At 39.8% G+C, this 122564-nt stretch overlaps 4 protein-coding genes across 10 annotated transcripts; 1 reads left to right on the top strand and 3 right to left on the bottom strand.

Annotated features, from left to right (window-relative positions):
- Positions 1 to 2160: 2160 nt before the first annotated feature.
- On the bottom strand, positions 2161 to 39226 carry LOC105939497 (bromodomain-containing protein 4). Of its 7 annotated transcripts, XM_021307968.2 has the most exons (24): positions 39120 to 39226; positions 34059 to 34210; positions 32731 to 32867; positions 30505 to 30745; positions 30322 to 30414; positions 26950 to 27087; positions 26012 to 26144; positions 24602 to 25044; positions 23269 to 23640; positions 20699 to 20827; positions 19207 to 19428; positions 18806 to 18844; positions 16566 to 16786; positions 16383 to 16483; positions 15342 to 15581; positions 13148 to 13258; positions 12663 to 13043; positions 10678 to 11265; positions 9267 to 9367; positions 9050 to 9170; positions 6880 to 7013; positions 6551 to 6738; positions 4109 to 4337; positions 2161 to 4013 (listed from the first exon to the last, which is right to left on the bottom strand). In XM_021307968.2, exons 4-24 carry the CDS (start codon positions 30631 to 30633, stop codon positions 3945 to 3947), a joined length of 4182 nt encoding a protein of 1393 aa, XP_021163643.2. In that variant the 5' UTR covers positions 30634 to 30745; positions 32731 to 32867; positions 34059 to 34210; positions 39120 to 39226; the 3' UTR covers positions 2161 to 3944. The 7 variants fall into 7 exon arrangements, with proteins under 7 accessions (XP_021163643.2, XP_021163639.2, XP_012737161.2 ...); XM_021307964.2 differs by lacking the exon at positions 32731 to 32867; XM_012881707.3 differs by lacking the exon at positions 32731 to 32867 and having other exon boundaries at positions 13148 to 13237.
- Positions 39227 to 40898: 1672 nt separating this feature from the next.
- akap8l (A kinase (PRKA) anchor protein 8-like) lies at positions 40899 to 50388 on the bottom strand. The gene is made up of 13 exons (XM_012881687.3): positions 50258 to 50388; positions 49502 to 49540; positions 49088 to 49316; positions 46703 to 47294; positions 44892 to 45015; positions 44716 to 44768; positions 44486 to 44516; positions 44282 to 44387; positions 43870 to 44011; positions 43186 to 43291; positions 42973 to 43103; positions 42460 to 42555; positions 40899 to 42091 (listed from the first exon to the last, which is right to left on the bottom strand). Exons 1-13 carry the CDS (start codon positions 50280 to 50282, stop codon positions 41555 to 41557), a joined length of 2211 nt encoding a protein of 736 aa, XP_012737141.2. The 5' UTR covers positions 50283 to 50388; the 3' UTR covers positions 40899 to 41554.
- A 5017-nt stretch (positions 50389 to 55405) lies between these two features.
- Positions 55406 to 62539, bottom strand: LOC105939427. The gene is made up of 10 exons (XM_021308091.2): positions 62485 to 62539; positions 62101 to 62394; positions 61057 to 61290; positions 60841 to 60945; positions 60544 to 60756; positions 60102 to 60443; positions 57200 to 57457; positions 56146 to 56236; positions 55984 to 56041; positions 55406 to 55903 (listed from the first exon to the last, which is right to left on the bottom strand). Exons 1-10 carry the CDS (start codon positions 62537 to 62539, stop codon positions 55814 to 55816), a joined length of 1740 nt encoding a protein of 579 aa, XP_021163766.2. The 3' UTR covers positions 55406 to 55813.
- Positions 62540 to 70045: 7506 nt separating this feature from the next.
- Positions 70046 to 106171, top strand: LOC105939479 (zinc finger protein GLIS2). Its single transcript, XM_021307946.2, has 7 exons — positions 70046 to 70521; positions 93726 to 93914; positions 96849 to 97042; positions 98128 to 98313; positions 102129 to 102262; positions 102623 to 102741; positions 105031 to 106171. The coding sequence occupies exons 2-7, from the start codon at positions 93749 to 93751 to the stop codon at positions 105720 to 105722; spliced, it is 1491 nt and encodes a 496-aa protein (XP_021163621.2). The 5' UTR covers positions 70046 to 70521; positions 93726 to 93748; the 3' UTR covers positions 105723 to 106171.
- Positions 106172 to 122564: the final 16393 nt, after the last annotated feature.

Below are 122564 nucleotides of genomic sequence, written 5' to 3'. Positions count from 1 at the left end.
CCCATCACTAAAAAAAAAAAAAGTTTAGAAAAAAGAACCTTTGAGTATTTATTCAGAGTAATATAATATTCATCAAACATCAGTCAATCATATTTTAATATTATCCCCCAAAATTGTTGGGGATAACTCATCTAAAGGAGATATTTTAAAATGATAAATGCTTCAACATAAAAAAAAAACGATTCAAGTACCCCTTGACCTCCTGCACCAGTCCCTCAGTCAACACAACCTGTTGTAGTCAGTGGATGGATGGACAATACGTGACAGGACAGAAAGCCATTTTCCTTAGCTACAGTTCAAAATGGGAAAGATGAGAGAACATGGAATTTATGTAATGCAGCTGCGTTGGGCACTCAATGTTTTTAATCAGATGGTTTATATTGTTCTTTAGAAGTACCATGGAATGAGTAAATGAAACCAAACTGAATGTTAAAATTCCTGTATTTTATGTGTATATCTTTTTTTAAATCCCAAAAGGTTATCCCAAAACTTATACGTACATTTTCCTGCTCCAACCATCAGTGTTACTTCATAATCAATACGCTGGTGAAGATTCCCCGTCACACAGGTCATGATCATTCCAAAAAGAAAAAGAAAAAAAGAAAAGTTAAAAAACAAGACAACTGGACTTTCTTCCAAAGTTTAAAGACATTTCGCTTCCCATCCTGAAATCTTTCTCAATTCAAATGTCTGGAGTAGTGTGGAGTTCCAAGCTTTATATTATTACCCAAAAAGGCCTTGTTATGGCTTAGATAACATGCAAATTAAACCGAAACTGGTCCGCCCCTGAGCAATGGGCAGTTGTTCATAATCAATTAAGAAGAAATGTTGCTGCGTTGACATGCAGTGCCCACTTATAGATTTCTTGTTTTTGCTTTATTGGCAAACTTTAAATGGTTCACTAAAACAAATTTTACCAGACAAAAACATCCAGTCAAAACAAAAATCAATTTGTAATTGATGATGTAGCTTATCTAATAAAAAAAGTTATCCAACCTGTAAATTTTGTTAAATAACGAATGTTAATTTATTTTTAGGCTTGTTTTACTACCCACACATATACCTGATCACTTGGCTGACCCGTAGAAACGGGAGGTCTATTCAATTGAACCTATGTTACAACATGAAGAGGCTAAAAGTGCTCAAATAGCAACACATCATGTCCCGATCAAAAAAAATAAAAAAGAACAGATGAGGGACAGCAACTGGCCTCTTTCTGGAAAGGGTTACGATACCATTTCTAAAAAGTTGGGACTCCAGTGAACCCCACTGAGAGCCCTCTTCCACAAATGGAGAAACCCTGCAACAGCGCTGAACTTTCCCATAAGTGGTCGGCCTACCGAAGAATAATGAAGCTAACGGTGTGGGATGATAGATGCGGTAAGTCACTGACTGCAGCATCTGTCGAAAGCCTCCTCAGAAAACAGTAAAACTTTATTAACCCACAGAGGGGTAAATTCCATTGTTCAGGTTGCTAACCATAAAACCCATAAAAACAGCCCACACTTCCAGTAATCATCTGCAATACTACCACCCAATGAGGAAGATTGTTCAAATGCGGCCAACCATTGCATTATTATTAATCTCCCTATGTATATGTGGGTACATGTCATACTGTCCCTTTTAAAGCAACAAGAGCGGACGTAGCTACTCAGTGTAGCAATCCTGCAGCCAAAAGGCTTCAGGTTAAAGTTGTATATCCAGTCGTCTCGCTGCGACTTCCTGCTTCATGTGTAAACTTTAAAACTCTGCTGCTTGCCTGCCACACAAACCATTTTTCACCACATCACTCAGTCGCCCCCGTGAAGCCTAGTATCCCCTTATGAAGGTCAACGGGTGCAGGGCTGTGTGAGAGGCTCACAAAATACAGCTCTGGAGTGGTCTAGTCAAAGTCCAGACTTAAATCCCGTTGAGATGCTCTCAAGTGGCTGAATGGAAACAATTCTGCCAAAGAAGATCGAGTTTCAGCGATGCAACCCATAATTGAAATAATTTCAGATCTTTGATATTTGAAATATCTAAGGACCATAAAGACATTATAAAACCAGCGGTTGTGTTACTTTTACACAGAGCTGCACCACGACGCCTTCGATGAGTGAAGAATCTGCAGAGAATCCTGTTTCTAACACTGGGGGGAAGAAAAAGTGACGAGCACCAGTGTAAGGTTTTTAAATATTTTAATACTTTTCTTAAAAAAAAAAAAAAAAAACAGATGCTTTACTCCATTATATGAAGATGAATCTATTGACCTCAATGCCTCGCTCACCAACATAGCAACACATTGTTCTGGGTAAAATAAATCAAAAGAATAAAAGAGCAAAGGAGGAAAAAGGAAACCTTGAAGCTGTGAAGAGAGGAAAGCAAAATGCAGAAAATACAAAAAATAAAATAAAGAGGAAAATGACAGAAATGACAACACCCTTGGATCTCTGAGCCGCCTAAAAGAAAGTGAAAATAGCTTCAACTTCCAGATAAACACAACGGCACACAGAATCCAAAAAGCTCTCACTACGGACAATGAACGCAGGACAGGCTGAGAAAAGACGGAAGAAAAAAAAAATAAAAACGGTAAGGAGAAAATCTATCAAAGAGACCGTTGAGGACATCATCATGGCAGACGAGATGGGCAAGACAGACAAAAAAATATTCACATGAATGAAAAAAGGATGTAAATTGATTAAAGACTTCAGTGCAGATTTATCGAATTACTACCAAATAATAGGACCTAGAGTCACACGAAAGTCCTGTGAAACTGATTTTTCAACTAATAAAGTCAAAACGCTTGCATAACTTTCGATTTAAATGGGGGGGGGGAGGAGGGGGGGGGGGGTAGTAGGGTCAATTTAAATAGCAACGATGACAGAACTTTTAATATAAAGTGAAAAGACAATGCATTTTACATGTAAAAAAACGTGACAACTTTCAGCACTCAATGGATTGGTTTTGGCATAGAGTTAAGAAAAAAAATAAAATAACTGAAAATATGAGAATAAGACAGACCAAACAATCCTCTCAAGAATCATAAAAAAGTTTTTCTTCTTTACAGTAAAGTCTACAAAATCAAAACCAGAGCTCAGAGATGAACACAGACACGAGCTTTGCTCTCCACAAACAATATCCCTCTCATATTCTTTTTCACTGACTTTTTGTCATATATAATATAATATAATATATATATATATATTCGTGTATCTTTTCATATATATAATATGTATAATTTGTAGGGTGTGATTAGTTTACAGGCCAGAGCGCTAAGGCAAGGGACACACTTTGAAACTTTTAAAACATTGTTGCTCCTGAATGCTGCAGAGGGAAGTAGAAGGTGAAAGGAGGTCTTATAAAGAAGGTGTTGGGTTTTTTCGTCCTGCTCAGGTGATTTTTTTATATATTTTTTTGCCCCCACTGTGTCCTGAGAAAACAATAAACTTCGAAATTATCGCCGACAAACCTTACAAACTTAATCACGAGAGCCCAGACTTCCCCACTAATATCTGAAGATCTGCTGAACGAATAAAAGTAGAAACAAAGTGATCCGTTGATTTGTTCTCGTTTAACCCCCCCCCCCCCCCAAAAAAAAAAAAAAAAAAAGATCGCCCCAGGTCCTTAATTTAATATAATGCAGGGGATTAAATCTTGATGCTCTCCTTCTCAATGTTTCAGACTGTGTGTATTTATCCCATTGTCCTCGGAGATCAGAAAGTAACCGATAACGTCAAGCAAGAAACATATCTGAGGCCGGAAGAGGAGAAAACCCATTTGTCTACGTTCCCGATCGCAACAAGCTGCGAGAACGGGTCGGTTACGGTTAGGTCCGGTGCTGTTGGGTCTGTGTCAGCGGCAGCCGTGTAATCTCAGAGCTTCGTTGCGTGTTTTTATTGTTTTTTTTTGTACATTTGCAAATGTTGTAACTTTAAGTCCTTCTGTTGCGCCGTGGCGTTTCTTTTTCAGAAAAGACTCTCCTCAAAAATTGCCATCAGGTCACTCTGGAAATTAATGTCAATGTTGTCGGCCATCTGCGGGAAAGACAAGAACGTGAAAGGGTCAGCGCACGATCCCACAGATGAAAACGAGAAAAAAAAAAAAAGCGTGATTACGGCGCGGTTCTTACCGCCTCCCTCTCTCTGCGGCGCCGTTCCCGCTCGCGGAGGCGCTCCCGGTCCCTCTGCTGGTCCAGAGCGCTGTGTGCGGCCGGGGGGGGCGGCGGAGGCGCGGCTTGTTTGGGGGGAGCGGGAGGAGCTTGAGGGGAGTGAGTGGGCGGAGAGGAAGCTGGAGGTGTTGGAGCCAGAGGTGACTGTCGCCCCCGACGACTGTGCTCCATTGTGTCATCGTCGTCACGGCTACAGCACGGAAAACAACAGTAAGCGACATCACGGTTTCAGAAAAGTGTTATTATCAGACGTTCGTAAATTATTCCACCGACACTGAAACGGTTTTAATAAATAACCATCAAAGACTAAAATCAACCTAAGTCAGGTGAAAAAAAAAAAAATCCCAGATGTTTCCACACTTCTTAATCCTTTACTCTCACTTTAAGGAAACGAGGAAACAAATCAAGAACACAAAGAAAAGAAGGACACATGGGAGAAAAAGTGGGGACAGAAAGACAGGACAAAAGATGGAAAGAAGAAAGAAGAATGAATGTAGGAAGGACACAAAGAAGGAAAGCAGAACAGACATGAATTAAAAAAAGGACACAAGGGAGGGAGGGACATAAGAAGAAGACAAGGAGAGGAACTAAGGACATGGAAGTAAAGAAGATCAAAAGGAAGTAAAAAAATGGCAGAAAGAAAAAAGGACACTTAGGAGGAAGAAAGGAAAGGACACAAGGAAAGAAAGGAGGAACAACACAATGTGGGAAAGGAAGAAAAAAGGAAAGGCAAGAAGGTAAAGAAGGAAGGAAAGTAGAAAGGAAACAAGGAATTAATAAAGGAAAGCAGAAACAAAGACTGAAAGGAAGGAAGAAAGGAAAGGGCTGAATGGAGGTAGTTAGGATAAGTATTGAAGAATGGGAGGACAGAGACACGAGGAGGGAAAGCCCCCCCCCCCCCCCCCCCCCCAAGAAGGTAAGGACATGTAGTAAATTATTATACGTCTGTGTGTGTGCACGGTTAATTTTACTAAAATAACCCTTTCTAAATAGCACCAGATCGCATCCTAAGCCATTTCTGTCTCTGGGCTCCCACATAATAAGACAATAATAAGGCGACAGGTTCGTGCAGCGCTCAATTTTGCAAGCGCATACGTGACGTCACACAACTGCACGACTGGAAGGAGCCTCCAAGGCAGCGGCGACTCGCAAGTTCCCGCAGCGTCGCAGCCTCTCTGCACCAACGACTGACAGGTTAGTGACATGAAGTTTAAAATGTCGGCAAAGAGTCAGCGCAGTGCAACAAAGCGTGCTGCTCCTAAGCCAAGTCATCGTTTCTTGACTTTGAGCTCAGGGTCACCTGGGTTCACACGCAGGTAGACTCACACTCCCGCCAGGAGAGAGAGAGAGCTCAGAGTTACGACATCATTTTGACCTGCCCTGATAAATACTTCTGCGTTATGTAAACGGACCCAGTTTATGAGGATGGCAGCACTAAAAACTCCCACCGAGTCGGGAGCGCTGAGCGTCTACTAGCTGTGAAGACATGGGGCGGTTAACGCTTAAATGACCAATAATGAGCCCCGGCAAAATTAGTATCGTTTGTGTTGGGAGCGCAGGATCCAATGAGATAAATGCATCCATTGTTAGCTTTTTACAACTGAAAAAGGACGCATCTGTTGATTTCACGTGGTGCCTTGATTACTTCAATATACTAAGAACGTTTGCCAGATGCAAATATGAGGATGATCACATCTGTTTAAATTGGATTACTATAAGCATAAACGCTCAATGCAGCACATTCTCAACAAGTAAATTGCTCTATGGTCATTTTCAGATATCCTACAAAAATATCATTTGCTTTGATCGTCTCAAATCACCAAAAGTCTGCTTGTTGGAAACAAAGATCCACCTTCCTGAGTCCATCACTGAAAACAGATGGCTGCCTTGTTCTTGGAAAAACCTTTTTTAAATCACTAGATAGATCCCAAGAACGGATCAGAAGCAGATCCCAAATGTAATAAAATTAGAACTGAATGAAGTTACGCTCAAAAATATTACAAACTCTGGCAGATCTAGATTTTAAAGCGATCAAGAAGTAGGAAGTAAGAAAGGCAGGTGGCCTTCAGAACATAACCACGTGTAAATTTACACGATAGAGAGACAAACATAAAAAGAGAGACAGAAGATGGCTGCACATATAAAGCTGTACTCTGTGATATTAAAGGAAAGCTAAGTGGAAACTACTGTTGTGGGTCCTTCTAAAATAGAAGATTTACGGTAAAGTCTGTAAACAGCACCTGGGAGGGATCAAAAAAGTAGAAAGGCTCCATGAAGGGAAGGCTTGAGACTTTTATTGTAAAGAAAGGTGGTTATTTTTGTCTCTCTGCTAAATGAGAGTTTATTATTATTCTCAGTGAGCTGACTTCTGTGTCGTTATCGTTACATGTCCCTGTCACTTACCGCATTTCTTGCACTCTCTTGGCTTGCTCTGCCTGGGCTTTCAGCTGCCTCTCCCTCTCCTCCTTCTCCATGGCGACTCGTCTGTACCGCTCGAAGCTGTCGCTTGATGAGCGCAGCGATGAAGTCGGTGCTGACTGGGACCTCTGAGCCAGGCTGGCCCATGAACCCATGTTCTTTAATTTCACATCCTGGGAAGAAACAAAGGATGAAAAAAGGGGGGGGGGGGGATCGGGTTAGTTCAGAAATAGGAAACGAGCCAAAGACGAGGAAAATAAAGAGGCCTTTATAGGGTACGGCACATTACTTTTTCATACGAAACATGAACAGACCTGTGTTTTCTTGGGTGCGATGGGGGTATTGGGTTCTTGCTTGATTTTGTTGTCCTGTTGGGAGGCGGCCGGTGATGGGGAGTTTGGGAGGCGAGGAATGGGACGAGAACCATCCAGTGGCTTCATCTCTAAACCTAAAACAGACATTTATTAATGTGCATCCTGAGCAAGTTTAACTCATTACAGCAGAGATTTTTTTTTTTAAGATATTTCGCAGAGAATATGGTTCTAGTTTCAAAGAGGGTCTCGATTTAAAAAAAAAAAAGATCTGAGACATTTACTCTCTTATTATGAAGAGAGTTAAAACACAGTTCAAGTGAATTTGTGTGCTCTGAAGAACTCCATCCATCATTAGAGGAATGTCGAACCACGGCGTTTGTAAATTCAGGGCAGTCAAAAGTAGCCGGTCAACGGCGGCAAATCGCTGTCTATAGCAGCTCCTGCCGCCGCCTACTTTTCCCCGATTATACATCCCAAAAACCAGCTTAGCATCTGTCTCCACTGAAAGCAACATCAACGAGTGATTGGGTTCCTTGTTCCAACCGAGATGCTACTTTTCCGATCAAAACACAGACCGGTGTTATGCCGAAAAGTGCAATAAAACCGTGAGAGCCGACGTGAGTTTTGAAACTGCAAAGCTTTTTAAGCGAAGATCAAACGTGCACAGCACACAGCACCGCATTCATAGACCAGCGTGATGCGTTCACGAGCGTCAGAAAGCTATGGTGCATTCAGGAGCATGGGACATTTCAAACTTACAAGGAAAGAGGCATAAAACGGAATAGAACATAACTCATACAATAATGTATTTATCCAGAAACAGTGTGGGCTTTCTTACAATACTGAATGCTCTATAATTGTATTTCTGATGTTTTTTGTTTATGCACATCTGTTAGCTTTTTATTCTGAAAAATCTATAATATTACATATAATATAATATAATATTACAGCAGCAAATTATCAAAGTTTTTCAGGGGATGCATTTTGTGTTCGTCTCTAGAATCCTCGCCGATGATATGATATCGTGTGTGATGAGTGCAAGTGAAATTAAACTGAGATAAGAGATTTCGAAAATAGCGATATGACTGAAATAAATTCAACATGTAAATTCAATTTCAAATTCCAACCCTGTATTTTTATCATAAAAATTTGACTTTGTTCGTGAAGAAATGTTACAATCGTTTTTAGAACAGAACTGTGAATAATAATAAGATGAATAGACCTCACCTAATCTGATCTGTTTTATGTGGTGCTAGTAATTCAAATTAAACAAATTTTATGCAAATGGGGATTACCTTACCTTGTTAAGACATGATGATAACATCATGTGAAAAAATAATGTTTTAAGAATAATGATAAAAAAGAAATGTTTTTGAAGAATTGATCATTCACATTTTTTGCCTTTTATTGAATTTGAAACATGCACTCTGACTCTATTGTTTAAACAATCACCTGTCTTGAAAGCTTCCAAAATATATCAGGGAGAGTCTATTTTTCAAAATTCTCCCCTCCGGGGCTCGGGCACCGGCATAAGTGCACCCTCCTACCTGATAGTGTGCAGCCTGCTACTTCAAAAAAGTTTGACTGCCCTGGTAAATTGATGCCAATTTATTTACAGCTAAAAAATAAATAGAATATCCAGGGTTTCCCCCAGCGTATTATGAGCCTGCCCCCCCCCGTAAGGCTAAGCGTTGTTTGTTTATTTGAAATGCATCGATGTTTGAGAGCGATATTAAAATTTCATGCTGGTTTTCATACTTCTATGGATACTTAAGCGTAAAGCTTTTTAATAGTAAATGTTTATTATCTTTATGTTCCACATAACTTGAAACAAGGTTTGATTTGGCTTCAGACTGAGCAGAGTAATAACGGACTATTACACAATCTTTTAAAGCAAATGGACCGGATCGGCTCCATTTATAAATCTGTAAAACTTGAACAAGTCCAATTTTAACAGGATTTTTCCACACCTAAAAGGGGATTTTTTTTTAAAGCACTGCTTGGGATTTTTGATATCATTGTTCTGTTTGTAATAATCTAAGTTGATACGTGGCAACTCAAAGAGAAAATATATAAAATTAATAAAATGGTGGGAAAAGAGACCTCGTTTCTATTCATTCCAGTTAAATGCTATTTTACCCTCACTTATGAGAGTTAATCTTTCACTCACTGTGTTTGTTGTCGGGTTTGGTTATGTCTTGACGGATTGCAGGGCTGAAAGGCGAAGAAGGTAGATCTGGAGACTGAGGAGGCCTCTCCTCTTTAACTCCAATGAAGCTGGACCTCTGGTCCTACAGGAAGGAAAACAAGCGCATATTAAAAAAAAAAACTTTCCAAGGGCTAAACGAAGTGGCCACACACTGATACAACTTTTCTGATTTGCTTACATGCTTCTTGGTCTGTAAAGGTGATTGATGTCCCATTGGATGAAACTGAGGCATTTGAGGCGAATGCATCATCAGAGGAGAAGGGCTTTCCCGCAGGCAGCCTAAAACAAAGGGAACACGTTATTTCATCTTTGCTCCAACATGCTGATGTTGTGTATTGTATCCTGAGAGTTAAACACCTGCTGAAGGTTTAGTTCTTTACTCTGCACACTGGATGGGCAACAGGTTTCACCCCAACAAGACGACCATTTACCAACCTCACTTTAGGAAGTAGCGTAATGTGTGTTAATGAAGGATGTCGATGTGTTTTTTTTTCGCCAAGTAATAATCCTTATGAGCGTTGACTGAAATGCTGTAAAAAAGTATTGATCCCCTTATATATTTGCTTCTGTGTGATGTCATCTTATAATTTTCCTATTTGGTCATACATTTGTGACCCAGGCAAAAAAAAAAAGTGATTAAATGTGTTTGCAACTACAAATGACCTTTATGTGAATATATTTGTGAATTTTATGACATTGCCTGAATCCACGCTGCATTAAACAAATTGTACCAAAAAGGCAGTTATCAGGAGGCACACAAAGGGAATGAGGTGAATAAGTGAGCATGAGACTTATTTTAGTACAACAGTTTCGGAGACAAAAAAAAGACTACTTTAAAAACTCCTCTCCTCTGACCACTGCGGGGCTTTCAGGAAGAGGCAGCAGCTGCTGTGGTGTGCCTGTGAGACAACACTGAGGGAAGTAGGAACTACCTCATAGCAGCTCTCACTGCTGCCTCAATACAGCGACTCCAGAACAATTAGAGCTTTCACACAAGATGCCGTTAACACAGAAATACTTGCTAGACATGTTGCTACTGTATTTTTTAAAGAAAATTTCTGGAGGGCTCTCTAAAGTCACTAAATATAGCAACAAAGACTCTAAATATGCACCACTAGACTGTTGTCTCCTTCCCTCCTAGGAGCAGCGCGGCACAGTAGCCACTAGTAGCCAGCTTTGCAGCCAGACAGGAAAAAGAAGGTTTTGGTTTTTCAAAATAAAGGGCATTTTAACGTTTTGTGATATTTAAATTAATTTCATACTGATAATAGTTAGTATGAGTGTGCAAATGTAGATATACCTAATAGGGTAAATATGTCTAATATGCTTTACATTGTTTTAACATATATGTTTCTAAACATTATTCTGAGGGTGTGGCGGCTTTTATTTTTTCATGGCGGTGCGCCACGATCAATTACACGTGGCAGAAACCTTGGCTTTAAATTTAGACGTACTATGGTTTTCCCAAAACATTTAAACAAGCCTTAGTGTAGAACAATCTGCTTAGTAATTGTCAGAAGAAAAAAAGAGCAACGCACAGCTGATGAGGACATGTCTGAGTGGGCGTCGGATCACTCGAGGTCACGCACCTTTAGCTGAAAAGGCCTCTGCTGTGTTTTGTGGGGATGGCTGTTGCTGATGTAACTGTTGCACCTTCTGCTGCAGGACCGCCCCCTTCTGCTGATGAGGCGCCAGCGTGTGGGCATTTGGGAACGGCTGCGGTACGTGAGCCGGGATGTGTCTCTGCGTCTGCATGGCGGGGGCTGGTGTCATGCCCTGTGTGTGCATGGATGGCATGAGCTGGGGAGCGGCCTGCCCTGGCGAGTGCGTGTGCAGCGGCTGCATGATGGGCCTCGCTTGGAGCGACTGCAGGAGGTTGTGAACCTGACTGAGCTGCGGGATTTCGGAGCTGTTTGGTGTGGGCTCTTCGTCGTCCTCCAACAGGGCTTGGGGGGGCTGAGCCGAGAGCGTACCCAGAATGCCGTGCGATGGCGGCGATGGGACGCGTGGGCGGGGGACAGGCTGGGGGAGGGTTAGGGGAAGTGTGGGAGGAAGTTGTGTCGAGGCTGATGGAGGCAGGGAAGGGAGCGAGGAGGCGACTGTGGGGGGTTTGGTGGGAAGAGGTGCAGCACGGTTACTTGGTCTGGGTGGTTGCTGGGGAAGAGCGTTGTGGATTGCTGCAAACAAGGAAGAAAAATGATGACTTAGATGCTTACAGACTAAATAAAATCACATCAATATTTTTAAGTATTACAAAATCTTGTTGTTAGAACAATCATACAATGCCAGTCAGAAGTCTACAATCATCAAGGGCACAGATTTCTTAGTAATTTTGGCCTCTCAAAGGAGTAATACGTTTTCACCACTAGGGGGAGCAATGAGCAGAATCTGTAAACCAAAACAAGATGTGTATCAAGCCACGCCTCCCTCTATTATCTCTCTAGCACACCCATTTCCCCTTTTCACCCATGAGAAGAGGAAATTTTCAATTCAATTCAATTCAATTTTATTTATATAGCGCCAATTTATTAAACATGTCATCTCGAGGCACTTTACAAAGTCAAAATCAATCATATTATACAGATTGGTCAAAAATTTTCCTATATAAGGGAACCAGTTGATTGCTTCAAAGTCCCGACAAGCAGCATTCACTCCTGGAGAAGCGTAGAGCTACAGGGAGAGTCGTCTGCATTGTCCATGGCTTTGCAGCAATCCCTTAAATGAGCCAATTTGCAAAGGATAAAAACACAACAGAACAGCATCACCTTTCAGTGATGTCAAGTGAAGAAGTAACCTATAAATTTATAATGCTGCTAGTAAGAGAACGTTTTGATCCAGTGGGGATGCTCTCCGCCATTTTGTGCCTGGCGGTGGGATTTTATGGACAAGGAGAGGGCAGCTGTTCACATGCACATACGCACAGCCAGCCCGGCTTTCTAAACAAAAGGTTGGAAAACAACAGAGAGATAGTGTGTGACATTTAACCATTGTCAATCTAAAAAGATTCCTTTAGTTCTTCACAAAATTATTTTAGTTCTTTCTATAAAAAAAATATGAAATTTCACTTATTGATCCTTTAGAGATGTATTTGAACTGTTGCTTTTTAAAGATGGATTTCACAACTAACCACCTCAATAACAAAGATATCCTCTAATCCACACAACATCAAACTTATATGAACTGGGGCTCAGGTATAGCCACAGACCACCACTAAAATATGACAAAAAGGTTTTTAAGAAGTTTCAAAGAAACTGCACACGTTTTTAGCCGAACGATGAGGTCCTGGCAGAATTCTGGCTGGATATTGGAAACCCTTTCTTGGCACGATTGGTGGAGCTCCTTAAAAATTTGGTTACTCTCTTGGCATTAAGCACAACCTTTCAATGCATATGCAAATTACAATATGACGATGTTTGGAAATGTCTTTTGACAAACATTTTTTCTAATAAGGGACCACACCATAATATAATTAAACTACTAATAAAAATATTTTTAACCAAATAATTTTGGCTGCTACACGGACATGCTTGCAGTTAACTGCAGAGATAGTGGGTTGTTGCTTCAAAATACAAACCTGGGGAAGGTACGACTGAATGCTGGTTTAGGAAAGAATGCGTGTCAGTTGGCGTCTGGTTGGTGTGTGCGTTTGCATTAAGCAGGCAGGCGGGTAAAGGAGGCGGAGCAGCGGCAACCGCTGTATTAGACTCTGTGTTTGAATCAGTCAGGTGTGAATTCATGAAGTGGGCGAGAGGATCAAATCCCGAAGACATAAGCTGAGACGAATCCAAAGACGGGACAGGAGGAGCGGCTACAAACGCGGGCTTCGACTGGACCGGCTGGGGCGGCATCTGAACCACGGGAGGGACTGGGATCATCCCACTGTTAGGAGGCTGGTTGTGTCCTCTCTTGGAGTCCTTGTTGACCGAAGTCTTTTTCTGTTGCTTGGGAACCAGCCCTGCAGACAAGAGGCAAAAGACGAAATTACACGATGAATAACCGAAGGAGCCAATAAGCATAACCGTACACGAAGGAACACAGAGGTTAAAGTGAAGACGTTACCATTCTCAGAGTCTTCACTGTCAGAGGAGTCACTGCTGCCTGAAGATGAAGATCCCGTCTTTATCTTGGGCATTTCCAGAGACTTCTCTACTGCAACAAAAGCCAGCAGATCTTTAGAAATTCAATCACAAAAATAAAAATATATAGTATCTATTTAAAATTGGCACAAACACAACAAAGCACCAAACTGTGTTTCAAATAATATTTGTATAATTCAGCTTTTAGTGGTCTAAGTATTTCAGATGTTAAAGTGGAAATGATTAAATACAGTTCAGTTTTTATTAAGAAATAAAAATAGCTCCTAAGTAGTGTCACACAATCAAACAAACAATTACAATGTTTTATTAGGAAACAGAAAATGACAGGTGCGCGACCCATATACAGAGGCCTTAGTCCTCGACGCGGTCAACCCGGGTTCGATTCTGACCCGCGGTCCTTTGCCGCATGTCTCTCCCCCTCTTCCACCCCCCTTCCTGTCAGCCTACTTTCAGAAAAAGTGAGCCACTAGGGCCGCGAAAAAGCCCAAAAAAAAAAAAAAAAAAGGAAACAGACAATGACAACGATGATAAAAGTAGGTTTTAATTTTTAATAACACAAACATGATTTGCATTATTTTTAACTTTGCACTACTAACCAGTATTGCAAACAGGTTTTGTTCATAAATGTATGGCTCGCTGAGAAAGTGTCCTATTTTTTTACCACCCATCATGTCCCACAAGGTTTAATGGACCCGTGTGTTTAGTTTATGGCTTTTTTTTTTAATAAATGTAATTAGTTATTAATAACATCTATTTTATTCATTTATTTTTTTTTTGTTTTTATTGATAGAGAAGCTATCACAGAAGCTGGATTAATTTGAAACTGGATGGTGATAATTATTGATTCTGTTCTATACAGAAAAAAAAAACGAAAATTTGTTTAGTACTTAACACACAGCTCTACCTTCAGTTTGCCGGCAACAGGAAACGACAAACCAGAGGCTACCTTTAGTGTAGTGGTGGCTAACTATTATCGCTGTATTCTCTGTTCGTTTCAGTCTTTGACAACATCTCTTTTTTTCTCCAAAAACGCTGCCAGATTAACAATTTTAAAACAGCATTGGTGGCTTCTTAAATGCTTTTAGAATCCATTGGTTTGTTAACTTTTCAACTTCCAACCAACAAAATAATTGTTGCATGATCCCTAACTATCACCCGGCTTTACAAGCATTACTGCTTAATCCATTAAACAAGGCGACACAAAACAGTATCAACAACAGTGTTTTTCTTCTTCTACTTGTAAATGCTGTTTTCTGTCCGTTTTGAAATTCCCAGCCTAAATATGATTTTACTACTTCAGCTTTTTGTGAATCTGAAACCCCAACATTTACCGTAATATTCAAAGATGTCGACTTTGAGAACCACGCTGGTTAACTGCTGTCAGCCAGCCTGAGGAGAATTTCTTAATAGTCCATAAAAACTACAGAGAAACTCTAGAACTACTTTACTTAACTTTTATGTTTTCAACACAGATACAAGATGTCAAGGTTAAAGCACACACTTTCCTATCCACAACTCAATATAATAACTTGCATTCTTCTTTAATTTCCTCATTTTGTTAAGAAATATTGCGCTATTTTAATGGGCAATTCTTTTACACCCTTATGTACTACTACTAAAGATTGTTAGAAAATTAGCAGCAGCCACTTGATTTACTTACTAGCCTATCAATAAGCATTTTGTTCTTGTGAAAGCTATTTAAAAAGGCAAAATCTGCATTTATCGTCTGTTACATCTCAACACGTCTGAAATGACTGAAAGCAGAAATAAGAAATGCTAAAAAAGGCTTCATACTTTACTCGAACCCTTCCATAGACACATATGTAATGAAACCAAACCACATTTGTTTTAAAAGGTGTCTCAGTTCACTGGATCTTTATCGTTTATGCAGATATTTAAAGGTCCCTCTGTGTTAAATAAAGTTTCGGACTTCACACTTTGACTGTAAAGCAAACCCTCACAGCTAACAGCTAAACTATCAATAAACCCAAGTTGTTTGTTTCGTAATTCAATCAATTCAAACAAAACATGTTTAGTAAATCTGCTCCAAAACTGTTACAAGTAAACTGGGGTCACTGCTATACAGACCTGAAATGAATTGTGCAAGATCAAACTTATTATTGCATTTTGAGACGCAGACTTTTTTTTTTACCTACCTGATGGTTTTTTCTTCTTTTTGAGGCAGCTAGAGACATATTTTTCCAGCTCTCTCAGGGTGGAGGGCTTGAGAGTCTCAAAGTCGATCTCTATTTCGTCTGGATTAGAGTTTTTCAGCGATGGCTCACGCGTCTGGATTATGTGCACGACTCGGCCTAGTTTGTCACCAGGCAATTTGTTTATGTCCAGGCTCAGCTGGCGCTTCTCCTCATACGACATCGGCTTGAACACGCCGAGATCTGGGGACCAAAACATTGCAGGCGTTTACGAAGGCCGTTTGATTAACAACTACACTGCAAAAATGGAACTAAAATTAAGTAATATTTTCTTAAAATGAGTGTATCTGTCCTTGATTTGAGCAGGTAAATAAGATGATCAGCCAATGGAATAAGACTTCTGCACTTAAAATAGGAACAATTCATCTCTATCATCTTATTTCAAGTGCAGGATGTCTAATTATTTTATTTTAGGGGTCAAAATACTCATTCCATTGGCAGATAATCTTATTTATCTGCTCAAATCTAGGACAAAAACACAAATTTTAAGAACATTTTACTTATTTTTAGATCAGTTTTTGCAGTCTATTTCATTTAATCTTGTACACATGTACAGGATTTCTCAACAGTTCCTCCATGTAGAAAATCACAAACTTTATGTTGATTTTAAAATATAAAATACTTAAGCTCGCTATAAATCTGTGCCAAATATGAAAGCTTGCAGAATATCTGAACCAGGCGAGGCGGAGAGAGAGAGAAAAAGAAGCAAAAATGAACGGATGAACATAAAGGAAAGTAGGACACAAGGACATATACAAGGAAGGAGGGAAGGAAGGACACAAGGAAGGAGAGCCGGAGGAAAGGACACAACATTTAGACAATGGAATAGGAATTAGTTTGGAAATATATATATTTTTTCTAAGCTCTTTATTTTTCCATAGTTATCACAACCTAGAGAAAGACTAAAATTTAATTCCAGATCTTTCCAGACTGTGTAGCAGCTCTGCGTGGAGGAAGGAAGCTGACATGACAGCCTGGACGTACCTATATCATCCTCTGCTTCAAGAGAAGCGGAAGGCAGAAGAGCGATAGGGCCCGACGGTGGGGGCGCAGCGGGCCGGCTGTTTTTGATTTCATCTTTTTTACTGTGGTCGACAAATGATCAATTTAGTCCAACTTCAAGCAGCGACATTATGACTGAAGTCTTTAGGCTGAAGGGAACCATACCTGGACCTTTTCTTCTCCTTCTTTATCATGACGAGATCTTTGCTCTTGCTTTTCTTAGAGGTCTGAAGCATTGCAAGAGGAGACGTTTCTGCAGGTTCCTCTGCTTCCGACTTCTTTTTATGCTTTTCCTTCTTCTTCTCCTTTTTGTCTCTCTCTTTCTTCTTGGGCTTGCTGGTCTGTGGCTGGGAAAGGGCTGCCAGTTGCTCATGTACAGCTTTAAGCTAGGAGGTTAAAGAACAAACAATTAAGGTCAAAACATGACAAGAGCTACGTATTTCTGAATTGATCCGCTCTGTGCTTCAGTATCAAGCCGAGTTTGGTAAAGGCTGCCTCCCTCTTGACTCTCCATCCTCTAACCCAGGGGTGTGCAAAATGCGGCCCGGGGGCCATCTGCAGCCCTCGGAATGATTTTGTGCGGCTCCCGCCCGCTATTCCTTAGATCGGGGGTTTTCAAAGTGTGGGAGAGTCAGCTCCCTTAGAGAGCAAATAGACAATTGCCTCCCCCACCCCCAAGAAAAACAGCATTATTGCTATTATTTTGGTTACAATTGCTGTTGCTATACTTATTTGTTTCATTCACACTTAAAAAAAAAATAGATGTACTGCACCTCGCATCACAACAACCCTTTTTTCTTGAATCACCTTAGTGGGAGTCTGCTTCTTTGATATGCACAGAGGATACATTGTTGGCAGGGATTAACATATACCATCCTCCACCTGCAGGTGCTTGTTTTTGACCAATGTTAACGTGGGGAAAAAAACCACACATTCACACAAGTATGTAGATGGGATAGGTAACTGTGGTGCCTCCATAGACAGCCACAGGCTAATTTAAGTCAGCTCACTGATCTCCATTTAATCACTGGATTGCTGATTGGCCCGAAAAACTGAAGTCACTGGCCGCCATCTTGCTGCTCCCTACTCTCACAGAACCCCATAGGGTTTGGCTGCAACAACAAGCAGTTTTCTGGCTGTGGGAAAACGCTTCACAGGTAATTTTACAGTGGATGTACTAACAGTATCAAGTACTGAGAAAGGCATGTGCTGAAATATTTGGCATGTTTTATTTATATATGTATACATACATACATGTATATTGATTTGGTGGATTGCACATTTCCACACAGTGATGCTGCACGGATGAAACAATGGGTGCAGAACATGAGAAGGGTGCAATTATGTGGGCACATACTTGTATGTAATGTATATGCAAATTCTCAACTAGAACCACAATTCTGTATATCATTACACCATTGAAGATATTTTTGGTCGTTTACTGTTACTTTCAATAATATTATTATTATTATAATATTAATAATGCAGAAATGTGTGGGTGCATACACGCTGTGTGTGTAATGTATAGATATATACATGTACACTTGAGTGTCTATTTTGCCAATTTACGTGATTTTTCTAGTGTAGAAACTGAAGCTCTGTCGAGTGCTTCAATTGGTTCATTCATTTAGCTCTATTGTAAATCTATGTCAGATGTGAAGGCTAATGCACAGACACAGCATAACAGTATATCACATTTGACATTTTAAAAGTCTTGAAGTCCCCCTGAACATGAGAAAATCACTGTTGTTCGATGCTGTAGCGCACATATTCCCTAGTTACTGGAGGTAAATAGGGAGTACCAATATGGCGGCTGGTGGCTTCACAGAGACATGTATTACCAATGGCCAATCAGCAATCCAGTAAATAAATAGAGATCAGTGAGTCAGCTACTTTTTCAGTTTGTTTTTTTAATTCATGTTGTGCACCCTCCCCAAAAGAGCTATGGCGCCCCCTAGAGGAGGTGTGGCCCACACTTTGAAAAGCCCTCCCTTAGATAAGAACGTTTTTACCAATCTAAAGAATAAACTTAACTTTACTGCATTGTTTGACAACTAGGATCAAATTGGAATATATGTATTTGACTTTGGATGTCTGCATGTTTGAATTTTATTGACTTTTTAATGTAAAGTGCCTTGAGACAACATTTGTTGGGAATTAGTGCTGCTTAAGATGAACCGAATTGAATGCAAGAGCAGCATGAATTGGTTTGCCAGCTCAGGCGGTTGATGCAGATAGATGTATATACATGAAATGTTAGGGTGTAATTTTCACTGATGCAAGGCCCTTCAGAAAATAGCAGATTATAATGTTAAGATGGAGAAGGTGTTCATCTTTTATCAACCACGTTTTTACTTCTAATTAAATGTGACAGTAAATAGGACCACAAACATCCAGAGACTTACTGAAATAAAGCAAGAGTGAGCCAAATCCTGTTCTTGATGCTGAAAATACATACACAAAAAAAATCTAGACAAAGATAACCAACCTGAAAATTTTGGGACATTGTATGCGTGTTTTTTTAACCCTTTCTTCTTTTAATTAAGCGGGCAAACTAGCGAGAACCTATTTGTCTCCGCCCTACAATGATTTATACATCCATTTTCTACAGAAATCAGACTACTTTGCAAGTTCCAATAAAATGCTTTGTGTGTTTAGTTTATTGATAAATAGACCAAAACATGAAAGAAATAAAAGTTTTTGTAATTTTCCTGAAAACCACAAAATAATACCCCCCCTCCACAAGTACTTTTAACTTGACATGCGTGTGCCCCATGGCAAAAGGCTTGGACACTTGTGCTCTAACCTGCTCCTGTAGCTCAGCCAGTCGCTGCTGTCGTTCTTGTTCCGAGCCTCCTCTGGAGGTCTCGGACTCGGAAGAACTGGAGCTGTCGTCCTCTGATACAACAGACGGCGGAGGGACTTGTCGAGTGGACGGTACGGTCTGAAGGGCCGATAATGGTGTTGAAACAGGAGTGGGCTCTTCTGAATCGTCTGGCATTTTAGCGAAACGCATCTCAAACACATCCTGTTGATCAAGGACAGCAGCAGAAACTCTGAGCTCAATGGAAACAACACATTTATATTAAAAATTCTCCATGAACCACTAGTTTAAGTTTAGGTCATTTTTATATATGAATTCAAAAGTTGGGGGAAAAAAAGGTAATAACATTTCTAGATGTTAGATCAATTAAGAAATTAAAGCTAAACTGAAATGGGTGGAACCTTATATGTTGTAATAAATGACTTGTTTTCTCCTGCAGCCATCTTGTTGTAATGGGCTATTCCCACAAAGTGGCGCTAATGCATCAGATTGTTTGACAACTGGCATGAAGCAGCTAAAAGCTTGTGCTGCTCGTGAAGAAAACCTGCATTGCACTTTCAACTCTGTGCAGAAGACCTTTAAAATGTTTAAATTGAGATCAGTGCAAAAATTAAAAGGAAAAAAAAGTGAGTATATCATCAGTGGGGATGTACCGAGAATTCAATTGGTAAATAAAAAAGAAAAAAGGGGATTCTCAGCCTGATTCCACTGACGACTGGCAAATCTACGTTTTAACATTTAATGGTTCCAAGTGGTCTGAACTATGGATTTAAATTTAAGAGATTGTAAACAGTGGTCTGGATGCTCTAGGGGGGAAAAAACACATAATTTAGGTCACTTGTCTTTCAAGTTGTTGAATCCTCTCTGAAGTTAGACCCACTGTCTGCTACATTTTACTGTTTTTGCCCTGAGTTTGAAAGTATAGCTGCGTGCCCAAAATAACATTTCTACATTCTGTTTTAATCACACTTTTTTGTGTAGATAATAAGAATGTCGTTCAACTTTAACAAAATAAATCTAAAATAATTCATAATAAATATGATTTTCTTGGGCGTCACACTTACGACTTAGTTGTTTACTTCATATGCATATGCAGGGAGTATTATTGCAAAAGACAAATAGCAAAACCAATATTTGTAATAATTTTCATCATGGAGATGGGACTCTTTATATAAAACTCATACTTTAAAAAGCAAGACATTGTTTACATTTTATTTTGCAGGATGCAAAATATATATATATATATATATATATATATATATATATATATATATATATATAGCAGTATCCCCAACTGAAACAATACAAAAAGAAAGTTTTTCATAAAACCAAATAGCATCATGACATCAGTTGTGTTTAGGAAAAGCCAACTTTGAAGATATCGGAGCATGTCTGGAGGCTTTTGATCAGATTAATAAATTCATAATGTCCGATGGTTGTTGCTCATCTGTGTGTGTGTGTGTGGCTTGTTTACCTGTAATTTGTGCGCCATGGAAACGACATCATGGTCTGGAGGATTGTACTTGTAACAGTTGGAGAACATCAACCGGACGTCTGCAGCAAACTCCTGGGCGTCTCTGTACTGTCTGTTGTCCAGCTTTTTCTGAAGGTGACAAAAATCAGTTATAATTAGCAAAAGTGTCCTGATAAAACCTTTTAAAATACACGTTGATTGATGAATTTATAAAACTCAAAATGTAAAGATTATGAGCCAAAAGGTGAATACCAGTTGAAAACATATCTACATAAACTCTAAATAGACATTAAAATGTTTTCGCATTATTGGACAATAAATCAGACTAAACGCTTTCTCTTTTAGGTCACTTAGTATTGCGCACATATTTATACATGCAAAATGTCAACGTGATGGCAAAGATTTTCTTTTCTTCTAGTCAGAAGTTTGCATTTCCATTATGTTTATTAGAAAACTCGGGGAAAAAAAATGTTGGGCATCCTTTCACTAGTTTCTCGTTGTAATTTGCAGAAACGTTGGCTGATTCCTCCTGACAGAGCTGCTGTTTGGCATCATGCTTAGGGTCAGTATGCTTGGAAGATACAATTGCTCCCAACCTTTAACTTCCTGGCTCATTATTTGAAAAAAGTTGCTTCAGTTGGAACATATTCTCAGACTCACATGTTTCCTTCTTTTTCCCCCTCTAAATATAAAACTTATTATTATAGACAAAACTTTAATTCTACTTTAATCAGAGCACAACAAATTGATGTAATCTGAGTGTTCGTGTCTCGTTTGGAGTAATGGCTTCTTCCTCTCTTTAGCGTTTCTACCCATGTTGGTACATTTGATTCAGCAGTTAAAAATGACACTTTGTAACCAGTGACTCTTTCCATGTATAATGTGAAAGCTGGGGATATCCATGCTGTTTATACTTGCATACAATCGGATAAATGGATGAACATGACACCTTGCGGTTCTAGACCAAATTTATCAGGGCGGGCCAAGGTGGGTCCAGTGTTTTTCCATTGGGGCCAAAAACAAAAGAATTAAGAAAAAAAACACACAGGCAACATTTCATTGTTTAATACATTAAGTGAGCCACAAACCAAAAACCCAGTTGCAACGTCGGAACTACAGGTTGTAAACATCTGATCTAGCAGATAAAAACTGTGACCCTATCTTAATATGGCTGAAACCAAAAGTCCAACTGCTTCATTTTTTTTAAGTCATTGTTAAAGTAAGACTGTAAAAGTCCAAGGGACCAATCAGTAACGGTTTCTGTGCCAGAGCATATCATCATAAGAAACTGATTCAGTATTATGTCTTCAGCACAGGGACCAGGACCAGTTCTACGGGGGCCACTGGCCCCTGTTGGCCCCGGTCTAGAGCCACCCATGCTTCCCAAGGGGAAACTCTACTTGTAGAGGTTCACAATTCTCTTTCTGATATCTTTATCTGACTTGTTTTGAAATTTCCATGATGTCGAACCTGGAAGTGGTGACATTAAAAGGGCCTATATCATCCAAAATCATCTTTGTTAAGCTTTTAACTATTTTATGATGGTATTTTGCTTGATTCATGCATGTCTTAGTAATCCTCATGAATTCGCCTCTGAGCAGCAGCCCCTCCCTGACCTGGAAAACCAGAGGTGGTCTAGAGAGCGTTGATTACTCCAGGAAGAATCTACCCTGCCCAGTAGCAAGGGTTCATTTCTGATACCATGCTGCAGTGGCTCTAGGACAACCCCACATGGGGAGAGGCAGTGGCGCACTGAAGGCAAGCATCTTTCTTCCCGGTTGAGAAAAATAGTGTGAGAAAACAATATTTCATACGATATGAATTCTCCATAATGCCAAAGGTAATATTTCATCATATGTATGCCTATAGATGACTATGGAAGGCTTAAAAAAAAAAAAGAATGATCTACAACCTTAAAGATGTTGCACTGAAATACATCCAGAGATGTGCTTCAATCTAATTCATATGTTGTGATCGTCGTCTAACAAAGCCTTGACATCGTTTATGGGCTTTCCCGAATTATTAAAGGCACGGTACATCGTTTTCTAAATTTGACAAAAAAAAAAAAAGTCTAAAAACATTTGGTTTATTCTAACTGACCCAAAAAAAAAAACATTAAATGTGCTTTAATGTCAGACAATCTTTTTATAGCGTGTAAATATCTGGTGTAAACAGAATCACTCTACCTAAAAAGTTATTGTATGAGCAACCTTAGTGTTTAGGCAGCTTTACTCTAGAGAGATGTTTTTAACACTGCAAAAACGGATCTAAAAATAATCAAAATGTTCTTAAAGTTAAAGTATTTGTCCTTGATTTGAGCAGGTAAATAAGATTATTTGCCAATGGAATGAGCATTTTTACCCCTAAAATAAGATAATTAGACATCCTGCACTTGAAATAAGATGATTGAGATGAATTGTTCCTATTTTAAGTGCAAAAATCTTATTCCATTGGCAAATCATCTTATTTACCTGCTCAAATCAAGGACAAATACACTAATTTTAAGAACGTTTTAATTATTTCTAGTTATCTTTTTGCAGTGAAAGGAGGCCCGCATTCTAATAATTCACCTTGATGGTGCTGAGATCCATTGGCTGCTTTATGATGTCATGGTAGTCGTGTAGGCTGAGAGCTTTTGCGTCGACGGGTTTGTGAAAAGGCCAGGCGTAGGTCGCGTGTTTCTTAGACATCATCTCTCTGACGAGGCGAGCGCAGAAACGCAACTGATCCTGCCGCTTCGACGTCACCGTCCCTCCCGTCTCCAGGCCTACGCCCACGTGATGCTGAGAGTCCGGCTGCGGCGAGTCTCTTTTGGGTTGCTTCAGCGGGCGAGTGCTGTCCCGACGAGCCCGAGTCACGTCAGACACAGGAGGCGATTCGCTTAGCTGGTCGTTGGCTGTAGGTGTGGTGGTATCAGCTTTCCTCTTCTGGCTTTTCCTTGGCTGTTGAAAACGGGAACTGAATATTTAGCTAAATGTACAGGACTGTCTCAGAAAATTTGAATATTGTGATAAAGTTCTTTATTTTCTGTAATGCAATTAAAAAACATGAAATGTCATACATTCTGGATTCATTACAAATCAACTGAAATATCGCAAGCCTTTTATTGTTTTAATATCGCTGATTATGGCTTACAGCTGAAGAAAACTCAAATATCCTATCTCAAAATATTAGAATATCGTGAAAAAGTATACTAGTAGGCTATTCAACTAATCACTTGAATCGTCTAATTAACTCGAAACACTGCAGGGTTTCCTGAGCCTTGAAAAACACTCAGCTTGGTTCAGTAAACTAAATCACAAGTATGGTAGTGGTTAAGAGACGACATAAGATTCTCACAGTAACTGGTGTACTGACCATGGCATTACTGTCCTTGATTGGCCTGCCAATTCCCCTGACCTGAACCCCATAGAGAATTTGTGGGGTATTGTGAAGAAGAAGCTGAAAGACACCAGAGCCAACAATGCAAATGAGCTAAAGGCCGCTATTGAAGCATCCTGGGCATCCATAACACCTCAGCAATGCCACAGGCTGATTGCCTCCATGCCACGCCGCATTGATGCAGTAATCTGTGCAAAAGGATTCCCAACCAAGTACTGAGTGCATTAATGGACATTTTCAAATGTTTGATTTTGTTTTGCTGTTATAATTTTTTTTTACTTGGTCTAGGAAATATTCTAATATTTTGAGATAGGATTTTTGAGTTTTCTTCAGCTGTACGCCATAATCAGCGATATTAAAACAATAAAAGGCTTGCGATATTTCAGTTGATTTGTAATGAATCCAGAATGTATGACATTTCATGTTTTTTAATTGCATTACAGAAAATAAAGAACTTTATCACAATATTCTAATTTTCTGAGACAGTCCTGTAAATCAGATGACATACGGACTCATTCATACCTTGATGAGGGCCGGGGAGCTCTGCAGCACGGGAGCAGGATGAAGGCCTGGGTGTGTCATGGCTGGCGGAGGGACAGACGTCAAACCTTGGGCTAGGACATCTGGGGAGAATGGGGGCCCGAGATGTAAAGTATGGTTTGTGGGTGTGGGAGGAACCCGTGGAGGTTGTGTCTGGACTTGAGGAAGGGCCAAAGCCTGAGGTAAGGTTTGGGGTAAAGGTTGAGATAACGGCTGGGCTAACATTTGGGGCAAAGGTTGAGACGAGGGCTGGGCTAAGGTTTGGGGCAAAGGTTGAGCTAGGGGGTGGACTAAGGGCTGGGCCAACGGCAGGGTGGGTGTGCCACGGGCGTGTGGAGTGGTTGAGGGGGACGAAAAACCTCTGGTGTGAGGGGTGGTAGAAGGAGAGGATGACTCTTGGCCTGAATCCGACATCGTCATCAGAGCTGAAACAGAGGATAGCGGCATGAGCACAAGGGCGGGAAAAACGACCAAAGCAATAATATGAGTTCTGTTTTACATGTGTCGGACAAATTACGTAATTTTAAATAACAAATGACCAACCTAACGTGCTCGACGAAAGCAAAACCTGATTCTACCGTCATAATGTTGTGCTACAAGTTCAAGCTTGTCCGTGTGCTAACAGGCTTGGCAAGTTAGATTAGTATCATTTACATGTCAATGAAATCAAGTCAACTACTTCCCAGTGGTGAGCAAAGTCATATTCTGCGGTTCAAAGTCATATTCTGTGGTTCAATAGGGAAAAAAAGAGTCAATAAAAAGTGGTCAAGATGTGCACTTAAAATATGTATTTGTTAATTTTTTAATTATTGTCGACATTGATCAATCTGATTTCTATTTTATCTATATACTTTTTTTCTCCTATATCGTCCAGCCCCACATTAAACCGAAGACTAATAAGGAAATTTGAGGAAGCCAACACAAGTCGCTGAATTTGAATCACACGCAGCTTCAGTCACTTAATCGCCTCGTTCACTGTGTACCTCTGATAACTGTCTCTTTGGTAAAATTTAGATTATGTGGTTTGGATCCAAACAACGTATTAAAATTCCTCAATTATTTCAGAAAGTTCATTTGTAGTTTCAAACATGTGTTTATATTTGTTAAACTGTATATATCAACAAATAAATCTGTTAAATTGACATTTATTTAGATTATATTATTAATCTAATTAACATTTATTGTCACATTAACACACACAAAAGTACTGAAAATTGGTACCGTTGAGAATTGGTACCGATTCTCAGGTACTGGGTATCGGTTCAAATGTGAAAGGTACCCATCCCTTAATAAAATGGATTTTTATATGTAAAGTAGGAGGCAACTGTTCATAAACCAAACAAAAATAAGTTGCTCGTGATTAAAAGCGTATTTTATGATAAATATACTTACAGGGCTCCCGCCTCCCCACACGACGTCCCTTAGTGACCACAGTGATCTCTACCTCTTCCTGTGGCATCTCTGTGATCTTCTGCAGGAAGAGCTTTTCCAAAGCCTCGGCCATGAGGACAATATCATCGCCAGGCTGAAGAAGTGAGAAGACATTATGCCTACAGCTCAAAAACATGTTAGACTGAGCAGATATTAAAACACAGACCTCTCCTATTTGTCGATATAAAAAAAGTCTGCATTAAAAATTCTTTGCAATGAAATCTAGCGTCCACTAAACATGTAAAACTGTGAAAGAAATGAACAACTAATGGTCATAAAGTCAAAGAGCGTCAATCAACGTAATGGGTTGAAACGAAAAGCTATGCTTCATAAAACCTGCAGCTACTGTAATTTCCATACGCAGTCTTCACAATAAAAGGATCTATATTTTGCCCCTAGAAGCTAAACTTAATGTTATCAGTGGCACAGATAAACTGTGATTCAACTACCAGTCCAAAAATGAATAATGCTAATTAAAAACACACAACATTAAGGCACATTCTTTTGATAAAAAACAAAGTCCTCTGAGAAAACAACTACAAAGATTAATCCACTACTTACTATATTTTCTAATTAGGCCACACCTGAAGGGAAGTGGTTTTACTGGATCTTGTTTAGAGCTACCACGGGTAAAAGGGACCAAACGGAAAATAAAAAATGTCCTTCCACTTCACTGTTATGTACTGCTTTTTGTCGGTCTGTCTTGCAACATTGAAACAAAAAAAATGTTACAAGATATTGTGTGTCCTTCAAAGGCAATCTGCCCAGGCACTTCCTCGCATCAACCTATTCTCTAAACCTTGATCCTAACAAATAAAGCAGAGCCTTGTTTTCCTGCAGCCGCGTACGACGACAGGACGACGTCTCGCTGGTGAAGGTTAGTCGTGATTGCAGCTCACCTTGTTGTAGATGTAGCAGTTGGTGAACATGGTGTTGAAGTCTTGGATACACTCCTGGGCGTTCCAGTAGTAGTTGTTCTCCAGACGTTTTCTTATCGTGCCCATGTCCATAGGAGTCCTTATTATCTTGTAGTAGTCCTTGGTTCAAAAACATTGGGGAAGGTAAAGAAGAAGAAAAAGAATATGTGTAAGTTGGATTGAAGAAAAAAAAAAATTGTCCTAAAGAAATTGAATTAGAAAATTGTTCTGCGGATGAAAAATAAATTTGTTTATAGCAGTGTTGTAGTACTCGAGTCCGAGACTCGAACTCGAGTCCGAGTCATTAGCTAAATTTAGAGACTCGTGACTTGACTTGGACTTGAGCACTGATGACTCGAACTTGGACTCGGACTCCTACATTCAGATCATTCTGACTCGGAGATTGAGAAAAAGACTCGACTTTTTTTAATATCATTAGGCTATAATTTTAATATGTCGTTAGAATATTATTTGGTGTATGATTTTAATATCTAATTGTCGTACCGCGCACGTGACGTCACCATCTTATGAGCAACGCCCCTTGCCGCTAAGGTTGGGCAAACAGTGTGAGAGCGCAAGTAGCAACCAGCCGTTACACATGCAACAGATACAACGATATGACCGACTTTACAGCTGTTAAACTTTCACAAAAGGATGTCCAGGCGCCCATTTTACTGGTAGAACTGTGGAACAACATACCAACATTCAGCTCAAACGATGGATTGAGTGTCGAGGTCTTAGAAAGACTGGGAAACGGGCCGAGTTGATAGAAAGGTAAGTCGATGTTTTTCTCCTGCTCGGCGTTCATTGCGTCATCGGCCGTTTTTTTTTTTCTGTTTGTAGTCACCGTCCAGGAATCGGCATAAATTGATCGGCGGACCGGACAATTTAGTCCGGTCCGGTGGCCAAATGCATTATCATTATCCAACGGCTGTATCTCCTCGCTGCATCGACCGATCTTCACCAGATTTGTTGTGAGTCATGGGGGAAAGCTGCCGAACGCGTTTGTGGGAATCGCCCGGTGGACGGGCGAGGAAAATGCGTGACAGCATCTGCGGTGGCAGGCGGCCGGCGGTGCGCGAACCCCGCCCGCCGGCCGGAGCCGTGGCGGTGGCCAATAGGCCGGAGCGCGCTTGGCTGCGAGGGCCGATCGACGCCGCTTGCGGCTTTAACATCCTTCATATGCGGCCTATCAGCGTACCTCGAGTCGCTGTTGCACGTTCCATAACAACAATGTTTAAAAACCACGGTTAGGAGACATCTTAAAAGCAGTAGTTTTACCGAGTAAAACCAGGGTAACTACAGCGAAACAGTTATTAGTGCAATGGAATGTTACTGCTTCATGTCATACATCACACGTCACGGCATGTTCCTACAACGAACTTGGATCAATAGTGACTCGACTCGGACTTGACTCGGATTTTTTTTTTAATGACTTGGACTTGACTCGGACTTGAACACTGGTGACTCGAACCTGGACTCGGACTCGAGGCATAGTGACTTGACTACAACACTGGTTTATAGCCATGTAAAAAAAAAAAAAAAAAAAAACAGTACATTCCTCTTTGTTTGTACATCCCTCTTCCAAATTCTGTACATACAAATGTTTTTTTTTAAATACTCACCTGTACACTGTGACTTTCTCCTGCATTGTTTACATTCCAATTGTTTTACTTTTAAATCACTGCTGCACCTTATACTGTATTTTAAATCTACTTTAACGTACAAGCTCTATTCTTGCACAAATGCCCTATGCACAATCAATGCCGCACATACAAATGGTTTTAATAATACTCACCTGTACACTGTGACTTCTCCTGCATTGTCTACATTTAAACTGTTTACTTTTAAATCACTGCTGCACCTTATACTGTAATTTAATTTTACTGCAATTTACAAGCTGTATGCAACGAAATTCCGTTCTGTACGCACTCTGTGCATACAAAATGACAAATAAAGTTGTCTAAGTCTAAAAATGTATTTACCTTCAAGTCTAAGCATCGAACTGCAAATGGCTAGACCAAAAAAAAAAACATACAACAGGTTCCAAAACAGAAAGGCTATGAATGAATAACCAAGAACATGGGACGATTCAATAGATAGAGCCAAATTTATCAGTAATAAGTTGAAGAATTAATTTTCTGCATAATTTGTCAATCTCACACTGATAAACTCATTCATCGTGACGGAATCTTCACATTTCTTCTTATTATAAAATTTTCTTTATTACTTTCACGAGCTAATTTCAGGCAAGCTTTAACTCAAACGGCCTGACGTTTGATTCCAGAAGACTTTCGAATACAGAGTGACTCGTAAAGTGTCCATGTCATGTGGCTGCAAAGCAAGCCTATGGAGGTGCTTTAGAGGACATAATATTTGGGTTTCTCCACACATTGAGCTGTCTATTAAGGCTAAACTGTGATTAAAAAGTCCCATGAGTCATTTAGATGGAACTTTGTCACGTTGTGCCTGTCAAAGAAACTTTCCTCAAGCAACCCTGTCAAACAAGCCATACGTGTTCCATGTTAATTTTTTTCCAGTACAATCATGAACTTAAACATTTAATATACTACGTGTAGCTTTGTTGTTTTTTTTTTGTTTTTTTTTCATTTCTCTTAGCACTGAGTGGTCTAGAACATTAACTTAAGGGATAACTGATAACCATCTTACATATTTTCCACTTGTAAAGGGTCGTCCCTGTAGAATGACAGACTTTAAGGAGATTGGAAAAGGCCTTCCAGCCATTCTCAGATGGTAGAAACAATTGTGCCCTTAGCTTTTCAAACAAGGTGCTTCCATTTTAATTTCACTTTAGTTTCACAAATAAAGAACTGACGTTGACGTTGGATTTAAATAACTTGTTGATCCTGATGAAGACCAGGTTAATTTTAATATGTTCAGATACCTAAAGCCACAGATCTGACACGTGTCTTCTCACACACTGAGATCCCTGAGTTTAATCTCCACTGTTACCATAGATAATCATTTTACAGCACACAAAGGGTTTCATTTTTGTCTCGCGTCACAAGAAACCTTTGACGTTCCTTACATAAACTGTAGAACAAATCATACAATTCAAACAAGGGCTTCCACTTTATAATTTTTCACTTTTAAAATAAACATCTCTGGCACAAAGAAAAACAAATGAAAATGAATCACACCGCGACCCACAAGCTAATCTGTTTTCAGCCAACTAACTACCATCAGTAGTAAAATTTTTGATGTGGAAATTTGTATTTCGTTCTGATTTATTTACAACTAGATGTCTGCATGTAAAAGGAGTTTGGCAGCAGCTTCGGCATTAACAACTATTGGGTGTGATTCCAGGTAAGTAAAAAGAAAAATATGACTCACAGGCAAATTAAGTTTGACTGCGTCTACAGGTGCTTGGAAGGGCCATGCAAACTGGTGTTTCCATAATGTCTTCAACACCACTTTAAGCAGGTACTGAAAAGAGCACAGACAGACAAAATAAATAATCGGTCACAGCTATTGGCCAAAGCTGGCGTGTACGAGGAGAGGCGGAAGTGAAGCTACCTGAAGCTGGTTGGTCTGTCGTTTGGGTCTGGAAGGGTTCCATGTTTCTGGAGGAGGGGGGTTGAAGGGGAGAGGCGGCGTGGCAGAGGGAGGGTTCTGGCTGCTGCCCGCCTGCAGTCCGTCTCCCATCGCAGCAGTGGGATGCAGTGACTGCGCAGACAGGTTGGGTGGGTTGGACCTGGCAGGGGCAGGCTGTAGTGGGGGGAACCCCCTCAGGCCATTACACTTCTCCTTGGACCCTCTGGAAAGACGATCATGAAAAGCGTGAGCTCCACAGTGAACGTTCTCAGACTGATCTCAAACACACACACAAAACTAAGACGAAACCCAGCGGTAGGGCTGCACGATATTAGCAACAGTTGCAACATGCGATAATATTAGTAAATGATGTGATGACAATATAGCTTGCGATAAATACAGGAAAGAAATATGTGTACTGTCTTTCTGCCTTAGGATCATAGATCAAAGATAGACTACTAGGCCTGTAACGACAACACATTTTGCTGGACGACAATTTTTTTCTAAAACTTATTGCGATAAATCGTATTATTGTCATTTGGAGACCTTCTTCTACTAACTTCTACTAACGGCATAATAACCTACCAGTTCGGACATTAAGTGGGTGACCGCATTTGGTTTAAATCCAAAAAACTCCCACCCAGCAGAGGTCGTGTTTGGCTTTGACACCAATTTCACGTCTTTTCAAACTAGCGTTTCTCTGGCTTTCCCTCACGAGGCTCTCATGTTCCCTCCACCGTATTATGAGATTTAACCCCGCCTAATAACGAGAAGGGAGGGGCGAGCAGACAGCGATGCAGCGTACTGAAATCTATATATTCCGTCTCAGTGGGAAGAGATGGTAACAAGGAGAAATAAGCAATCATGCCAACGGAAATGATCACTCTTATTTTAATTAATCGTGTGATTAAAATGTACCGTGCGATTAATTGATTATCGCGACAGGCCTATAGACCACAGCTAAATGAGTGGTCTATTCCGCTACTACAAAACAAAACATTCATAACTTCTATCTCAAACGTGACGTTTTAATGAAAACGTCGCCTCTGTCCGCCTTGTGGTTATTTGGCAATGAAACAACTCAGCTGTAGCTTCTAATCAACTTTACCACCTCTTTGTCTTCTCAAAGTTTTTAAAGCATGAGACAACAAACGTCACCAAACATATTAGGGACACTGAAGGCAGCGTGCTTGAAATAATTAGCTTGACCTCCAGGTGATTCTTTGCGATATGCACACTGTGACCCATGATATCACGATGACGATGAATAAATTAGCGATATATTGTGCAGCCCTACCCAACGGTCAAGTGTCTATTTAAATAATCTGTAGCCTGTTTTCTGCTCAAATCTTAAAGGCTTGTGTGTGAGACAGGAGCAAAGGCTTCAGTTTTTTGAGAAAAACAAACAACATTTAATCTTTGTTATGACAACTGAGAGCCAGTGTCCGCAGGTAACTGTGTCTTTATGCACTCTGCGCTTCATCAGTTCACAAAGCAAAAGAAAACAAACATATGCCGCATGAATGACATGGCTTAAAAGCTGTTGATAATGCGCTTCGTTGCTGATTTGGACACAAATGACCAGCAGTAAGTTAAATACAGCTTCGAATGCAGCTGAAAGGCATACACCAGACCAATCATTCAGGGAACGGGTCTCGTGGCCCTCTTATTTGCAATTTTGGGGGGAAAAAGAATAAAATATAAGCTTGATCGTGTATAAAGCGTAGCACATACTCACAGAATGTTTTTGATCATTTTAAAAAATATATATATAGTAAATATCCTCCCAGAAACGCTTGTCGCATCACTAAAACCCTTCGGTTAGACGTCTTCTGGTCGTCTCTGTGTGTTTACTAAAAGCACCAAGGTGCCAAGAGGGCTTAAAGTTAAAGTTAACTTGCCGCTGTTGAACCTCTCAGCGGCCAAGCGAGCTACTGGGAGCCCTGTGAAGGTCCACATACAGTTGAAACCAGATATTAACATCAGAAATAATTTTACTTATTCAAAACTGTCTGAAACAAGACATGTTTATTCCCATTTAATGTACAGTAAAGAGCATCTTTGTGTACTTTTGTACAGTGCAAGTAAATATCTTGTTTCAACTGCACGTGGGGGGGGTAAGCTGGTTTGGTGGCTTGAAGGTGTGATGCAGTGATGCCACGACAGTCGGCGTGACCAGCTGATCGGCGGATTTAAGACATAACACACCGGGACTAGTGCAGTGTTGTGCGCCGTGCACATCATTTCTTGCCATTAAGATACACTTGACGGGTTGAGGTGACGTGCACCGACAGAACAGATCACTGGACGTCAACCAACGGTAGTTTCTTCAGCAAAGGCGACGCCTGGAAATGGAACAAAATCGAGAAGGTGTCACACGCCACCGATGGGCTTTACCCTTTTCAAATGAAAGAGCTCAGATACAAATTGTGAATGTGGCGCTCTAAATCGATCCTGTGAGATATATATATATATATATATATATATATATATATATATATATATATATATATATATATATATATATATATATATATATATATATATATATATATATATATAAATATAAATAAATTCTCGTGAACATGACTCTCTCCATTGCCGATTTATGAAAAGCCAAAGGTATGCTAGTGGAAATGTTATCGTGCTGGCTATAAGACAGGGTCCCTTTGTGAGGAATCAGGCTTTTTATGTATTCCTAATGAATCTACAAATACATGCATTAATAGTGACTGCATGGACAGAGGCCAGCACTAAAAATGGCCATAAAACTGAATCCAGATGCAGGTGTTCTAGAAGCAGATCTACAAATCTAAAATGGACATTATTCCAAACCAGTCCTCAATCTACTTTGGCGATATTTTAAAACTTAGATGATAAGGTAATGTCAAGAAATCCTGATAAACAAGGTCTGCTCAACCTGACTCACTATAATTTAAAAAAAATAAGAGTTTTTAGCACCTAAAATTCAGTAAATTGAAAAATGTTGAGCTTCAGAGTTTCTGCTGACTAGCAAGAAAAGAGGATGTAAATCTCTATCCTATTGTTTCACAGAGCTTAATCAAACAACACACACAAAAACAGCAATGCTTGATCTTAGATGGTGTTTAAACATAAATTTCATGCAGGTTTCCCAGGAGAAGACGCACTGTAACAAGCAGTACATTGTTACTCACTAGAGCAGTCAGCGGTCATTCTGATGCAGCTGAACCGTAGTCTTTAAGGCGGACTGACAAAACCATCTAAGCAAAACTCAGACGTATAACTTAGTTTTTCCCCGATGCTTCAGCAGAAGTCATTTACTTTTGTCATAACGTTAGAAATAATAGCAGCGTTAACTTTCTGCAGCTCAAGACTTCTATTTCAATGAAATAGGTTGAAACCTCTTGAAAAGTAATGCACTCCCCTCATTTTTTAGGCCTGTATAAAATGTTGCTGCTGATGTGTATATAAAAAAGAAAAAGAAAAAGAAAAGCCTTACACTTTTATGATGCCAACCCTGATCTAAGATGACAGGTTATCATGTAGAAACTCACATGGTGGATGCTGTGCCGCTGTGGTCTAATCCACAAGCGTAATCATAACCCTGGCGTTGAGGTGGCAGCTTCCTGAGGTTACACGGGATGTTTGTCAGCGAGACGCTGCGAGGGCAAAGAAACCACAACACATAGAGAGCCGAGCGTCACACCTACAAGAGAAAAAGAGTAAGTTCAAGAGTAAGTTCAAGGGGTCTGACACGAGAGACCTGCAATTACCATTTAAATAATAATAATAATAATAATAATAAAACGACTTCATCAAACCTTAAGGGTGAATATGAAAAGAGAATAACAGCATAATAAAGCAAGTGATAAAGTAGTCATCTGAAACCTCAAATTAATAGTGTTAAAAAAGGTTTAATTTAATCAGCGTGTCAATAATACAGATATGTTGCAAACCACAGCTGTAATTTAACTAACCAGCTAAAACAGGTGAGCTCCAATCTCTCAATTTCTTGTTGAGTTACTGGATGCCCTTTCCCTCAGAAAGTTGTTTTATTTGCTCTTGCAAGTTGTAGTTTTGAAATTTGTCCAACAGTATTGAGTAGAAATACTAAAATATCATAAATTGGTTAACAAAAAGTAGTTAATGTCAAACACTTTTTAACACAAACGTTTACAAGCTCAAACTCTAGAGTAGCACACCCAAGAAACTATATTATCTTCTTTTTAATCCAAGTTGTTTAAAATTTGATTGTTGTGATATTTTACTCACAATAAACATCAACTTGAAATATACAATCAATTATTACATATTGAATAAAAAATCTCACACAACAGGAATAGAGCTTTGCATGCGTTGATTAAAAAAAATATCGCCTTAAAAGAAGCCCTTGTTTTGGCAAACAACGCTTGCCGTACATTCAAGTGGCTTTAGGTGTTTTGGGTGAGAGGAAAAGCGGAGGGAAAAGATCACAGCTGTGATGTTGTTCTAGCTCCAAAGGGCTGAAAAGGATCTGAGCTGGATGCTAACAGCAGCAGCTCTGAACAGTCCGCTATACATAAAAATGAAGGTTGGACTCACTGATCTATATTATACACTGGAGTGCTAATCACCGTCTGTTAGAACGAGTCGCTTTGAAGCCACCAGCAGCCATACTGGTACTCCCTATTTCCCCTCAGTAACTAGGGAATATGTGAGCTACAGCATCGAATAACAAGGATTTTCTCATGTTCAGGGGGGGCTAAAGACTTTTAAAATGTCAAATGCCATATACTTTGTTATGTTATGTTCTTTGTTATGTTATGTTCTAAAAATATCAAGTACTGAGAAAGTCATGTGCTGAAATATTTTGCATTTTATTCATTTAAATATACATATATATATGTTTAACATGTATAAATATATAAATAACAATATACAAAAACATATATTTACATATATGTATACATATATATACATATATACATATACTTATATACATATATATATATATTTAATGTGAATAACATGTAAAATATTTCAGCACCTAATATTCTAGTAGTTGATAGTGTTAGAACATCCACTGACTGTAGAATTACCTATGAAACGTTTTCACTCAGCCAGAAAACTGCTTGTTATTGCAACCAAATCCTATGGGATTCTGTGAGAGTAGGGAGTAGCAAGATGGCGGCCAGTGACTTCAGTTTTTCGGCAAAATCAGCACTCCAGTGTATTATATAGCTCAGTGGTTGGACTCCGCAAGCTAGCATTAGCGCATCTGACTGGGATCCTGATGCTGCACAGACGCCTGTTGCTGTCGATTTAGCTGCAGAAAGAGAAGTCAACAATGAGTCGGATGAGATGAGCAGAGGATCAGGAAGATGCTGATGAGAGGGCTGGAAGCACCGGACCGGTCCAGCAAAGATGAACCCAAGACCTGCTGCAGCCTTTTTTTTTTTAGGAGCCAAGCTGATTATCTTAATTGTAATGTAGGTCATCACTATTATCTGATGTTTTACATGAAGACTACTGTTCCCAAAGTATTAATATTCAACATTTCTACATTATACTGTGTGTGCAAAACCTGCTGATTTCAATTATTCAAAGTACTAAAACTGCCACTTATAAATTCCTGATGGAGTGAAATGTTCTCCCGATCTGGCTCATGTTCTCTGCTTCTTTTTGCTTCATCTTTCAGTCTCCGCTATCTCCTATCCATGTCTATTCCTCTGTGTGATGAAAGTTGAGGCAGCTTGTTTTTGATGACCTCCAGCAGACTCCACGAGTTCAGGCCTGATGACTTTAAATTTACAGTTTTATACAGAGTCCTAGTTGTCTGATGGACAATTTGATATTAAATATGCTTAAGTTAAATATCTAAATATGTAAGCAGAGACCCTTTGTATGGCTGGTAATATTGAGTTTTTGAAGACAGCAACATATTTTCAGATTAAAGGTAAGATAATATTGTTAAAATGACATGGGTTTGTTAGGCCGGGCCTAATACTGAGAAGAAATATATATTACAGAAGGAAACTGTAATAGTAATAAGTTGATTGAAATCTTAAGTATAAAACTTATAACTTCTTTGTGTTTTTAAGGATCTCTTTGTTTTCTATTTTCATTATTTTGATGCTATTTTTCATGCCCATGTCAACACCATGAGGCTTGAAGTTGATAACAGTGGCTTCATGACACTTTGATTTTGGCTCATCTGAATTTGATTTTGTTCTTTGTCATTTCTGTGCAATAAAACTATTGAGCTATATAAAAAATATAAGCCACGCTTCGGTCCCATATTTGTATGGCATACCACTTTTTTCCCCCACTTAAAGCACTGATTGAAAGGAAGGTGTAATGCAAAAATGTATCCTTTTTTTCTACTGCCCAGATTTTCTCGGATGGAATCAGAGAATATCTTAGAAGCAGAGCAACAAGGAAACATTAATCTGGAAGAGGGAGATCAACCGTGCAGCCATCCCTGAGAATGAGAACGCTAACTCTATCAGCTCTGGACAGCTAGAAGATCTAAGCAGAAGTCAAGATGGACCAAGACAAGCACTTCTGCGAAAATATCCAGCTCGCCTGTTTGAAGTGGCAACAGCGATGTTTAAACAAAGGCCGGCTTGATCAAAATGATCCACATACACAGACACGTCTGGGGGAACAGAACGCAGTGAACTCATTGTAACAGTTTACATACTACACTATTCAGTCACATGTTTTGTTTGTATATGCTTTAATTGAATAGCAAAATGCCACACATTCGTCACCCACTTTATTGCTCACTGTTGCAGATGCCGGACTTTTGAGTGCACATCTGCTTGTGTCTGTGTGTGGTGAGAAATGGAGGGACAAATGATCCTTCATAGCACCCCCAGTAAAATGCTTAGCCCCCCATTTAGCTTTCTTTCATTTTCTTCCTTTACCGTTGCACAATGTCCCCAGGCATTAAAACCTCACCCAATAAAAATGTGCATCAGGTGTGGAAATTGAGGACAGTTAGAGTCCGTTCAAAAGTCCAAATAGTCTCACTACTTTCAGTGTTACTCTAGAAAGAGAAAACCAGCGTGGCAGCACAGGAAGATAGCGGATTTGAATGCGTCTATGACAATAACATCTGTTTATTACATGTTGCACATCTGTAAAAAAAAATAATAAATGGCCAACAGTTTTGGCTGAGACTTTCATTCAACAACTTGTGACTGAAGTGGAGTTGAAATCTTTATTTTCGAAAAAAAATAAAATGTTTAGCTCAGAAAAACATAGCGAAATGCTTTATCGTGAGCATGCGCTCTCAACAACAACATACGTCGTCGATAGTATTATTTCTATACAATGAAGTGTTCATTTAGCTATACTATATTTATTAAAAGCAATGTTTACACACCCCATACACGCACACCTGAAAGTTTGCGGAAAATTACATAATCACATTTAAGAAATTTAATGTGATTTGGGTTCACATATTTTTACAGATTTCATTGTAAATTGCAGGGCCTCAATTACTTCAGAATTTCAGCTTTTAAAAACAGTTTAATTTGAAATCTTCAATGTGCACGTGATCTTGGTAACATTTGAACGGGTTTGTTTTTGGGGTTTTTTATCCCCCCCTCAGCATACCTACCGAAGTTTCAATTGTCTGTAAAACGATCTACTCAAAAACGAGCTGACTTTGTCAATGAGAGACAACAACGTTATCTTGATCTATTCAGCCCAAGCACCTTTCATAGCGCTTTAAAAAAAAAAAAAAAAAAACGACAAAATGTGATTTAATCTTAAATGATCATAAAAAAAAAAGAAAGAAAAAAGTTTTACTATGTTAAAATGTGATCCGCTTCCGAACGCTACATGCAAAAAGTGATACGTTGGGACCGAGAATACATATCGATTATGAATTAGGCCATAACCTCCCCACACAATCAGAGGTTAAAATGACTTAATATTTCAGTCTGCCACCATTACAACTTGTGTACGGAAGCGCAACGTTGCCAGAAGTAAACTAACACTGAAAAAGCCGGCGTGCTGCAAACATTTTTTCCTCACCAACCTTCCATGTCGGCGGATCGCCATGTTCACTGTGTGATCAAGTGACAGCTGAGCACGTAAACAGCGTTTCAGAATACGACTCCCCCGACAACCCTGGTAGTATTCTCGAAGCGCCGTACGTCGCGCTTCACATGACTTCCTGCGCCATAGTGCAGAATCTACGCAGCCGTTAGAACGTAACTTATGTCACGAATACGGCCTGCGGGGCTACAAACAAACAGCCTAGCAGCTAACCTGCTAGCGTCCCAGCGACCTGTCGCTAACATGTACGCGGACAGCACCGAGTGACAACCGTCGCACAAGTCACCCCGACAAAAGTATCTGGACGAGGAAGGTACAACCCGGAACGTGCGCGGGAACACGTAACCGCACACAAACAAGGGCTAGAACAACGTATCTCTCGTGTAGCCGAACCGGTGCAAGGCCTGCGGGGACAGCTCATGCTCCGCTCGCTGAAGCGCTCACTGACAGCGCGGTAAATACGGCAACGGAGACTATTTTGAACACTTTAGCAGATCCCCGCGGTTGTACGCTTTGGTTTGGTGTGCCGCTGTCCTCCACACGGAGCCAATAAAGTCTATTTTTACCTTGTTCAGCGGCTTGTCGGCGCTCGTAGACCTTCCTCGCCCCAAATCCAGAACAAACAGTCCCGTTCGACGTCGGTGACGTCAGACGCAAAAGGGGGCGGGTCGAAAGTGTGTCAGACGAAATGTCACCTACAAGGCCGCTCCTCCCACGGGTGAGATCACGCAACACCTCGTAATAATTTGCTCCAGAAAACAGGCCGGTGCTGTGCAGACAAACCGAGTAGAATTTTTTTTTTTTTTTTTTTTTTTTTTGTCGCAGGCAAAACAATTTTTTTTTGTTTTTGCCTGCGACAAAAACAAAAATTCTTACAGGGAAAAAAACGTAAAACCTGCAAAAAAAAAAAAAAAAACACAAGGAAAAGGATATGCTAATATGACATTTTAACGCTATAATTTCTTTAACTCAGCACAATTTATGATTAGTAATGAAGTATTTGGAATAATGCAAATTTATTACTTCTACTTATTCAATAAATTCAACGAAAAACCTGAAAAAACAGAAATTTCAAGTCTGAACATTAAAGTACTAGATTTTGTTTTATTATTGCCTAAGGACATGTCTTCAAAAATGTTTAACAATTTAGACAAATATCCAATAGCTATTATTTTAAAAGAAAAGCAATTACCCCTACTGTGGAAACAATATAAGACATTGACTGTAAAATTTACTTTATGCTTTTATTATATACAGGGTCTTACACAGAAATATAAAATCATTGGCTTTCGCTGTCTTTATTAGATCTTTCCGTTTAGAGTGGTGGATTTTATATTTGAAACAACTGATCAACATGGTTTGGCTTAAGGTGAATGAAGCACCACTCTACAGTTCCTTCCAAAAGTGTTCTAATCCTCTGAGCTCTTCAACATTTTGTCTTTTAACAAATCCAGGATTTGTAATGTGAAGGCGTTTCTTCAGGATTCTGCGTGACAGATTAAATTAGTCCATAGTAGTTAAGTGGAAGAAAAGAGGTACAAACTTTTTAGATTGAAAAACAAACAAAAAAAAAAAACCTCAAAATGTGCTAATTTATTTCAAGTCAGCTCGTCTTTTGGGGGTTCGGCCCCATTTACTTTGCACTGGACTGGACTTTCTTCCTATTCATAGTCAAGTCCTGCCAAACATTCTCAGTTGCCTATAGATCTGGACTTTTGACTGGTCCATTCTAAAAAAAATATTTGATGTGATCGACCGTACAGAACTTAGAAATGTTTAGTTTGTTTAAATCTAAGCCTGCTTTAAACTCCACAACCTTATCCCTCACCTGTCTGCTGTGTTCTTTGCTGTTCATTTGTTCACCAATGTTCTTTAAATTAAAAACAGATGGAATCCATTAACTAATTAGGTGATATCCAGAGACAAATGGTTGCACTTATTTAAAGTGTCAGATTAAAAGGGCCTTAATACACATTTACACAGCACCTTTATAAAAAAGAAAAAAAGAAATCGCATTCTTTCCCTTGCTTGCACAATTGTGCCACTTCGAATTGGTCAACCACATAAACCCAAGTGAATTACTTTAAAATGTGTGGTTGGAAAAGGAAAAAGGCATCAGTGAACAACTGTCAGACAAAAAGGTGAAGAGGACTAGACTTTTGTAGACCTAAGTAAAATAAAACAAATAAAAAATACATGTGTATAAATAAGCAGAAAGATTTTAAAAGCAAGTTGTGAGGACATATTTAGTTAAAAAAACTGTTTCTTTTTAAAATACCAGCTGAAATGTCCACACACTTACAGCTAAAACATGACCTGTCTCAAAGATGACAAGGAAACGGCGCTTTATTTTGAACAAGTTTATTTCTCCAGTGAAACAAAGTCACCTTTTGCGTTTCTTAATGTCAACGGTCATCTTCACTGCAAGATTAAAAACTCACATTTCACTTGTTTGCAAATCCTTGTCAATTAGGCAAAATTCTGGGTCACTGTGTAAACTGGAAAAAAATAAAATCAAAAACAAGTTTTAACATTACAATACTGATGTTTCTAAGGGAAATTATCAACAACTTTAACATTTCACAAAATGGATGAAAGTTGGGACATTTTCAGAAATGATTTGCTTTTTTTTTTTGACGTTTAAATAAAAAGAATTCCTTACTCTTGTCTCACTGACAATGAAGCAATTATTAGAATTAAGACTCAAAACAGTAAAGCCACCGGTTTGTCCCCAAAAAAAGCAATTTAATAAATCGCCTCTTAAACATACTGGTTGGCAATCATGCATATTAGCTACTTAGAGGAACACCACCCCCACCCCCCCGAATCTGGACAATAATGAATAATAGACGAAGTGTAAAACCTATTTCATTGCAAAAGGCAAAAAACAAAAAAAAACAGCCGAGGTATGTACAGCTAACTGGACTGATTCAACAGTGGGAACAGTAACAAACCGGTCCAGAAACATATTCACATTGAGCTCAGAGAAAAGATGTAAAACTCATTCTTGACATTCCTCCTCTCCTTCTTGGTCATCTTCATCATGCACTACGTATCCCTCATCTTCCTCATCCTCTCCAACAGCAAAACCTTCCTCGTCTCCATGGTTCTCCTCTTCTCCGTATTCCTGGTTTTCCTGCTCTCCGTCCTCCTGGTTCTGTTGCTCTCCATCTTCCCGGTTCTCCTGCTCTCCATCCTCCTGGTTCTCCTGCTCGCCATCGTCCTGGTTCTCCTGCTCGCCATCCTCCTGGTTCTCCTGCTCGCCATCTTCCCGGTTCTCCAGCTCTCTATCCGCCTGGTTCTCCTGCTGCTCCTCCATCTTTTCCTCTCCTTCCTCTGTAACTGCAGGAGCGGCTTTTTCCTCCCCGTCAGCCCCTCCTTCAGCGGCCCCTCCTTCAGCGGCAGACTCGTCTTTAGTTTCTGTATTTTCTGGCTGGTTTTCTGACGCCTCCCCGGTCAACTCCAACTCTGAGACGTCCATTGCCATGGAGTCGTCTGGGTCGTGCTCATCTTGGTTCCCAGTGAAGGGGTTTTCACCCTGCCAAAGAATATTTGAATGCACATTTATCAAGAATCCAAAATGCTAAGGCTGCTCTTCTTGTGGAGGACCAATGAATGTTTGCCCGACATTGTTCAAGTCAGCAGACACCCCCCATTTGTTTCTTAATATAAATCATCTTTTATTGTTTTCTGGAGGAACTTAATTTTTTGGTCTCAATAGCTATAAACCACAGTAATTAAAACTAATAGAAATAAATGCTTGAAATATATATTAGTCTGCGTTTAATAGTGAGCAATGAGCTTCACTTTCAATACCAAAACAAAGCAACTTTTCCAATAAATTCTAAAGATTTAGATTAATTTCTACCAACAATCCAATTAAAAAAAGAAAAAGAATGGTCATACCTTCAGGTAGCTCTCCAGCTTCTTGCCAATAAGTTTGTGATTAAGGATGCTACGTGCAACTGACAAACTGCCACGCTTCGATTGCTCCATCATACCCTTAAAAATAAAAGGAAAAGTTCCAGGTTTTACAGAGAACAAAAACACAACAGAGTAAAAAGATTGAAAAGAAAAACAAAAAAAACTAGTCATTACAAAAGTTGAAAGTAAGGAAAAACATTAAATTTAATAAATAGGGTTTGTCAGCAGTAGGTAGAAATATTACTCTTGAGAATAGTTACCACAATTCTTAATAAATCCTCTTATTTGTATTATCCTGCTACAACATACAAAATAATTACTCCTAAAAAAGTAATAGCTCACTGACTGATCACAGGGTTGAACAATTAGAAGAACCAATACCAAAATGCTGCAGAGTGTGGATCAGATTCATCTGACAATGTGTTACGCTTGCAGGTTTTATTCTTTCACACAAGCTAAGAACTTTAGCTGAACGCTGCGGCCATCGTGGCTCACCTTGCGGTTGTAGTTATGGTCCGGAGACTTGATGTGCTTCTGAATCAGGTGGGGCTGCATTGGAATGAAAAGGTCGCAGGCTCCACAGTGCGCTGCCTCCACCTTCCTCATGAAGTGCTCCATCCCCAGTTCTGTACGACAGAGAAAACTTCAGCACACAAACGGTGGATGTTGCTCGGCTCATGAGCTCAAACAGCTGAAGCAGGACGTTACCCCGGGTGAGATCCTGCTCTCTGTATATCTGGCAGACGGTGGCGCTGTGGTTTTCCAACTGGCCGACCCGCTCGGCAGTTTTCTTGAATTTGTTTTGCATGTACTCCTGTATGAGAGGGGGGAGAAAAATTTTTTTTGTAACTTTATGATCACGAGTGACCAATGAGATCCCACTGCATGAAAACGTCTAAAGTACAATTCAGGAACAGGGATATGAAAGATTAGAGAGATTTACGTGACACTGAATGCAGATTTACTACACATTTTTAAAAAGATGGACATTTAAATATATATATATATATATATATATATATATATATATATATATATATATATATATATATATATATATATATATATATATATATATATATATATATATATATATATATATAAAAATCAATGCTTTTCTGGAGCTCTAAACAGCCAGTAAACATCACAGGTTAACAGCCTGACCTACAATGGTCCAAAGGCTATTAGAAGCAGCAAAATACACTTATAGACTGCCTTTATGTGAGCACATTAGGAAGTCCACAACTGTGAAAATAGGCAATAATAAATCTGCAAACTCCACTTTCCATATTATGTTTTTCCTTAATTATTCCGATCTTAAAGATGAAGAGGCCTATAGGAACCCAGTCGATTTGTGAACTGCAAACCAACTTAATGACAGCGGAGGGTCACCTGTAAGAAGTCTGTGGTGGGCTTGGACAGCTGGCTGGAAAGGAACTTAAAGTGGTCCTTATGAAAGCGACTCTCCAGATGAGCGTCCATTTCTTCCTTGTAGAATGAACGAAACTTGCAAACGGAACATGCAAACATCAACCTGAGACCACAACAGAAAGGGAGAAATGGACACAGAGAGAAAGATTAAAACACCTTCGACTAACTAGAAAGAGAACCGGTGATTTTTGAGTGTGGCAAATAAGTCAACCATCATTTAAACTTACACATAGAAAACATTTCCATTAAATCGTGTACTTCAAAGCATCCTTTTCCCACACAGCTGAAGCATAACATTTCACTAACAGGAATGATTTAAGGAAATAAAAACCAAGAGATGCCAAAAGAAACAAGATGTTTAACCCCCTCTCACCTGTCCATAAAACCCCTTCTCTTTCTCGCTTTCTGCTGCTTCTCCTGTGCTGGGGTCGTAGCCTGTTTCAGTGGAGACTTCTTCTTGTCGTCCTGTTTGGATCCATCTGATTAAAGCAGAAATAACTCAAAACAGATTCGGCTCAGCTGCACGTCCAAAATGACAAAAATGACAAAAATCTTAAAGGCCGTTGTTAGACATTACCAGTTTTCCCTTCTTCAGACGGATCCATCTCCTGCATTCACAAAAACAAAAAAAAAAACAAGTTTGGTTTGTGAGGCAAACTGATGTTTCCTTCAGAGATCAGCTCTTCAGCCAAATGACCGACTCAAACATCTAAAATGTGTCGAAATGATGCAAGAAAATATATCAAACCAAACACTTGAGCTTAACCAATGACAAAGACTCATGTTGGGAAAGCCTTCCCTTCTCACCTCAGTGGCAGCCTCTGGGTTGTCGTCGTCATTGCCCTCTGCTTTTGGTTCTTCTGTTTAAAAATTAATTTAAAAAAAATTAATTAAAAACATCAATCCAGGAGGGTAAAATTAGCTTTCTAAAACGTGACACTATCAACTCATACATCCTCTTCCCAGATATCTGAGGAGTGTACCTTGCGTTGCTGCCTCATCGGTCCCTTCGCTCTCAGTCTTGTTCATCTTTGACTCCGGCTCGTCGGCCCCGGTTGGAGTTTGCTTCCGCTTCTTTTGACCGTCGCGCTGCGGCTTCACTTGTTGCTGTGATGCCACATTTAAAAAAAAAACAACAGGTAAAATAAATCAATACCCGTTTTTAGACTTGAACCTGCACAGCACATCCGTTTCCACCATCATAAAGTTGCTTAGAGAAATACGGCCAAGGCATGCAAATTTCTTGCAGAATCATTTGCGTTTTGAACTCATTTGACTTTCAGATTGGCCTTTCTGAATCCCAAATTTCTTTAGGCATGGGCCGGTTTCTGGTCTCAATGTATAACATGGTAAAAATAAAAAAATAAATGAATAAATGTACAGTTCCTACAGTTTAAACTCCCTTTAGTCCCAGAGAACGTGACAGAATGAGCATTATTTATATGTATAAAGCAGTAACAGTACCACCAGCCTTATGTTTACTGAGCAGAGCTGTACATTAGTATAATATTCTGTACAATAGACTTGCCCAATTGAAAAGTAACACTGAAATAAGTGATAGTTTATCCCGTATACACTGAAGTCTTCCACTACTGTTCACATCTGTACATTTTTTTTAAATATTAACAGACTTGTAACTTATTTCACCACAAACTTAATACTCATTTGTCAAGACATGTTGAGCTAAAACAGGTAAATCACCGGTGTTAAGTACATGAAACAATTCCCTTAAAAGTGCTTTCTCACTCTCCATACGAGCGAAAGCTATACATAAAAGGAATGTTGCATATAATTGTTATTTCTAACTCTAGATAAGAAAATATCATACAGCTATTTGTGTCAGAGCTCTAGAATTTTGTGGACACAAAACACATGTCTGTTCTTTGTCTGTTTAAACCAATCCTAAAGGTGTAAAGGAAGAGAATGACTTAAAGAAAAGGACCAAACAGATACACAGAAAGACTGATGGACGATTTTACAGAAGACGGACAAAACTGTTCAAAAATAATTGGTGAATAAATGAATGTACGGATAGATGTGAGGAACCATACGATGGACGAACAGAAGAATGCAAAATTTAGATAATGGAATAAAAAAAGAAAATTCAGAAGAAGAAAAATAACTTTTCTAAATTGTCCTGACCCAGAAAATAAAAATCAAATTTGATACTTTTTATGAACTTTACAGGAACATGTCAAACCGGCCCATGCCTACTCAAGAGCTGGAGTTTTATTCTGCCATTACGCTCCATTTTCCCCCCGGACGGTCCAAAGATGCCCCTTTTCTTAAGCTTTTGCTAAATAAATCAGTGCTGCTTGACCCAAATTCAAAACCATCAGTTCAGTGTGATTTTAGAGCAATTCACCCATTTAAACTAGACAATAAGAACAAATATTTCACTGGTTTTTATTTAGTATATTCTAAACATTAAAATCCACAATTTAACAACAAATTTGTAAAGGTCTTCAAAATATACTTAAGACGGTAAAATTGCAGTGGAAAAAACAATCAGCCTGTAGCTAATTGTAAAGCATTAGACACTTAAGGCTAATTGGTTATCACCGTAAAACAGAGCACTTCGCTGGACTTTTCAGACCACTTTCAATCAAAGGGAGATGAAATTAGAAGTGCACAAAATTTGTCAAATTTGTGTTTTACTTCACAAACTGTGGTAGTTAGGAAGCACCGTGTCTTAGCACTTTGGGCTAACTTTCCAGTTAAGAATAACAGAAGGAGGGAATCAGAAAGGGCGCAACATTTTGCCCAGGCTCTGAGGTTGGCTGGAGGTACTTACTTTGATGAGGGGTCTCTTGCGGCCTCGCTGGCGACCACCTCGTGGCCCCCCTCCAAAATGCCTCCCAGGAAAGTCTTGAGGCCCTGGACCAGAACCCTGGAAACCACCACTCTCAGGGTACATGCGGTTGGACAGGAGGGATGGGAGCTTGCCTCTACCACCTCCTGGAGAATGGCCACGGTGGGACTGGCCACCGCCACCCCGCAAACCTCCACCTAGTGGAGTGGGGTCAGACCTGCGGCCTCCAAACCCTCCTCCAGTTCCTCGGGGCCCAGCGCCTCCACCCCTTCTGGGGGAACGTCGGCCAGCTCCAACCCATCCACCACCTCCAGAACCTCCCTGTCCACTGGCGAAGGAATCTCTCATATTCTGTCGCATTTTTGCGACTCCATAGGAAGAGGAGGGGCTGTCAAAGCCTCCTCCACCCCCAAGCCCAATTCCCCCTCCGAAGCCAGAGCCTCCTCGCTGATTCATCAGCATGCTGTCCCCGCGGCCATCCCCAAAACCATAGCTACCGCCGCCAGATCTGTAGAGATCTCGGGAGGAGGAGAGCCCGGAGGAGCGTGAGTCGAATGACTCGTACTCGTCAAACCTGCAGGAAGGAGGGAGGAAGAGGGTTGGTAGAAGAGCAGAGAGCAAGAGAGGCAGGGAAGGGAGCCAGGTTTGGATTTCTCCACCTGCTTTTTCTTCTGCTCCATCATCTTGCTTTCTCAAAGTGTCCTGTCACATCCAGATTTATGCAAAAACAGCATTAGATCAAAAAGTGATGATCCAAAACAAATCATACTCAACTTGTGGTCATCCTTTATACAATTTTCTCTATTTCTAAACAGAGAGTCTTGCAGATTAAAGAAATGCAATTTTGATTTGATTGTTTTGCTCGTTACAGGATAGGCTGGGACACCTTAATCGGATGAGAACAAAGCCCAGCTAAACCAGCAACGTGTTGAGGTAGAGGTGAAACATCTGGAGATGTGACCTGATTACACAGAACACCGAAGAAATGGGATGATATCAAAATGACAATTGCCCCAACAGTGGTGTTTGTCTTATTCATAAATAATCACTGCAGCTTCTTAAAGCAGTAACAACCCACCACCCGTAAGCTCATCACTCTTGGTGACCTAAAGCCAGAACACAGGTTAGGTCACGTGGAGGACAAGGGAAACTAAGCTTGCAAAACACAAACAGGAAAAATAAAGTTTGGGGAGAGAATATGGGAGAATGCCTGGCTTCAGATGAAAGGATGGATGTTTTTTGTTTTGTTTTACAAATTTAAAGATGGTCATTAAATTTCCACTTCAACCAAAGGCCAGGCCTTTAGACAACAGTTTATAACGCCTTTAAAAAAAAAAAAAAAAAAAAAAAAAGAAGACACAGGAAGCAAAATGTTTCCTCGGGTAAGAAGTTCAAATGCAGCCTGAGAAGGTGAAGCATGGACACCTTAAAAGTAATATAACCTACATATTGTCACAAAACCTCCTGATCCCCAGCAAGACAATACAGAGCGACTCAATCATTCTGAAACAAACTAAATGTCTGAGAATGTATAGACAATATTGTCATTTTTCCTTCATCTAAATGAGCCACAGAGCTACTTTAAATCTTTTTAACATAAGCATTTTAATGTTTAAATTTCAAATTAAAAACAATAGGCGTGTTTTGTATATCCGAACTGGTCAAATATTATAATATTACCAGACAAAGCAAACCTTCAGCTGGATATATTGGAATATAAGTGAACAGTTAATTTCAGGAATATAAGAAAATGAAACAATATTATATAGATTAATCTCATTACTCTATCTTTAATCATTCAAATTTTAAGGCAGTGCTGTTTCTGCCCCCTTTTCTACCATACTTTGTTCTTCCACTTAACTTTTCATAAATATTTTTGATACAGCACTCCAACGAAGTAGCATTTTCTAGCTTATTCTCTTTGTGGAAGATATCAGTAACTATCAGCTGGATAATTACTGATTAAGCAGTTTTTCCCATGACTAAAGGGCATAAAATTTCTGTATTAAAATCCTTTTACTGATCCCATGTAATTTTCTGATGCTCTGAAATACAGTTTTTTTTATTAGCTGTAAGACATAATTAACCCCTCCCAAAAAATATTCTTTGCCTAACTGAATTAGTGACATAAATGACCATTTTGAATAAATTGTAATTTATTAAGGCGTACTCGCCTAAGTAAGTAGATTTTCGTGCCTTCAACCTTTCCTTTCAGATGCTGTACATTAAAAAAAAATGAACAATGGGTATTGAACCTAAAAAGAAAATAAGACTACTGGGAAAGTTTTTGCATTTGCTGACAGATGTGGAGACAGTGGTAACTGCATGATGAGGAGAGTGTGGAGCAGAAAAAGAAAACAATATTACCTGTCACCCCGAGGCCCCCTAAACCCCCCTTCTAACTGAGTGAGCATGTCCAGGCGTTGGTTAATCTTTGCAATGACTGCGTCTGCGTGTGTGCCAGAAGACGAGAGGAGCGATCCCCCTGACAGCCCCCGCTTCATATGGCCGCCTCCGCCGCCTCCTCCTCCTCCGTAGCCCCCAATCCCAGAGTCTTTGTAACCACCTCCTCCGTACATGTCAAAGCCACCTGAACCTTGAAAAGTGAGAGGAAACAAACAAAAACAAAATCACAACCCCTACTCTAAAGCCCCTTAATATGAAAGGTTGGACTTTGCATTTTAATATTAGTATTCTTTACCCCCTTTTTTTTCCTCTTTTTTTACTTTTATGTCAGACAATATCCATTTTATATTTTATGGTGCATGCTTTAGTCCTCACCTCTGCTTCCTGAATTTCCACCTCCCCAACTGGAATAACCTGCAGAGAAAAATGCGTGGGTATGAGGAAACAATAAAAATGCACAGAAAATTGTTTATACTGGGCATGGAAATGTAAATTGCAAAAAAACAAGAGCCAAAAAATGTAGTTTTACTATAACTGTCATCAAATGGTATACCAATACGTGAACGAGGCTAAATACCCGCTTTAAATGAACGAATAATTTGGCTATACGATATTTAAATTTCCCTTGCAGTTGCAGTCAGGCGGCCATTTTATCACCCCGTGTTTAAACGTCCGCTTTTTTTTTATCTTTTAAACATGCTGGTTCCTGTTCTAAATTATAAAAACCAATAACCTCCTCGCAGCATTACGGTTTTATTCACGGCTAAAACAGAATAAGAGGGACAAAAAGCATTGCAGAGCCATGATGGCGCAGTTGACCACAACATTACTGATGCTAGCAAGCAGGCCCTTAACATAGCTAGCTACTCATGTTACATATATATATATTTATATATTTATCCTACTTACTATGGACGAAAGATTACCAAACATTAGCCCTTAGCTACATTTATATTCTTTGTTTAAAGCTACGGCTAGTGGGCCAGGCCGTCGCTGTAACTAGGGAGCTAAAAATTATGCATAGCCACATAGCTAGCGGCTAGCAAAACGCGGCTGCTTTTTAACGCCGTAAAACAGAGAGTTACTAAAAAAATCAATATCGCGAGTAGAACGAAAGCTGTGCTTATTTACCAGAACCGTAACCTCTGCTGTCCATGGTTGTTTGTCGTCCACCGGTTAAAAAGCGCAGTCGACACCAGCGGCCCACTGTGAGTGACTCGACAACGCTGCTGCTCTTAGCGACAGGACGAACCAACTGACCGCCCGGGGGCGGCTACTACCGTGCACAAGGGGCTGCGCTTCCAACCACGTGACCAGCTACGTAAACACATACGTAAAACCAATCAACCGTCCACCCTTTTCATATGTATCCGGCGTAATCTAATCAAAAAATATATAACACGCACTCTCTAGCACAGGTACTTTAGTACAAGTACACAGGTACAAGTCTGTGACCTAAATACATCACAGACTTGTTATCAGTGTATCAACCATCCAGACCATTAAGGTCTTCTGGCTCCAGCCTACTCTGCATTAGCCTCGTGAGACCATCCTGATCTCGCGAGCTTTCAAGGTTTCACTCGCAGATATGCGGAGCAAATCCATCTGGCGGAGTCAGGTAAACTCTGCATACCTAGAACCAGAATTAAACAAGGAGAAGCAGCATTTAGTTCCTATGCTCCGCTTATCTGAAACAAACTTCCAGAAAATTGTAAAGTTGCAGAAAGCCTGAGTTCTTTTAAATCAAGATTAAAAACACATCTGTTTAGGATTGCCTTCAACTGTTCTAGTTAACTGAATCACCACTTTTTTGTTCTTTTTTCTATCTACATTTTATTCCTACTTGCCTTTATTCTGTTTTATTTTGCTATATTTTAATCATGTAAAGCACTTTGCATTGACCAGCTACGTAAACACATACATAAAACCAATCAACCGTCCACCCTTTTCATATGTATCCGGCGTAATCTAATCTAAAATTATATAACACGCACTCTCTAGCCACATAATTAGGCACAGGTACTTTTGTACAAGTACACAGGTACAAGTCTGTGACCTAAATACATCACAGACTTGTTATCGGTGTATCAACCATCCAGACCACTAAGGTCTTCTGGCTCCAGCCTACTCTGCATACCTAGAACCAGAACTAAACAAGGAGAAGCAGCATTTAGTTCCTATGCGCCGCTTATCTGGAACAAACTTCCAGAAAATTGTAAAGTTGCGGAAAGCCTGAGTTCTTTTAAATCAAGATTAAAAACACATCTGTTTAGAATTGCCTTCAACTGTTCTAGTTAACTGAATCACCACTTTTTTGTTCTTTTTTTTCTATCTACATTTTATTCCTACTTGCTTTTATTCTGTTTTATTTTGCTATATTATAATCATGTAAAGCACTTTGCATTGACCAGCTACGTAAACACATACATAAAACCAATCAACCGTCCACCCTTTTCATATGTATCCGGCGTAATCTGATCTAAAATTATATAACACGCACTCTCTAGCCACATAATTAGGCACAGGTACTTTTGTACAAGTACACAGGTACAAGTCTGTGACCTAAATACATCACAGACTTGTTATCGGTGTATCAACCATCCAGACCACTAAGGTCTTCTGGCTCCAGCCTATTCTGCATACCTAGAACCAGAACTAAACAAGGAGAAGCAGCATTTAGTTCCTATGCGCCGCTTATCTGGAACAAACTTCCAGAAAATTGTAAAGTTGCGGAAAGCCTGAGTTCTTTTAAATCAAGATTAAAAACACATCTGTTTAGGATTGCCTTCAACTGTTCTAGTTAACTGAATCACCACTTTTTTGTTCTTTTTTTCTATCTACATTTTATTCCTACTTGCTTTTATTCTGTTTTATTTTGCTATATTTTAATCATGTAAAGCACTTTGCATTGTCTTTGTACTGAATTGTGCTATATAAATAAATTTGCCTTTGCCTTGCCTTTTGTGGCATAGATTCACCAAATTGTTGCAAACAAACCCCATAAAGACTTTGGTTCGCGCACTATGTTGGTGCGAACATCCATGACAGAATGGATGTTCAGCAGCCACACAGATCGTTTATTCCAGATTCTGGCATTATTGTGTTTGTGCCAGAGGACTGGATGGATCTTTGGGGGTGAACCAGTCTTTGCGTTAACCTGCTTTTACTATTCCACTGCAATGTTTACTTTTCTTGTACTCTGTTCATGAATTGTCTTGTTACTGAAATGTGCTATACAAATAAACTTGACTGGCCTCACAGATGGTAGGTTAATCAGCTGGCTCTCTGGTGCTGCCAGAACAACCTGGAGCTTAACATGCTCAAAACTGTGCGGATGACCGAGGACTTCAGGAGGAAATAAACTGTGAGCAAACAAAGTACATGCAAACAGTGAAATATGTCCACCTTGTCACGGACACGTTCAAATTTAGAGTAAATACAATTTAACTGCATAGCAACAATAAAATGTACTTTTCCAGAAAAGCATTTAGTCCCTTTTTCAATAATATATTTTAGTTCATGTGAAAAGAATTTGGTTATTATTTAACTTATGACCAACTTTTTGCAGGAATTGCACTTTGTTCTCTGAATAAAACAACAAAGAAATCTGGTTAAACTTTCGTTCCTCTGACGTAGTCATTCCTAACCCTGTTTATTTTGGTCTGCGGTTTCATCTATACCACCATCTCCAAACCATAGGTTAGGAGATGGTGGTATAGATGCTTTCACTCTTACAGCTTTCTGCTGCATTTGTCACAAATGACACACGACGCTTGGGTCCATCCACTTCACTCCTCCCGTACTCTTCACCTGTCTTGTGCGCTGACCTTTGCTTTAGATAGCTGACCCCAGGGACTTAATCTCATCCACCTTCAGTGCGTCAACTCCTTGCAGCTTCACTTCTCCCCACAGACTCTCCTCCCCCTTGATTCTTGCACACTACCATCCCAGAATATCTAAATGCCCATTGCTTTAAATGAAGCCTCAAATCACTATTATAAAATAAGCACCTTACTACCTCAATATCTGTTACCTGTGATTCTCCTGAATGCTAATAAAAAAAAACTGTAACCCTTGTTCATTGCCTGTTCGTTTGTCTATTTGCCTTCACTAAGTGTACTCTGAACCGAAGTGGCTAAAAGGAAATTTCACCTCAGTAACACACGGTGACAGTAAAGACTCTTTGAATCTTTGATTCCACCGAATCACACTAATGTTTGCTGATCCTGCTTCTTAAAACTTTCCCCCTTTTCTCTCCGTAGCATACCTCCACCTTTCTAGGTTCCCTTCCGCCTGCTTCCTAATCCCACTGCATCTCACAGTGTTGTCTGCCCGCATCATTGACCAACCTTTAACTTGTTCAACATCGTTGCTGTCTTGCAATGCAATCAAACAGAGACACCTACTGCTCTAAACATAGCATTGCATGCTAAAAAGTAACACATATGCGAGGTTAATTAATGACTGACAAAAACTTATTTTGGCTTTTAGTCGCTTATGGGTCATTTATCTGGAGGTAAGTGATGATTTTGGATTTTGAAACTGCTGCTTCAAAAGAATATTTCCTCGTAGTTCTTCCCCCTTGCTTTAATGCACAATGTCAGCTGTAGTTTGAGCTTCCAACAGAGAGAAATCGATGCATCTGTAACAGTGAGCTCGTGTGTTCTCTGATGTGAATGCAGGATGACAAAAAGACAAGAGAACTAAATACTCTTACATCTTTATTCACAACATAAACATCGCATCACACTTTGTGAGTGTGAATAAACCATTAATCAGACGTGGTCTATAAACTTAGACCCAAACTGGAACTCTAAAGAAGACATTTGTTGAGTCATAAGAAGTTTTCTAAGAAGCTGAGAAACGGAGAGAAATGTCTAAAAGAAGAAACATTAGTCCTTGCTCATATGACATATTAAATATTTGCAGTAATACGCCACTATGTGAAGCAAGACTGTCATCTTGGACGTTTTGGACTAATTAGTTCCACTCCCCTCAGCCTTCTGCCATCCGTCACCATCCTATCAGCTCAGTCCATTCCTCTGTCACCAGTCCAGACCAGTTCCACCTGCTGCCACTAATCAGTCCCTACTCTGCTCACCTGTTCCCCTGCCTTCATATACCTGCCTCACCTACCCGCTCACTTCCAGAGCGTTTCCTCACAACTCATGTGAGCTGACACCTTGACGCTCCCAGTTTCTGTGTACGCTGGATTGCGAAACGCTGCTTGTGCTCAGCCCTCACTGAAGAAGGTTTCCAGTGTATGTGTGCTGCTAATCTGTTTCCTGTGAGGTCCTGCTGCTTGCTCAGCCCCGCTTTGAACCTTCAGTCTGCGTTATCTGCTTCAGTCAACTCCTGCCTTCATCTCCGGTTTAAGTTCTTCACCCCTGCTACTCCTGATCAGTCTGGTTCAGTCTGCGTCCTCCGGCCTGCCTTCCATTTCTACCTGCCTTGTGCACCATTCCTCATCCCCTCTTAATAAACCTCTTGAAAACAGAACGCTGTTGTCTGGCTGAATATCGGGTTCTCAGAACTCATTCACGACAAAGACAGGAAGCACATCATCTATAGCGTAGCAATCTCTCGTACAATGGCTTTAAGTGAAATATCTGTCACACGGGATAAACACTGCAAAACAATATCATTTAGCATAAGCACGCGGTTAGAAACTTGAAAGCAAAATGTTACAAAAACTACTATATAGCTCCCAGAAGCATACACATTCCTGCTTAAATGATTATAATGTATTTTTTAGACCTTTTCCACTTTTAAAGTGACATAAGTTCTGTACAATTTTACATAAAAAAATTGTAAAAGCAATATAGTTATGTAAATGTGCACGCCCTTAATACTTGTGAGCCAGCTTTTTATTTAATGCAGTCATATTCTCAAACGCAGGTGAATAATGTTCTACGGTCTAAAGGACCCAAACTGGAAGTTTTGTTTGACCCAGAACCAACACTGAGCTTCACTAAACGGACACCATGGCTGGTGTGAAACAGGAATTTTAAACAGTAATAAATTAGTCCGTTTGGACCCAAAAACCTTCAGCTGGTTGCCAGAAAGACAACGACGAATTGCGACATCCAACTCAACAACAAAATGTGGCTTTATCAGGCGACACAAGTCCTTATTACCTGATGGATTATCGCAAGATGTGAGACACTGACAGACCTCTACCAAGGTGCTTTCATTTTAACCCAACTATTAACTATTTGTTTAAGGGTGTGCACATCTACTTGATCAAGGTATAGGTTTCTCTTTTTTTTTTTTTTTACATTTCTCATCTGACATTTTTTGTATTCAAATGTTCAGGGAAACATTTCATATTAAAATTCAGAAAATATGGTTAAATGTTGCCTCAAAAGTTTTACATTTTACTACTAGTGAAATGTATAAATATTACATCGAAGCATATGATGTGATATTTCCTCCACTACTTCGGCAATAATATGCAGTATTTTGCGTTTTATTTCGTCATAAGGTTTTTTGATCTCAATCCATTGTGGGCTGCATGGATGTGTGGGCAGATAAGGAAGTTACCACCTAACTTTAAGCACAAAGAGATGTCAGAAGAAATGCCATTTAATTTATCTTTGAGAGCTAAGGTTTTTAGGCGTATCTTGTACTCAGTCTAAACGTTATTCGGTTTGCTCAGATCGCACACTGCAACCAACAGTCAGGCCATTATACAGTGTCCTGCTGCTGCTGTTCTTGTTCTCTTTCAGCACGTGGCTTTCTGGCCATAAGTGTGATTCTTTCATTGTGTGCAGTTATCTGGAAGAAAAAGAAAATACGTAACTGGGGGAAAAAAGAAGCACAAAAATATTAATTTCTCTTTAAAAATTGGTAATCACCTCTTCAGTTCCTGCGTTTTCACTCTGCTTGGCTGCGGGAGTCGCAGTTTTTCTTTTTCTTTATTGATAAAAAATGAAAGTTAACGGTGTTGAAACACATTTGATCTGAATGAAAAGAACACACTTGATACGATACATAGAATAGTTTAGTTTTTTTTTTACCTCAGCATCAGGTACAGTTTACATCCAACTAGAAGGATTATTGATAGAAAGACCATCTTTACTATATTCATTATTGCCACGGATCTCCCGGCTGTGCAAAGGTGAATACAAAATGCTTGGTTTCAGTGTCCGTCACTTGGATTCTTTTAGATTCAACAGTTTTACAGAATATACAGTCATAAACAATAAATTACAATATGCATTTCTTAGAGGCTTGTTTGTGAGATTGAAATGACCTTTTGAAAACCCCCATCAACCTCAGTATTAAATATACTATATTATATATATATATATATATATATATATATATATATATATAGAGATATATAGATATATATATATATATATATGTATATGTATATATATATATATATATATATATATATATATATATATGTTATAATTAATATATTTAATTAAATATTATATTTAATGAATATACTATATATATTCATTAAGCCACCACTTCTGCACAATTTTTTTTACCTTTTTAATTTGGCTGATTAGGGCTGGGAAACGTATCAAGATTTAAAAAATATAGAATATTTTTTAAAAAGAGCTATAAGGTGAGACTATATCGTTTTTATCGATTGTACTGTTTACCAGTTGCTTATTTTCCAGCCGCTTCTCATATTTACCTACAGCTGTTTGATAAAAAAATGTCCCTGTGAGACTTTTGGTTAAAGCTTCGGTTCAGAGATTTTTTATCATTTTTATACATTTTTATAATTACTTTAAGAAAAGAAAAACAAGTTGAGATAAGTTTTGTATATTGACATTCAGTCTGCAAATACTGAGATATTATTTTTGGTCCATATGGCCCAGCCCTACGTCTGATGCAATATTCTAATCGTAAATGGTGTGTTTTTATTAGCTGAAAGGGGGAAGTAATAATGGAAATAAAGACTTTAAAATGTCAGCAATCTCTGTTAACTTATACAACATGGTTCCCTTAGTGAATTGAGTTGATGAAATATTTTAACTTTTCAATAATATTCTAATTTATTGCATATGACTGTACTTGGACAAAGGAATCCAATATGGTCATATTTACCTTTGACAGTAAGCGTCTCCAGGGCTGAACTGATGTTCTGGGAGGATCTGACAGCACAGGAGTAGTTTCCTGCATGCAGGGTACTGACTGGGTTTAGAACAAGATGCTGGTTGTGTTTCCCACTCAGGCTTATCGGCTCTTCGTTAAAGAACCACACATAGGTCGTGTCCTCTGCCAGAGGACAGCTGGTGCTACAGGTCAGTGTGACCCTCTGACCTTCTGTCACCACATCAGAGGGACTCATGGTCACTTTCAGACCTGAAACATGACGGGACATGGGAGATTAATAAGAGTGGTCACTTCCCTCTGGCAGGAGGCTGCGGTCCATCAGGAACAAAACCTCACGCCACAAGAACAGTTTCTTTCCGTCTGCTACCAGCCTTATCAACAAGGCCCAGAGCCGCCCGTGACACTTGACACTGCCTCTCTCCCCCGCTACACCAACGTAGCATCTCCAGACCTTCTGTGTTACATTAAGGCACAGTCCATTGTGTACATAGCTCTAGATTCTGTATATATACAGTATATATATTTTGTTTTGCCTGCACCATCAACACCAAGTCAAATTCCTTGTAAGTGCAAACCTACTTGGTAATAAACTAGATTTTGATTCCAATGCGAAAACATTTAAGTTCCATTGTACTTTTCATAACTCATATCCACTTCGGTAACTTGCAGAAATAGTCGCAGCGCTTGAAGCGTTTCACATTTTGTCATATGAGTGTGGAGTTTTCTGTGATACACCAGCAGAATGCAGCACACACACCGGCGACGAGATAAGATAAGATGCTTTGTTCGTCCTTATACATACAAGGTACACACGACGAAATTTCGCAGTTTAGATAAAGGGTTAGCCTGAGCTGCTGCCACTGATGGCCGACCTGACCAGCATGTCTTTTAGTGGTAGGGGAAACCGGAGCGCCCGGAGGAAACCTACGCAGACACGGGTAGAAGATGCAAACTCCACAGAAAGGCCCTGTCGAGCCCAGGACTCGAACCGTTGCTGTGAGGCAAACGCGCTAACCGCTAGGCTACCGCGCCACCCATAAAGACCAGGAAGGTTCCACCGAGATGAAGAAGAACAATAGGAAGGGAAATAAAGGAGGGTGTTTGATAGTTTTTAGTTTGATACGGCTGAATAGTAACTTGACTCCGCCAGATGAATTTGCTCTTCATATCCATCTGGAAAACTTCCATTGAAGTAATTTTGGGAAGGGGCGAAAATACTGGTTAGCTGATTGGCCTATGTTGGTGATAGATGGGCCAAATAAACCAATCAGATCAACGAAGCATATGACGTACTAACAGCGACGACGAAAACACAACCACAAGCTCTTGCCGAAACCAGTTGGGAGAAGAGCAAAAACATCTTTTCCTCTGAGAAAAGCCTCCTGAGCAGTGTTTTGCTCTTCTTTCAGTGAAGAAATACTCTGTAATTCCGATAAAACTTGCTCGATAGCCACGCTAACGCTAGTTTCATCGGCTGAAGCCGCCATGTTATTTAGACTGAACTGTCGCGCTTCTCGTTGCGTCACACCTCAACCCGCCTCAAAGCCAACGCTGATTGGACGTTTGTTTGGTGAACGGCTCCAAATTTTCTTTAACGGAAAGTAGCCAGACTGATCTGTGAGTAAAACCTTGAAAGCTCGCGAGATCAGGATGGTCTCCCGAGGCTAGCTGAATAGCATCCAGTGCAACCAATTGCCTTCAGCGTGTAATTCCATCTCAGTATAAATCCAGCGGTTCTGCAAAGACCTCTGATGTTTATCAAAGTCCTCATGAACATCAGGGCATACTGCAGCATGCTCAGGGAAGAGGTTGTTGGGAAATTTAAAGCAGGGTTCCAGGCTGAGCACTTTTCTATCCATCATCCGGAAATGGTCCAACTGAGCCTACCAGCAAGTCAGGTCTGTCACTCCAAACTGACATGCGAGATGAGCGTTAATCTGAAAAAAGCAGCCAAAGTGTTCATAGTAGCTCTGGAGGAGCTGCAGAGATCCACTGTTCCAGTAAGAGAATCTGTTGGAAAGACGACGTTTTGGTTGCGTACTCCGCAAGTTTGGCTTTAATGGAAGAGCGGCAAGAACAAAGCCATTGTTGGAAGAATCATCTGGAATCTGTCACAAGGGAAAAAGGAAGGACACATAAACGTGGAAGGAAGTGCTCTGGTCAGCAAAGTAAATTGAACCTTCTGGCCTAAAATTCGGAACATGTGGTGCGGACAACTGCCATCGTAAATTCCTCGTCCCGGCAGTGACACAGGGGACAGAAGACCCTGAAGCAGCAGCAAGCTCCACCAGCAGGACACAAAGAGCTGTGGCTCTACGGTTCCCCAGGAGTGAATGCTGCTTGTCGGGACTTTGATGCAATCAACTGGTTTCCTTATATAGGACATTTTTGACCAATCTGTATAATATGATTGAACTTGATTTTGTAAAGTGCCTTGAGATGACATGTTTCATGATTTGGCGCTATATAAATAAAATTGAATTGAATTGAATTGAAAGATCTCGACATAGAAATCGATATGTCGATATTTAGAAGTGTCTTCTGCGGAGATGAGTGTGGTGACTCAGCTGCTAACAATCCTTGTACACCAGGAACCACTGTATTTATGCTGGAGGGAGGAGGAGCAAGAAGACAGATAGTTTCCATTACATGCTACAGAGCCCATTTTTGTTCCAGATATTAACCGTATCGAATTTTGAAACTGTTTATCAGTTTCCTTTCTCTCAACAGCTATGTGCAACTTTGTGTTGGTCGGATAAATGTAATTTTGAAGCGATAACGTGGCAAAACATGAATACATTCAAGGTGTTAGAATAGCTTTGCAAATCACTGAATCATATTATTTGATCTCTTTTGATATCACACCAAACAGGTATTCAAGGTGAGGTACTACCTGTGACCACCAGGATCACACCCAGCAAGTCCGGCTGTTCATGTTTCTCATTCTTATAGTGAGTGAAAATGTATTCTCCCGAGTCATTCTTCCTCAGGTCGTTAATGCAGAGGATGCGCTGGTTGTTATTTATCTTGTGGAGCTGTACACGGCCTCCGGCTTCAATACTGGTGACATCAGCCTCCTTCTTCGTGCTTCTCCTCAGTTTATACCATGATTCATGTTCGGATGTGAAAAACCTTGAATTGGAGTATTTGCTGGAAATGTTTACTGAAGATCCTTCCAGCATGCACAACCTGCTGCTGCCGTAATTAATATAAATGCAGACGTCGCTGTCGCTGCCTGAAAGACATGATTATAAATTCTTATTGAAAACTGATTATTTAGGCCAGAAAAGATGCGGACAAAAAAAAATGGGATGCAAAACTTAGATGCTACTCACAGAACTCATCGGAGTGCAGATATTCATTGTTTTCAACTGCACAGGACATGTAAGAAAAAAATGTAAAGACCGAAATGTCCTGACTTGTGCAGTCCATGAAGACCCTTCTGTTCCAGTACCACCTGAAGGCGGTGTCCGAGTCAGCCGCAGGGCAGCTGGTGCGACATGTCAGCGTCCTATATTCCCTTTCAGGGTTCATTTCAATGTGTAGTTCTGTCAGAAGAGCATAAACTACCATTTATGGGGTTTTGTGTTGTATTTCAGAACAGATGATGTGTTTCTGTGTAGAAACGTCACCTCTGGGGTACATGATGGAGCAGGGCTCGTCTGGAGATTTAAGCTTCTTGGGACATGCTTCCCCTTTTGTATACGTCACACCAAAGCAGTCTGAAGTGATGGAGGCTGTACAGAAGTGAACACACAAACATTTCAAAGTTGTAGTTTGGTGCATTTGTTCTTTGTTTGTTTTTTTGGGAGGGGGAGCTAACTGATACGTTTTGTGTAGTCTCTCACCCACTGAGACCTCAGGAGCTCTGAGATCCTCGTAGTCTTTGACAGCACAGGAGTATCTGACTGCCGGATCACTGCTGACCAGCTCTCGGTACCAGGGGGACCAGTCCTCATAGAGGGACCTTTGGTTCTTGTACCAGATGAAGGCTGCAGGGCTTTCAGTCAGAGGACAGCTGGCTGAGCACATCAGAGATAGTTTGTGTCCCTCTGTGGCAGGAAACACCTTTACCTGAAGGTCTAAAATTACAGTAATAACAGTGCTGTGAAAAAAAGCTTTTTTTAATATAGATACTCTTACAGATTATAGCATCAGACAACTCACAAGTTCATTCACAGGGCAACACAGAGATACTGAGCACAAACAACCAGAGAGAACCCAGACATTTATGTGGAGAGCATGCTAACTCCACACAGAAAGGACCAGGATTTGAACCCAGGACCTTCTTGCTGCAAGGCACCAGTATTTAAAACTGTGCAGCCTCCAGACAAAGACAACCCAATACAATACAAGAGGTAATTTTTAAACAATAGTTTCAATTATTTAAGAACAAGAACCGCATCGAAAGCAAACTGGCCCCGTGAGAAAGAGTAAGAGCCCTCTAAAGCCAATACCTGACTGAGCCACCCTCGGTAGAAGCTGGCATCAAGAACTGACAATAAATGTGGATGATTCTTTGATTTTCTGGCGGAGGTTGCAAGACAAAAGGAGCATGAGATGAGTGTAACCCAAGAACACCGCCAAATTATTTACAGAGTCAATTTTATCATTTGGCACAAGTCATACAGTTTCAAAAGCAATTCTATCAAATATTGATGAAACACATGGAAACTTTCTAAAAAAAATCTCAAAAAATCAAATACTGTCATTTTGGTGCAGTAACAACCCAAAATGGGAAATATTTAGTCTAAATGAATGCCACTCAGGCAGTGGGAAAGTGTATGTTTTTATATGATGTATGTAAACATCTTATTTCAATCGTGTCTATGCAAACCTAACTAAAAGTAGCCTTTCAACGTACGTCAAGACTTAATGGAAAAGGTCTTTACCTGCAACGTGTAGCTCTGTTCTGTTCTCCCAGCACAGTTCAGGTTTGCTGCCGGGTTCTTGGCAGCAATAACCATAAGCATCACTCTTTTTAACATCTCTGATTGTTAGAGTATCATCCTCCATTATGTTGTAGGTAACATCGGCATTTGCAGAAAGCTCTTTAAGACCAAACACGTTGTTGTTATTGTTGACGGTGTACCAGGTCTTGGAGGTGGACGAATCTTCAGCGAAGCAAGTCAGATTCACAGATGAACCTTTCAGAACACAGATGCTTCTCTCCTTTCCCAGAGCCACTGTAAAAGACGCACATTTACAATTAATGTTACCCAAGTGAACGGCTTTTATGTCCATCTTTTACACAAGACGTAAACTTTATTTCAGACCTGAGATGGACAGGATGAAGCCCAGAAGCATCAACTCGGCTTTTAAAAACAACATGGCCACAGGGTTCCCTTAGATCTAAGAATAAATAAGCAGATAATTAAATGAATAATTAATCAAATAATTTAATTCAATTTATTTGTATAGTCAATCATACAGAGAGATTGGTGAAAAAGCTTTCTGTCCAAGGAAACCCAGCAGATTGCATCGAGTCATAGCATTCACTCCTCCTGAAAGAGTGCCTGTTGATGGTGGACAGTGGCTTGCATTGTGTCATTGACTCTGCAGCAATCCCTCAGAACTGAGCATGCATGTAGCGACAATGGAGAGGAGAACTCCCTTTTAACAGAGAGAAGCCTCCAGCAGAACCAATCCAACTACAAGCTTGATCAAAAATGAAAGTTTTAAGCCTAGACTTAAAAGTAGACAGGGTGTCTGCCTCGCGGACTAAAACTGGGAAACTGGGAACTAAAGGATCTGCCTCCCATTCTACTGTTAGAGACTCTAGGAACCACCAGCAGACCTGCAGTCTGAGAGCGAAGTGCTCTGTTAGGAACATACGGGGTAATCAGAGCTCTGTTATATGATCGAGCTTGATTATTAAGGGCTTTATATGTTAGAAGCATAGTTAATTATTAGTTAGCACCCTTAATATAGCAAATATAAAATGTAACTCACCAGCTAAAATCAGCAGCGGTAGTCTTCCAAATCGTGGTTGATCTTTTGACTGCCTGGATTATTTTTTGAGGAAATGTGGTAAACACACAAGATAACCAGATACTGAAATGCCTCTTCCTTCCGTTTCTAAACGTGCTCTTAGATAATTTCTGAGCTGCTTGCCTTATTGTCAAATCTTCATATTGAACATCTTGATTACATCTCGATCAACTTGTTATTTTTGTATTTATTCAGTCATCTTTAAAAGTGACCTAAAATATGTTTACCTTCTTTTTCACTTTGTTATAGTTTTATCAGGTTTAAAATGTGCCATGAAAACGTTAAAGAAATAAGTCTTATATGCCTCTTTAGTAGATGCAAGCTTACCCAGCAGTTGCACAAAGCAAGTTTGATTATAACTTGTTTAACTCGTACAATTCAGAAAACTAGAAGAAGCAAATGTCATGATGTTAAATCAGCCTGGGATGCAGAAAAGTTTTGTCTTTTCCTTCTTGCCAGTTTGATTGTGTTTTCTGTGTTCTTTGGGATATTTCAAGTTCTTGTCTTCTATTGGTCGGTTCGCTCTAGAGAGTCAACATTTTTTTTATGGTCATTTATGATGCGTCTATTACCAGCTGTGAAGTAATATGACAAAACAAAGGCTTACAAACAGGATGTGTCAACATTGGGGGTTGTGCCATTCAGCCTCAGCTTTGGAGCTTCTTTCAGAACTAAAGACATGATGCATATATCTCACTAGACAGTACAAATTAATATGCTGCTAAGAAATTTGGTATTTTGGTGGTAAAGGTTCTAGCACATGAAATAAGCTGATTATCACCAAACTAGAGCATCACAGTCATCTTGTACCTCAGCGTGACTCTTACTGTGATTCTAATCAGAGCCGGCCCAAGGCAAAGTGGACTAACACGCTGCTTAAGCCCCCTAAAACTTCTTGGCCCTCCTGTAAATGCTTGAATTTTAACACCGACTATTTGATTTGATGGTTTCAGCATGGATAAATCTAAATATTTTTAAATGTAAATTCAAGATTTGAAGGAATTGGAAAGTTTACTTTAAAAAATGTTCAGAGACTAATCTTTCATTATTTCATTGCTGTGTTACAGCAGGGTGCTTTTCGGCTGCATTTCATTGCCTTGTACCTGTACCTGTACAATGACAATAAAGTTGAATCTAATCTATTAGTTTAACCTTAGTGTTGGAGCTCAGTTTGTTTATATCTCTCAGCAAACCAAAAAAAAAAAAAAGACATTTCATCTCAGCGCTGCGTGTCCCGAGCCCGTAACATCATCAGGGACCCCTCACGCCCCCATCATGGACTGTTCTCCCTGATGCCCTCTGGGAAGAGGTTCCGCAGCATCCGCTGCAGGTCCACCAGGTTCTGCAAAAGCTTTCAGTAAGGAGTAACTGCAGAGCTGTGGGGGCGTTCCGACTGTGGGGGCGTTCCGACTGGGGGCGTTCCGACTGTGGGGGCGTTCCGACTGGGCGGTCCTTCTGCGCACCGACATGTATACATAGACGCCGCGTTGTTGGGTGGGAGGCGTGCCGACAGAGCGGCCATCTTAGGTCAGACCAAGGTGCAGTCAGACACAATACAAATCAATTCAGGAAAATGTACTTTATGTTTTCAGACACTGAATCCGGTGAATTCTCACCCGTTTTCCAGATAAATCAACTGACTGAAAACGTCACCCCTTTAGGGGCTACATGGGACCAATTGATTGAATTCAATTATTGTCTAACTTAATAAATTATTTCGAATTTGTATCGAAAGTAAGCAAACTTCCAGAGCTCCGTCCGAGGATGCCCGATTTTTGCTCCGCTTATGGGTGCGCAAATAAAAGGACACTAGGACACTTGTTTTTTATTAAACAAACCATACATTGAAAAATATTGCAGTTACACAAAAGCATCCGAACCTTTCGTCCGTTGAAAGGCAGGTGACAGTCCGGATTTTGAATGCCCCACACGCATATTTGTCCTTCTTTTTCAGGCTTTATGCTAGGAAGCGGATTTTTTTTTCCAACTTTGCCTGGCTCCATGCAGCAAAATGTCCAATCGCCTACTCGCTCGGATCTGGTTTTTACCTGGGATTACATGTAATACGCTGCGCTGCAGCTGTGTGACAGAAGCAGCGCTGTCAACTCTGCCTCTGTATGCTTTCTTTTTTTTCTACAGTCGCTGGTAAATTTCGTGAGTTGTGTTTTTTTTTTTTTTTTTTTTTTTTTTAGCTTTATTTTTGAACGTGCAGTCGCATATTTGGGGTGTTTCTCCAGTAGAATCCCTTATCCTGACAGGACAGAATTCTATCGTAGGCTACTACATATAATAGTCATAGTAGTCCTCGCGCTGTTGCTTTCTCCTGCCACCGCGAGCCGGTTAATATCTGTCTGCATACAACGCCGTTATTATTACAAATCACATGTGGTCCCTAGGTAAAACTAATACCCTGCGATAGGGATTTTTTTCGTCGGGAGGGATTTTTTCAGCGGGACGGACATTTTTCGTCCGTCCCGCTGAATAAAGGAGATGGAGGGGAAAAAATATATGTATTGAAGTGGGCAAATCAACGAACCAATCAGCGTTTGCGTTGGCGTGTGGGCGTTCCAACTGGGGGGGCGTTCCGACTGGGGGGGCGTTCTTACGCTCTGCAGTTATACCCTTCTCAAAGCTTTTTCCCTGCTGCCATCAGACTGTTGAACTGCTGTTGAACTGCTGAACTATAACCCATAAACTCTGCACAACATTCGCATATTTGCACATTTTGCATCATTGCATCTCCATCTAGCATTACAAATGCTGCCAAACTCTTAGTTTTCAAATGCATTCTTGCACAAATGCCCTTTGCACAATCAAATTCTGTACATACAAATGTTTTTTTAAAAATACTCACCTTTACACTGTGACTTTCTCATGCATTGTTTACATTTAAATTGTTTTACTTTTAAATCACTGCTGCACCCTATACTGTATTTTAAATCTACGGTAAATTACAAGCTGTATTCTTGCACAAATGCCCTTGCACAATCAATTCTGCACATACAAATGGTTTTAAAATGGTTGCATTGCCTACATTTAAATTGTTACTTTTAAATCACTGCTGCACCTTATACTGTAATTAGATTTTTACTGCAATTTACAAGCTGCATGCAACGAAATTTCGTTCTGTACGCACTCTGTGCATACAAAATGACAAATAAAGTTGTCTAAGTCTAAGTCTAAGTCTGGTTGCATACAAAGGTTTTATGAAAGATTATCACGTCCTGCTGGCATATTAGTTGTTATTTTGGTGTTTCATGCTTTGTTTTTGCTCACTTCATTAGTAAATGAAGCCTTTTGTGTTTATTTACAATTTTAAAGGAAGTACTTACTGCCTATGCGCAGCAGGGGTTAAAACAGGGAAGTGACTAACGGCTATTAGCATCTCCCAGTGAAACAACGAAGAAAGGTCCAAGGTCCTGTAAAAAAAAAAAGCGCAAATAAATATAATTCCAAGAGGGAAAAGACTTGAATGTCACTGGGAGTACAGTATGAACGTTGGTGTTCACTGAAGCGGACGATAAAGCTGCCGATTGCTCAGATGTGACCCTAGAGTTCAATGACGTGAGTAAATGTTCTGATATGAGGCTCTTAAAGTTGCTTCGATCAGTGTATTCAATTAATAATGGTTGGCCTTCGATCACGCCAAGCTGCCGCTTTACTTCGAGGTATTGCAGAGGATTATGCTTGGTCCGGTATTATTTACAAGATATTTATTAATTAAGCAAACCGGCATTATGATAGTTCTGTGATGCTGTCACTAGAGGTCGCCATGTCTGTTTATATTTGTTAATTGCGCCCGAGAAGAAATAATTTTTCTGCTAAAATAAAGGACTATCAAAACACTATCAAGATGGAAGCTTGGTGTACATTATTTAATCATGATCAAAGCATATTTATAAGCATATTACATGGCTAAATACTTTTAGGCTCAGTCCATTAAACCTGGCCATTCTCCCATATTCCACCAAATATGGATTTAAATGCTTTAAATGGTCGATGTTCTTGACAAGAGGAGGGGCCCCAAATCATATTTTGCTTGAGGCTCATACAACATTTTGGCTATGCTGATGCCAATGCTCAATGTTATTCAAAGCCAGGTCAAATCATGCTAAATTATATTAATCAGCAGATGTTCCCTAGCTGAAAAATATACAAAAATGTGACCCAGAATTTTGAGATTGTTTTAATCTAGAAGAAACTAGAGCAAGAGTCCTGAGGAACCTCAGGGCGTGTGGCTTTGTAGCTCCTCCAGAATGAACCTTAAGAACTTTGACAAAAAATGACATAGAAATGATTTGTTGTCATCAGATTTTTGTAAAAAGTTCACAAAAGAATGATGCTAGGAAAGCTACTTTGTATTCAATCGCTTTATGCTGTTATGCTCCAAATTAATTTTTTTTGTCACGATTGGATGAACAATAGTTGTATTCCTAAATCTTAAGTGCATTTTCCCCTCATTGTAAAACCAGGACATTTTCATAAAAAACAAACAAAAAAATGCATTAAAGGTTTTTTTTTATTATTTCTACATATAACAAAATAAAATTTACAGTCATTAGATTATACTACGTGTTGTGAAGAGACTTGTTTGTCAGATAAAAGAGAATTTTCAAATTAATGACACTTAAGCAATAAGCAGGTATTAAACATGCTTTCTGTGAAACCCAAATAAATTAGCTTTTTAATAAAATTCTAATTTACTGAATATAACTCTAATAGTATAATATCGTTAAAATGTACATTTATTTTGCTAATTCAGCTCAGAGAGTGAGACTTGCACATTAAAAAGTTTTTTAATGAGGGAAACAGTGGGTGGCATACGTAAGTATTGAACATATCACCAATTGTCAGAATAAATATAATCCTAAATGTGCAATTTAAATAAAATTCTTAGCAAAAACACAACAACCATAGCGTTATAAACCATAACTTTATAAATAAAGTTATGCATAATTAGTTAGTTATATTACATGAATGATATTTTATCTTGAAATTGTCCATCTCTGCATTTCTTCTGCTAAATCCCTCTTCACTCCTTACAATAAAATCAACAGGCAGAAGTGACACACGAAAACAACTACCGTCATAACTCGACCCAGTGCATTAAGGACATTAAGAATGGAACAGAATAAATGTATTATCTGTCCAAACTGATCATAGCAATTCTTCTTTGACAAGTAGTCCATCAACAGCATCCCTACTTACTTACAGAAATGTTAAAAAAACACAAATAAAAAGTGTATAAAACCAATAAAAGAAAAAAAAAATTATTTGAAAAATAAAAAATAATAATAAAAGAAAATATTTTTTCAGGGACAGTGGAAATTTATACCATCTGCCTGATGGGAGCAGCTGGAATGAATGATGAAGGGGGTGAGACGGATCCTCTGTGGTCAGGGTGGCCTTCCTGGCCACAGAGCTCTTAAACAGTTCATAAAGAGGTGTTTGTTTGGTGCCGGCCCGGTTGATGACATGGGTCAGTTTGGTTTTATATTTGACGGTGAGGAAGTTGTGCCTGGATAAAATATTGAAGGTGAGGATGGATTCTAAGACTAGTTTTATTGAGTTCACATAGAGCGTGCTACTCAAAAGATCTGCAGAATGACGATTCTTTGAGAAACAGGATTTAACAGGATTTAGAACCTGAAGCAGACAAAGAAGTCAGATGGCAGCAAATTCAACAGACATGAAACATGAAAATAAAAAGGTGCAGAAAATACAAGCCAACTGCTGTGATGAACTGAATTTTTCACAATAATTCAGAGAAAATGACACTGACAAAACAAGGCACATCTGTAAAATCTGCCAAATTTTGAGATTTACAAAAAAATGTATTGTACGTTGACAAGTATTTATATAAAAATGTGTGCATGTGTTGTTAAACTGGTGGGTTGCAAGATGAGGGGCTCTTGGGAACTACTGTGCTGTGCCTTTCCAGCAGCTTTATTTTCTTGGATGTGTTTGGGAAATGTCCACCCTTGTTTATTATCATCATCCTGACAGATAGCAGCACATTTTTAGCAATGGTTTCTTGGTAAAATCTTCTTCATTCTTTTTTTCATTGTGTTCTTTTCACTTCCACATTTGGGGTTAGCTGAGACGTTTAGTAGTTTAGAAATTCTTCTGTAACCAGAGCGGCAATGCCCCCAGTATGTTGCAAACAACAAGTTTGTAAAGCTCAGTGGAGAACTCGTAGTTTTGACTGAACTAGCTGATATTACACATACAATTTCACAAGGAAGTGTCAACTTCTGCAAAAACGCATTTTATTTTCGAAATACAATTATAACAATAAACAAAAACGAAAAAAAATACAAACTTAACCAATTTATCTTTGTAATATTTTGATCCATGTGCAAAACGTGACTTACCCTGAGTCAAACCAGAACATTATATTATTGTTTATATTTTCCCACCTGTCTAAAATCAAATAACCTAATTAAAAGCATCCCTTTAAAAGAAAAAAAAAACAATTTTATTCTATTTTTGAGACCGATCCAAATTTTAGGGATTTAATTGGTTCTTGAGGGAGTTGGTGTAGTGTCATGCTTTAACCACTAGATGGTGGCAATGTGCGCTGTTACTTGAGACGGAATAAAACTAGAAAAAGTGCCTGTCTGGGATGCATGCATCTTTATTCCAACCTTTTTTTTATTAATCATTCCACTAAATTTGCCCCTCCTTTTTTAGAGGATTGAGATGTTAAGCTCGAAAAAAAAACTGTGTTCTTTTTTTGTATCTTTCTACCCTTTAATTTGCATTTGAAGATGTTTTGCAACTTAAAGGTATGTGGTGATGCCTCCCATTCCCAGTCAGAATCAGCTGGCAGAGGAGGCTGCGTCTCCTCCTCCTCCTCTCCGCCCTCAGCCAGCCTCCTGGCTCTCGGACACTCTGTTCTCGGCTCTCCGCTCCTCTTTGCTTCAGTTGACCAGCGTCGCAACTGGGCGATGCACCTCCAGGAGAGCCTCTGCTTCACGGTCTGTGGAAGATTTTAAATTCGCATCCCCCAAACCTGGGTGACAGTTTTTTCTTGTGTTTGTCTTGCCTTTTGATCTTCTTTGATTTTCAGCAGTGTCATTCTGACAAGCTATTTCCTTGACAAGGTTTTTGGTTACCTACCTGTAAACTGAGCACTTCGTTCGCTGCAGAGACACTGTTTCCAGCATTCATTTCATCTTGAGAAGAGCCGGCTTACAACTGATAACTCACTGGGAGATGTTGCAAGGAGAGCCGCACAAACTGGCTTGATTTGGGGGAGTTTTGTTCTTGAAGACATCGACAGCATCTTCTACAGAAGCAACGGAGACGCTCTTAAAAAGGTAAAGAGCAACACTTGATCAATAACAAAGTAGGTTGTCTCACAAACAAATAAATAAAAGTGCAAATCCAGTTTAAAAGTTGGAAACTGTTCAGTCCTGCTCAGCTGCTTTTGTTGAGTTCAAAGCCAACTGATAAAAATCACTACTGAGCCAATAAGTGACTTGCAAGGCATGTTATGCTTTTAATTTTAATTAATTAATTGATTAACCAATTAATTAATTAATTAATTGTTTGAAGAAGAGAGAGACAGAGAGGGAGAAGGATAAAGTAAAACTGTCTTTACTTTCTGTGTGTGAAAGATTTTCTTGTATTATTGGACACATTTTGTACACATTTTTGATATGTATTTATTTATTTATTTGTTTTTTTCACATAGAAAAGTGTTTAAAGGGCAGATTCTTTTTCAGAATGACACAATTTCTTCACTTTCTATACTTGCTCCTCATAAATGAGGAGTTCCACAAGCTTGTATCCCTGGCTTTAATTTGATTTTTAAAAAAGAAAAAGAAAAAAATATATAAAAACAAAAACAGCTTTATTGACTTGAAGTGAAAAATGATGCAGCGTTAAAAAACACAAAAAACAATATAATGTATAATTGAGTATAAAAATGTTTTTGCAAAAGGAATTAAAAAAAACAGCCTCTTTGTAGTTTCATAGTTCAACAACATTGGTCTCATTAACTTGACATATCAACATAAACCACTGTAGATTTGTTAAAAAAAACACAGATTGGGAAATTTTTTAGGTACAGATTATAATTTTTGTGCCTAACCTGAGTTATTAATGCTTAAATTCTCAGCGTTTCTGTTTACCTTGCTAATCAAACGAAAGGTACCCATCTGCACTGCTTCCCAAAAAAGGTGGGAATCACCACAGTAACCACTTTAGAGTCCTGAGAGGATTTTAGATTTCAGTTTAAGGATTTTTATATGAAAGAAAATAATAAAATGAGTCAGTGTTTTTCAGGTTCTACTTAGTACACCCAATGATTTAACTGCTTGTAGAGCTTCCCATTAGCAGCAATTAACTTTTTTTGAGCAACACTAATGCTCAACAACCAATAATGTTCAGCCAATAGAAAACAGCTGCACTCTCAAGTTATTAATAGGCTTAAGATAAACGATGTACATTGATCAAATTATTATCAAAATTATTTGCAAATAGAGTGAATGTTAAGATCTTAATGTTAATATCAAGGCAGAATACTAATTTCCTGCTTCTTATGGTGCCAGGGAGGGAGTGTGCAAATGTTTGAGTTTAATTGTCTTTTTTTTCTTTTACCTTTAAAGTGAAACTCCATTAATTTTCTTTTAAAACTTGTACTCTCATAGCAAAATGATTGCTATTGTTCTCCCAATGGTTCTCTATGTTGTCCACAATGCTTTAGCTATTAGTTGTGCATCCTTGTGTTGCTCTTTGGTGGACTAGTGAAGTGTCCAGGAATGACCCCACCTCTCGCTTAGTGACCGGTAGATCCAGGCACCTACAAGGTTTAAACAGGTATGGAAAATTGATGAATGGGTACAACTTGTGTGCCTCATTGTGGCAATATGGATGTCAAACACTGAAAAATGTCCACTTAGGGGAATTTAGCTTCGATTAACCTCCTTTTATACATAAAATAATTTGCATGTCTGGGTAATTTAGACTTTTTCCAAACCTATATGCCTAACGGGCTTCTTTGCATCCATACCTCAAGGGTAACATCTGATGTACAGGATGTATAAAACTCAGCTGTTCAGGCAGTAATGTCCAATATATAGGCATCCATGGACTCCCTCAATCCTTCACATTGTCACTCATGAAATCGTAAACATCTCTTTAAGACGGTACATCTGAATTTTAGCTGGACTTGTTCCCAGAAGGCTGGGCGGTTGTTGGGAATGGCCTATGAACTAATCAGTACCGCAGAATTCCCCAAATTTTGTAACAAGGTGGTCAAAGTTGATTTAGGGGTGATTCATGTAAAGCCATAAAATGCAGGTTGCAGGCTCCTTGCATCATATAACTCTCTGGAGGCTGGGCAGCCACAGTTGTGTGGAGTTTTCTAGAAGACCCAGAGCCAGGCAAACTCTTTCATATCATTCTTCCATCTATCTGTCTTGCTGCCCTTATCTAACAGCACTACCAGCTACAGGAGGGGAATGCTGCTCTTACTGTAAATATGGGATCTGTCTGTTTTTGCGTGTTGTGGTTTTTAGAATGTGTATGTGTTTAAGGGAGTGAGGGTTGTAAGTAAATAACACAGGAGTATACAGAAGGAGGACAAATAATTAAGGAAAACTATGGAAGTTGGACAAAAAGAAGAGGAAACCACTTTGAAGTAATTCAACAAGTAAATAAACACAGAGCAATGGGGGTTAATGGAAGAAATACAGTAGAAGACAGAAGATGGGAATAAAGTATTCTTTTTATACTTTATGTTGTAACAAAAAACTTCAATATATATTACTGGAATTTTATCTGACAGACAAATGACTGAACATGTTCTTTAAACATTTTTACAATTGAAATTCTGAAAAGTTTTTTGTCCATTTAATTCAATGCCTAAGGGAGCAATAAGTGAAATTTCATTACTTTAGATAGAAAGAACTGATGAAGAAGTGATGTGAAGAACTAAAGCTAATATTTCAGATGACCTATAGCATGAGGTCACACCACATCTCTGTTGTTCTCCAGTCTCTTGTTTACAAAGCCGGGCTGGCCGTGCGAGCGTGTACGTGCGCGGGCGTGCACGTACGTGCATGTGAACAGCTGCCAACCAGAGCTTAGCCCCTCCCGGCCCTAAAATGCTTCCATCAGAGTAGTGCAGCGTGGAGCCACATGGTGGAGAGAACCCCAAGCAGATCAAAATGTTCTCTTGCTAACAGCATTTTAAAGTTATGAGTTACTTACTTCTTCACTAGAAATGTTCCTTCGAAAGGTGAGGCTGCTTTACTGTGTTTTTATCCTTTACAAATATGAGCATAGAAGGCAATGCGTGAGAAGGGAATGGAGAAGCTGGGTGGCAGCCGGAGTAAACATCTTGCTTTGGTCTACAGACAGTGCTCAAGCACCACCTAGTGGTGAAATGTCACTTATTGCTCCTTTAAAGAACTACCTTTTTCAGCACTTATAGCTACAACTTATTTGTGGTATTTCTCTACCAGCTAGTTACATCTAGTAACTTTTTTTGTACATTTTCTTAACAAAATAGAAATAAATTCAAGCTCAGACTGGATGGAGAGCGCCTCTGAACAGCAACTTTCAGGTTATGCCACAGATTTAGGTCGGCTCTTTAAGTGGGCTACTCCAACACAAGAATGCGCTTTGATCAAACCCTTCCATTTTAGCTCAGACTGTATGTTTGTGGTTGTTGTGCACCAGTCCAAAGTCACAGTAATTAATCTAAGCTGAAGGGAAGTATTCAGATGACCGAACTATGGGGTGGATGGGTCGTGTTTGGGATGATATACTGTGTTACCTTTCTTAGACACTTGCATGTTGACCAGACAGATACATTTTGATCCGATCTGACCTGAGAACCTTTTTTAATGGGTTTACTGCTTTCCCTACGTGGGATTGTGGCAAAAATATGACTTCTTAAGGCAATCTCTCAACAACGGCTTTCTTCATACCATCCTTCCATTAAAGCCAGCATTCTGGAATGCATGGTCAATGGCTGTCCTGTCAACATATTATTCCAATTGAGCTGTTGATCTCTACAGCTCCTCTAGAGTTGCCATGAACTTCCTAGTGGGTTTGCGGTTGTATCTACCAAATTATGCTATAAACTTAAATTTCACCATGTCCTGTCTGCTGGTTGGTCCTCATGAGGCCGTTTGTTCACTAATGTTGCCTTTACAGAACAGAACAGCTGTATTTATAATAAGATTAATAGAGGCAGACTCTATGGTGGTTTCTGAATGGTTGCTATAGGCAGTTAGTTGTACAGGACTTTGCTTAGGTGCATTGGATTAAAGGGGGCTAGAAACAAACACGCCCCTCTCGTTTAAGTCATTTATCGGTACACAACGTTGAAAACTATTCATCATTTTCCTTTTATTTAAAAATTCTGTGCAACTTTGTGTTGGTCTTTTACAGAAAATCCCTCTAAAATGCATTGTCAAATAAAACGCATGGGTTATGTATATACTACATGTATATGTAATTGGCATAGCACAGCGAATACTGAAACAATGTGAAAGCAAAAAAAAAAAAAATGAATGAAAGTCAAGAAAATTAGACAAAAGGCAAAGGAAAGGAATGACAGAGGGAGGAAGGAGGTCAAGAAATAAACACAGAAAACAACAACAACAAAAATGATCAGAGTTAAATAAGCAGCACACCAGTGATAAATTGTTGAAGAGGCGCTATCATGAGATAGAGTTCTCCATCACTCTCCCGGCTCCTCAAATGTCCAGTCCTCTGGTGGTCCCCAACCTGAAACCCCCTGTGGAAGCCCCCCTGTGTAGCTGCTGGCCTCAGGCCGCTGTTGTTTCCATACTTTCCCTGCTGTTTGTACATGATGGGTTCAGTGGGTTCAGCCCAGCTATAAAAGCACCACTCCCCCCCTATTTCTCCCCCTGCGGCACAGGACGGAGTTTGCGGGCCTCAAGTTGGAGGAGGCCCTTTTTGCTTCTCCTCCTATATAACTCTTTTTGACTGTGTTTTCCTCTCCTTCCTTGGCTCGCCGGCTGGTTGTGGTAACAATTTTGGGCCCAACCCTGGACCCGACAGTCATTTTTCTCCTCTTAGTTTCAAACCACCAACTAACCACTGACTCCCTGCATCCTTCCCCCCTCCTCCTCCGTCTCAGGAATGTCTTATTCACCTCCTCTGTGCGTCTCTTCGCTCTCATTCTGACATGGTCAAAACTCCCATCTGTTTGTTCCAGCACCTGAACACCAGCGTGTCGACACAGCTCAGTGAACGCACACGTCTTCAGACACACAAAGCCCCCCCACCAGCTTGTGCCGACCACCTGTGAGGGTACACACCCACACACACATGTCCATAAACCTCCCTTTCTTCTCCCTCTTTTCCATTATCCTCCAGAGAGCCCAGAGACGAGGTCTTCGCTTCCAAACCAAACACAGACCAAATTCCAAAAACCCCAACTCGACACCCCCACCCCCTCCTGCTCCATCTCACCCTCCCACCCTTTCATATTTGCCTCTCCCCTCCCTCCCCGTCGGTCTTCTACGTCTTCAAAAAACCCCAAAATATTTTAGAGACGGCCAACAAAATTGTTAAAGGTATATAAAAATACAATCTGCCTTTACGTTCTGTCTTAAAGCAAATAAGAAGTTTTAAAAGGCCCTTTTCTGATCTTTCGAAGCTATTCCCCTCTAAAATGGGAAGGTGCTGCCAGACATGGATTATGGTCTGTCGTCCGGAACAACAGCCAAGTACCAAGTTTGAAAAGCAGAAAACGCATTGTTTTCCTGATGTAAAAACACTTTTGTAACTGTCAAAAATGATAAGTGGACTCAAATTAGCAACAGACCAAAAGGACGGGAGTGAGCACTCCTTTCCCAAAGGTCCTAAACTTGACAAGTGAGATTTATGAAAGCAAATACACGAAGAGCGCAGATTTCTTCTCACCCATCAAAAACCAAAAACATCATCTCTCTTCAGAACACGTTTTGAAACAGTGGGACTCTTGACCTCAAGGGAAGGAGCAAACCAAAGCTGAGAGATGTGGCCACAACACAGTTCACGGCACAATGACCACGGATAACTATAATAAAGTCAGCAGCAAGATCACTGAGGCGACTGCCGGTGTTTATGAGCATTAAGTTGAAGAAAATAGGTTGTCTTACCGTGGTTTTTACTTTTTTGTGTTCACTGGTGTCTATGGGTCAAGTTATACACTATGTTTGAAGTGGCATTCGTGGCTAAAAAACATGTTTTTTCCGGGAAGGCTAACTGCGGACAGACATATAGTTTGAGAGGCATCACAGACTGAGTACTGAGAATAACGTTTTCAAAGCCATATCACCATAGTGCAGTAAAAAAACTCATGAAACTTGGGCTGATTATGTCTAGAAAAAGGAGACTTTCAGGGATGAAAGCCCTGCTCTGGGAGAAAGGGCTCACACCTGTGTGCATCAGATTAGCAACATTGGTAAGGACACAAACACAAATTACAACTTCTACACAAATTCTAACAAATTCCACGCCGTTATGCATTGAGATCAAAGTTTGCCGTTACACATGTAACTTCATCCCTCTTTGTTGTTGTCTGTCTTCTTGCTTTTTCTTTCCCCACTTGTTTTTTTTTTCTTAGTTTTCTCAAGTTTGAACCTGTACAATTCATGAATATAACTATCTGGAGCTACGTGCCGGAATATAACAGAGATATAAACGTTGTTAAAGGGGCAATAAGTAATATTTCACTACCAGTTGAGGCTTGAGCACTGACTGTAGACCAAAACAAGATGTATGACAGCTCTACTTTTCCTCCAGCTGCAACCCAGGCCCTCCTTTTTCCTCCCCTGTTAACCTGTCGCCTCCACTGCACATACTTAAAGGATAAAAACACAGCAAAACAGCATCACCTTTTGGTGGAAGTAAGGAACTCAACAATAAGTAAGTAAGTAACTCATAATGCTGTTAGGAAGAGACCATTTAGATTTTCTGGGGGTGCTCTCCGCCATGTTGCTCCAACTCTGTGCTGCTCTGACGATGATATTTTAGGGCAGGGAGGGGCTAAGTCCTGAGTGGCAGCAGTTCACATGCACGTACATGCATGCACGCCTGCATACATACATGGAGGTGCGGCCGGCCTGGCTATGTAAACAAGAGACTAGAGAACAACATAAAGAGATGGTGAGTGACCTCATACCATAGGCAATCAAAAACATTGGCTTTAGTTCTTCACATATTTTTAGTTGTTTTTATCAAAAAATAATGAAATTTAGCCTATTGTTCCTTTAATAAATTATGAGCTAGGATCAAATGTCAATCACAGATGGGTGTGCAGTGGTTATTTGTGTGTTCTTTTTGCCCACATACTGGATTAAAGTCAGAAGACTTTGCTTCTTTTTTCCTCATGCTCCTATGATGAGCTACTATCAGTGCAATGACATTAATATCTTAATGTCTTTGAAAATCTGCCCGTCTGTCTGTCCATCTATCTGTCCACCCATCCATGTTTCCTAACCGAGAACAAGACCAACAGGCTACAGTACACAGCTGGGATTGGTTATTATTTACTGGCTTAGCGCTCACACACACTCATGAAGCGACACACACACACACACACACACACACACACACACACACACACACACACACACACACGCACACACACACACACACACACACACACACACACACACACACACACACACACACACAGTGAAAATAAATTGGGTGAATCTGCTCTGCACAGAGGAATGTGAGACACATGTGTTTATGTGTTCTGGGTCTGGATGACAGAAGGAATGAAAGAGGGATGCTAGGAAACAAAAATGAGGGTAATGTGGAAAGAGAAAAACACAAAGGCAAATCTGAATGGAAATGGAAAGAAAGCATAACTAAAACTAGATTTATATCCAGGTTTTAGGCTATTTTTGGCCTTGTTTGGCACACCTTGATAGTTGGAGAAATGTGCTTGTTTCCTCTTTACCATTTTTTCCCCCTTTTCTTCTCTCTTGTTTTTCTCTGTACAAAGACACTGTGTTTGTAAGGGGCCTTTTAAAACTATTTGTATCTCCTTGTTCTCCTTTTTATTTCTTTTTTTCCCTTATTTGCCTGCACAACAGAGTGTAACTATGAGTAAAAGCATCAGTGAGGGGGAAATAACTGTTTGCCCATTAAAAGCATTAAAATTGCTCTATTTTCTAAATAATAATATTAATTAAAAAAATAATACAGCATGTGTCAGTGAACTACTGAATAATTAGGGAAGCAACTATAACTATAGGGTATTTGCTGCTGATAGACCTAATGTATGTTCAGCTTCTTTTAGTCAGATCTCACCATAGCAAAACAAAGTCTCTTATCTTACTTTTTACTGGTTGAACATCTTATATTTATCAAAAAACAGGACAATGATATGAAAGTAATATTATTTATTCACAATTTTTTTAATTATTTAAATGATTTGTTAATTTATCATTCAACAGGGTTCAGTGCCTGGATCAATACGGTTTGCTTTATATACTGTAGCATCCCATTATATTTTAAACAGAGTAGCATACATTTTTGTTCCTGTGCACATCATACTATAAGTTATACATTCCTTAAAACTAGATGTAATTAGGAATGGCTTTGGTGACCCTTGGTTTTCGTTTTTGGTCGTGCTCTTACGTGAGGCTGCTGAGTGACGTTGTTATCACCTCTCATTGGTCGGCTTTCTTTATCCACATTGCTTCACATCCGTGTGAATACTTTCAAAGCTGTCCCAGCTGCGACTTTCCCTTCTCATAGCTGGTATCTGTGTCCTGTGACCTTTGTGTCTCTTTGTGTCCCTTTCCTGTGCTTTCACCTTCAGTCGGTTATGGCAGATGGCTGTCTTTCCTGAGTCTGGTCAGTGCTTTCGTGTCCGTCTGTGTCTCTTTCCTGTCCTCTCCACTGCAGCTGGTTGATCAAGACGGGGTCCTCTGCGAGTCGGGTTCTCCTGGAGGTTTCTTCCTGTTAAAAAGGGAGTTCTCCTTTTCACTGTTGCCCGTCATCTCAAGGACATATATAATGGTCGAGCAAACTAAAGCTGACTCTGAAATCCATCTGCTAATTTCCTTACCTGTTTCACATTTTAAAAGTGCTCATGCTGGCTTTGACGCTGTTGAATTAAGTTAGATTATAGTAAGGTTAAATTGGACCCTATTGATTTGTAATTAACTTAAATGCAAAAGAATGAATGATGGCATATTGGATTAAACTGATTTAAGTGAAAACCCTTTGCTCAACACACCAATAAAGAAACACACAAAAGATGGAAGAAACAATAAGTCAGATCATGAGCATAAAAAGGAAAACAACAACGAAGCTTGTTTTTGGGCTATGCAATAGTTACATTTTTACGATCGGATTAAAATGTATTCGGACTCAAAAAATAAGAAAAATAATTGGATTGTACTATTTATATGGGCACAACATGAATTAATCCGATCATGATACCCTTTTAGATCCACCTGGGTTATTTCAGAATAGAACCACCAAGATGCGTAGAGTTATCAAAATTCACAAAAAAAACCCAACACAGAAGTACTTTGGCATCCAAAGGACAAAGCACAGATACGAGCAGCGCATCGAGGACAACTTCAGCAGTAACAATCCACGTGACGTGTAACCTACTAGCATGGACATCTTCAACCTCTCTCTGCAGCTCTCCATGGCCCCTGCGTGCCTTTAAATCCTCCATAATTGTGCCCATTCCCAAGAAAACAACCATCCCCTGCCTGAACGACTACCGTCCAGTTGCTCTGACCGCTGTCGTCATGATGTGCTTTGAAAGGATCCTCCTAAAATACATCAAAGAAACCATCCCTGCTGGCCTGGACAGCCTGCAGTTCACCTGCAGGGAGGATCGCTCTACAGAGGATGCTGTCTCGTTATCACATAGCTCTGACTCATCTGCAGCATCCTAACACCTAGGTTAGGATGCTATTTGTGAACTTCAGCTTAGCCTTAAACACCGTGCTCCCAGACATGCTGGCTCTAAAGCTCCACAACCTGGGATTATCTCCACTTCTCTGCTCAGTGGCATTCCTCACTGCTCTTCACCAACAGGCCCCGTGTGGTGAGGATGGGGAAACACACATCTACTCCACTGATCCTCAACACCAGCACGCTGCAGGGTTTTCTCCTCAGCCCTGCTCTCTTCACCCTCTTCACCCACAACTGCTCTGCTATCCATCGAACAAACACAGTGGTGAAGTTTGCGGACGACACCACTGTGGTGGGGTTCATTTCCAACAATGATGAGACCCACTACAGAAAGGATGTCTGCAATTTGTCACAGTGGTGCTCCAGGAACAACCTGATCCTGAACACCAGCAGGACCAAGGAGGCCATAGTGGTCCAGGAAGACCAAACACACTCCTTACTGCTTACAGGGGGAGGTGGTGGAGCATGTGGACAGCATAAAGTTTCTGAACATTCACATCTCCTCTTGTCTGTGAACACCTCCCACCTGGTAAAGTAGGCCCAACATAAGATCTTCTTTCTCAAGAACTGAAACGGACTGGACTTTCAATTAAGCTGTTAAAAAACCTCTGCAGAGCTACAATAGAAAGCATTTTGTGTCTCAGCATAACTGTGTGGTCTGGGAGCTGCACAGTACAGGAGAGGAAGGATTTTGCACGGGTGGTGAGGACTTCACAGGGGATTTTGGGATGCCATGTACAGGACCTAGAAGAAGGCCAGACGTATCGCCACAGATCCCACCCACCTTGGCTATGCATTGTTTGTCCCAAAATGTCTGGGAAATGGTTCCGGAAGATTACATCTAAAACTAAAAGACTTAAAAACAGCTTCTTTCCTAAAGCTTTGAAGGCTATCGCCCCTTGCTGAAAATGAACAAACCATCAGTCCAGTTCATAATCTGATAAATGTTACAAACACACTACTGGTTACACAGGTTTCTGATCTGATGAAGATCATTTATACTAATTCCCAGTAGATAATGAGTATTAACACACCTAAATCTCTTAGGGACTGTCTGTTTGGACATTCATGCAAATTGCACGATCCTGCAACAAAATATATTGCACGGTATTATAGAATGCTATCTATTTGACTTGAATATAAGCACAGGAGCAGTTAAAAGCTATATGCTGTTGAGACATATATGCAGGCTCAAGCCCCTCCGGGAGTGTTGTTGTTGTTGGCCAGTGTTGCCTCATCAAAATTCTGGTAACACATAATGACAATAAAACTTCTGGCTACTTGATCCTTGATGTTGGAAATTTTAAATAAACATGTGCCTTTGAGGGCTGCATAGCAGCACAGTTGGTAGCACTATCACCTTGCATCAAGAAAGTCCCAGGTTTGAACCCTGGCCTGAGGTCTTTCTGCATGAAGGTTGTATGGTCTCCCTATGTATGGAGGGTCCAAAAACTCTGTTAGGTTAATTGGTCTATAAATTGCCCTTTCACAGCAAAATGCCAGCGATGGACTGGCAGCCTGTTCAGGGTGTACCCTGCCTCTCATCCACGTGACCCTGCATGGATAAGTAGGTATAGACAGTGAATGGAATTGCCCATTTTGTTAATGTGATGAAATCTATGTTGACATCAGGTAAAGTTTTAGATCTGCTACAGTCCTTTAAAGAAGACTACCTTTGGTGGTAGTCAGAAACCTTTTTTTATATAAACGTTAAAAAATTGCCTTCCTATGAGGTGGTCCATTTCCCTTTGAAGTCAGAACTCGGATCTGGGAAAGAAAAAACAACTCCACCCTATTCTAGGTCCAAGTTGGGAAAACACTGGTATTTTCTATGTTCAGTGACTATGCTAACTACCATTTGCAAAGCAACCAAATATTTACTGTGCATGTTGGACCTCCAAACTCCGCAACATTTTTACTAAAGGAGGTTTGCCGTGTCCAATTTTAATCCGATGCAATTTGCAATTTTTAGAAGCACAAATTAACAGTTTTTTATTGTGTCTATATCTCTGTTGTATGCTAGAGGCAGCCATCTTGCATTTTGACGTTGTTGTTGCTAAGAAATCTGACTTTCCCACTCAGAATATAACAGAATAAAACATCTGGGGACCATTCTTTTAGTTTCTTCCAACAGAAATCTTTGAAAATTTTACTTCTGAGAAAAAACAAATTGCTTACAAAACTGTGTCTTTCAGTCAGTAAAACATTGCCAGAAGAGATTCATTTTTAAAGTCGGTTTTAAGACATAACACCGCAACTTGAAAGGGTCAATATCCCTGTCCCAAAATGTCTGTCCGGACAGTTTTAATTAGAAAACTTTTTATGTTTACTGAGGTGATATTTTACCGCTTTTCAAGTTAAGACGGTTTTGTAAATAAAACGTGTGATGGTTTGAGGTTTCTGTTAAATATTGCATAGGTGTAGTTTAAAATAAAAAGCTTTGTCTTTCTTCCTTAATTCCACCCAGTCCATGTTTTATAACGTCTCTTGTGGATGAATCAACACTTTTAAGCTTCTTTGCCTTCCTTATAAATGTACATAAGGCCAGTAAAGTGTTTTTCAAGTGAAAAATAGGCCCCTCTTTGTGAGGTTACTCCCCCAGTCCTCTGGTCCAGACAACTACTGCCACTCCCTTTCTAAGAGAAGAAGACGCCAGTGTCAGTGTGAGACAATCTACAGGCTCTACTGGTGGCTATTGCAGACTCGCTGTGCAAAGTTGCATCATTTAGCACTGTTGAGATGCAAGAGAGCCAAAGGGAGAGAGGGTGGGAGAGTAATACTAAGACAAATAATAGAAAAACTGTGAGGATAGGAAAGGGTGGGAGTCCATGTCCTGCAATTTCTGTTGGAGGTTTTCACCCCCTCTTCGCTCTCTCGTTTTCCTGTCCAACCACATTTTGCGTCACGAATGAAGGTCAGCATCCTGAATGCTGGCATTGACATCATGCTGTGATTAGAAGCTGACATAATACAAAACAGGCTTCTAATACGATGGTTCTTACGCTGTGGCACAAGTACCACTAATAGATTTGTGTGCTTCCTTTACTGGCACTCAGCAGACAATTGGCATTGTAAAGGTAAAAAGTTAAAATTAAAAGTGATTTAGAGCACCAACGGCTACAACATTAGATCAAGCACAATGTCACTTGCCTTATCAGAACCTTCTTAAAAAAAAAAAAGGGCCAATGGGAAAACCTGAAGAAATCCCTGTCAGAATTGACGAGGACAAAAACGACCCAGGACTGAGTGCTGTTTGCTACTTTTGCGTTTAAACTAAAAATGTAATATCTGGGAATTGCATCAAAACCAATTTATTCATGTTCCAGTTCAAAGCTTGAAACCCAGTAAAATTTCATAGTTCATATGCTGTGTAACCAGGCTATTCACCGTTAGCATCACAAAACAGTAACAAAGGGCTTAGAAAATGGAAAGGGGCCCATTTGTTTCTGAAAACATCACGATTTGAAAACGGGTTCCAGAGTGTAACATTTTGTAGACATCCTGGTCTCCGTTGTCGTGTTCACAAAAAATAAATAAATAGACTCCGTCTCTATGGGGACCTCTGGCACATGTACAGCATAACTTATGGATGGACACGGAGTGCTTTTACGCACGCACAAGTTGTTGAGTTTCAAAGACCGTACTGCCTAGTAGCGGCATGAGAGGGAAATTACACAATTTTTAAAGTTTCTACCAGTGTTTGTTCATGGAGACTGTAATAAAAAACATCATGTGGATATGTTAACAGAGATGGAAAAACAATCCTGTTTTTAATGATTATTTGTCTCGTAAGCAGGGTCTCAATGAGTTGCAAATTTTGTGAGGTGCAAAGAAATCTTTTTTTTTTCTTGCTCTTTGGGTGATAGTTTTTACACTTTCAAATTAGGAAGTTTCAACCTCTGAGTTAATAGAATGGAGAATTAAACAGCTTTCTACAACAAGCGGAGTGGCCTCAAGTGGGGAAGTTTACGTATCTTGTTGTCTTGTTCATGAATGCTGGAAGCATTATGGCAAAGATTTGACTGATGGATTGGGGCCTCATCTGCAATACAGAAGAAACCGACGAGTCAAAGAGCAAGTACTCTCGACTTAGCTGCCTGTCCATGTTCCAACCCTCTGTGGAGTTGTGAGATGTGGATTGTGGAGGAAAAATCCTGGATACAAGTAGCTGACATGAGCTTCGTCTGTACGGTGGCCAGACTTAGTTGTACGGATGCATTGAAAGGTGTCAGCTGAGGTAGTTCAGGCATTTGGAGATTTCCCATGCATGGTCCACTAAGAAGAAGACTCAGGTCAAACCCAAAATGTGCTGTAGTGGAATGATGCTGTGTCTGAACTGGGGACATTTTGGGATCTTTCAGACTAAGCGAGTGGAAAGTGTCATTGGCAAGGGAAATGTCTGGGTTTCTCTACTAGACCTGTTACAGCCGTAAGCCGATCTCAGAGAAGTGGAAGACGATGGATGGATGGATGGATGGATGGATGGATGGATGGATGGATGGATGCATGGATGCATGGATGGATGGATGGATGCATGGATGCATGGATGGATGGATGGATGCATGGATGGAAAAGTCCGAGATGTGGTGGTATTTTGGAAAATGTGGTCTGATGGTACTTGTTCCAAAGAAATGTGGAAACCACAGGTCTACCACATTCAGAAATTGTTTGCACCTGGTAAGAAGTTGCTCTCATACAAGTAATAACACAACTTTTTTTTCTTCTCTATCTGCTTTAGAAAGTTTTGCCTGGCATGAACAATGTTTTCACTTTATTTCTCCTCACTGTGTGGTTTAAGGACCCCCACCCCTCACGCCGTCACGATTTCCATCTTGTTTCGCAGCCCCTCTCAGTGCTGCTCCTCACCCACCGTGGTGTTCTTTTGTTTTTGCCCAGCGCTCTTCAAACAGGTATCCAGTTTCAACGTCTCGTGCAGACACTCCAGCCTTTATAGACGGCCCCCTTCTTCTTGCCTCTGTGTGCCTTCAGATCACAAAAAAAACAAAGCCCCCTGTGATCCTCGCACATGCAGGGACGTTCTGAAATTCCTTAAAAGGACTTGTGGCGGAAAGATCAAAGAACACCGCTCCTAAAAATTGAAAGTTGACTTCTTTTGGTATAGTGTGATGGGCTGTCATTGAACCCAACCTCCCTCGCCCTTCTCATCTTGCAGATCAAACTATTATCCTGACGCTTTTTTTTCTGCACCCCTTTTTATAGGGTTTGAACAGAAAGCAGTAGGTATCATAAGTTAAACATTACATATGATGCTGTGCACATAAAGTAATATGCAAAGCTGCAAACATACAGACGATTTCAAAAAGAAGTCACAGGAAACCGGACAGCAATGAAAGACGGGAGTTAAAATGCACTGGAGAATGAAGTATGCGAGAGAGAGAGAGAGAGAGAGAGAGAGAGGAGGAAAGGAGTGGGAGGAGCAGGGAACGGGAGAGGTATGCTCTGCTGGAGGACTGGGAGAGGAAAACCACAGGAAGGAGTTAGAGGGAGGGAAGACAAGAGAGGAGGGAGTAAAAAAAAAATACAGGGAGGGAGAGGCCAGACCAGGGCAACCGTGGAAGCAAATGTTTCCTGTGAGAGGAGGAAAGCCTGATGAGTGTGTGTTGTACCTGTGCGTGAACCTGAATCCATCAAGTGGGATATGTCATGGATGTTTTAACTGTGTTTACACTTGCGGTTCATAAAAAAAAAAAAAGCTTGTCCTTCGTAGTGCATCTGAAAGGGAACTCTGCACCGGTTTATGTAAATCTTTGCACTTAAAAAGGGTGCAGCTCTTAGAGTTGGGTGCGCATACCTCAAAGCGGGGAGGAAATGCCGGATGTCTAAATGCAAGGCTTTAAGTTGTCATAGCATGTATTTTGCTAGGGATGAAAGGGGTTGGACATGTCGCAGAAGCACCGGTCACTGAGGGGGGGGGAAACTGCCCGGAGGTTAGAGGTTTAAGCCCGGCTATGAGTTTAGCCGGCATGGCGTGACTCTGGTCGGCGGTGCGTGCCTGGATGCATGTGGCTAAGGTCCTGCAGAGTATGTGCGTTCCTTCGCGGCGCTTCCAAACGGCAGTCCGTATGTGAGTGTGTGTGCATGAGAAAAGTCAGCGAGGTTGCTGTGGAATGGGAAACCAGTGCGGTGAAGGAGTTGGCAAGCGAGCAGCAAGACCTAAACACTGACTTCATTGTGGTTTAGCTTCTGCCTTATATTCTGCCGGGGGATTGTGTCAGTGATTGTGGAAGAATTTGTGGCGACAGCGAGTTTGGGAGCCGAGGGAGGAGGTGTGCATGTGGCTGGAAGGTTGCCGGTTCAAATCCAGCCAGTAAAAGTAAATCAAGAGCGCTCTCGCTGCCAGCTGTCATTAGGGAGCCATGAAGCGGGACACCCAATTGAGGTTTAGCAGCTGTGTCACAAAAACTACGTTCAACCCGTGTCTGGCGCCATTTAAGAGTCAAACACTGGCTGAAAACTTCTGTCCAGGAAAAAAAAGAAAAAAAAAATACAGATGCCTGCTAAAATTCTTCCACTTGGGATGCAAGATTTCAAGTAAAAGTAAGAAAAAAAAAGGCACCCCAGTAAGATTTTCTGACAAATTATGGTCCATTGCAAAAGAGAAAAAAAAAGAAAAGAAAACCCACAACAACTGAGACGTCGACTTTGTTTCTTTGAATTTTAGAAGGGCTTGGATTGTTGCTCCTCGGCTTTGCCTTGTTGTTTTTATTGTGACGTTCCAGGATGGAATTTGGAATAAACATCTGAGTGTAATCTAAAGTTGGCGTGGTGGAAGAGGCCACATTATTCAGCAATGTGAGCAATGGTGGACTAATGAGTCACATCTCTTTAGAGCCGGGTTGTTTTTCAATTTAGTTTCCTTCTCTATCTCGTTGTAGAAAATATGCATGCTTTTGGGTACCGAGCGCCTATACTCAGTTTTAAATCCCACATTTTACATTGTCATAAAGTCAGTTTTCTTCATAAAGCGCCTCACCATTGCAACAACTTTCACTAAAAACAAAAAAAAATCTTATGATTTATCTTGGCAAAAAAATATAACCAGTGATTCCCTTGCAGTGTATGACTTCTAAAGTTTCTTCTTGCTCTGTGCAAAATGGGGGGTGGCGAGAGGATACACCATGAACAGGTCACCAGGCCATCACAGGATGTTGTGACGGCAAAAGATGCTTAATTGACTGAGGCTGATTTTATCCCAAATGGGGATTATACGCTCATATCTCTCAAACTGAAAACATGTAAAATTCCTCTCTCTTTCCATTTTTCATACCCGCTTATTTCTGGGCTGTCTAAACAGTATCCATGCATTAGGTATCTTAGCTATATTTTGTCCTTGAGCTCTGTCTGGCGGTAAATAGTCATCTTTTCTCAGCATCTTTAGCCACCTCAGAATCAGCAACTCCAACAACACTACGTCCAGCGGATCCTAATGCCAGGGGCGGTTCTAGACAGGGGCCAACAGGGGCCTGTGCCCCTGTAGAACTGTTCCTGGCCCCTGTTATTTTTACATAAAACATGATATTAAATTTCTTGGGATGATAAATGCTGACAAAGATACCGTGACTGACTGGTCATTTAGATCAGTTGTATTTTTTTTGTTTATGTTTTTACCCAATAATAAAATAACAAAATAATTAAAAAATAAATAATAATAAAAATAACAATAACTAAAAATTAAGCTGTTTCACGTTAAGCTCCTGCTGTATTGAGAAAAGATCAGAGGTCTGCAACCTGCAGTTCCAGAGCCACAATTGGCTTAATATATTAAACGATGAAATGTTGACCTGTTAAGTTTTTTCCCCCCCAATCTTTTGTTCTGTGCCCCTGTGAAAAAACACTGGCCCCACCCTGGCCCCCCTGCTAAATTTGGTCTGGAACCCCCACTGCCTAATGCCTTCCTTCCTGACATGCTTTCATAGTTGCAGTCACTGGCATCATTCTCATTTGAATTCGATATCGGATACACTACCCACCTCTAGATCTTTCTGTCATGTACTGCACACCAGCCTTACCAAAAGAAAATACGCTCATTCGTTTAGCTTTTTGTTTGTTTGTTTGCTAACCAGCTGATTTTTTTCCCCTATGGTGGCCAAGAAATGGTCAAAAAGCAACTGGGTAGTGGGGGGCCTCAAACTAAGGCGCTACTGGTAAGCACTTTTCAATTTAGTTCACAAGCTGAGTGCTTTGTTGACCTCTTATACTAGTCTTAATATCAACCCGCTCCCAAGAAGAAAGATAGGACTTGAAAAAATGGAGTCTGATTACTTACCCTTGGATGTTTATTTAGTCTGTTAACTCTGCTGCTAAATGAAAAATAGAGATAAACAAACACACAATATAACAGTACGTACGGACTGGATGTTATCGACGGCACACTTTTGCCACATGCTCATTTGGCTAGAGCAGGGGTGTCAAACTCATTTCTACACTGGGCCACTTTAACATCATGTAGTCAATAAAAGGGCTGGTTGCACCTGTAAAGATGACACTTTTGATTTCATAATTTCATTCCAGTTCACATAAAAATGTAAAAAATCTCACAGTAACATAAAATCAGCCCCCTTAGGCCCATTTGAAGTGTTTATCTGCAAAAAAATATATATTGGGTGAGTTAAACTTTCAACTCATCATTCTGCTTCTCTTTTTCCCTTTTTGGACATTTCTGGATTGTTTTAGTGTGTTGTACAAAAACTGACATCTAGTGGGAGGATGCTGTTACTACACAGTAAACAAAATCAACTTTCGCTACAGGACGCACAGTTTCAGCTACTTTATACAATTTAAAAGGATATATGCCTCTACTTTATGACATGATATGCCTTTTCTGGCTCTTGAGGGCCGGATAAATTGCCTTGACGGGCCGGATTCGGCCCGCGGGCCTTGAGTTTGACACGTGTGAGCTAGAGGGATTGCTATGAATTAGTCTGTGTGATTGGACTGATTTTAAGTAAGCATTTCTGTACATAAAATTAATGTTTTATGTACTTCTTTTTCACTTTTCCATCTTTCTTCCACGTGTCCTTGCTTCCTGCCTCATTTTCTTATTTTCTTCCTGTTTTACTTGAGCCTTTACTGTCTTTGATGCCTTCCAAGAATCCCTTCAAGTATCTTACCTCTGTTTGTTATGGCTTTGCTTTCTTTCGTCCTTCCCTTCTTTACCCACTTGAATCATTGCCTCTCAGTGTCCTCCCTTCCTTCCTTTTCTTCCTGTCTCATAGTCCTCACTTCTCCCTCATTTTCTTTTTCTTCTTCCTCTTTCGTTGTCTTCCTTCTGTCTTGTGTCCTTCCTTTCTTCCTTGGGTTCTTACATTCTTCTTTTTCTTTCTTTCTTTCTTTCTTTCTTTCTTTCTTTCCCTCCCATCTGTCCAAGTTTTCTTTCTCCCTGCACTTCCATACTTAAAGTACTGAGACAATTGGAAAATAATGTAGGAACGTTTTTTCCCCAGTGTAGAAACAATCTAGGAACCCTGTATGAATGACCAGATGCAGCCCAGACCTCTTTTTTTTTTTTTTTTTTGGGAAGGACATTTAAGACTCATTAATGTAAAAGATGGAAATGGTTATATTCCAAAAGATCCTCAGCAATATTATTTTTCTTAACACTGGTACCGTGATAACAGTATATTGTCTAACTATTCTGCAGCCAAAGCAAGCAATGCCTGGATTATTATGTTCCCAATATGGCATTGCTACATTCAGCAAGTGTTAAATAAATCCATGCTCAACAAATTCAACCTGATAGATGTAAGGGACTGCAATAGACTGGCGACCTGTCCAGGGTGAACCCCGCTTTTCGCCCATTGACAGCTGGAGCTAGGCACCAGCAACCCCCGCATCCCAATAGGGATAAGCGTGTTAGAAAATGGACGGATGGATATAGAGGATAAATAACCAGAGAGTTACATTTAAATGTTTTAAAATTAGGGGAACTTCAGTTTTATGTTACTATTCAAGGAGGCAAAAGATGAGTTTCTGCTGCGTTCATCCAGATAAACTCGATGGGACAGAAAACAGGTTGTTTTGCAAAAACAACTTGTCCCCTCTGTATCTTTTGAAATGTGCAGCTGTATCAATCTTAGAGCCTCACAGAAGACGTAGCAAAAGAAACTCAGTATCCTCTCCAGCATGCAAACGGAGAGCAGCAGCTTAAAACGGGATTAATAAAGAAATGTCCCCAAGATGTAATTTTGTTCAGATAAACCCATCAGTGTTGTCAGGTTTTCCAGCAGCTGCTAACCATTTACCCTTCTGCGGGATTTTTCCACATTACTGCAGTCCGTCCCTTTTGGTTTCTCTGTGCGACCCTTTCCTTTTGAAGCAGCTATCCGAACCTTGAGTCATTCGGCTCAACCAGAGCACAGGGTCTGAGTCACGGACGGAGAGCTTTTTGAGTCATGCCTCAGCAGCAGAGTTCAAACATCAGAAATGAAAACACTACTGTGAAATCTTGTTTAGCCACTCAAGAGCAGACCACAGACATGCAAAGCAACAGCTAACTATCACGGTATCTCTCAGGAGGTTTTCCCCCCAAGAAACTGAACAACTGACCTTAGAGAACTATGTGGGTTTTTAAAAAAAAAAAAATGCATTACAGGAACTGAAATCTTTCTGGGAATCAGATTGTTGGGTTAGAGTGAATACCGAGACTCAGACTGCACAATCGAAGGTTCATTGTTTATTTGTCAATAATGTAGGCAAATGTGTCGTTAATCTGTAATTGCTACTTATGCAATAACTTAATTCTGTTTCATTGTATAATTTTTTTCTGAAAGCTCTTAAACAGCATGCATTTTTGCATATATATGCCTCACTAGATATTCTGTCTGGGGACATGTATGTTCTGTTAAAGACTTTTAGGATCTGCATACGGTGTGTTGTTTATTTGGCCTTTCAGTGTTGGTCTAATGAACACAAAATTATCTTTGTCAGCTTTTAAATTAGACTTTAATTTGAGCTCACAAAGAATCTTAAAATTATCCATACTTTTTTTACATTCCCCCTTTATTACTTAGTTCTAGTTTATCCCGTTTTGCTCTTGGAGTTCTCTGTATTTATGTTTCATGTCCTTTTTTCATTTATTCATGTAATCATTTATGTGTTTCATTAATTTTACGGGTGCTTTACATTTTTCTTATACTTATTTGTTTTTATTTATTTTTGTATGTAATCTTGTTTTTCCATGAGACAGACATCTCCCAAAGATAATAAAGCAGTGTAAAACTTGATTACCTTAGATTAGAAAAAGTTGGATTAGAAAATGTTATATACTTGATATATAACCAACCATACCAATGACATATTTTCTTTAATTTTAAGACAAAAATGTCACTTGAAACACTGACCTATTCCATTTTTTATTGCTTGTGGATCAAAAACTGACCTCAGATAAAAGTTAACGCTTCCAGCGGACTCTCAGATCCAGGCAAAATGGCGGGACAAGAAGACAGAGGATCACTTTGTGACATCTCAAATTTACACAAATGTCATTTTATTTATGCCTTTTTCTGAATGTAAAAGAAAAAAGTTTGTGTAACCATGTAAGGTAATTTGCCCTTTAGTTTTAATTTTTTTAATAGTAATATGTCCATCAAGCTGGAGAAAGACGCTTTTAGTGCTTGGTTGTCTCCAGTGGCTTGGGTGTTGTGGATCGGGTGGCTCAGGGGTCTTCAGCTTTTGTGGTTGTGCAATCAAAATCCCCGATGTTGGATGAATTCGTAGAGGCTGTGGAGAAGTTTTTTTTCAGCTCGGCCCAGGAAAGTTTTGGAAAACAAAATGTTTAACACCTTAGAAATTGAAACCTGGGACAATAACAGGTTGAAGAACTGTAGACCTAACTCAGGATAGTGATTAACAGCAGGAGTGCTTGAAGATCTTCCAACTGTTATCACTATGCCCTCAAAGGAAGAGTCAGAGTCTGAGGACTCGTTGGAAGGCAAATTGATCACCATGGCAGAGTTTGCAGGGACAGATCAGGGTGGTGGAATCAACTAATAAGTGCACCAGCAGTATCCTGTAGACCTTGATGACATTGAGGAGGTGATTAAGCCATTTGATTCAGACCTCTCCAAAAGTTCTGGGACTCCAGCCCACGAGGACTGACATTAGATACGACTCCTCTGTTGTAGAAGAAAGGAGGGTCTGACCAGCCGTTGAACTTCGCAATTCAGGAGAAACAGAGTCTTTGATGCTGGCCTTAGAACAGTAGACAAGGTAACGACTTTTTGCTGAGCTGCTGACAGCATCATGGCAGCTAGGCTGTCCGGTCCATGTGTGGTCACAAGAAGGCTTAAGACCGTGTCCCCCACGGTATTTTGTGGGGAGTGCTGCGGTAGCTTATGTCCAAATCCTGTTAGTGGTGTTTCTGGACAGGATCTCAATACTTGTCATGGAGAAAAGTGTGTCTAGTTTGGCAGGCTCAAGGTTTCACATTAGCCATTTGCAGATGATGGAGCTCTGTTGGTGTCTTTAAGCTATGACCTTCAGCGAGCACTGGAGCAGTTTGCAGCAGAGCTTTAAGCAGCGGGATGACAGTCAGCACTTCTACGTCTGAGGCCGTGGCGGTCAGCTGGGAAAAGCCCAACTGCTCCTTCCTGCTGAGTTAAGTCTCTAACTCAGTTAGTAATGCATGCATTCTGGTGGTAGGATGGTGTGGACAGTGGATAGATGGATTGGGGTCAGTAATGCTGCAACGTGGGCTTCACTGCATGTTCTGATTTTAACCCGTGGCAATGAGAGACGGATTATGACTGAGGGAACGAGATCCTGGCTCGCAGCTGAAATGAGGTTCCTCTGTAGGGGGGTTGGGCTCAGGCTTGGAGATCTGGTGAGAACGTCGTGATCCTGGAGCAGCTCTGAGTAGATCACTGCTAATCCACATTGAACAGAATCAGAGGACGTGGTTCAGGATTGCTATGGGGTGCCGCTTTGTGAAGGTTTTTCTTTCCTTTCCTCTTGGCAGGAGAGCTCAGGGGTAGACCCAGAACATTCTGGAGGGACTGCATATCTTTTCAGACCTGGGAACTCTGTGGGATCCCCCAGGAAGGGGGGGGGGGGCAAAAGGTGCCTCCAGGACCTTTAACCTTTGAGACGCAATCCTGGATAAGCATAAAACAATGAAGAAATGGGTTTCAATGTATTTGGTTTTTGTTCAACGAGACAAATATGTTTAAGCCTAGCATATACAGTAAATGGTACATTTTACTATATCATTTTATAGTCTACTTTGACTGTCAAACAAAAGGGACCTTGAAAATGTCTAGGCAGTCCAGCTAACCATAAAAAAGTATAATACAGTGAAATAAGTTAACACATATGGAATATAGACGAATAGAAATATTTTGTTATACAACATAAATTGTACAAATGGGCAGTAGGGGCGTTTATTGGCTTAGTGGGATTCATTTGACAGGAAGCAGAGAGAGAGACAGAGAGAGAGAGAGAGAGAGAGAGAGAGAGAGAAATATGCACCTGAAAAATGAAGAGCCCAAGACTTTAAAAACATCATGAAAAAGTCAAATACCATAATATCGTTTGTGTCTCAGTATTTCTTGATACTTGAGCCCCTGTTTTTCCTTTTTTTTTATAGGTGGTCACCTATTTTCAGCCGCCATGCTTTCTCTGGACGAGCCGCTGGACCTGAAGCTTCCCTCTAGACGAACAGGTGTTCCTGTGAAATTCGGAAAGAGGTCCTGTCCGTCATCGATATGCGCTCCTCTCCACGCCACACGACCACGCCTGCAGTGTACGACCTTCCCATCACCCCCCTCCTCACCAGGTACGAGTCAGCCAGGACAACCGAAAACCCCTCAGCTCTGCAGCTTTAGGAATAGTCCTGCACACTGGGTCACCTCAGGCGCCCACGCAGCATTGATGAGGTCTTGTGTCACAGTGAGGCCTTCACTTATAGCCTGGTGTTGTAATAAGTTGAATCTCTGTTCTCACTTTTCCAGTAACCTAATATTGTAAATCTAATAGATGTTTGCCCTCCTCTGTGCTCAAACAGAGGCAGATTGTCAGCAAATCTGGAAGCGTTGGCTCTAACAAGTTGAGCGTGACAGTGAAATGAGGTGACCCAAAGAAAGCTGCAGCTGATGCAAACAGAATCATATGTTTGTCTCCAAACCAGGCTTTCCGCTAACTTACTTAGAGATGTCCAAATTACACGTGGGGCAGAGCTGGAAGCTGAATCAGAACATGCTTTTTGCTCAGTCAGAAAAAAATAAACAATGTTATTGTTAATTAGGAAGCAGCACAAAAGTGTTTTTTTTATTCTCTTCAAATTGCAGCTGTAATACATGTGAACACAATGTGAGACTAAACAATAAATAAACTTTTGCCACCTTTAAGTGATTTGTATGAATATTTCTATAGCTTTTTATTTCACTGACACATAAAATCATGTGGCTGGTTAAACAATGATGCAAGGTTATAGTTTGAATTACTGTTAATATGACTTGGACAGACCTATAGCAAAGATTATATATATATATCTTGATTTTAGGTTATTTATTTCCAATAGTATCATTATGCAACTTTTCTTAATTATGCATTTAAGCATATTTTGCAGTAGTACTCAATATTTTTTAAACGATGCGATGAATTTGTTTTGCGTGTTGAGAAACTTCTATTTTATTATCCATGACTTCCTCTTACTGTTGTAGCTTGCAAGTCTTCAAAATGGGAAAGACAAGACGACAGACAATTAAAGTATAGCGGATGTGTGTTCAGAAGTCAAGAAATATCTTCAAGCACATATCCACCAAAATGTAACAATATAAAGTTTAAAACGACTGGAGCTGATGAAGGAGTCTCTATAACAGCTGATTTTAAGGATTTTGTGCACGTCTTTAACGGGGAGACCGGTGGAGGGTGATGTGCACCGAAACATGACATTAGATTTTCTTTTGGGTATATCCAACATAAGAAGTATAATCATGTGATTTTATTAAACGTATTTTATTTAAGCAAGTAAATCTAGAAATACAAGCTCAACCTCTCTATTTTTTTCTTGCGCACTAGTTGTGCTGTTTTATTTGGTGTTCTTAAAACACACAAACCATTTCTAACCCCAGTTCATTATGATGATAATGTTTTGTTTCACTGCTCCGGCTAGAAAAACAAAAAAAAAACCTAAAACATATCTTACATATTAGAACAACCTTCTGATTCTATTACTTCTTATATATTGCTTTTAGAAGTACAGATATACATAGTTAAAGCTCTTTATTATTAAAGTATTAAAAAAGTAACCTGCAAGCCCCCTTATATGGTTTTTGAGCCTAGTCACTATTATTTTCAAATACATTTTATTTTAACTGAAAAAACAGCATTATTTCATTGCAACACAAAGAGAAAATTTTACACCCCCCCCCCCCCAAATTATATCAAAATTAAATATTCCTTTTTCAAAACAAAAAATATCTGTCCCTCCCCACATTGTGGTCAGGTGCTTCTTGTTTGCTTAAGTAATTCACTACATGTGCTTCCAAGCTGGAAAACAGATGGAACCATAAATAGTTTAAAAAAAAAAAAAAAAGTCTACGCAATCCACAGCGTAATTAACGGAAAGGATCTCTCCTTCATAGCTTCAGGATAAATATGTGGGAAATCATACATTTAGGAAATATTGTGAAATAAGTATTCCCAGAAGTCTACTTATATCAAGCATGGAAATGGAAAATATTATCAGGATTACAGCAATAAACCTGAGCAGGTCTACTTGCTGCTCTGAGCCCAAGAGAATGGAAGTGACTCAAAGCAGCTTTAAGACCAAATTCTGACGTGTTCAATAGAACAGTGTTAACCCCTTCTAGATGCCTGCTAATGCCTGTTGATGTTTGTTCGTCAGATACCAAGAATTGGAAGCACTTTGCCGCTGTCTTGTGGTCAGGGTTATGCAAAATTATGCCTAAATTTACTAAAACGCATTGTAAATAGTGGGCGTTTTTTGACATACCATAAAAGCCATACGGGCAGCATTAGAAAGAGGTGCACACAAACTCCAGATAAAATGACATAACATGTCTTTCAGTTGCATCCTGAACACATTTTCTAATGCTTTTATGCATTTCCCAGGGTTCAAACAAGATCTGCTACCGCTACTAAAAACCTACATTTAACTCAAGTTTCATGTGCTACATTCAAATTAACAATCTCTTTAGCATCGGCTCAACAGTAAAAACACTAGTGTTTTTTTTATATAACTGGAAATTAATTCAGGGAAATAGGCCTGTGACTAAATGCTGTATTGAATAAAATACCAAGGTTTACAATAAATGAATTACTGGTGTGCAAAATAGTCTTCAAAGATTCTTTGCCATTATTAACTTTGGCTTGGTGGGATATTGATTGTCTGAAATTGTAGATACAGATTAAATGGTATTGAATGAATTTACTGCACTAAACACAGTTACTTAGTCTGAAAAAAAAAATCTGAAAAGTTTAAAGCAATACTATATTACTAAAAAAAATCTGTTGCAGTAAGAATAAAAAAAAAAAAGTCCTTCATGTAAAAAACAAACAGAATTTAATGTCAGAAACACTTGTATGGATACATTGAAACAAAAACCAAAGGACAGCAATGCAACAAATAACCACTTGGTGTAATAAGAGCTACAATGTGATGATACAGCAACATACTTACTGTGTTGTCTAAAATAAACAAAATGTAACACATTCCTCTTTTTAAACTCTGAACTTTCCGATCTAGAGTCCCAATCTTCTCAGGAGCGACCCGGGTCCTGCTTCACCCCTCCAGCCATGGACCTCAGCATGTTCCCGTCTTCTCAGCATGCCCCCTCCCTCTCTCCGTCTCCCTCCTCCCCGTCCTCCCCCTGCCCCCCGTCGCCCCTGGAGTCCCCTCACAGCAGCAGCAGCAGCCCTCCGCCTCACCTCTTTTCTCGGGTAAGACGCGCTGCGCAGCAGGAGCAGCTGTAACATCACGCAGTCAGATCAGATGGGCAGTGCAGCAGTGAATGTGTGTTTGTTTTTGAAATAATTTTGATTGTTGACTCGAAAGACCGAATTTCCAATCCTCTGTGTGTTTTATCAGGTTCAAAAGAAGTCAATGGGGCAAAAACCTTTTATTTTGGCAAATTCAATACGCTTTGATTTTTAATACCTGCAGCGGCTGGGCCCAAATCTAATTCCTGGCATGCTTCATTAAGATAAATTAAGATTAATTGTAAAATCTGATTTATAAGAATGCAACACTCAATCTCCAATTATCAACAAGAAAATTAAATGATTCATCAGACTTCAAAGTGAGACATTATTAGATTTTTCAGAGATGTTTTTGTCTTTTCTGAGTGAGCAGTGTGAATTCCCCATGCAGTTAAAAGAACGCCAATTCTCAGATTCGGTTTAAAAAGCATAAATGTGACCAATCTGTCTTTTTTTTTAATATGGGTTAGGTATTTTTCTGTTTAAAAAAATATTAATAATAATGAAAGAGTTTTTCCTAAATTGTTTTTCTTTTTTTTTTTTGCAATGGCATCAAAACAATGGTAAGCTCTCTCAGCAGTGTCAGATATCAAATCAAACACCAGGGGGCAGCAGACTCCACAAAAGGTTGAAGTCTGATTGTAATAATGAATATGTCACTTGTTTGCACAAGGACGAAAATAATATAATATAATATATAACATATACATGGATAATATACATGCATTTTTTATTAAATTTTTCTATATATCTTTGTAGTTCAGGTATAGCATTTTTAAAGTGAATTTTAAAGAGAATTTTTGTAACTCGTCCTTTTTTGTGGGAAATTCCTTGTACATACCGGGGTTACTTAAAACAAATCCCTGTTTCAAACAACTGCTTATGGTTTTTTAAAGCGTCTTAAAAGTGCAAAAGAGCAGATTATGGCTAGAAACCTCTCTTTTTTTTCGTAGAAACGTTCTTTTTTAACACGCTGTGGAGACCGTTTTAGACAGTCATGGTCTGAACTCTCAGAACTGTCTCTACATTATCTTTATCTGTGTTAGGAAGGGTCTTGGCATCACAGCGCTGAAGGTGGAGCCTCTCCGCCTGGATTTCCGTTTTACCTCCCGATGAGAAGCCTCCAGAGGGGCTACACCTTTCCTTCCTCTGTGTTCCTCGGTCAGCCCAGAGAGAAAACGGTTTCCCCCGAGCCCCCACATGATGGTCAGCTGATTTGTCGGTGGAAGAAGGTATACTTCATAAATCAAGCTTTCACACTTGGTTTGATATGCTGTGCAAAATGTGATCAAAATTATCTTTGAATTCTAAACCACACTAAAGACTATGTAGTCTATTTTTTTAACCTGAGTATGGTCTATTAACAATAACTGTGTAATACTCTGGAATTAATTCTTACTTTTATTTTGGCCTTTCTGATAAGATCATTCTCTTTTGCTCCAGAACTAACTTTATATTAGATTTGCTTGTTTTTTTTCATTGATCTAAATTGTGTGTAACTCTGTCTTTGCCACTGTTGCGCCTGAATTTCCCCATTGTGGGACAATAAAGAAATCTAATATCTTATCTTAGTCTTTGATCCAATTCCATTTAATTGCAATTTGTGAAAATAACTGCAACTGTATCTCTAGCCACTAGGTGGTGTTCTGAGCATATGATGATAATTATAATACTAAAAACAAATGCCAGTCAAATAAAAAAAAAGAAAAACAAAGACTGTGTACTGAACACTAAATATTAAAGTTCAATAAATAAACAACTTCTGTAAATATTGCAATTCAACCTGTACTGCAGGTTAAGTGTTGGGGACACTTACGACAAACTTAACATCGGCTTAATTGCAACACAATTTTTGCTAACGGTGAAACATTGCTTACTTCTTCTACTTTAAAAGCTTTCTTTTCCTGCAGCATTTTTGAAAACTGAGCTCTATGTTTGTCCGATGAATTCATGCATATACTAAATTAATATCTGTCTTATTATCTTAACATTGACGCAGGTTAAATAAATAAAATCATCCTATATCAAATGTGATCTATATTTAATGAAAATGAACCACTGTGGGGCAAGTTGTAGCAGTGTTACAACTAAGTCTCTCAAGTGGTAGTCATTATGCGTGCTACACCATTCCAGACCTTAGTTTTTCACTGCATGAATGACCAAAAACCAAAAGGAAATAGTAGAATGTGTAAAAAGTAAATGACTAAATAAAGGAATATTCAGCATCAATAAGAATTAAAGAATACAATCTTGAATATTAAAAAAAATGTGTATAAAAAAAACAAGAATGTATGTAAATAGAGTTGTCTAACAATGATTACACATGGATGACCGGATTTGAACATGATTGAGTTTAAGTTTTGTGATTTGAAATTCAAATATTTAATTATTAAGCTGTGATTATACAATCAGATAGAAGGCCGTGGGTCAAAAACAGTACATATGTAGCTAAAACCCTTCTGTGTGCCATGGTTGCCAAGGGTTGGTCATAAGGGACTTCCTGGTGAAATAATGTTCAAATGAAAAAACTATTATTGCTTCATAAAGCCAGTGAATATGCAGTATCCTATAGAGCTTTAAATAGTGTGCATCTGTAGTACTAGATAGATTTCCAAAAGATTTATTATGTTCAGATACAGTAGTTTAGCAAGTATAACCCTGTTATTAAAATAGCATCGCAAGATTATTTTTTTCGTCTTTTTAATTCATATAAAATACATGAACATGGGACGTTTTCTATGGTAATGATATAGGAAAGTAAGTAATTGAATAAACCTCCTAGAAAAAAAGAGACCTATCCAAAAGAAGGCTGTATGTATTCAGGGAAATGTACTTTTTTTTCCATTTTTCCCCACATGTTTTCAAACTTGCATTGCTGGAGTTTCATTGAGAAAGGGACTCTTATCATAAATGATATCATACCATTCATCTATACTTGGGATGTCAGGTTTAAGCCATTTCGTTGTAAATGCTTTTCTTCCAACTCAACTCGGTATTTCAAATAAATATTTACTTTTAACAAGAAATTGTTCCCAGTTAAACATATTGTTGGTTCCAAATATAGTCACTACATCTGTAAGAACCTTCTGCCAGAGTATTTATTTTTGGACAGGCCCATATTAGGTGGTAAAGATTTGCTTCCAGGGAACGACATGACCTCCAACAACTTGAAAAACCTGTATGGAGTCTTTGTTGCACTGGTGTAATAAAATACCTAATAAGACATTTCCACTCAAATGCTCTCCAAAAGTTTGAGGCTGATATTATCCACTGAAATCCACAGTAGTTCTTCCAGAGGTCTTCTGAAAGGCGGATGTTGCTTTCCCTGTCCCATTTTTGTTTTATGTAAGTGGTGTTTATTGTTTTATCTCTTGTTCTCTAAAGAGCCTAGACATCTCCTTATGTCTGGAGTCTCTCTTGTACGCAAGCTAATTAATATTTTCAATACACCATTTTAGATAAATGCATTTTGTTTTTTTTGGCATGGAGCTGTTTAAGTGATGGCGAACCTGAACAAATCTGAGGAAATCACTATTAGTGAGACCAGTGAGAGCAGTTTTATACAATATCTGAAAACTATTTAGTGTTGCCTGGTTAATAAAATTAGATGAGTTTAGACCCAAATTAACCCATCTCTTATAATTAGCATTAATGTCATTTGGGGGAAAATCCAAATCGTTACATCACCATTTCAGGATCTTTCATATCACTTTTATTTATAATATTTTACCATATTTTCAAAGACACTTTGATCCATTTATTTTGTGTTTCCATTAGTCTTTTGCTTAGTCTTTTGTCTCCTAATCTTGCTTGTATTGACATCATCCCAGATTTGTTCTCTTCAATTTCCTTCCATCTTGCTTTGTAATCTGGGGCACACCAAAAGAACAGGATCCTTAACTAGCCAGTGGTCCTTTAGACAGGGAAGTGCCAGTCCACTGTTGGTGGAAGGAAAATTAAATAGCAGTGTAGCTTCATTTATATAAAAGAGGTTGGTCAGGATCGCTCAGTCAACACTTTGTTGATCTCTGCAGAGATTAGAAACAAAGATAAACAGTTCCTCCAGTCTGAGTTTCATGATTTGGCGCTATATAAATAAATTGAATTGAATTGAATTGTTCCGCTGCTAACACACACAGTACAAGGCCTTTGTTGGGCTGTAGTATAAAGCTTGGCACTGCACATTACTCCAGACATTTTGAATTGAGAAAGCTTCCTGGAGAGGAAGCGAAACGTCTTCAGCTACGGAAAACAAGTCCAGTTGATTTGTTTTTTACTTTTTTTGGAAAACACACAGCAGACATGTTAGTAATAAAGCTGAGAATAAACCAAATACCGGTGGAAAAAGAAGGCAAAATCTTTGCTTCTACGTAATCTCTCTGCTTCCTCAGCAGCTCGGGTGTGTAATCACGATCTACATTTATCCTCTTTCCCTGGAAATCAAACCCTTTTCTCTGTCAAGTTTTCCTGAGTGTTTCTTCTTTCATTTTTAAAGCTTAAGAATTTGACTTGGTGCTTTCCGTTGTTTTTTTTGGTTGAAAGCCTGGTTGTGCCCTCTCACTGTTTATAGCTGTGGAGGCAGGGAGCTCAAGTCCTTTGAGCAACAACTCTTTCACAAATGTCGTCATTGTTGCTGTGCCTTCCCCACTTCTCTCCTTCTCGACGTGATCTCCCACTCAGATCCATCATTTTTAGCTTCTGTTTGCAACTGGAGCTTCACCAACTCAGCCAGGATCTCCTCCGTAGATTGTATTTCAGTCGCAACTCTGTCTATGACCTGTTTCGCTTGTGCATCTTTGACAAGATTTGACTTGTATCGGGTTGTATGTAATATTTTCCTACTACGATGTTTACTTCATAAATCATTCAGTCAGAAAAATGAACTCACCAAATTGTATCAGCTTAAATTAGGTTAAACCGAGTGGGAATGAGCCGATATCCTCAAGGGAAAATGCTTTTGCTTGAGGTTTTAATCAGTTACTGTTGTGTGTCTATTCATGTAATATCATTCATTGGTTTCTGTTCTCTATTTCTCTCTCCTCTCAAGTGTCACCTGCTTTTCGACTCGCTGCAGGAGTTGGTAGATCACATTAACGACTTTCACGTCAAGCCCGAGAAGGATTCTGGGTATTGCTGCCAGTGGGAGGGCTGCGCTCGCAACGGGAGAGGCTTCAACGCCAGGTACCGTGCAAACACACAAGACGTGAAAAAGACGACCCGTTCATATCAGGGCGTCGCGTTAGAAATGAGATGGATGTGGACTAACCTCTATTTGTCTTTGAAAGCGTCATTCCACAGAAATAACATTTCTATTATTTGTAACAGAGTATTATTTGAATTACCAATCCAAAATACACAGAGCACACTGCTGCTCAGACTACTGTAATGTTCCAGCAGAGGTCATGTCCGGGTCAAGACTTATGATTTATATCTCCAAGTTAAACATGTTTGCAGGGTGCGTCGCAATGGGCACACCTAAAACATCCGCCGTGTTATAATAAAGCACATTTTATGGTTGTAACTTTGTTATTTGTGCCGTAGGTACAAAATGCTGATTCACATCCGCACTCATACCAACGAGAAACCGCACCACTGTCCCACCTGCAACAAGAGTTTTTCACGTCTGGAGAACCTGAAGATTCACACCCGCTCCCACACAGGTGATCCATCAATCCATCAATCAACTGTATATAGTTAGAACTTAGTTTAAAATCAGCTATGGTCTATGACTGCAAGGCACATAAAATGCCTGCAAACATGTCAAAATGTTTATAAACAAATAGCTGTACAGCCAAAATGAATAAAAGCCAAGAAAATAATACTTAAGCAAAGGTCACATATTACACTGTATTGGGTTCCTTTCCTTTATCCGTACATGAACTTTGATGGCATCCCATTTTAAAGACAAAGGCAATACGATAGCTTTGCCCCACCCTTTGCATTGACAGCAGCTTCAACTCTTCTGAGACTGATGTCTACAAGGTTTATAAAATTGTTTATGTTTAAACTTTTCCTACCATTCTAAGTGAGCTGCATTTGTGAGGTCAGACACTGATGTTGGACAAGAATGTCTGGCTGGCAGACTCTGCTCCAATTCATCCTAAACATGCTTTATGAAGTTGAGGTCTGGTACTTCTTCACTTATAATTTACTCATTCATGTCTTTATGGACCATCCCTGACCTGTTCCCGTACAGTAAGGGCATTAAGTTGTCCAACTGGTCTTGATATACTGAGACATTAAGAGGTGCTTTTACTGGAATCAAGGGGCAAAACAGCCCCGCACAACAATCCCCTCTGTGGCAAACTTACACCTCACACAATGCAGAAACGGGCAAACTCAGATCCGTCTGATGAATTGTCAGATGGGAAAGCATTATTTGTCTCCACTGGTCTAGAGTCGACTGGAGGTGCTTTACGACACTAGGTCCAACACTTTTGCACTTCGTATGTAAGGCCTGGATTCCACGAAACTGTGCATGCTGTTCTGTGGCCATCAGAGGTATTGACTTTACAGAAAGACCTTTGTGCACCATGCACTCGACTATCTGCTTACCAGCTGCGATTTAAAGGGTACACATTCAAATTTCCTGCATTCCTAGAGATTCCCAAGCACACAACAAAAAGTATGAAAGGGCTAAAAAAAAAAAGTGGATTTTGCATGATATGTCCCCTTTAATGTGCCTTACCACTTTGCAGTTGAAATGCTGCTGTTCCCACTCGATTCCACTTTGGTATAACACCCCTGACAGTTCACTTTGGATTACTTGGTAGCCAGCAAATTTCATAACCGGGTTCGTAGCATGAGTAGCGTCCAATCATGTTCCCGCACTGATAGTCTCTGAGCCCCTGAGAGCAACCCATTCTTGCACAAATGTGTGCAGAAGCAGTCAGTCGTTTGTCAGCATGAAAGTGACCCAAACACCTAAAATGAATAATAATTAATAAACTTTATGAACAGTAATTTGGAATTCTTGCCACAGATTCTCGCCTGGGTCTGGTGTTTGATTTGGCCATTCTAACAAATGAACGTGTATAGATTTACATCATACCTTTACGGCTTTTCAAGTATGTTTAAAGTGCTGCTTGAACATCACCCAGCATCCAAGTGTTTTGCATCTTCACACAAGCTTTCTTCCAGGATTGCCCTGCATTCAACTCTATTCATCTTCCCATTAACAGCCAGGGTCCAGGGTCCCCGTCTCTGATGTAGAATGGCATTGCTACCACCATGTTTCTTAGTGGCATGGTGTGTTGAGGGTTAAAACCCTGGGCAATCCCCCATTTACATCTCACGTCCAGTCTAGGGGAGTTGGAATGCAACATATAAAAAAGAGAAATGATCTCAGTCTGACCCAGTCAACAAAACAGGAATCTGTTAGAACCGTTTTGCAAAAGTGTGATAAATGAGTGTGAGATTTATTTACAAAGCACGTGGACATACGACAAAGAAAGGAAAGACAAACTTCCGTGTGATCTCAAGTAAAACAAACTATCTTCCCCAGTCAGTGTTTTAGAAACTGCATGTGAAATAAAACTAACCAAAGGAATCTCCCCACAAACAAAAACGGGAGAAAACTGTTTGAAGAATATGGTGGATGACCTCTACAGCTTTAGTGAGCTATCAGACTTGTTGTATTTTGAGATTTGTCAGTACTACACAACGTCACAAAACACTGGTTGGAGGACCTTGAAAGCAATGCTGCTGCCAAAGGCTGGCTCTGGATGATAGGATTCCTTTCCTTATCGAACAACCAGACGTTAACCGGGAACCAATTAGCAGCTGACAGTATTCAAACTAGATCCAGGGAATCAAAGTGCAAAGGGGCCAGCAGGAAGGCCCCCCAGAGATTTTCTATACAGAATAAATCTCAGCCATACCTGTAAGAAACAAGCAAAAAAACAATCTCTCAGTATTTTTCTAACATTTGTTTCTCTTCTTACGTCTAGGCGAGAAGCCCTACATTTGTCCCTACGAGGGCTGCAACAAACGCTACTCAAACTCCAGTGATCGCTTTAAGCACACTCGCACCCATTACGTGGACAAGCCTTACTGCTGCAAGATGGTGGGCTGCTTAAAACGCTACACAGATCCCAGCTCGCTGCGTAAGCACATCAAGGCTCACGGGCACTTCGTTGCCCAGGAGTCAGGTCCCTCTACCAGGCTGCAGCCGGGGATGGGGCTGGGATTCCCCGGGTTCCAGAGCGCTGCCGAGCTGTCCTCTGTAGGCGGGGGGCACGTCATCCTTCCAGGGACAACTGGAGCTCTCCTTGGGGGTCTCGGAACATCGTTGCCTTTCTCTGCACTCTGCCACTCCAGGGCTTTGGATCATCATGGAGCACCAATCTTCTCCATGAATGGAGGAGGGCGCTGCAGCATTGGGCCGCTCGGCCTCTCCGACTCTGCGCTGTTACACCTCAGACTCTCGGCTGCGTCCATGCTTGGGCTGGGAGCTCTGGGAGGGATAGCCCAGGTGACAGGAAAGGAGCCGGAGGAGGAGGAGGACGACGAAAACGGAGAAAAAAAAGAGGGCGAGGCTCTTAACCTGTCTGTAAGACTGGGAGCCGGACGGAAGGATCCTTTGTCATGGGTGGTCGTTCCCTCAAACACGTTTTTCCTTAAACCAACAGCTGTTAGTTAGGATGTGCAGCCACTGGGAAACTGTTTTTGCGTGCAGCTCACAGCGCTGGTGGAGCTCAGCAGAAAAATCGCATCAGACTCTAATGGAAACAAGTCATATCCCAGCATGGCTTGATTGCACAATTTGAAGATCTGTCACTATTGGATGAACTTAATTGCATACGGTGTTGTGCAAAAAAGTTTTAGGTAGGTCTGAAAAAAATGCTGTAAACCAAAAAATGCTTTCAATAATACAGGAGGCAGCTTAATAACAAATGCAGTAAATGAACAGAGGATGCATCTGTGTCCAGAGTTACCCCCCTTTGCCCTCAAAGCAGCAACAACTCCTCAAGGTACACTTGCACATGGTTTTAAGGGAACCTGACTAGTAAGTTGTTTCAACCACACTGCAAAAAGGGAACTAAAAATAAGTAAACATTTCTTGAAATGAGTGTATTTTTCCTTGATTTGAGCAGGTAGATGAGGGGTTTTTTTTCACTTAAAACAGGAACAATTCATCTCTAAAATAACATACAGGGTTCCCACGGGTCCTTGAAATCCTTGAAAGTTTGTGAATCTGAAAAAATAAATTCAAGGCCCTTGAAAGTTCTTGAACACCTTGTCCTTGAAATTTTTTTGTGGGGTTGAAAGTTCACACGGATGACAACTCGTGTCATTATTTTACTTCCACACGATCTTTTAAAATTATGTTGATTCCACAGACTTTTAATTTGCAAAAGTACGTTCGCTCTTCTTCGTTAGTTGGTAGGCTACGGTTTAGGCCTACGTGCGTCCAATAGGTTACATTCACGCAGCGTTGCCAACTCAGCGACTTTGTCGCTAGATTTAGCGACTTTTCAGAGTCAAAGTCCAAAACTAGCTTAATCAAAGATGAAAGTAAGTGAAACAAATTTATATAATTCTGAACATCTCAACGCTGCACTTTTTTCCATAAAATTCCATGAAGCGGTAGGCTAATGTAAATCTTATATGTAATGTAATATGGCATAGCCATGTAATGTGGATATAAATGTAGGCTATGAATATGATCAATATCAATGTAGGCTATAAATTAAGTCCACTTTCTTGCATTACTTCTGTCCCAACAACTTCTATGCCGTTTAGTCTTTTATTAAATTTGCATTGTATTAAAATATGATAACCTATTCAGCGGTCACAGTAGGTAAATGCCGCCACGTGTGGTCCTTGAATTTGAGGAAATTGGTCCTGGTAAGTCCTTGAAAGGTCCTTGAATTTGATGTTCGCCAAGGTGTGGGAACCCTGAACATAATTAGACATCCTGCACTTGAAATAAGACGATGGAGATGAATTGTTACTATTTAAAGTGCAAAAATCTTATTCCATTGGCAAATAGTCTTATTTACCTGCTCAAATCAAGGAAAATTACAATGATTTCAAGAAAATTTCACTTACTTTTAGTTCTGTTTTTGCAGTGCATCTTGAAGATTTACACCACAGATCTGCTGTGGATGTAGGTTCCCTCAAATGGTCTTTAACAGGTTCATGCTCAAAAAATCCCTCAAATGTGATTGATTTAAAACTATTCTGCAAAGAAGAGTTCGTCACAATTCAATGCCGGTTATCCCAAATGTACTTTGACAATTGTTTCTTCTAAAGGTGGCATAACCAGCTGTTAAATGTATGCAGCAATTCCATTTTTGCGTAGGCTCAGCTTGATTTGGATAGCTCCCCCCTGTCATTTTTTTGTCCTACAATAAAATGTGACCTATTCAAAACATTTAAGTGTTACAAATAAGAAAAAACAGAGGTAATATGTAAAGGGGGGAAATTATTTTCTATCCTACATCCCTAACATTGGATTAGTGTACAGACACAAACTAAAGCTAGCATGAAAAGCAACGTCTATTTTGAAAGCATTTTTTAAACATTATTTCTTTTCACACCTGTTTATAATATTTGCACAGTACTTTATATCCCTTTCCTTAACTTGGTTTTATTTTTTATCTCCTGTCACATTTATCACAGACTTACTTGCAATACAGTTATAATGAGATGTTTATTTGATGGTGAAAAATAACTGTTTGCATAACGAAGAGCTACCTTTGTAGGACAATTACCTAATTGATTATTTTACTACTTGAACAGATTTTACTTCTTTAAAAAGGTGAAACGTGACACCACTATGCCACAAAATGACAGATGTTAACATTGTGTTAGTTTTTTTTTTTTTAAATAATACAATTCTCGACATGACAAATTGGTACATCCTTGTTAATCCATTCTGTATGGCTACACAATGGATTAACAACATTTTTTAATCAACAACTGCAGCTGTAAATAGCTGTGCCGTGTTAATAAGGTGTCTTTTGGTTTTGTTCCATACAAAAATGTACATGGATGAAAAGCTTTCTACAGCTCACAAAGAGGGAACAGATAAGCCCTCCAGAGAATACTGAAAGGTTTAGATATATGTAATTTATAATCTAGTTAACTAGACGTTTGACCAGCCATACAGTACTCTTACTGTGGCAATCCACTGCCTTGTTGCTTACTTCATCTTACAGCTCTGAATTTATTTGGCACATTTTTGTAACTACAGTGCATGACCGAGAGTCAGAAACTGCATCATTATACCGATGACATTGTGATTTTTTTCTCTCCATATCACAACAGGAAAATAAAACTAGTTGAGCCAAATGAATGTAGGGTTATAGTTAACTCCTGCATTAAGGGATTATTTTTTTTAAAAGCTTATATCTTGCTGCATTCAAAGACAATGATCTATGCAGGATCAGCCCAGCATCTTTAAATGACTGATTGAGCATTATGAAAGACAAAGGTGTGTGTAGATGCACATCTGCTTCAGGTAAATATTAATATGGAGATGGGCAGATCCTAAGACGCTGAATGATAACTAACCTTTGGAGGCCCTCAGTGTGTAAAAAAAACCAAACATTCAAACCATACTGAAATCTATCTGCATAGTTGTGTGTTACTGCATGTTAGGGATTTTGATGTTGTTTTACTTAAACCAGCACACACGGACAAATATTACTGGTAACATCGTCACAGTTATCTACTTGTTTGTTGCTGTATAGAATGAGTACATTTTATAATTTTTTTTATTTTAGAAAAATTATACATTGCCAAAGATGCTGAAAAAAATCAAAGTGACATTTCTTTTTTTTTTTTAAAAAGAACAGCTCGACAATGGCCACAGGCGGCCAGTACCTGCGCTCATTTATTCTGTTTGCACATGATTTTACGGTAATCAGTATATCAAAGGTTTTTGAAGTGCCTTGTGTTTCATCTGAATTATATAAGCTGAGAATTATTTACTCATGTGTACAAGTGTACTTTTTTTCAACTGACAGCAGATGTTATCTGGACATCAGTGCCTACTGAAACGCTTTTCATTGACATCAAATGTGTTGCTGATCTGACTTTGACGCCATCAATGAATGTCAATAAAAACAGAGCAAAAAAAAATAAAATCTGAATTTTCTGTCTACCACTTCCTTTTTTGTAAGGCTGGTTGTGTTCTCTATGTTTTTTTTTGTATCACTTGAGTTCCCAGTGCAGGTTTTGAGAGAGAGAGGTGCTCCAGACATCATCAAATAAAGCTGCAGTAGAGCTTTTTGAGAAAACCGCGGTCTTAGCCTGAAAATTTTAACAAGCACAGCTTACGGGCGCCTCCCTCTTGCTCTGAGCTGCGCTGGAGTCCTCCCTCCCCACCTCCCTGCCGTGAACGCGGAGGCTAGTAAGAAGGGCCACTGATGATGGCAGATAAACAGATATCACCAGTGATACTGTAAACATTGCCAGCTTATTTGATTATTATTATGGTAGTTATTAAAAAAAGTAAACAAATCAATCAGAGTTACTTGTCAACTCTTGTTTCTGAAACGAGCTATATAAATGAACCTGCCTTGCCTTGCCAAACGGAAATGTGGCTAACTCTGCATCCGTTTTAAATCCTTTTAGGACCCGTAGCTCGCTCCACCTCTGAAAAAGTGCTCTGATGTTTAGCCTCGTTTTATTTCTGGCTTGGTCTAAATCTTTATTTTTAGCTAGCATTCTGTCGTTGGTCTTTGGCTTACTTGTTTTTGTTTTTTGAGCAGGTGCCCTAAAGAAATTGGCAGTTTTCCTGTAATGTTAGATAATTTTGCCGGCATTTCTCAGCACAAATACAGCCCACGGCAATCTTGTGCTTGAACGACAGCATGCACTGTGCAGGAGGGAGGGGTGTACACAACTTTGATCGACACTGCTAACAACCAATCAGAACCAGACATTCCTGCCTGCCCTGATTGGTTGTTTCTTACCGGGAGCGGTGTATTTCTGTAAATGGCAATAGGGCTACTAGGAGGAGCTTTTTCCTCATAGATTATTTATCTTATATTCTATTGTTAAGACATAGTGACAGTTTAAAAAAAATGTAAATAGTTAAGTTTTACAAATGTTACCTGTTGCAGCTTTATGGGTTCGTGAAAAAGGTCGACAAACTTTTCTCATTTTCATTTTATACAATGCGTTGTCAGGATCATTGATTTGGATTTTGTAGTACTTAATCTACCTAAAAAAAATACACCCCAAAGCTGGTCTGGATGTTATTTGAGGACCAGACCACCTGTAATATCAGCAAGAGGGACACTGAGTTGCCTTAGGGAACAGAGGTTGTGAAGAGGGAGGATCCTTGCAGGCTGTTGTTGGTGGGGTTTCTTTGCCCTTTGTGCCGGAGCTTCCACATGATTACATATCACCTGAGCTGCAGAGTATCATGCTCCCTCCGCTTTGTTTCACACCTCTTTAGAGTAGTGGAACAAAATCGATGGTGTGTCAGCCGCTCGTCGAGTAGCTCTCTCCCACAGCTGTCTGAGCACAGAGCAGATCAGGTCACGTCACACGGTGAACAATTAAAATAAAAGAGATTGGCTATGAAAACCAAGATTTTTTTTATGTCAATAACACAACTGGCAGATGACATTAAATCACAAGTATCATAGCTACAGGTACAAGGAGCTAAGTGTAATCAAGAACTCCGATTTCACTCATCTAAGAATGTTTTGATCATGTCCAGGATCTGATATTTGTGACTGGATCCCTAGATAAGAGCAAAAATTAACAGAGCAAATCTCTTTTCATCACATCTAAAAGTTTCAACAACCTTTCAGTAAAACATTGATTGTCCAATAGTAAATTACTTCCTTGAGTATTTATAAAGCTTACTGGGCAATCCGTGAGTAATTTCAGGTCCAGTAAGTCCTGTAAACCTGAGCAATGGTGCACCTAATGTCACCTAAAAGTCATCTTCAACAGAATTATTTGAGACTCTTTGGAGTTATATTATTTTGTCTGAGCCCAGCTGTGTAGAGAAAACCTCTAATCCTGATTCTAGCCATGCTTCTATGATTAAGCATAAAACGTGCTTTTAAGTTTTTTTTTACAACAGTAAATCTCCAATCACTGACACAATTATTCATTGATTCATTAAACCTTTAAGTTGACAACCTTATTTGATCTTTAGAGATGTTTTTGAGAGTCTTTCTCTTTACTGTTTCTCTTATTTGTCAACTGTGAATGCTGCTGGCCCTCAGAATTAGCCTATACACTTGTTTGCTTTAAAAATATATATTTTAGTTGTGTCATTATTTCTGAATAAAGGTCACTCTGAATAAGATTATATTTCAACAGTTTGGCCAAAACCATTTTAAACTCCGCCTCTATTATCTGACAAGAAAATAAACACCAGGGGACACTATACTCCAAAAGAAAGCCAAGTGACCTGCTGGGTTGGAAACATTAAGCAGCCAGTGAGCATTGTGTCCTCAGGGTTGATATGTTAGAAGCAGAAAAAAAATGGGTCAGACTAAAGATCTGAGTGGCTTACTGGTGGATTACTGCGTCCGGAAGGAGGGATCCTGGTTAGGAAACTATCAAAGGATGGGTTGGCTTTGTTTGCTAAAATTTGCAGCATGAAGAGCAGCGGGATACATGATATCAAGCTGCTCTGTTAGTCAGAGCATAAACTTTAATATTTATACAACAGTTTTTTTACCACTTATGGTTTGTTGTCACACAAAGACTGTTGTTAATCATTAACAATAAGGTGGGAGCTCACACCCATCTTGAGTTTCCTGGTGCAACTTCCCTCTAAACCAAACTTGTTCTGCAACAGGATGGTTTCACCAGCACACCGAATGAAAACTGTGGGAGTGATTACTTTAGGGCACACAAGCAGTACAAGAATAAACATTTCTACTACAATGGTCTGCACTAAGACAAAGAAAGTAGAGCACATCAGCCCAGTTCTAAAGTCCTTACACTGGCTCCCTGTATCTCAGAGAATAGACTTTAAAATACTTCTGTTAGTCTATAAATCCCTGAATGGCTTAGCACCTAAATACATCACAGACTTGTTATCAGTGTATCAACCCTCCAGACCACTAAGGTCTTCTGGCTCCAGCCTGCTCTGCATACCTAGAACCAGAACTAAACACGGAGAAGCAGCATTTAGTTCCTATGCTCCGCTTATCTAGGACAAACTTCCAGAAAACTATAAAAGTGCGGAAAGCCTGAGTTCCTTTAAATCAAGATTAAAAACACATTTGCTTAGGATTGCCTTCAACTGTTCTAGTTAAACTGTTTTTACTGAAACATCATTAGTTCAACTTTGTAGTCCAACAGTTTTTAATGTTTGCTTTTAGTTTCTATTCTTCCATGTTCTATTTTGGTTCTACATTTTATTCCTACTTGCTTTTATTCATTTGCCCCCCCCCCCCCTGTATTTGAATCATGTAAAGCACTTTGCATTGTCTCTGTACTGAAATGTGCCATATAAATAAATGCGCCTTGCCTTGCCTCGCCTTGCAGTGATCAGTATCCATGAAACTGGTCCAAGGATGGAACAGTGGTCAAACAGTGACAGAATCCTGGGCAGCTAAGGGCCATCAATGCACATAGACAGTGAAAGAGGCCAGCGTGTGCCAATTCAATAGATTTTAGCTCAGATTGGTCAATGACTAAATGGATAGAGAGGAAAACTGATAGAGAGGATAACTGAAGTTTCTTGCTATCCAAGAAGCACCAAAAAGGCACGTGAGCATTGAAACTACACCATGGTGCAATGGGAAAAGGGGATTCCCCTTTACACCATGTTATTGGACTATTATCCTAAAGTCACTATGACCTGATGCCACTCGGACATGGGAGCACTGGAGACACAAACTGCATATCAGCTCCACCGTCTGCTGATTGCCAAGGTCAATGTTGCCGTATTTGCTGTGCAGGATAATGAATGCGATATGACTGTCTTTGTTTTGTCTCATGTCAAGGCTGCTGTCAGGTTTTAGTGAAAGGCGAAAGCAGAGGAGAGACAGAAACAGGGCAGACGGGCTGCAGCCGGACCGTGGGGTGCGATTACTTCCATCTATGTAATCTCAGCTCTGTTTCTCAGATAAAATGCTGGAACTCGATCACTTCACCGTTTCCTTATTAAATTAGCCTTGGAGGTCAGTTATGGTTTGACTCTCCTACCACACACCACTTTAATGAGGGGGTGCACACACAACTTTTCTTGGAGACTGTACTCAGCAGGATAATGTCCCTTACAACAAGGCAAAAAAATAATTCAAGAATTGTTTAAGGAGCATACACATTAGCTTTAGGTATTATCTTGGCCCCTACATTACTGAGATCTAAATCAAACGGCGCATCAGTGGGATATGCCGGGAAAAAGGTCTGATCCACACAGCCAAATAATCTTAACAGGACTGAATAGTTTAGCTCACACAGAACTGCACAGAAGAGATAACATATCGTAATCAGACTGTTTTTCTCCGACCTAGAAAAATAAATACAGTTATGCAGAGCTCACTAAACCTTTCTTCAGATTATTCTAGCAAATGCACGCAAACATACATCCTTTTCAATCACTCCTCTTCTCAACACTGTCTGGTATCTTCATCGTTCTGGTCCAAAACAAGCTTGCTGTGTTGCTTTTTGAGAAAAACCAGCCAATGAAACCACGAAACCACCAAAGCCTAGTGACATATCACTTGTGTTCACTTGTGTTCACTATTTTAACAGCATCAAAATGCCTTCATAAAGCCTGGAGAGTGCTAGAACTAAAAAAATAAATACTTAAGAAAAAAAAAAAAGAATCATTTCCGGGCATTGTGACAAGGAAATGATAAATGTCTTGTGACTTTATTTCATGATTTCTATAAACATAATAATAATGAAAATTTAAACCTTAATTACAAAAACTCATCTTAGAATAAACAGAATCAAACTGAAAACATATTTTGTCATTGGAAATGAATCTACAGGTAGGGCAAAATAAGTGACCATGTGACCTTCAACACGTTTTATCGCATTAATAAAATCATCAAAAATATTGTGTTTGTATAAAGGTATTAGGAACACTGAAGCATTGACAGATAAAATGTATTTGTAGTGTGTGTGTGTGTGTGTGTGGCCAAGCAACACCCATTTCTTGTTTTTAAAGGCCAATCCGGGATCAGTCACCTCTGTGTGTCACCAGTTTGTTTACCAAAAGTTTATGTTCTCTGGAATCAGGAAGTAAAACAACAAAGTAAAAATAAATTAGAAATGCCTTGGAAAAGTATCTATTGACAGTGGGTATTGTGTTTCCAGGTAAATTTCATGCCTCATTAGTTCTTTCCTTTGCTCATATATTCTGTTGATTTTCCTCCCTGTCTGTCCCTGTAATTAAGCAGATCATGTTGCCCTGTGTCTTCTTATTTAGTCGTATGCCTCTTATCTGTGTTCCCCATCATTTATGCCCCTGCTGGTCATTGTTTCTTTGTTGGTTCCTCAGTTAGGCCACCTTCATGCTGACTACATTCCTTGCACACTCTGCCCTTCCTTTGCAAAATGTACCATGCAGCAGTCCAAACTGCATGCATACAGGATCCGTTCACACATCCAGACAGTCCAGCCCCCCCCTCCCTCCTTTATTTTAAAATAATACCAGGTCCGCTTTACACTTCCTGTGCGACTTCCTGTCTGGCTCGTCTAGTTTTTAGAAATTGATGCCTTTTAGTCTGTCACCGCTCAAAAATAGGCTCGATCTGAATACCCTTATTGAGCACAGACTCTAGCCAAAGCGGAAGTGTGGTTATGTACCCTTGCAAGTTTATTATGTTTCATGTGACTAAATCTTATCGCTTGCCAGTCTGTGTTTTGAAGTGGAAGCAAAATGGTTTTTACTTTTTCTCCATGGTAAAACTTTAGGGACTTCAGAGATCCTCTGCTCAAAAGGGAGGATCTGTTGACAAGCTATTCACTAGTCTTACATGCCATAAATCCAGCATCATGGAAAGGTTGTAGGAAGAAAGCCGTTCCCTAAAAGGTGCTAAGAGATCCTGCTCGTATTTTGCATATCACATGCTAATAAACATGTCCTGAGTAATTGTGTAAGCATCTCTTCTCATATCTTGCTCTTATAGCTCCAGAAACTGATGCTGACAGAACAAAAGTATCGGGGCAGAAGGGCTGAACACAAATACACGCCACACTGTTTATATTTTTAGTTGTAAAGCAAATGTGAAAATTCCATGTTTTTCCTGAGTCTGGATAGTAAGGCACTTACTTAACTGGTTGGTCTGTCATAAAATCCCAGAAAAAATACGATTAGGTTTGTGGTTGGGACAATATGTGATAAAGTTTCTACAGGTATGGCTTCTTTAGCAAGGCACTGCCTCAGTGGCTGTGAATATTCATGTTGTTTCAGAGCATTGATTAATCCAAATTGTCCTGTCAAAAAATCTTTCTTTTTTTAATCCTGGTTAAGACAAATTACCCCCAGAAATCAATCTCAAATAAACCTTGTGAAACAACTGAACTTATTAATAAACAACTAATGTGACATTCACAGCAAACTGCCTACTGTAACTGCAGCCTTTGACTTCATAAAAGGTTTAATGCCAAAGCAAACACCGTGGCTAGTGTAAATATCATCAGTCATATTAAGGATTTGTAACGCGTGGTTGTGCTGACAGCCAGGCAGCTACGATGTCTGCGCTGGCTAATTTTGCGTCTCTTTGACTTTGCTTGGTCAGTAAAGTTAATCTCTTTTTTTGCAGTGATTCTCATCTGTGCATCCTGAAGGCTCATGTTCTTTAGTGAATTTAGGGCTCAGGTCTTTTACATATAAATTATCTTTCTACCCTGGGTTTGCCCTGCCTGGGAAAGGACATATTGAATCCAGAAGATCCATAGCTAAGATGCAATTTAAAGTAGGCGTGAGGGTGTATCAGCTTGCTGTTTGCAGATAATCGAGAATCTTCACTGTCACCATGGTGAACTTTCCTTTGGGACAGACACCGGCTTAGGATGTACACGGATATATGACACAAAGACACAACACACTTAATATTTACAGTTTTTTTTAACATTAAAGCATGCAAGTAGCTTGCAGAGTCCAAAAAGTCTCATATCAGTCACCCCTGCCAACAACAGGAAGTACTGTGAAGCTACATGAACCAATCCCTCAGCGCTGCTTCAATGATGCATTCATGCCTGCAGCAATTTTTTGAGGGGAACGTTTTTACAAGAGAGTTGATTTAATAGTTTACTTTCCGTTTTTTTTCTCTCTTTCCTTAAACAGACGATGGAAACAGCTGATGGCCCACTGAAAAACTGTTGATATTTATATGGTTTAAATTTTAAGTGTCTGTGTCAGTGTTGCCAGATAGATTCAAAGGTTTTTTTAGTCCAAAAAAAATCAGTTAGAAACCGCTACAACGCACAAGTTTAACAATATGTTTCATAAAGCTCCAATCCAGCAAAAGAGGCCCAGAGTTGTTCTACTTAAATGACTCTGATCTGACCACCGCAGCAAAATCACACCCAGTGAGTGTCACGTGAAAAGCCACAACCTCCCCTAACATGTTTTCAGATCAAATTTAGACTTCATAACAACCACATACTCCTCTCTTCACATTCAGAAGACACAAACTACGATCAATGCGCACACACAAAGATACTAATCTTATTTCTACGCGACTAAAACATTTGAAAAAAATATAATTTTATATGGTTAATTTGATTTCTTACCTTCAATGCATTACAGACTTTTGGCTGGAATGCTGAATTTTTTCTCCTCTGATGAACTATAACGCAATTCATCGGGATTTTGTGATCAGTGCATAGCATAGTCAAATTTCCCCAATAAATGTTGGGGAGAACAGAATTTTGCTGATGTCCATCCATTCCTTGTTAGTCCCCAGCGCACATCTATCAGACTTGAATGGAGCGGCAGGCCCGTACGATTTCTGAAATCTAGAGCAGCTCTTTCAATGGACGCATATGGTACAGGGAGGGTGAGGGGTTTGATTGCACTAAGTGCTAAATCCCAAAATGTGTTTAGGATAACTCAAAAATCAACAAACCGACTCCAAATCCACCCCAATTGTGTTCAAAGCGAATGTTACCCTCATAAACAGATTAAAAGTATCCAATTATGTGCTAAAACTCCCAATCTGGCAACACAGATCTTTATTAGCAGTTCTAGATTTACAGTTTGCTCTAAACAATTTTGATTTTTATCTCATGTTTCACTGTCTTGCTTTCCTCAATCCCACAACAACTGGAATTCCAACTATCTGCTACAATTCCCTCCTGTCTTTCAGTATCGTCCTTCACTTTATAAACATCCTTTTATTTATCGCATCCATACAGCTTCTGCCCATATGAAGGCAGCAACGAACGTTACTCGCACTCCACTGACGGCTTCAAGCACACTTGCACCCTTAACTTCAACAAGCCTTACTGCTGACAGATGCAGGACTGTTTGAGAGGCTACACAGATCTCAGCCCACAGCGTAAGCACATTTAGGCCCACACAAGCACCACCAGGTCTTGGGCGGCTCCCTCTGCCCCTATGGAGGTGGAGTGGGGCAACAGCTGCAGCTCTCCTCTGAGGTTTCGGGACTCTGCCACGCCAGGGCTTTAGATCGCCATGGAGACGCAATCTTCTCTTTAAGCGTAAGGGGAGGGCGTGGTATCGGGTTCCTCTGTTGCACCTCGGACACTCGCCAGGGAGCTCTGGGAAGTCCGGGGTTGCGATGGGAGTGGTGTCTCAGGGTGATGATCAAAGCGGGGTAAAGAAAAGAGGCCAAAGCTCTGAACGTGTCAACTTTGCTCTTCCTTAAACCAACCGCTATCAGTTTGGATGTGCAATCGGTTATTGTTCCTGTTTGCATTTGGTTAATGTTTGGCAGGAGCATAATTATAGATAGGTTGTGAGGAATCAAAGGTTGCTCTTCAGACAGTTTACCTCTTGGGTTCACCCAAAGTGATCGTTTACTTTGCATCCAAACAAGTGGACCAAGATGTCAAAGCACATATATGTAAACTGTCAATCTCTTATTTATAAAGTCACATATGCTATGTCAGTCAATTTGTGTGGCCTCAGTGAACATGTGCTAGCATGCTAACGGTAGCGTGTAGCTCTTAACAGCAGGGGAACTCAGCAGAGCGTGACAACGGACTCCAAGGTAACCAAAGTCACATTAAACCTTGAAGAGTTGGAAGATTTGTCGCCAATGGATCAATTATTTACATACAGGTGTCAGGATCCCCAGGGATTTCATTTGTTGAAGCCGTCTTGCTTCTCCGGGTTCGCTGATTTGTTGTGCAGGACTTTAAACAAAAAACTCAGCCCGGACACAGTATTCAGTTTCACCTTCGCGAAGGGAGAGCAGGTGCGTCCGCCGCATCTGCAGGCCGCGACTCTGACTCTGACTCCCCCCCATTCAGGCTCGTTTTATTAATTTCAAAGGATGATTTCACAGAGTCACACAAGCAAATGACGTACACAGTATCAGTTTCTACTCCCTAACAGCTACCTTTCCCTTTTATGGATTTGTTCTTCTCTTCCGTTGAAACCTTCTCTTCTGCTAATTGCTGACCTGGCCTTGAGACTCTCTCTTCTGCTTCCTCGCTCAGCAACAGTGCATCTTACCCTAATCTATTCACATTCTATTCCTCTGACCAATCGCGCGCAGCCTTAAAGCATATGAAAGCGTATAAAAGCATATAAAAGTATAATGAACCTTCATAAAAGTGTATAAAAACGGATTAAAGTTAATACATTCCACATATTACTTAATGTAGCTCCCCGGGGATCCTGCAGCCGGTTTTTGTTTTGCACCTTTAGTGTTGCTTAGCTCATTAGTTCAGTTTTATGTTAGTAGTGTATTCTTGTATCTGTCAGAATTGACTACTGTATTGGCTTGCTTCTGTTCATTGTGATTTCAGTAGTTCTGCTAGATCTTTATTTTCTGCCTGCTCAGCCTTAGGCTTCTTAGGGCCGGTAAGGGACGTCACAGGGTTCCAAGACAAAACTAGTCGTGAGAGGGAGCATACAGGCTTCTTTTCCTACCTCCTTCCTTACCGACTGCACTATTCGGACAGCACTTATCATGGCGACCGCTGAGGCACATCTCCTTTGGCTGAAGAGTAAAGGTATGTGAACTGAGACCTTTGTCATGTCCCTGTATCCCTATAGTCCTGTAAGCCTTGCTGATTTGTTAAATTATCACTCATTAAACTTGACAACTGGTTTTCAGCCACACATAGTAAAATGCTGTAAACCAAAAAAAAAATCAAAAATAGAGGAGGAAGTTATCCTGAATCAATAAAATTAATTAAACGAGCGGCAGAGAACTGAATCACATTGGTTTATCAGACATTACCTCCGAAGTTGCATCAGTTTCTCTTAAACTAGAACAGTTGGCAATCTTTCTATTTTCAAGGAGATTTTTTATTTTATTTTTTTTATCTGTTGAACAAAGTATTTTTGGCCAACCATTGATACTACAAACCGAGGGCTTCCTTCTGCTTTTTCAAAAGAGCTTGGACGACATATGTTGAAATCTGTGTTTTGAAATAGTCTTGAGATGTAGAAACTTCATTGACGCGGCATAAATATGTGATCAGTTGCTGTGTTCAGTCAGGATGTGGCGTATTCAACTGTCATGAAACTACGTCGACAGCAGAGTTGGCCCGTTTCTCACCTAGTTTAAGGCCTCCTACGCAGCTGTTTCAACAAAAAAATAGTTTCAAGGAACATGGCAGTTGTGTTAAACACTGATTTGATCTAGATTATTCCTTTCCTTTAAAATTTTTTTTTTTTAAATGAAAAATTATGTATATCTTTTAAAGCATTCTTACTTTACGGAATTTTTTGTCACATGTCTATGAGTGTTTGCACAGTGTAAATGTAAATCCCTTTCTTTACCTTAAATTTTTCTAAATACCTCAGAGCAAATTTTCCTGGAGGTCAATAGTCACAAACGTATGCTTGACAACGGCACTGGAAAATTCAACAAAAATAATTTGGTGGTTAAATTGCAAAACACTTGTTATCTAAAAATGTTATCTGGCAGTGAAATATAAACCGCACGCTTGGTGAAGATCGTTCTTTGAAACATCCATTGCTATATTGTTTATTATCGCTCAAAATAAACAGACTGGATCGCTTAAAGGGTTTAAAAAAGTGGCAGAATTTCACCCTAAAAATTTTACATGTTGAAAACTGCTAACAATTTATTCTGAGCTTTGAATACCCATTTTGAAGATTAATTTGTACATAAATATGTTTACAGCATTGACTTACAACATTTTTATATCAAACTGTTCCATGTCCTACTGACAGCTGGGTCATGTAAAAAAAAATATCTTTGTTTTTGCAAGCAAATATACCAGCCCTTTGGAGAATACTGGCTTCATTGCTCTATTGCAACTTCAACCATTATCTCTCAATCCCTTTATCTTTTCCCCTGTTGTACTTCTACTGAGCTTCTGACTGTTGAATCATGACCAAGTTTGTTTTACAACCAACATGCCTTTGTCTGATCACCGTTGATGCAAACATGCCAACCTGCCTAATGCTGCCTCAGCATCTCAAGCCAGCACGCCTTTGCTACAAGCTGCAGCCTCTCGTGACGTTATCTCTTCGGCTGCCCACTGGTTTCCCCAAGGAACAAAGAACCAAGTGGTGTGTCTGGATTCTGAGAAGTTTACTGGCGCAATTTACAATTATTGACTCTGCTGCAGCTACTAACCTGTCCCTTCCCCTTTCAGTTGTTTCTGTCTTAGTATGCAGTGGTTTTCTGCCTCCCACCAGTTTAACTTTAAAAATAAACCTGGTAAAATTATTTTCTGGTCTGAACAAATTTCTGGTTCTTCTGTTTGGTGCATTACATTTGTTTTTTAGCCTGGTTGAACTGTTGTATCCAAATCACCAAGACAAAACTTTACCTGCAACAAACAGCTCTTGGCAAAATGGTTCTTGATCAAGTTGAACAGAAGACAAAAAAAATGCTCTTTTTACCGAACGTATGGAGGAACCTGGCTTCAGCTGTAACTGAACTCTGTAGGATGAAAGGTTTTTCGTTGCCCCTCCTGACTTTAGTTTTTTTTGTCTTTTCTGAGTTATTACTGTCTTCATTTTTCAATTTTTGCTGAAATATTGATAAAGCAGAGATTGGACCACCCTATTCACAGGTGTTTGTGTTTCTTTCTTATTAAGATATTACTTGACACATCAGCTGCACCCAGCTGACATTTAACTTGTGACACTCCAGGGCAGGTCACTCTTTAAAGGGGTTAAATGGTTATGCAAACCTCTAATAGACACTTGACTTTAATTTGTGGAAACCTCTTGTTACACTTTGACAAAATACCTTGGATGCAAATTTGTCAAGAATTCTGTAAAGTTCAACTACTGAGGGACAGATTTCATATTTGGACTTGGCAAAAGGAAACATGGCATGGTGCCACTCGGAATGAAAGATAAACAAATCCAAAAACAGAATTGGTATAAATGAATTCATCAGTAATAGAGAGTGTAGTTTGCCTCTGTTCTCATAGCATGATTTGGTCAAGTGCCTTGGGACCGATGGAGGTCACAGCTCTGGGGCAGAAACTAATTTTAAGTTATTCTAATGTAAACCCTGTGCTGGAGCAAAGTTCTTTCTGGTTTCTGCTGAACGCCTTGCAGTCCCACAAGAACAGGATACTTTCAATGGTGCCTCTGGGAAGGTTTATTATGGACAGGGAGGGGCGCTTTCTCTGAAATAAACACTCTGTTGAGCCTTCGCCAAGAAACAACCATGGTTAAAAAACCCTTACAACCCTTAAAATATGTTGTTTAATAGAACCACATGTTTTAGGGACATATTCCCATAGAACAGTTTTAACCTTATTAAAAAGGCCTTTTTTATGTAAGATCAAATATTCTGCTTAGAACCCACACTGCAGCTCCCAAACTTGAAAACTTGATCTTTTCCCATCCTCAGAGCACAAAGCAAAAGGTGCCACAAGAATATATTAGTCAGCATTATCTATCTACTCATTAAAATGATTCTTATGAGTCAACCATATGTTATCCTGTTCCTGTGTTCTATATGCAAACATTTACCTTTGCTCAGTTACACCCAGTTCTGACATCCACCAAACAGTGCAGGTGCACACACACAGCGTGCAGAGAACCCCAATCAGAATCAGAATGAACTTTATTCGGCAAGTTTGTGGATACAAACAAAGAATTTTACTCCGGATTCTGACATTAGCATCATGCCAAAAAAAAAAAACAGACAGACTAGCAGAGTAGCAACTACAATCCGTAACCAAAGAATTTTCAGAGAAAAAGACGAGAACAGGCAGAATCTACAAGATGCATTTTTTTTATGTATATACAGTGGCTTGCAAATGTTTTCACACCGCTTGAACTTTTCCAAATTTTGTCACATTACAACCACAAACAAATATATTTTAGTGGAATCTTATACGAAAGACCAACACAAACACAATACAATTGTGAAGTGGAAAGAAAATTATACATGATTTA

Source organism: Fundulus heteroclitus, chromosome 5 (assembly GCF_011125445.2).
Source record: "Fundulus heteroclitus isolate FHET01 chromosome 5, MU-UCD_Fhet_4.1, whole genome shotgun sequence".
In the NCBI taxonomy this organism is placed as follows: Eukaryota; Metazoa; Chordata; class Actinopteri; order Cyprinodontiformes; family Fundulidae; genus Fundulus; species Fundulus heteroclitus.
The sequence above is the reverse complement of the archived record's forward strand: the minus strand, read 5'-3'. Positions and strand labels throughout refer to the sequence as shown.

Excerpts from the sequence above, each read along its gene's own strand:
- LOC105939497 (XM_021307968.2), bottom strand. The coding sequence starts at position 30,633 with ATGGGAGACGGACTGCAGGCGGGCAGCAGCCAGAACCCTCCCTCTGCC. Across the intron at positions 27,088-30,321 it reads CAGTCAAACTTAATTTGCCT|GACTACTACAAGATAATAAG; the intron begins GTGAGTCATATT and ends TTTTGAACCAAG. Across the intron at positions 16,484-16,565 it reads AAGGAGAAGAAAAGGTCCAG|TAAAAAAGATGAAATCAAAA; the intron begins GTATGGTTCCCT and ends TGTCGACCACAG.
- akap8l (XM_012881687.3), bottom strand. The coding sequence starts at position 50,282 with ATGGACAGCAGAGGTTACGGTTCTG. Across the intron at positions 49,541-50,257 it reads CAGCAGAGGTTACGGTTCTG|GTTATTCCAGTTGGGGAGGT; the intron begins GTAAATAAGCAC and ends TTTTCTCTGCAG. Across the intron at positions 44,517-44,715 it reads ACCCAGAGGCTGCCACTGAG|GAGATGGATCCGTCTGAAGA; the intron begins GTGAGAAGGGAA and ends TTGTGAATGCAG.
- LOC105939427 (XM_021308091.2), bottom strand. The coding sequence starts at position 62,539 with ATGTTGTTTTTAAAAGCCGAGTTGATGCTTCTGGGCTTCATCCTGTCC. Across the intron at positions 60,444-60,543 it reads TCTGCACTCCGATGAGTTCT|GCAGCGACAGCGACGTCTGC; the intron begins GTGAGTAGCATC and ends CATGTCTTTCAG. Across the intron at positions 56,237-57,199 it reads GGAGACGCTTACTGTCAAAG|CCGGGAGATCCGTGGCAATA; the intron begins GTAAATATGACC and ends ACCTTTGCACAG.
- LOC105939479 (XM_021307946.2), top strand. The coding sequence starts at position 93,749 with ATGCTTTCTCTGGACGAGCCGCTGGACCTGAAGCTTCCCTCTAGACGA. Across the intron at positions 93,915-96,848 it reads ATCACCCCCCTCCTCACCAG|AGTCCCAATCTTCTCAGGAG; the intron begins GTACGAGTCAGC and ends TTTCCGATCTAG. Across the intron at positions 102,263-102,622 it reads GGGAGAGGCTTCAACGCCAG|GTACAAAATGCTGATTCACA; the intron begins GTACCGTGCAAA and ends TTTGTGCCGTAG.